Below are 123,978 nucleotides of genomic sequence, written 5' to 3'. Positions count from 1 at the left end.
ACTGGCTGAAACAAATTCTTTAGCAAAGAGTCTTAAGTAAGTTTAATGGTCCTGCTCAGTTGTGCTGGCCAAAGCCTGGACAGACTAGTGTGTTTTCAAGGTCTTCCCCTGAATACAGCAGAATTTAAATGCCAGCTTGAGCTGCCTACTCTGCAAGCACAGCTTGCATGTTTCTAGAGTTCTGCTATAGAACTTTAATAATGTATGTGAAAATTGGGCAACTTCCATCTCATAAAATTATAACGGTGCAATATGTTAAGATTACACAAGCTGGGTTTAAAGTTCCTCCAGTCTTATTGGGTCATTTACCTCTTCTGCTTGTCGACTTCCTTAAAAATGTGTGGTTAGCCTCAAATCTAGAAAGGAATTCTTGCCTAGGCTAAAATCCAGACTTGAAGAGTAACTTACTTGTTTGAAATAACAGAAAGTTTATGCCACTTGAAACAACCACCCCCAATCCTTCTTGATATTTCTGGTAAACCAGACTATTTTTGTGCAAGACCTTTGAATTTAATCACTACATAAAATATTATTTCCTATCACGGAATTTTCTGGCAAATGAAGCACTTCTAAACAGTTCATATTTTATAGTCTTGCTATTCACTGACTACAAACAGGAGCTCAGAATTTGGAAATTTGACTTTAACTATGGAGTTCACTAATACTAAATTAACCTTGCCAGATATTGAGTCAAGTATGACGCAGATTTGTAAGATACTACCCAGTTTTTTATTTCATTGCTTAACAGAGGTTGTTGTACTTATTAAACTGTTGGGATTTTTTTAAAAGTTTTTGAAAAATGCATTTTTAAAATCCCTTAAAGCCTTGGTGAAACGACACAATCAAATTCTGAAATGCCTTAAGTTTTCAGACAGTAGCCTCCTGTGAAATAGAGCAGCCTACAAAGGGAGAAAGGAGCACAACCAACTTTTCTTAGCAAGGAATAATCTTTTCTAGGACTTGAGTGCCTGTTTTTTGCGGGAAAAAGATTACCAACCCATTGACATCTCTAAGCAGTAGTTAAACTCTCAGCTGATTTGCTGAAAAGTTATTATTTTCAATGAAAATAGTCTGGAAAGCCTGCTAACAAATTGAGTTAAGGCTCAAGCTTTCTTTGAAGGCAGAGAAACACAAAGAGCTCTTTTGCTGATGTAAATGTCAAAAGTATTTTTCCTCTATTGACTGTTCTTAAAATGTATCATCTACCACTTGAGTGCATAATTGCGAGCCAGTCCAACTTCCACCTCACTGAGTTAAAAAAGCAGAATGAAAGTACGTATCCCTTCTGTGAGGGGGGGAAGGAACAAGACAAATAACCATCTTCACCTAGAGGTAACTGTTTTCAGTCATCACTTCACACACATAATTAGTTCAACAAAACCCAGAAATGCTCATTGCAAAGAGTGTCAGCAGCACAAGTTAGCTGCAGAACATAAGAGCATACACATATTCTCATCTTTGGTGTATATAGTGGCTTGTTCATTATACTAGTGGAAAGTGCAGTTTATACCTACCCAAGACTGCTAAAGAGGTATCGAAATGTTTTCTCAAGTTCTCTGTGAAATGGTTTTGCTGTTTAAAATGTTGAAGAACACAGAACTATTTCTTCCTTTACCTTAATGAAAATTTCACAGGTCAATTTAGTTCTTGTAAATATCAGAGTACCTACTTTCTGATACTGTATTAGACATATGCCTAAATCAAACTCATCGTGCTAATTAAGAACAGTTTTGTTCTCATTACAGTTAGATTCCCTTCAGTAAATCACCTCACTGAGGTTTTGGTTATGCAGCTGTCTGTCTGCACACCTGCCAAATGCAGGACAGGTTTAACAAAACCAATCACAAATTTTAGCAAACTTTTTTTTTTTTTAGTATTCAAATTACTTTTTCTTCAAAGCCAAAATAAGTCTGTAGCTTGCAAGGCATGCTCCTTCATCTTTGAATTCTTACCATTTAAACAGCTTCGCTGTCATTTACCCTCAATATGTAGTGCTTCAGAGAGGGACATAGTTCTACATAACTTTTTAATATGTGAAAGTGATCTTCATTCATGTAAGTACAAAGGGATGAAAAACACAAGTAATTCATAGACCTTGTTTCTCCAGGGTGCAGAACAAGCAAATCACTACAATCCTATTTATAAATTAGTGTTCTAGAATGCTAAATAGTAAAGACAAATTCAGCCAAAATTAGTTTTGTAAGATTTTCAATATCCTTGAAGAGATCAGTCTATTCAGTAAGAAAGTACTATACAGACATGCCCCAGCAGAGCTGTGGAGCACTTTGAAGAAGGAAGGAAAGAAAAGAAAAAAAAAAAAAAAAAGAATGTAGCAACATGGGATTTACCAAACAGGAATGTAGGACTTGCATGTAATAAAGCAAATATTTACATTAAGCACAATACAGCAATTTATTTAGATGCTTAAATGAAGAATACAAAGGGAAATAAAGATCACAAAATTATACATACTACAACAGTGTGTCATATATTAGATGGTATAAATGAATACAACACCTTGTTGGTGTTAACTAAAGATAAAACTAAATATCCAAAACACAGCACTTCTGCTTCAGTGTGCTGCTTCAACACAATACACTTTTATACAGATCTAAAAGGTGTCAAAATTAGTAGCTGCAAACTTGTTTCTTGCATGTGATTTTTCTTTTTTAGCTTAAAAGATTTCAGAAAATGGCTCTGAAATACGTTTGTCATCAGTTGTAATGTCAAGGATATTCAGAACAAGAAAATTCTATAATACAATAGAGTCCAGATATATTTTTTTATGTTGCTGGCCTCTGTTTCGAGATTGTACAAGGTTATGTGCAAAAACTAAGTTTGTCAAAATTCATACTATAGCAGTTTCAAGCTTTTGCTAGGTAAACTAGATACAGCATTTATTACACAGCAGGGCAACACTAAAAAAGAGAAACAAATCTATGATGGGTACACAAGAACAATTTCATAAGCTTCACTTGAATAGGTCTAAAAGACTGTACAAATATACATTTCAACTATTCAGAATGATACATGAAAAAATCAATTTCCCCATAGTCTACTATACACATTGAACTGGTAGCTTGTATGGTTGGCCCTACACTACCATGTGAAAAAGGGTAATGTTTAAAAAGACATACAACTGAACATGTACAAGAGTGAAATAGATGTTGAAAATGCAGATAAAATAAACCTCTGCTTTTCTCTGTGTGCATTCTGGAGCCACCAGCTCATCCGTTTTCACATTAAGTTACTGTGCTCATCCCAGCAGGTATTCTCAAGCAAGATTAGCCAACAGCATCCTTAAATAACCACTGGAATAATAGTGGCCGCAACCACCACATGCCATGACCTAGCACTCGAAAGGCAGTACCAGTCAGAATTTAAGCTTAGCAGTCATACTGAAATGAAAGTGTTTGGACAGTTGTAGACTGGATCATATTACTGACACTTCTGAATCGAGCAGCTCACGCTTGCTGGCTACTCAGCTCCACACCAGTTAAGCTGCTATGCATTGGTTCTGCTACTCCATCAGTCACACTGTCAAACTGATCTCCATCCTCACTGTCAATTGTGCTATTCTGCCATTCCATCTGCTGATTTGACAAGCTCTCCTCAATCTCTGATGCATTTTTCCATTGCGACTGGTCCTTAGACCAATACTCTTCTACTTTTCCATAGGAACGATTTTTCCACTTTGACTGTTCTTCATCACTTTCGGATCCACCCCCTTTTGTCTCAACAGTCGGTTTACTGCTACCAGCATCTTCACTTTGGGAGGATTCGTCTGTCCACACTTCTGGTTTTACTTCCGATGTATTATCTTCAAAATCAGAAACCTGCTGAGAACCAGGCCCACTTTCAGACTGTGAAGCTCCATCTTTCCATTCAACAGCGTCATCTTGATCATCCTGATCACCTTCGCTATCGGAAACATCACCTACCAGCTTTGCTGGTTCTTCAGCAGAAATAATCTCTTCATATTTAGAGCTTTCCTCTTGTTTTTGATCAGACTTCTCTGGAGACTGTAATGTATTTTCTTCAATGATTTCCTTGGATATGCTGTCCTCTGGGTTCTCCACTATGCTATCAGAAGAGGCTTTCTCGCCGATGTCAGAAATACGCTGACCAAACGGACTACCGCTTTCATTGTATTCCTCTTCTATATTTTCATAGCTGTCTGAGGAACTTTCGTTGTCTTTTTCTAAGTTTATTTTTTTATCAACAGTCTTACTAACATTGACTCTGGAATTCTTTTCATCGTGGTTTTCAAATAGCCATTCAGCATCAAAATCCATTTCATGTTTGACTTTGTTTAACTCTTTCATATTGAAACCAAGCAGCACACCAGGCTTGTATTTTTCACAATCTCTAACGCATTTCTTCCTTTTGTTACTAAAATGAGACGCAATATCAGATTTCCATAGCCACAAACTGGCAGCCAGCTTTTCAATCTCTCTCCTAGTGGGATATGGTTGCTTATTAAAATATTTTGTAAGAAATGTTTTCCTGGCTTCATAGGAATCATCTTCATGACCCTTGGGGTCCAATGCTAGAACTACAGGTTCTTCAGGCTTCTCCTCAAAGGCAGAGGGGGAGTCATCATCATCCATTTTCCTTTTCTTCATTAGTGAGAATTCCATGTGTTCGTAAGTACGTTTTACAGGTGCTACAGCTGGAGACTGACTTAGCCGAGATGACGAAGTACCTTTGTCCTGGCCGTTCTGAGTCTTCCCAACACCTCTGCAGTGAACAAGGTGCAGCGTTATAGTTGAGGCAGTCATGTTACTAGTATATACACCAAGGCAATGAATGCATTTGTAGGTTAGCTTTTTCTCAACTGGATGAACTGTCTGAATTACTTGATGCCTCTCCCGTAGATGATGTGCAAGTGCATCAGATATGGGTCCTTTTAGGATTGAAAAGCACAAAGGACAGAGAGTCTTCCCCACATCTTTTTTGTAGGGAACTGCTGCTTGTGGAGAACTTTTTACAGGTACATCAGACTTCTCCTGGATTTTCGGCTGTGGTTTTGGAGGAACCGGGGGAGTATTCTGAGCATGGTAAGCTACAGATTCAGCAGGAGCATCTCTCAGGTTGTAGGTGGTGACAAGAAGATGTATATTCGTGTGACTACCCTGCTGCAATGTCAAATCAAAGGTTAGAGTGGAATCAGTTTTAGGTCCCATTTCTTCATCAACATGAACCATTCGCATATGAGCGGCCATCTTTTCAACATCATTGAAGGTTGAACGGCAATACGGACAAGACAGACCATGTATTAACATATGATTAAGCAATGTATCAGTGGGTAAATAGCGATTACAGTATAGACATTTGCTAGTGAAATTGTGTATTTTCATTATATAGTTAGCTACTGCAGGCACCTTTTCAGCCTTGTGCTCCTTTTCAAAGTGGACACTATACACATTTTCAGGAAACAGCTCATTACAGATTGTACAGATTTTCCACTTCTGTGTGGATGATGTATTGACAGCGGAAGGACCTGTAGCAGCTACAGGAGATTTCGAGCCAGACTGACCTAATACTCTTGAAGCTGCCTGTGACTGAGATAATGACGTCTGTTTCAACTGAGCCGATGAAAGAGAAGATGAATTGGCAGACTGAAGAGAGTATCTTGCCGAGGCCTGTGATCTCTGTTCCCCTCCAAGAGTGTAAGGCCTTCCATTTCCACTTGCTGAAAACTGTTTCATTGTTTGTGATTGCTGTGGAATAGAAACTGGTGCATTACCACTTAAGTTTAGCCTTCCCCCTGGCTGACCAACATAACTTGGTGGCACTGATTTGACTCCGTAATTGTTTTGTTGTAGGTGAACATTTGACATCATATTCACTCCTGCGGAATTTAATGTAGGCTTTGGTATAGTGAGTCTGTTCATCATCTGTTGTGACGAAAGAGATCGAACACTTCCAGGGGAAAGGGGACCCATCCTCTGAGGGAGTCCCATAGGCTTTTTATCCTGTGGTTTTGGAGCTATTAGCATCAAAGGTTTAGATCTCGGAACCACTACATTAGTGTGACCTATCATTGCTGTTACCTGATATCCTATACGTTCGTGGTCTTCGATAACATGCTGTACTAAAGCTTCATATGATTTCGGCATAAAAAGGCATCGTTTGCAGTGAATACTACCCTCCTCTCGGGTACTGGAACTTAACGGAACTGCACCATTGAGTGACTTTTCACCTCCCTTCGCTACATAAGGAGCAGCAACATGCTGAAAATGTTCCCTGTAAATGTGCTTTCTAACTATTTCATACAGAGGATCTCGGTAAGTGCACTTCTTACAGTAATAAACAGCTTGTTCTACACTGTCAGCCTGCTTAGGTTTAAGGCTATCATGTTTGTTTTTATCTTTAAAAGTGCTGATGCCTCCACTTGGTGTATTGGCATTTGGAGCATGGAATATTTTAATGTGCGTTTCCAAAGTCTTTTTGTCCGCATTGAAAGTACAGTAAGGACAATTAAGGAGAATCCTATTTTCAAAGTCTTCACTATGAACATTCCGGAAGTGGCTTTTGTACGCTGAAAAGAACTTCGAGGAAAATGGACATGCACTGCAGCAAAAGGGCTTTGTCCGATAGTCCTTAAAACAAAGAACAAAGCAGAAACTAAATATTGAAAAGCAGTTTTTAGAAAAATAACATCCATGATCTTCTCTAAACAATGTTTCTAAATAATAGTCTCAAGACCCACTGCAACAGTCTCAAACCCTTAGATTAATTTCTTCTCTCCAATTTTTGGCCTGCAGACCAGGCCCTAAAAAGTTTATCATCTGAACATACATGTGATGTTGTAAGTGCCAATTTAGAGGTCCCTCAAGAGTTTAACCTTAAACTCAGCATGCAAGGATAAATCATAAGCATCTTTCTCCACCAGTAAAAAAAAAAAAACCGAAACAAACCAGCCTCATTTCCTGCAGCTGAGCTGCATGAAAGAATTCACCATAAGCTCATTTCCAGGGGGAAAAGGCAAGCATGATTGAGTAGAATGAGACAGTATCCAGAAGACACAGGTTACTTCCCATCAAAATCTGCCAACCAGGTATCCATTACAAACTTTTATATAAAAAAAAACTCCTCAAAACTTATTTTTGGTGAACAAATGGATTTAACCTCACAAAGTCATATACTAAGGCCACACAAGCCCTTAAAACCACCAAGCCTTTTACTTCTATCAAAGCACAAACCTGATTTTTAAAGCAATCTTGGATCGGGGTGGGGGGGGGTGGGGAGGGGGTATTTGAAAATTCCACACTTGCAGTTTCCCTGCACTCTTTATCTTTGTTACATTTAACATGTTGCCGATGCAGTTCTTGTCAACTGTTGTAACAGAAACTAAAGTTACATTCGCCTAAGAGGTAGCCACAAGCAATCTGGCATTTCAGATAAGACATGAAATTCAAATAGTTACAAACATTCATCATGAGTGTCAAAACAAGTCTTGTGCATCAAGCTACACATAGATCATCTGAAGTAGCTGGAGAGTTGTACTCTCCACTCTCCCTCTGCATAAGTAAGTAGGAATATATGCTTCTGTCCACCGTCTGAAGCCTTAGACATCTGGTAGGCTGGAGACAAGATACAACAAAACAAACTAAACAAAATCTGTCTCCTTTTATATTATAATTTTTATTCTGGAATTAACTACAAAAAAGGACATCATCAGTGTATTTTATGGCCCGCAGTAATGAAGGGACATTTTTAGATTAACACTACACTAGGAATCCACCATAATACAGGTTCCCATTTCCTCTAAGAGCAATACCTGATCTTTCAGATGCTAAAAGAGGGCTTATTTTGTAGAGAGATTTCTCACCTTCTCACTGTTCTGTCAGTGCTGGTATTACTCTATATTGTACCATCAGTAGATGCTACTGCAGTGGACATGACTTGCCTTAAATGTGTTTAATCAGAATCAAGTATTATTTCCTCCCTCCACTTCTAGCTCAATTCAAATTTCCTTTATTCCTGGCTCAGAAACATCTAAAAAGTAAGAATTCCAGTGCTGTATAGAACTATATATGCCTAAACCAAATCTTGGACATAGTCAGATTCTGAGAATCTTCTCATGTGGCAGACAGCTAAGAGCTACAACAATAGAGGAGAGAACAGCAGTTAGATGTGTTCATTTAAACTTTTTGTGAAATGATAAAAACAGATAATGAAACATTAAGGAAAGATATCAATAACTTTATACAGTTTGTGATCATTTTTTTCTTTTAACCAGAAAGATGGTAAAATTGTGCTAAGCTTGAAAACAGATGGGCTCTTAATATGCAGTTGTCAAAGGGTGAGTAAGATTTCTTGACCAATCAGTTCTCCAGTATTTGACTATCCATACTACTAAGATAAAGACCAGGATTATTACTTTAAAATAATAATTAAAAAAAAGCACAGCTTTTTGCTGTCCCTTAAACCGACGACAAATGGAAGATCAACAGGTAAAACTGCACAAAAAGCTCTTGGCATATTTGTGAAACACCCTTTAGTACAAACCATCTTCAGAATCAGATGTGTCAACATAAACTATTACCAACCTGATTTTTTGTAAGCGATGGGTCCCACAATCCTACATCTTCCCATGTAGTGTTTTTCAAATAAAAGTCATTAGGTTCAAACTGCTTAAAATCCTGGAGAAGGGGAAGATGGGAAGAGAGTACAGAGAATCAAAACCAAAGACCAACTGCTCCCTTAAGCCACTCTTGTAAGCATCCATGCAGTCCTCTCAAGTGCTGCTGGCGGCAAATAGTAGATATTATTAATTCAAGGAACTGTGGGTATTTAAGATGCACCTCTTTGGAGATGAAGAGTTGTGAATAGTCTCAAGATTGTAAAACACCTGAAGAACTATTTCCAGTATTCATCCTCCTAATTAAACCAAGACTGTAATTACACACCTATCCCATTTTCAAAAGCAGTCATGGAGAAAAGTATTCCCAGGCTAGTGCTAAACATTTAAGATCATACAGATGCTTTACCACAACTCTAGTATTTGGGTTTTTGTTTGTTTGGGGGGAGTGGGGGGGTGTGTGTGTTTGATTGGTTTTAGGGTTTTTTTACTACTTTAATTTCACACAGGAATTCAGATAAAAGTTTTAGAAGTTTGACTATGTGTATGATGTCCAAGCAGCCCAATTCCCATTAAAAAAATAATCTTATGAATTACTTTGGCACGGCATATGAGTCAGCAGCACATAAGGACTCAAAAACAGTATTTCCACTGAAATGAATACTGAAAGTAACATTGTCCCAGTTCAGAATTTTACCCTCAAAAATTATACTTGCTCCACAGATTTTCCAAGCAGGAAGGACTGGCATTTCTTTCTCTTATGCAGCTCACTTAAATGCTCTTTAAAGAGACACTAACAGAAAAGCCAAAGCAAACAGGTCATAACTTGCTGAGTACTCTAAAGAGTTAAAGTGTGTGAACTGACAGTACACAAGTTAGTGTTCAGGAGAGAAAGCTGCGCTTTTGAGATGATAGTTATGAAGTTTGTCCAGAAAAGTAGCACAAATACCTTTCCCTTCTAGGAACTAACACAGGTACAGAGGTGATTCTTTAACTTGATGACCTACTGTTAGCACTGACAAACACTTCATGAAAACCTCACAACCATCTTCTGTTCCCCAAGAACATCCTATACCACACCTAGTTTTTGCTTCATTCCTAAATGGTCAGTTAGCAAGTGCTATTTTTAAGAATCCAACATAAACAAAAGACAACCTACCTTCAATATATGTCAAGTCAGTCACATATAGCCTGAAGTGTATCTTGTCTCCACTAAACTTTCTGTAGTGTTTACAGGTACATTTTACCTCAAGTTATTAAGTCATACTTTGTGTAGAACTTAAAAAGCAATGCAGGGGTAGCAATGCCTGAACAACAAGGCTCAAATGGAATCCCAGAATAATTCTCAGAAGCTGATGAGAACAGAGGATTATGGTGTAGGAACAGGATACAAGGGATTCCTTCAAAATTCACAGTACAAATTTAACATTTCGTGAAACAGGTCTAAAAAAAAGTTGTCACACACCAAAGACCTCCCAGTCCCACCAAGGTTGGAGCATTTTAACTCTAACTACAACACTTGGGAGGTATCATACTTACTTCTATATGTTCTTTACAGTATTCCAAACCAATGTCACTAAGTATTTTTTTCACAGTTTTCCGGGCCTTTCTTAAACTGCCAAGGTTGTTGACAGGAAGTTGGAACATAGTTTCTATTGAAAAAGAAAGTAAGAGAGAAGGTTTAAGTCAAATGTGTTTTGTCTGATAGTGTTGCACTTGTAATTATTAGTAATTTTCTGTCTCATTTTACCCATATTACTCGGTATCAGAGCTGTACCATTAACTAAGAAACTACCACATTTTCTGTCTGATTTGTTTTTAAATGAGGCTGGCCATAAAGCTAGATGTTGACAAACTTGAGAGCACTTAAAAAACCAACAAACTGATGTAACAGCTATTGCAGGAGTAATCAGCTGCATCTGGAAATAACTTTTTTTTTTTTTTTAAAGTGTTTGTATTTACATGAAATTTACCTCCTATGCTGAAGTACTTAAAACCTCAATTTATCTTTTGTGCATACATATCCTAACTGATTTGAAAATTGGTAAGTTGAGCTTCAACGTTTGTGTCAGTCTTGGAATAGATTTAATAGTATCTCTTCAGTGAGAAAGATGCCTCTTGCATTCAACTGTAGGTAGGATAAGAAATTAATACTGTTTCCTCCATTTACTGTATTTATAGCTTTAAATGGCTGACAAGCTGTTTAGCATACATTTTTCTTTTATTAAGATGGGACCTGAAAGCTTGGTTAGAGCCCTTCAGAGATATAAATCACTGGAAAAAGTACAAGAGATGGCTTAACACCTCCAAGCGTAGCTGGATATTTTCAGTCTACAAGACAGCCCTCTCTTCCAGTTCCCCACACAGAGATAGCGTATTCCAATTAAACTGTCTTTTAGTGACTAGGGCTATCCAGGTAAAAGAAAGTCTAAAATTTTAAGATATGTGGATTCCCAGATTCAACCATTACCACTAGGATTTCTTCCAAATGCTAGTAACAAGTCTTATTTTGGGTATACAGGAGTTCTCAGTCTGCACGCTGCTATCCTTATGGTAAACACTTGCTCAGCTACAGAACCATCATCAAGTCATCTGCACTTTAAGAAGCTACAAAATGGCAGAAACGTGAAAGTCCCTGAAAACATACAGTTATTTTGGAAGTGAGAGAGGGTGGAGCCAGCAATAAAAAGGTACACTTTTCTCAAAGAAAAGGGGATGAAGCTTCTTAAATAGCAAGAAAGTGTCAAAAGTTATCTTCTTCCCTAGGCTTTAACGGTCCAATGCCTGTTGCATAAAGAATATCACCCCAGAAGATAAAAGCTGTGGTTTTGATCATTAATATTTCCATGAGCCAATTCAGAAATGTTGTTTTGTCTGAACAATAAAAGGTTTAATTCCTATCAACAAATTAATCCACTGTAAGGCCAAAGACTACCTACATCACCTAAAAATGGACAATTTTTTTTGTTAGATGGCTGAAAGTATTTTTTAACACTTTCACCAGAAGCCTAGAATGCAGAGTTAACAGAAGTTTGCAGCCATTAAATATTTGAGTCAGACAAAAATTCTTCCCCTTTATCATGAGATCAAGGGCAATTGCTAGGCTACAAAGAGCTTACTAAGAAATTCTCTAAGTACAAAGGATATGGGTTGTGACTACAACTGAGTGTCTCTGATCAAAACCAACCCTTCTATATGCACTATCATGCATACTCCTTAAAGTATTACTCATCTGTTTACACACTAGCTTTTTTTTTTTCATAACCCTACCAACTTTTACTAGGTAATGCTTTAAGACAGTCACTAACAACTTAATATTCCATGATTCCCACCAACAACACTGTTTAGTTTCAGAAATAAACAAAACTGAAAAGTTCTGCATGTAACAGTGCTAATACAAAAAGCTTCAGTTTCACAATCTACAGGTAGCACTGATAGCACATTGCTAGGGTCTAGTCTCTTCAAATTCAGTGAATTCAGAAATAGCTCCTGGGTAAGGGCAGAAAGCTATCATGACGTTTAAGATTCCTATCACAACTATAAACTAGAAACTATGTGGAAACAAGCCTGAGTTTATATATATGAAGATCTACAGGAAAATTTTCAGAAGCACCAAAGCAACTCTGATAATTAAGGATTTTGGTACTTGTATCAGGCTGGCCACTGTCACAGATTACCAGAAGCAAATACAGTGTCATTTTAACACCCCTATATGAAAACTACGAAACCAAAGAAAAAAAAAAAGTTTAGACCTTGTCTACAAATCTCAGGGATTCCAAATTACTCAGTTATAGTATTTGCAATAATGAAGTTACTTAGGCACATCATGCAAAGTGACTAATGGTAGTAATTTTCAAACAACATAGGCCAGAAAAAAAAGTATTTCAATGTTCTGTATTCATTTCCTGCAAGTAACACTTGTTAAGAGAATTTAGTGTAATCAAAACATCTTGATTTCTTCACATACAAAACTCTAAATGCAAGTTTATTAATTTATGTGACCGTAGAGATGTTTCAGCTAACTCTAGTCTCAGTGAAAAACGATGAGAATAAAAAAAAAAAAAAAAAAAAAAAAAATTAGAATTAAGTTCATATGAAAAGTAGCTATCTTCTATATCTTGACACCTTTCATTTTAGGGAGACTCAAACCCACTTTAAAAATATGAAGAATTAGCATTCTAGTGAAATACCTTATAGGTAGATTCACTTACAAGTCTCATAATATGAACCCTAATCAAGCTATGAAGAGCACTTCTACAGGCATTCTTTGCCATCTCAGAGAAGGCAAGGGTTAAATAGATCCTCTAAAGCCTCTAATGACTTTGTATGGGAAATCATGAACTGCTTTTTTTTTAATGCTGTATCCATTCTCATCTGTACTCTTTTATAATCAAAGATTTCATCTGCAATTATAAGCAATATCCAGGCCTAAGACATCCTCCCTCTCTATGCAAGAGTGAATGTGATTGTTCAAATAGTTAAGGTGATTCATGTCATCCTTTCAGAATGCTAGTCACTCCTGCCCAGTGAATTATTTTTAATCCTCATTAAAATTTTAGGACTAGGAAATAAGGTTTGAATCTGAGTTTCTAACTTCTTGTTACTTTGAAAACTGACTCAGGCAAATCAGTTATTTTATTGAAATCTGCATTCAATGAAAGCTTATGGTTCCCTTATCAGATTTTCTGATCAAATTCTGAATTTATCCACATGTCCATTTCCTCTTTCTTGTATTAAGAGCTATTTCTAAAGGCACACATTGAAGAGAAGTTTAAGAAAAACACTTTCAACATACATAAGATTTTATAACTCTGTACTGTGTATTAGGCTCTGATTAAGTTAACTACAGAATGTGCCAAGTTCCGCCCTGCTTTTCTGCCCGTACCGTGGTACCAGTTTTACTGTGTAAGCACCTCTGGGCAGAAGCTATATCCTGTTATTTGTACAGTTACTTAACATGCTTTTGAATGAAGTAAAATAAAAATAATACCATTTATGACAAAGTATAAGCACATAAATGGTGGAAAAGCTTTTGAAAACAGTAATGGATATTTACCTTGCAAACAGGAATTTGTATTGAGAAATTGTTGTACTAAAAAAATTAAGACCACAAAGAGTACATTTATATATTTCAGGGCAACGTTACAATTAGTTTAGTTACTTCAACAACGAGAATTAAAATCTCCTTGACTAAAAATATTATTTGAAGGTTGCAATTTTGCTTCAACTGTAAAAAGAACATCTAATATAGCTTAAAGTTGAGCCAGGTCCATTTTAAAGACATGAATCGTAGTTGAAAATATTTAACAACAGGGCTGAGGATCACCAATGCCAATTTTGTGAAGTATTAGTAACAAATTAGTTTAAAAGATGGTGAAGACGAACGGGAAAAAATGCCGTTGCCTAAGAATTTCAGCTCCTAACTAGCCTACTGATTAATGCAAATGGTTTAGTAAGGTTGTGTCCTATTTGCAATTTCCAAGTAGTACCATTTTCTCTATTTTTGATCTGTATTTGAAATAGTAAGTGAAGCTTAACATTTCCAGATGGAAAAAGCAACTCCAGCCTGCAGTTTCTTCTCCTAGGCCAGTCACTATGAAATAGCTTTCAATGCTGAGCCCGCTGTCACTTTTTTCATGACTTAAAACAGACCTGACTTGTGTGATACTAGAGCTGCATTAACAGGAATACAAAAAATACCACACAGCACACAGAGTGGATTTATATCCTTAAACACAATTTCCTTAAAATTGGAAAGAAAATATGCTTCCTTAACATTCTATTCCCTCTCTTCCCTAAACAGAATTGCGAACTATGGCTCTGAACACTAAGTTACAATAAAGTAACACAAGTTTGCTTTCAAAGCACAGCATATTAACTAAAGAACATCGGTTTATTGAAAGTTCTTGCTGCTGCAGTTCACAGAGCCAGAATGAAAAATATTAATGTAGCCAAGAAATTAATCATGGCTCCTCTAATTCCTTTTCTGTAAAAGCAACTGAGTAAGTGCTGCTCTCACTGTACTGCATTGGTTCAGTAATGCTTCAGTAGCTTCTTCGTAGCTACCTGTATGCTCAATTTTTTCATCAAAAATTGTATGAAGCAGCATAGTCAAGTATGTTCAGGATTTGAATGAATATTTTCGAGTGAACTTCAAATCCAAGGAGATAATGTCCTAGTAATTTTATTCCAGAATAACCCAAGTTATTAATAATCAACTGTGGTAACATCAGTGCATGAAAACATTACATTTTAAAGCTTCTAGTAAGCTGTGCTGTTTTCTTCAAAACCAAAGTCCCCACTTAAAAGCGTATACTCCTTTTGCTTGTAAAGAAACCTTTTTTTTTTTCCTCATGACAAAGCAAGAGTCAGTACAGTTTGTCTTCAGGCAATTAATAACTGTAAACTTGAAAGTCAGCCACAAGTCTCAAAATAATGCTTATTATCAAATAGCTTATTTTAGTACAAAATGCCACTAACAACTTCTTCACCAAAAGAATAAAATGCTTTCTCTTAATTACTCTGTCCAATATACCTAGACATGCCAAATATACCATGAGATATATATATATATATATATATATATATTCAAGTGATAAAGAAAGCAAATTATTTCGGACTGCCTGAAAACAAGATCTCTGTTCTATCTCCATCTTCTTGCCTCTGCCCTTTTGCCTGTCTCACAGTCAAGTCTTAAAGGCAAGAAATTATCAAGATCTTCCTATCACAACACATCATAATAGAGGACATAATTAGATCTTCACATCTGAAAACTGAAGATCAACCTTACTTTGCAAATTCTGCTTGATAGCTGAATCCAACTCACCTAATCTTAACAAAAAACTCATCCTTAAGCAAATACAGGTCATTTTATTTAGGAGGTTTCTTGACCATTTAATTGTAATTAGTGGAGAGCCAGATGCAGTCTGGTATTATTATGGTTTGTGACTACAAAAGGAGCTTTTAGCATCTCCATTCATTTCTATTTACAGCAAGTAAATAAAATTGTAATTGCAATATACGCAACACACTGCCGGCACATCCTTGAATGTGGACATTAAAACAGTTGGGATTAAGAAGGATCTCGAATAATCATTTAGACATTAATGCTATTCGTGAAATGAGGTATCCTTTATCTGACCAAAAGTTGATGTTTAAGAGAGGACACCTGGAACATCTCTTCTTCACTGTAAGGGCTTCTTCTTACTGCTCTGAAGCTTAGATCCAAGTAATTATTTTAACGAACACAATACTAAGGAATGCAGCAGCCAGTACTGACAAAACCCACTAGTGCTTTCATCTGACACTAAAGCTACTGCTGCATCCAGCGTCCCCCACAGTGAAGGATGCCCATAATAAAGGGTCAGAGGTCAACTGACCCTTCTATAAAATAGTTTACTTTAATGCTGTTTCTCCTGTTTTTCTGCTGAAATGCCAGAAGTGAATGGTCTTAAATACACTGCACTTCAGTGAAGACAAATAAAAGGAACAAGCCTTTTCACTAGGCACAAGCAGCTCAAGCTTTACACATCTATCAGTGACCAATTCCTGATGGTTGAAGAAGTGCTACTTACCTAATATTATAAGCTCAATACAGAACTTCTCTCCAAGATCTCAAAGTAGCTTTCAAAAGAAGCTCAGCAGAATTTTTTTTTAATAAAGGAGGAATTAATTTATCCTGAGATGATACCACTTAATCAAATGACAATTCCAGCCCAGGATTCTAGTTAGCAGGACATCCTGTATTTCCATGTATTCTGTTTTATAGTAGCCAAGGCATAGTTAATTTTTATTATTTTCCTATATGGTTCTACTCTATCCTATTAATTCCTGCACAATTCCTAGATATTTCATAGAATCATAGAATGGTTTGGGTTGGAAGGGACCTCAAAGATCACCTAGTTCCAACCCCCCTGCCATGGGCAGGGACACCTTCCACTAGACCAGGTTGCTCAAAGCCCCATCCAGCCTGGCCTTGAACACTTCCAGGGATGGGGCATCCACAACTTCTCTGGGCAACCTGTTCCAGTGCCTCACCACCCCCACAGTGAAGAATTTCTTCCTTATATCTAATCTAAATCTACACTCTTTCAGTTTAAAGCCATTACCCCTTGTGCTATTCCTACATGCCCTTGTAAGAAGTAGTACTCTGGCTTTACTGTAGGCACCCTTTAGGTACTGGCAGGCTGCTAAAAGGTCTCCCCGGAGCCTTCTCTTCTCCAGGCAAAACAACCCCAACTCTCTCAGCCTGTCTTCATAGGGGAGGTGCTCCAGCCCCCGATGATCTTGGTGTGCCTCCTCTGGACTCGCTCCACCAGGTCCATGTCCTTCTTATGTTGGGGGCCCCAGAGCTGAATACAGTACTCCAGGTGGGGTCTCACGAGAGCCGAGTAGAGGGGGACAATCACATCCCTTGACCTGCTGGTCACGCTTCTTTTGACGCGGTCCAGGATACGGTTGGCTTTCTGGGCTGCAAGCGCACATTGCCAGGTCATGTTGAGCTTCTCATCAACGAACACCCCCAAGTCCTTCTCCACAGGGCTGCTCTCAATCCACTCATCACCCAGCCTGTATTTGTGCTTGGGACTGACCCCACCCATGTGCAAGACCTTGCACTTGGCCTTGTTGAACTTCATGAGGTTCATACAGGCACACCTCTCAAGCCTGTCAAGGTCCCTCTGGATGTATCCCTTCCCTCCAGCATGTTGACCACAGCACGCAGCTTGGTGTCATCAGCAAACTTGCTAACGGTGCACTCAATCCCACTGCCCATATTGCCAACAAAGATGTTAAACAGCGCTGGTCCCCATACCGACCCCTGAGGAACACCACTCATCACTGGTCTCCACCTGGACATCAAGCCACTAACCGCAACTCTTTGAGTGCGACCATCCAGCCAATTCCATAGCCACCGAGTGGTCCACCTGTCAAATCCATGTCTCTCCAATTTAGAGACAAGGATGTCATGCAGGACAGCGTCAAATGCATTGCACAAGTCCAGGTAGATGATGTCCCTTGCTCTTTCCTTATCCACCAACACTGTAACCCCGTCGCATAAGGCCACCAAATTTGTCAGGCACGATTTGCCCTTAGTGAAGCCATGTTGGCTGTCACCAATCACCTCCTTAGTTTCCATGTGCCTTAGCATAGTTTCCAGGAGAATCTGCTCCATGATCTTGCCAGGCACAGAGGTGAGACTGACTGGCCTGTAGTTTCCCAGGGAGTTACATTTCCCCTTTTCCAGTCAGTGGGAACTTCCCTGGACTGCCACAACTTCTCAAATATGACAGATAGTGGCTTAGCTGCTTCATCCGCCAGTTCCCTCAGGACCCACAGATGCATCTCATCAGGTCCCATGGACTTGTGCACCTTCAGCTTCCTTAGATGGTCTCGAACCTGATCTTCTCCTACAGTGGGCAGTTCTTCATTCATCCAGTCCCTGCCTTTGCCTTCTGCGACTTGGGTGGTGTGGCTGGAGCACTCACTGGTGAAGACCGAGGCAAAAAAGTCGTTCAGTACCTCAGCCTTCACCATATCCCAAGTAACCAGGTCTCCTGTTTCCTTCCAGAGAGCACCCACATTTTCCCTAGTATTCCTTTTATCACCGACGTACCTATAGAAGCTTTTCTTGTTGCCCTCGACATCCCTGGCCAGATTTAGTTCTATCAGGGCTTTAGCTTTCCTAACCTGATCCCTGGCTGCTTGGACAATTTCTCTGTATTCTTCCCAGGCTACCTGTCCTTGCTTCCACCCTCTATGGCCTTCCTTTTTGTGTTTGAGTTTGACCAGGAGCTCCCTGTTCATCCATGCAGGCCTCCTGGCGTTTTTGCCTGACTTCCTCTTTGTTGGGATGCATCGCTCCTGAGCTTGGAGGAGGTGATCTCTGAATATCAACCAGCTTTCTTGGGCCCCTCTTCCCGCCAGGGCTTTATCCCATAGTATTCTACCAAGCAGATCCCTAAAGAGGCCAAAGTCTGCCCTCCTGAAGTCCAGGGTAGCAAGCACCCTCCTCGCCACCCTAAGGATCTTGAACTCCACCATTTCATGGTCACTGCAGCCAAGGCTGCCCGTGAGCTTCACGTTCCCCACCAGCCCATCCTTGTTCATGAGAACTACAATTTAATACATTATAGAACTTTCCTTTTAAGGGCATGTGCATCTGTACACACATTCACAGAAAAGTAAGTCAAAACAATCACATATATGTTCAGCAAAAATAATTCTACAGAGAAACATTGAGCATTTTTTTATCCTCATTAAGTAACAGGAATAATGAGATCCGCCTCTCAGTCAACCAGTTATTTTCAAGTTCATGATTCAACATAGTAAGAATTAAGTTTGTGTCTGCCCTTCTGTCTCCTACTTCTAGACTTGGGTCCCACCTACATATACACTGGCAAGCCCTTGTTCGTAAGTTGAATTACACATCAATCTAAAGTGCTGGGCAGAGAGAATAAATCATTACTTAAAAACAAGACCAACAATGTCCTTACTAGGAATATCCAGGTAGTATCTTCAGGTGCCTAAGAAAATGGACTACTAACCTAGTTATAAGAAATTTTGAAAAATTAGACTGATTTAATAAGATCTCACCCATCTTTAGTGTGCTTGTACATAAAATGTCTGACCATACCAGTCACAAAATAATGGTAAAGTAAGCAGGCTAACTGTGTAAGTAGTATTTGGAACTTCTTTTGCTCTGTATTTTTGCAGTACCTAGCATAAAGGTCTAGTCCACAGCCAGGTACTGATTCCTAGAATAATTCAGTAGCGAAACATTAGCAGAAAAGATAAGCTATAGAAGAGCAAAATATCATTACTGAATTAGAAATACTGTACTTCAGTTTTCATTTCAGAGTCACACTTTGGAGATGCAAAGACCTATTTTAGACAAACTTCATGCAGTACTAATTCACTGCTATGGGTTACAGCCACTATGCAAAGCATGAAAAAAAAGCTAAGACAAGTTTCCTAGCTAGCGCACACGTATTAACAAAAAGGCCTGAATGAAGTACTCTGAGATCTTCATCCAAAAATCTGAAAGGGGGACAGGGAGGGAAGGTTTTGTGAAAGAGCAAGGAATACTTGCAAGGTAAGCAGAGGAACGACAGTTAAGAGACTTCAAAAACTCAATACCATTTACAAAGTGTGTACATGGTATTGTGCTTGAGAGAACTGAAGCGCTGTCTTTGGCTTTTAACAGGCTACAAGAGTCCCAGGAAAGAAGAACTTAATCTCAAGTGCAGTTCTGATACGTGCATCTTATAACCTCAAAATTAGGGCATAAAATGACTACAAAGACTTCCGAACTTTGAGAAGTCTACAGGAACCAGCAGTTCAGTTCACTCAATAGAATCACATCCTGAAATGGGAACAGGCCAGGACATAATATAGGCTGATTGATTTAAATTAATAATTGTCCAAGTTTTAGAAAGCAAGTAAAACTGCAGGCCAACAGAGGCAACAACATTGTGCCTCGTTTGTTTAAAATCAAAGGCTTCTTCAGTGTTTTCAAAGAACTCAGGTTCACTGCTGTAATAAAAAGGGACCTCACTTCAAGGTTAGTATTGCTTCACAGCAAAAGGCTTTTTCCCTCTGCTGAATCTTCTAATCTTGTTAGCCATAGTTGATAAAAAAAAAAAATACTAGTAGGGGAAAAAATTGTGTAACACCTTGAAATGGTCCCAGGAGCACTAGTGTGAACAGTATTCATGAAAAAAAACGTAATTTCTGCTTAGTTTCAGGAACTTAACAGTGCAAATATCCTAAGACACAGGAAATCAAGACTTCTAAATTTTATGGCATGACAAAAAAGCAGGAAGGAAACAAGGTCTAGCCCAAAAATTAACCACCACATAGTCACAGAGAAGTTTCAACAAAGCCCAAATTCTTCAACATAACACTTTTTCTTTTAAACAGTTTTTAGCATTTAGATAGACTCACTGTGATTTTCAACTCCAAATTACCTCTTCACCAACTTGCTACTCTTACTAGCACTTCAAATTCCAGATGGAAACAATTGCAGTCACTATTCTAAAAACATCCAGAATGTGAAGTCTGACACATCCTCCTGTTATGTTACTCTAAATGATTTTTAAACCACTTTTAGCATTTAATAAAAATAAACTATCCTCACTGTACCAGCTCCAAGCACCTCAAGTTAACATGGCCGTGCAGTTCAGCCCTTTAACACATCAGTTACCAAGGGACTGGAACCACCTAGAAAACTGAGTCAAAAGATGAGTTAAAAAAAGTCACTGTGCAATTATTTGGAAAATTAACTCACGTAAAATACAATACTGCACGCCTGTTTGAGAGTTCTATATTGCAACAGTTAACATTTTTTTATGCTACATATTTTTCTCAGTGCAAACAGTCCTCCCTTATGAGGAACGTACTGATCTCATACACAATACATGGTATTCACAAGTTGAGAACTATGACCTTACAGGAAGGTATGCACCCAGGAGAGAGATAAAGAACACAGAAGGCAAAACCAGCAAAAACCCCGTATCAGTCAAATTATCAGAGGTGATAAAAAAGAGTAAGCTTCCACCTGTCTTTAGACCCCCATAACTGTTTCTATTTTAGTGTAACCAAAATCTCAATTCTCCAGTAGGTCTTTTGTATTTTGGACCTCATCAGAAGAGCTGCTTTGCAGCCTGCTACCTTTGATACCATCAGGTAACAGCTGTTAAGACTGTTTCAGCTCTGCCAACTTTATCTAGAACAATGAAACAGAGGATCTTCTAGTGTACAGCTTCAAAGCACCCACAAGGTAACAATGCTATTCTGATTCTGGGAAAGATGCATCAATTTCAGAACAAGACAGCCTCTTCCTCTCATCTAAAACCTTCAGCAAATATTCCAAATCTGCCTCATCATGTTATTTTCATTTTTAGACAACATTATTCCAAGTGCTTACTATGCTTGTTTCATGTTTGAGCTTTGCTAAAGTTCTAACAAGCAACAAGTATAACATATTTCTAGCGTCAGTCTTATTAGTAAAACGGTGTTTTTCATCCAGAAATAGTTTAAAGACCTAAAGAAATAATCTGGAGGAAAATCTTGTTGTGTAAAGGAACCAAGACAGCACCAGTCTAGGTTTTCTAGAAAACCTACACTAGGTTTTCTTCTCTTTATGCTTTACTGAAAATTACACCACTTCCTGACTACCACACTGTCAGTTTGTACCATTAGGAAAGCCTTCCGTGACCAGCAAGCACAAAATTGTAGGCAACCCTAAACATTTCATGGAGGAAGAAGTCTTCACTTAACAAGGTTTGTAAAAAGCATCACTGAAATGGCAAGTAAAAAACAGTTATGGAATCCCCAAAAGCTATAAACAAACCCCCCCTAGTCCTTACTGCATTTTAGTCTTATTCAGGTATCTCAAACCTGTATATGTAGGCTACGTATCCTAATGGTCTTTACAGTGACCGCTGATTCTTCTGAAGTACCTGTTCACTGGTAGAACCAAGCCAGTGGAATACATGAATTTTTTTTAAATTTTTTTTTTTTTTTAACATACAAGAAAAGTATGATGTCAACATTGCTAATGATACTAGAGGAGTAATTGGAAAGTAACTATCTGGCTATTCCATTTATTTCCTTTGAAAATTTTATGAACATAGTTCTAAGTTTATCTAAGTTCACAAAGCTGAGAATAGTTACAAGCAGCAGTCAATCAAGAAAAGGAAAACTACAAAATTAAACTTTCGTAGTGAGTATTGAGTGAAAATTAGGAATGAAGGAGAGAGAAAAAAGTTATAGAAATAAAAATGAGGCTCCTGGAAGCATTTTTTTTTTACATGCATTTATCAATTTTCTTGACATACAATTTATTTTACCAGCTGATGATTGCCCAGGCCTACAATGAAAACCTCACAGGAACACAAAGGTGGAAAGCTGGTAACTCATTTTGAGAACATTTTCCCCTCACAATGAAATACATAAAGTTACTACTCATAATAAGCAACATTTATCCCTCACTCTACCCCTTAAACACTCTAAGTTTATTTTGGGGGTCAATTGAAAGGATCAGCACTAAGAAGAAAAACTTCATGCATATTATGTTGACTATTTTGGTTTTGTTGAGTAATAAAATTATTCAGCCACATTCAGTATGCAGCCATATAGGAGTTATCAGTCTTATTAATCACACAATTCTTCTCTTTGTTATTGTGGCTATGTCCTTCCAGGCTGCCTCATCATCACCCATCAGTCAAAACAAGGGTGCCAAACCACTTTCATGGAGTAAAAAACCAACCAAACAAAAAAAGTGTAGATCTTTAATCCTAAACCAAACACATGTTAAATACAGAAAATCCAAAAGATGCAGACAATTCAATCAGTTTCTCATTTCCAGATAGCTAGTTCTTTACTACTGTTTAGAAGAGGCACTATTTCACCAAAGATTAAGTGTGACAGCCCTTTCCCCTCAGTGTTTACTGTGAACACCCTGCAGGCAAAGTCTTCCAAGAAGGGCTGCAACATCCCCAGCTGTAAAGATGGGAGCAAACTACCATCATGTGTGCAGAGACACCACCCCTTTTACTTTAAGGGCTCAAATTTCTACGTGGACTAGAAGGACTTCCAAAGGACTAGACTCTCATCCAGTATAAATCCACTGCCAGTTCATAAACCTACAACTAATGTTTTAGGGCTGCTGCAAAAAAAATTTTTAACACTCCAGATAAAAAATCCTATATAAAATTTAATTAAAATGAAACTTTAGAAGGGGTCTTCCTACTGTAATGTAAATATCTACTGTTTGTCAGTTTTTCAGACTTGATGCCAAGGTGTTGGCTGAATTTATCAAATCAAATGTGATGCCAACTGATTTGATGCCAACACCTCAGATCTAATGACACAGAAACGTGCATCTCAAACTGACTGCTTCTTAAAAGCATTCTGTGAAATTTACACTTCCATGCAACTTCTCTTAAATAGTTTACCTTGGAATAAAACTGGGGAGGCAATTACAACTATATCTTGGGCACATTATTATAAAGAATAAAATAAAACATCAGTTTTACCTTCTCTTATGAGCACGTTTGGTTGACCCTTCCTTTCCTACTGCTCTCATTTACTCATATTATGAAGACTGAGAAAACCTGAACTTTTTGGTGATCTGAAACACAGTATTATCAACTGTACTGTTGAAGAAAGTATTAGGTGTGAGCATGTGTACAAAACAGACAATTTTATAAGCAATGCGTAAACCCAGCCTTTTCTATCCCATTGTGACTTTGAGTTTGTATACATCTATACTCAGATCAATCTTATTAAAACAATTAGCTCTGTAAGAACAATAGTTCATTAAAGCAGATTTCCTATAAATTTGAAACTAAAAGATACTAATATTTTATTTCTGCACATGCTTATAAAATGGAACTGTTCTTACTCTCTCTTTTCCCCTCCCCCTCATCATCCCTCTGCTACTTCAAAAGGTCCATCCTTTCGTCGCTCTTTCCCCCTCTCCTCCTCATCCTTTCTTTGCTGGTTCTTGGCCTTCTTGGTCCTTACCTCGCTCATTTTCCCTCTTCTCATCTTCCCTGCGCCAATTCATAGCGTCCACATTCTTTCGTCGTTCTCTCTCATCCTGTCTCCACCGCTTCTTGATATCTTTGTCCTTAACTTGCTCATTTTCTCTCCTCTTCTCATCATCCCTGTGCCATTTTATTGTTTCTGCATTTTTCTGCGGCTCCACGCTTCTTTTGAGATAGTCTTGTCGCCTCCTCCTCTTTTTTAACATATCCCTTTCCCTGGCACGAGCCTGCTTTTCTTTCTGGGAAAGAAAAGCTTTACGGGGCATCATGAGCTGCTGCTGTACCTGTAATAATATCGTATCCATGGAATAATATACTATACATGCACTCAATCAGGCACCAACAACTCTCATTTGGAGCTGAATACTTTGAATACTAAGCCAATATAATTTACTGCTTCTTCTCTTTCCTTCATAACCCTCTGCTAAGCTCCATATTAGATAATGACAGGCAAGTTGCTATGTTCAGCTCCAGGCACAACACCTAACTGGCACCTCTGCAGTTGGCGCACACGCAACATTGAAAAGTCAACCCCCTAAAATCCCGGGCCTAAGCAGTAGGATTTCTTTCCCCTCCCCCTTACAACTCCTCCTCCCACCGAGTCTTTAGCAGCCACTTGGCATTGCTGCATCCAATTGAAGGAACAGCCTGATAGAGTTGTGAAAGAAACTTGTGAACGTTCAAACCTTAGTTTCTTCTCTTACTGGAGATCTACATTTAATGAGACTTAAAAGTGCTTATTTATCTTTCAGACCTCCATTTCTACAAAATTTGGTTGAAAATGGCCAACTTTTTTCTTGGCTGGGAGGAAGGAGCAGGGAACAGGAGACAAGCCACAATCTGAAAAATTGTATAAGCTTTGTTTCCTTGGGAAACCTGGCCAAAACATTTAACTGCAGTTAACGAAGTAAGTCCTGACTCATCTACTCAAACCTCCTCCAAGTATGTTATGTCTTGCTCTTCACAAGAACAAAGGAAAAAAGAATGTGACTATTTACTTGGAGTTTCTGACGACAGCATTCCTGATGAGTGGGGCTTTTTGGTTTGGTTTGTTTTGAAAGAGGTGTCAGTGAAGACTACCTTTTAACAAATTGTTTTACTTTTGGTCATTTCTCTGTAGTCATCCGACACATTCACATCTTTAAATTTACTGGCGTTAATATCTGCAATTTTGAAATCATGGAAAACAAAACAGACCACAGAAAGAATTTATACTATTACTAGTGTCCTTTAAATACTCTTCTGTACACATTGAGCAACATTTCAGAAATGTCAAACTGCAGTTGTGGCCCAGGTTTGGGTATTTTTTTTGTCTGTTTTTGAATTTTTGTTTAGAAGAGAGTTTTGCAGAGGTCTAATCAAAATGAAAACTGCAGAAAGGACAAAATTACTAGATTAGAATACTTAAGCAAAGCCTAAAACAAAATGAAACAAATGTACTTTTAAAATTTAGCTACCTTATGGAAAGCACTTGTTCCCAGCATGCAATACTCCATCTTTTTCCTACAGAAAAAGCAATGTTTCAAACCCTTATTCTAAAAGCTGTTCCTTTTCCCTACATAACATACCGCCCCACACACTTAAACGCACTACTCTAGTCTGTTGCCTTTGTTAGGTATGTATCATGATCCCATGGTTTTCATTCCAATAATTCAAACCCAAATTTCTTAATATCCATAATAGTACTAAAAGGGAAGGGCTGCAGCAGAGTGAAACAGCATAATCAAAAAAATGCATGCAGTTTGGTAACAAGTTAGTGCATAAAATTCAGATTATGCTAAAAATTACTTCATTAAAAAGTGTAGGATAGCTCTCCACTAGACAGACTGTTTTTAAGTATTAAATATTCCTCAATAACAGTTATCATTAAAATTAGAAAGCAATGAGAATCCAGGATCAACATCATCAGTGCAACCCAGACACTGTAAATCTTTAAAATAGTTTTAATTTCTCCATTGGCTGTGTGCCAGTACTACATTACTGTTGTTTACTAGAGCAAACAACTTACTAACTTTTTAAACATACATTATCTTTATAATCTTATCAGTAACCTGATTTCATTCCAATAACAATAGCGTGAATAAAATTTAAACTAAATCATATTTCATGCAAATGATACCCCCCCCCCCCGCCCAAGGCAAGCACCAACATTTAAAATGTCATTTTTAAAAACCAAAAAACTCTTTTGGGACTTAATTGTTATATTTTCTTTCATTTGTGGGTTTTTTTTTTTTTTTTTTTTGGTTGGTTGGTTTGGGTTTTTCCCCCCTTTGGCTTTATCTTTTCAATGTTGTTAACTACAGTATTCCTCCCTCCCCTCCCTTTATACATATCTCAGCCCACTTTGACAGATCAATTCATAGACAAATGATAGAAAATATCTTAATAAAAAACATTTCAGTTGAATTTCCAAAATTAAACAGTTCAATTGAGATTCAAGTAAGAAATGTCAGATTCCAAGGAATAACTTAAAGGGACAGCCAACTTAAATTATGTCTCTTTGAACTTCCGCATCACAAGTCACAGGTTTTCCCCAGTTTGTTTCAGCATGAGAGAGTACTTCAGGGAGTCTGGTTGTTTCTCTTGCAGTCAAAATAATCTTTCACTTTTGCCCCTGTTGGTTTTAGTAAACCAAAAGAGGGGGAACCAGGAAACCAATTGATATGCAGTGAAGCTGCCAGACTGATTGAGCACAAAGCCCCCCACGCTCCCAATTTTTCTAGAGTTCAAGTTGGTGTTCCTTTAAGTGCAAAATGTCCAAACGTCACAAGTAAACAGTCAGAACTATCCTTTCAACTATTTTTTGCCCATACTTTGCCAAATGAAAATCTTAACTCTTCCCAATCTATTCAGTATGTATTATGAGGCATTTACCTCCAAAATTAATGGTGCTTGGGCGTCTCAGACTCATTGGACAAGTTTCATGCAAAAGCCTCCAAAAATAATTCTCCTTCCAGAACGCCCACCTCAGGGATTATATTACACCTACTGTGTGAGGCCAAAGCCCGGACATAGAAGAAGGATCATATCCTGCTGTACAAAACAAAGTGTTAAAGACAAGAGATAAGAAATGTAATAAGGGCAATCTTACATTTATAACGTACGTTTCATTGCGAAGGACTCCAAAGCTAATTATAAACCACATTTACGGTACCTTTACTGACACGGAGCTACTGTAGAGTGCACTCCAGCAAGTTAACAGTGCTGCAGGAAGTTTTAGCAGGTTTGTGGATTAAACAACAGATTCCGCTGGGTGATGCTACCTGAGGAATATTTTAGTGCTCAGATTTCAATTAAGTTACCCAATTCAGAAATCCAGCAGGATACAGAGACAAACGCTCCTATTCACAACTCATAACTGACGTGTTTAGGACCTCAGTTTACACCTCATCTGAGCTATTAGTACCAGCAGCATAACTGCACCCTGTGTAAGTAAGATACATTCAGTAAAATACCAACAGCGCTTCCTTGTACAGGTCATTTTTCCCAGAAGGTTCCCATACAAACACAGTCCCCACCTTAAATTACAAGACAACGGGAGATCAAACAGGTGACATGGCTGTCAGCCACGACCCTGGGGACATCCATTCATTTGGGAAATATTCAGATTAAAATTTTCAGTTACAATGCTGCTAGTAGGAAGATGTGAAGTAAACTGTTTTGGGTAATGGCATGTAAATGATTATGCATCTGTAGGAAATTGAGACCTCTTCAACTCACATCACCCATGGACAGAAACTCAGTCTTGAACAGACTGGAAACACAAGACATAACATTAGTATCATGAAGTTTGGAACAACCAAATCTAAAGTTTATAAAAGCAAAATTTGTTGTGTCATGTACAATTACTTTTCCAAGTAATAAGGGGTTTTACTGTTTAAAATTGTTAGATTTTAATCTCTGTTGATTATTCAGGCAGAACATCCACAGCTTAAAGTACAGATTGTTTTTCTTCAGGAAGTATGGTTTCAACAGAAGATACTAAAATGTTCTAAGAGATTTAAAAAGACAAAATTATTAAAATACTTCACATTGAGGCAAAACTGCATATGCTTTAACAAGACCACTAGCCATATCTTCAAACAGGTAAGGATGATGGGTTATTTTGTTTCATACTGGATTATTTTCTAACTAGAAAGTAGAATTTGTGCCCCTGTATCGCTATCAAGTCCAAATTACCTCTCTCCCACTGAATCCTCAATGCAGAAAGCACATTTCTGGATAAGGACCGATCAGCCTTGAGAGCAGATCAGTGACAATTAGTGTATCAGCCTGAAGATACCAATACTGAGCACAGGGAAGTACTTCATCCCATACTGGGCCTCCCGAAGACTGAGTATCATTTCCCTGCATTGTGTTGCTAATGAGAATCACCAAGCATCTGGCATTTTTCTGACTTTATATAATCCAGAATTCTTTTATTTTAGCCCTTATTTTGCTAGTATTTAAAGCTGAGGTTGTTCTCGGTTTACATATAACAGTGCAACATAGCAGCATATATCAGAGCTGACAGCAGCTATATGTTCCTGGATGAAATGAAACAAGACTGCTAGTTTCGTGATACTGTACTTTTTATCTCCCTATTCCAACTGCATTTAAAATAAGGTCTACTTTTAACAATTTGCCCAGCTAACTGCATTTAATAGCATGCTCTAAAAAGCCAGCCATGAAATAGATTTGCAAAGAAGGCTGTTAGTGCAACACTGAGTGAACTCTCTTAAAATACCAGAAAAATATGCAAGAAAATTAACCTATGGTTCCCACAGCAATGGAAAAGCAGCCTCCTCACGTATGCAGGTTAAGTGATGCTATATAGTATGATGGTGTATATTATTCTATATTCACATGAAGACAATGATGGCCTGTCCCTGCAGCAAGGTGGAGGCTGGGACTCTGGGACCTGACAATTACAGGACAGCTGAGCGAGGAAGAGTGATAGTCAGGAAGCAGAAAGGTATCTCGGGGAAGAGTGAACAAATAAAAAAATACCAGGATCAGAAACATCAAGGAGAACAGAGAAGTTGGAAGAACTGGAAACTACCGAAAACTTCCTTGAAAAGGTTAAGAGTTGCAATTAAGCATCTCCCCTCCCTGCACTGAGTGAACAGTCTACTCCCAACACGTCTATCACTGACTTACATTAAGCATTTTTGCTTCTCTTTCCTCCTTATTTAAGCATTTCTGGCCTAGTTTTCAGAGGGCTGTGCACCCACATCTCCTGTGAAGGTAATGAGATTTGCAGTTTCGCAGCACATCCGAAATGACAGACAACTAAGGGCTCATTTTTCAAGTCTGCTATAATCCTAGGATGGAGGCTGTTTTGTAACAGCATGTGCATTCTCACGGCAACATTTTAAACAGCGCGCTGCCTCAGCCTAATCAGCTCAACCATCTGCAACACCAAGCTTCTGCCCCTAACATGATGGTCTTTGGCTAACTTCGGTCTAGCAAACACCTCTCAACTCCAACTAGATAATTCTGTGTGCACAGCTGCCACGTTAGATCCAGCACTTCAATTCAACCTTCAGCTAGCACATCAGCAAGCAGAAGCCCCCAAGCCCTTTAACTTGTTTCTATATCCAAGGTCCTTTAACTTGTGGCTACATCCAAAACAGGACCAGGCACATTAAAAAGATATAAAGTGAACAGAAAACCCAAATCAAACCCTCTGGAAACACCTGATGTGTTGTTTTAAAACCAAGATTATTGGCACTGAAGGAGATCAATAGAAATATTTTGCTATCTGGTCAAAGCATTGTAAAATTTGCAGCACTGTTCACATGAAACCACTCCAACTCCCCCTCGTAGTCAAATAGTCTATTTCTTAAAAGTCCCTGTGTCAGAAAAAGAATTTAAAAAAAAAATTAAAAATCACTTCAGAGATTAAATCAGCTACCTCCATAAAAATTTCAAGTTGTGTGTCAAACAAAAAGGACTGTTTCACACCACTTCTCTGGACATCCTATGTAAACATTGCTTCAGGAGAGGAGATAAGTCCATCTAAAATGTGGTAGTAAAAAAACCCAAAACCAAACCACACTTAAAATCCTTTGGAGGAAATCCTTAGGCTAAAAACCTTAACATGCTGTTTCAGTGGTTATATGCAATTTTCAGCAAGGGCTTATGAAACTGTTTTACTGTGTAGCTTCAGCTTGGTGACTCTTGCACTAAGAACTCCAACTTCCCATCAGAGGAAAAAATTCTATGGAAGACAGTTCTAGTGAAAGGAATCAGTAAGGCTGATACGTTTTACTCGCCATTCATTTTTTATTTAAAGTTTAAAAAAATTTCTTCTGCAGTCCAGCAGACAGGGATCTTCTAAGTCATTCACACACTTCTCATTCTTGCTTGATTTCTGGAATTTTCCACTGGTGCCAGAAGCTCCATCTGGTGGGTGTGTACACTAACTGCAAAACTGAAAGGGATTTAACTATTTCCTTATCAACTTTTAGTACTGAAGTTCTGTACACTGTGTAATTTCTATGCCCCAAAATAAAATATAAAATGGCTAAATTTCAATTGCTTTGGGAACCACAACTCTTTATTTCTATTCTTGATGAATAATCTGCTACCTTACAGTCTGCTGGGAATTTCTGTTGGGCTTTCTTATTTTAATGACATAGGCCTAAGTATGTTAAAGAATGCTGTTAGCTAAATTTGAATGCTTTCTAAAGAAGGGTCTTTTGAACACACATGACAAAAACCACACCAATTGTGGCAATCTCTACTGCATTCTGAAAAGCAGTTTTAAATTGCATCCTTTCTCTAGGGCATGCTATACTTCCGTGCATAGGAAATTTTAAATTAGAGGCACCAGCAGCTCAAGAAGTAGGCTTACACACCTACTGCCATCTTAAATAATGTATTTTGTGACTGTTCAAGATTTCCAAAGATAAACGTTTATACGCATCCACATATGTGCAATATGTAATCAATATGTAATATACATACTCAATATGATAGCCTCACTTTTTTAGGGCTATTTCTTAAAGATTTCAGTTTGAAATGTAACGAAGCCTGCATATCTTGCTGAAATTTGAAATTGAGATTGGAGATCACTGAAGCACGAAGGATATTATTTGCTTACACCATGATATCCACACTTCAGTGATCAGGAAAAAAGGCTGCACGAATATGCTCTACAATTCCAAAATAATCCTCATCGAGATTGTAGCTAAGCATGAACAATCTCAGAATAAAAATTATTTTGGAAAGATAAGCACGTTTTATGAATTAGCATTTACCATTTAAATTAAATCAAGAATCATCTTGAAATTTTCAATCCAAAGCTCACAAAAACATTTGTATAATTAAACAAAGCAGCATAGAAGTCTCTGTAAAATGTGCAAGAACAAAGCATGGAATCAATATACACATAATTTATGATTGGATTACACTGATTGTGAAACTGCAATCAGATTAGACTGCAAGTGAAAATGGTAGTCCTGTCTCCTCTGTGTCATGTTTTCCTGACATCACTACTGTGTCATCAGCCAGAGCAGAGACATGATCCAAATGAAAAGGAGTGTTTTTCAGGCAGAGCAGTTCCTTCACTCACCCAAACAGAAGCGCTAGGACTGGTACGAGTAAGGTGGCAGGGCTCATACCACCCCTTTCAGTGGCAGCACAGACACAGATATATTTAAACCAATAGTGAAACTGCATCCCTTAGTGTGTCCTAACTAGTAAAATGCATTGCTTGCATTGCATGCTGATATAAGTGGCAGAACAAATCAATGAAACAAAAGAGAGCATACAAATACTTTTACAAGCTCATCCAAACCTCTGCCAATACATGCTTTCTCAGATAGTAGATATATTAGATATTGAAGGGATCTCGCCAACTGGCTAGCATCTGCGTATTTAAAGTGTAAAAATAGTCAGTGAAGTAGGCTGATGCTAATTGTTTTTCCTTTGCCTTACCACTTCACACACGCTGTGCACAAATGCTGGCATTACACGATTGGGTAAAGTCTGTGAACAAGAGCTTAAAATCAGTCTTACCACTTCACATTTCTTACCTCTTTCCCTTTCTGTCTAAGCATAGCTCCCAAGTGTTCCAATCCCTGACTACATTCCAGCGTTAATCCACCTCAGCTACTGCTGTCTTCGGTCTGACTCAGGAACCTTCGATATTCAAAAGGCTTCATAGCAGCAGCAGCAGGAATGGGGAAACAAAACAAAACAAACAAACAAACAAGATCACAAACTTAAGTTTGACTTTTTAGGGGGAAAAAAGCATTTAAGACAATTATTTTGCCTACTTAGATTTCAAGAGACATCTTGCCCCCTTACTGTTGCTGCTATGAATCTGCATCACTAACAACTACTTTGGCCCAGCTGCAGCACAAGCTAAGGACTACCAGATCCAGAGTTGCATCAGAAATCAATACACAGAAGAGGTAAAAAAGGGTGAAAGAAAGAATGCCTGAAGGCTGAGGCCTGAAAGAGAGAAGAGGAGCTGGGGGTAGGGAAGAAACATCAAACAGTGAAGCCAGGCTTGAGAGCATGCCCTTTCCCACATTTAAATGACTGGATGAGCTGAAGAGTGTTACTTCAGGGGACAGGCTGTTTACATAGTTACTTAGTTTCTATTTCTTGTAAATTGTTTAGGTACTACTTGAGAAGTAGATTTAAATGAACCATTTTGCCACATGATCTGGACAGTCAAGAACCCACAGGTGTGATGTGTTCATACAGTCAGCTATGCAGGTTTAGGACCCAACAGCCAGTATCAGTTTTCATCCAAATCATCTTTAATGCCACCTTAAAAAAAAAAAAGGGTATAAATGGCGGTAACTGAAGTGACTCACTGCAGAAAAAAAAAGGTATTTATTCCATTCTTATTCAAAACCATCAACCGTCATACACATTCAAAAGCACTAATGTGAAATAAGAGTGAGACACTAAATTCAAGCCTCATGTTTGCCTTCCAACAAGAGCTAGCTATAGTGAAGCTCTGAACAATGTAGTTTTTTCCTTGAGGCATATGGCCCTCAGGTAGATAAATAAGAGTCACACCCTCTCTAAAAATGTCGTTATTCAAACCTAGAACATGTATGCGGTTTTTGTACCAGATCTAAGTACTTCCTGAAAGCTCAAAATGAACAGGTCAATTTGGCCATCCTGACTAGGAAAGCAAGGGCATTCTTCCCCAAATGTGTCAGGCGAGTCAAAACAAACCTTCTACATATACAGAAGGTATAGGATTCTTTTTAAACTAAATTAACATAATCAGAAGTTCTTTTTCTTCCAATGCATATAGAGACATTTACATTACATTACCCTTACACCAGCACCTTTTATTCTCATCTCCATCACTTATGCTATTATTAAAAAACATACACTTGTATCAACATATTATATGAGCAGGAGTACCTCCACATTAACAATTATACTGGTAAAATTATGTAAATAAAAAAATACCCTATATATGTATAAAATCTAAGCATAGAGCAGATCTTAATTTAATTTAAAAAAAAAATACTGTAATGCTTGTTTAGATGCAGGCCAACATAGTCAGCTGTTATCTTTTTAAACAAGCATGTTACATGCATTTTAAAAAAAAAATATCCCAGCAAACATAGCATTATTAATATACAAACTCAGCTGAACTAATAGTTTAAAAAATATCCCATCTTTGCCCATGCAGATAAAGCAGATCAAATGACACCTGTGGACCACACTAATCAGCTGATCAATTGCAGTCCTATAGCTATTCACTGCCTCTCTCCCGGCACCCATGTCCTACAGACTTTAGACTATGATCCTTGTCATATCTCATACTGTTTTGTTCATTCCCAGTGTATAAAATTTTGTCTCTCAAACCAACTTCAAGTAGCAGAGCAAAGATAACTTCCCCTTTCTGGAAAAAAAAAAAAAAAACACCAAAAAAACAAACCAAAAAAACACCCAAAACACCCCCCCCCAAAACCCAAATCACAAAACACACCCCAATAAATTTCCTGTTGAGCCACTAAATCTTATTTGCAGCCATCTCAAAATAAATACATTAACCCATGAGCACTGTCTTTGCTCCCACAAAATAATTTGTTCCAATTTCTTTCTTTACATCAATCAAATCAGCTGCCATCTTAATAAAATGTTACAAAATACGTATTTGGACTATATGACTTTTGACTACTGCTAAGATTCTGCTATGCTTATGTATTCCAGGAATGCTACTTTAAATTTTAATATCTGCTTTCAGTATTTACTATTATTATGGAGTGGTAAAGCTGGGTTGGGAATAATCACCTATTACTCACTCCACAGTGTGTCAGAAGCACAACTTACCTTTCACAGAAAATTTGTACGTGCATTCATCTAGAATTTAATAGCGAATTCAGTAACTGTACAGTTCAGTTTGGTAAGTACCTAACAAATGATACTTTATATTATTAAAGCTTAATTAAAATGCTGTTGTAATATACCACTGTAAGTGACACATACCAATTCTGAAAATGCTAATGGGCATCTTCTGACAACTGGTAACTTCTATCCTACATATACAGAAAAAAAATTTAAGTTATTCATCTCATCCTGAAGAGCACATGCAGTCTTCCTAGATGTTTTGTTTGTGCAGCTGATGCTCAACACTGTAGGGCATGAACTTTCCAAAACAGTCAAGAAGTTCCTCTCCTGTGAAGGTTTTTCATTCCTAAGCACTCTGAGCAGCAGACACTGTTCACCACTTGTCTGTCTTACCTACAGGCAAACACAGCCAGCCACCTTTCTTTCGCCTTCCCCATCCCTTGCATATCCAAAAAACATCTCCCTCCTAAAACCTGAACACAAGTGATCTTACAAGCTCTTAATGACTTTTAAGCTCTAGTAGTTCCACACAATATACTTTGAAGCATAAATAGTAGTAACCTAAAGAGATGCTTTCTATAAACCTGTCTGATGGATCATCACGCCAAGTTAAATAAAAAATTAAATATTTTTTTTAATAATGGGCTACTAAAAATGTATCAGTTTGCAACAATCTTAGAGAGTCATCCCCAAACACTGGAAGCATCTCATTTCTATTAGATACCAAAAAGTCATTTTTAAAGGTTAATTACAAAATAAATAATAATTTTAGTAAAGGGCAGCTTACTATTAAAAAATAGTACAAAAGCATTTAGCTCACCATTACTTTTGGAGGAGAACAAGTTATTTGTTCTGTGTGAAAAAGGACACCTCTATTTTGACTGAAGTTCATTTAAGTATTTGTTGTAATTATCTTCAGGAAAGGCGACAATCCTGTTACAACCCATCAGCCTCAAGTGCAATTTTATTAACAATAGGGTGTTTCTCTTCTGTTGTCTCTTTTTAATGTTTTAAGATTTCAACACGTACCACGGTAGATGTTGATGTGCTGATATCAAATTACTGCCCAACATCTGCCAAAGCACATCTAAAAAGGAACCAAGCTTTGGTTTGTTTTGTTATTAAAAGAAAAAAAAAAAACAAAAAAACAAAAAAACCGAAAAGCTTTTCCCTTTTTTAAACAGGATGATCCATCTTTCTCACCTAGAAGGATGGCAACTTGTAATTATTACAGTTACCAGAGTCCCCAAGTGAAAGTTTTTCCAAGTAGCCGAGACCCTGCAAGAGAGAACAATGCTGGTGGCCTGCAGCAAGCACATACAGGCTGTGCCACACAGGAGCCACCTAAGGGTGGTCCATGCTACCCTGACAGGTAGGAATCATGCATCTCCATTATCTCACACCTTATACCTCCAAACAGAAATAGAAAATAGTAGCAAAAAATAAATAGAAACGTAGCTAGTAAAAACAATCTTTAAAAAAAAAAAACCAAAACGGAATTTCTCTAAAAGGAATGAAAACCTCTTTCACACCTACCAAACGGCTTAAATACATCCAGTAAACAAAGAATATCAGAACGTCAAAGTGCCCAGTTATCCGGACTCTCGCCTATGGCCCCAGACAAAGCACTCGATGCTTTAGCAACGCCTCACACTCCAAGTTTCTACCACTGCAGCCATGCGCTCAGAACGTGAGAAAAAAAGCCATGCAAGTTGATAAAGCAAATGGCACCACAAGCCACAACCAAGTTTCGGTACAATTACTAACACCCTCCCGCAGAAGCCTCGCAAAACCGCCCGACAGACCCCCTCCATGTGCTCCAAGCCCTCCCGCTCGCCCAGCGCGGGCTCCCACCTCTCCCTCGCCAACCTCAGCCCTGCCCTCCGACCTCTACGCCAGCGGACCGACGCCCCCCCCCCCCCAAACCAGGCGGCCGAGGCCGGCTCCGGGACGGCAGGTACGACGCCAGGAGCCCGTCCCGCCCGGCGCAGGGGCCCGGGGCAGCCCCTCCGGCGGGGCCGCAGACGCCGCTTTGCGGCCGCGCCGCCGGCCCTCCCCCCCCCCCCCCCGCTCCCCTCCCTCCCCCGCCTCCCCCAGCCCCCCCCGCGCCCGCCGCAGCCCTGCCCGGCGAGGGGAGGGCGCCCCCTACTGCCTCCCTCCCGCACTCGGCGCCGCCGACCGGGCTGCGGTGCATTTTGGGTGGGGGCTGGTTATTTTTCTTCCACGGCCATAAACCGGGAGCAACAATACCGATTTAACGGGGGTGGGGGTGTGCCCGTGAGGGGGCACCGCCAGCATCGCGTACACCGTGGTGCTTGTTTTGGAAATCTTGCCCCCCCCCCCCCCGCACCCCAGCCCGCCTCCTCCGCCCCCGGGCTGCAGCCACCGAGCGAAGGGGGTGCGTGAGGGGAGGGGGGGGGGGGTTGTGTGCAGCTCCCGGTAGCGGAGCGAGGCTTTAGGGTTTGATCTTCCCCCAGCCTTTGTCTGAGAAACGGGTGTCGGTAACTATAGCCCAGGGTAGGGAAAGGAGGGACGGGTGAGTCAACGTCGCTCCATCCTGCAGCTGGTGCTCGGCTCGGGGTAGCGGCGGCGGATCGCGCCTTTGCCCGCAGGCAAGAGCCGCCTCGGCCGCCGGAGGGAGGCTGCTCCCCATTCATCGCCCAGCAGCCAGCGCCGCTCTCCGACCTCGCTTCGGCGCCAACTCCGCCAGCGGGGACCCGCGCCCGGCTGCCGGCACGCTGCGGGCAGCGCCGGGATGCCGGACCCCTTCACCGCACTCATCATCCCGCTCACTTCGCCTTACCGCCATCGCAGCCGCTCTCGGGACGCATCCGTGTGCGGTCCCGGGTCCCGTCCTCCCCCCCCCCCCCGCCGGGAGGGGGAAGGGAGGAGGCTGGGACTGCATCTGCCGCGCGGGCCCCGGGCAGAAGGGACCGAAGCCGGCAGCGTAGCGGTCCCCGCAGCCGGCCGGAGCGGAACCGGCCCTCCCCGAGGCGGCGAAGTCTCTTCCAACATGTGTGCGGCCGGGGGAGGGGGCCCGCCCGCCAAACTCCGCAGCCCCCCGGCTGCGGCGGGGCAGGGCAGGGCGCCGGGGCTCCTGCCCCTCGGGGCGGACGCGGGACTCCCGCCCCGCCGCCGGGGCCGGGGGCTGCCGGGGGCCGCGGCACCGCCGGGCGGAGGGAGGAAGGGAGGGAAGGAGGGAGAGAGGGAGAGGGGGCGGGCGGGCGGGGGCTGCCCCCGCCCGGGTCGGACCGCGGACTCACGCACACACCTACCTGACTGGGGCTCTCCTCAGCGGCGAGGGCGGGCGCTCCCCCGGCACCTCTGTGCTGGGGGTGGGGGTGCGCGGAGCTGCCTCCCTGGCGCCGCCCGGGTCCCTGGGCGGGCGGGCGGAGCGGAGCCGGCGGCGGCGCGGGGGAGACAAAGGGGGCTGGATGGCGGCGGCGGCGGCGGCGGGGGGGGGGGGTGGGTGCCGGGGGGGGGGGGGGCGAGTGTGCGGGGGGTGGCCTATGGTGAGCGGGTCCCGGGAGGGCGGGGGCGGCGGCGGCGGCGGCGGCTTCACTGGGCTCGGTCCCCGGGGCGGGGGGTGTGGGGCTCCGGGGCGGAGGGGGGGGGGTGGGGGGCTCCCTGGGCGCCCTGCAGACAATACAGCCGGGTCCCTCCTGCCCAGAACCTGCCCTGGCCAAGATGGCGGCCGAGAAAGAGCGGAAGTGACGCGAGACTCTCATTAGCATACGGGACTCATTGTCCGGCGGGAGGGGAGGGGGCCGCGCCCCGGGGGGGGAGGGGGCCCGAGCCCCGGTTGATTCCCGCTGGCCTGGCCCCCATCCCGCCCCGCGGGCCGCGCCCCGGCAGCGGCGGGCGGGCGGGTTACATAACCCCGCCGAGCCGGGGGCGGGGGGGGCCTCTCGCGAGAGAGACGGAGGGGGGAGCCGGTGGCGGCAGCGGCGGCGGCGGGATCTACCCCGGCCCCGCTAGGAGGCGCCGCGCCCTGCGGCTGGGTCCGGAGAGGGAGCTGACGCCGCCCGGTTATCCCTCCGCCGCCCCCAGCCGGGACTACATCCTGTCCTGAGGGGCCTCCGCCGCCGGGGCGGGGGCACGCGCCTGGCGAGCAGCGCGCCCACGTGACCGCGGTGCGCGCACGTGACCGCGCGCCCGGGAGCGCCCGGTCTCGTGCCGTCCGCGAGCGGCGGCCGCGGCCGGCGCCTCAGGGCGCGCGCCGCCGCCGCCGGGCCGCAGCCCTCCCCCGGCGCGGGCGGGGCGGGCCCTCCCCCCCCCTCCCCCCCGCGCGGGCCGCCTAGTGTCGGCTCCCCGCCCCTCCCCTCCCCCGCCCTCCCGCTCGCCCTCCCCTCGCGAGCGCCCGCGCCTCGCCTCACACCATGGACAGCGCAGCCGGCGGCGCGGCCTGAGGGGCCGGGGCCGCCCTTCGCCTTCGAGGCCGCCTCCGTCTCTTTCGGTGTCGCCTTTACTTCCCGCCCGCTGCGGTCCCCCTCCGGCACCGCCCGTCCCGGGGGGGCCGCCGGCCGGGGTAAGCGGCGGGCCGGGCTCGGCCGAAGGGAGGGAGGCTTCGCCCTGGGCGAGGGCTGCTCCCAGCGCCGCGTCTGGGCCGCGCGCCGCAAAACCTTCCGCGAAGCCTTGGGAGGTCGATCGGACGTTCGGTGAGGTGGCAGAGGACGCGCCCGACCCAGGCGCGGCTGTGCTCCGGAGTGCGAGTTCGTCATAGTTTGGCTTAACCGACCGGAGGCAAGCGGCCGCCCGAAGGTGGACTGTGTGTCGCGTTGCTGGTGAGCTGCGTGCGTACGCCTTCACACGCATCTATGGGGTGGACCGGTCATCGACCTCACGAGTGTCGCTGCAGGGCGGTGACATCTGGATCGTGACAAGACTCCGCATGCGAGTCTTCCGTGTGGATCAAGACAAACACGCTCGAGATCTCTTCGACAAAGGAGGCCCAATTCTATAGCACGCTAAAAAAAACACCCCATGCTACAAGTGAAAGGGAATGATGGCTTTTGTTATTTCAAAAATACACAAACACTTGAAGGATGAAGTAAAGCGTAACTCCTTCCATCCTCGGCATTCAAAACCTTTCTGGTTCAGAGTGACACATATTATACTTCAGCCTTACAATACTAGTAAGAAAACTCTCTGTTTTCAAATCATTGCCTGAAGCATAAAAGCATAGAAAAGTCGTCATAAATTGCTTAAGACTTCATGAAACTCAAGGATCTCCTACACTTTCAAGTGACTGATATCCTGAGAATGTGTACACCACTGTGTTTATCGCAATTCACATAAATAGCTTTTATGAAAAATTTAGTGACATTTAATTGTATTTGTTAGCTTAAGACTTCCTAGTTCGGCAGAATTTAGAAGTACGCTCTTTGTCGCTGCCTGCAAATCACACCTCTACTTCACCAGCTACTTTCACGGTATCTTCATGTCAGGGGTCATAAAATTCAGTAAGTCATGGAAGGAGTCTTTCTTTTGCAACAGAATGGAAATACACAAAACTAAGCTGCAAAAACAAAAGCTTGTGCTTTAGCATCAAAAGGGTTTCTAGAACTGAGGTACTTAAAAGTTCCTCTGCGATATACCTATGTGAAATATGTCTCAACTAAGGAAAGCAAAGAAAGTTGGGTTGGTTTTTCTATAATAACTTCAGTCTGCCTTGCAAGAGTAGGTATTTCTTCTTTGGTGGCGCAATTAAGAAAGTATCTTGAAAAACCTTTTTGAAACGCTGTTAAGTCAGCACCATGTTCAGAAGCTATCACCTACCTCCATGGTCACTTAAGCCAGCTTGATTGCCATCGACCTAAACACGCAACCCCAAACAAAAGCATTTAGGACCTTCCTATTTCAAGACTTTTTTCTTTATGCTTTGCCCCTGACCACTTCTGAACAATCACTTCTTAGTGGTGCATTATAACACACTTTTACTTACCTAACTTGTCTCTTACTGGTCAGACTTCTGTTTTCTTCTTAATTAAAGTTTTAGAAGAAAGGGGAAAATGTTTGCAGCGCATTTAATACAGTATTGTTAGACAAACTTTCCTTCTTTCTGAAAGAAAGCCCTATGATAAACAATTCTAAGAGGTTTGAAGTGAAGAATGATAGCTACTGCAGTTGCCTCTCCTACTGAGAGTTGTATGTCCACATGATGATTTTGGTTGTATAGAAGAATGCTTAACTGAGAAAATGCATTGTAGTAAACAGAAAAGAGAAATGGAAGTTAGCAAACACTGATTTAGATTTGAGACTGCAAGACACTCTTGGATCCTTTGGTTATTATGCCTGGAAGATGAGTGAGGTTGGAGAGGATTGTCCCATTTAATTCACTGTATCTGTCACCACCATACTTTAGGGCGTTAGCATGGATTTACTATGCATAGAAAATAAATTTCTAAGAAAATAACAACAGCACCAGAAAAACAAATCCCTGACCCACAGACCTTCTAATCTAAGGGCTGAATTTGAGAAAACATAGTAAGAAGTGTCTGAAGGTTAGAGGAACTGAGTTTAATGGAACATGATAATGCAATTGGAAATAGAAATTATATTGGATAGATATTTAAGGGAATGAACACAATGTGAAGGTATGTGCAAAGGATACAATAGCACAAGCAGAAATAGTTGGAATCCAGGCAGGAGAACTGAATAGGCTTTTGGACATCTTCCATGTCCTGAATTCTGGGTGGTAGTGTAAGTATCGGAGTAATTTTTTATCTTGCTATAGTTTCTTGATACTTATCGAAAGAAGCCTCCAGGCTAGGCTGGCAGCCAGAACAGCTCAAGATAGTCCTCTAACCACTTCCTCAATATCAACAATATCAAGGAATTTCCAGCTGGAAACAGCATTTCCGGCTATGATGGTGGTACCGAGCCCAGAATTAGGGCCAAAAAGAGTATGGAAAACAATTTGCGAAGGTTTCAGAAACTGTGAGAGGGAATTAAATTAGATATGGATAGAGAGAAGAACATCAGAAGGCAGAAATACCCACTCAGCACACAAGATGGGTGATGAAGGCAAAGCTTTTTTTTGAGGCAAGGGAGAGAACAACAGGAGGGAAAGAGAATGGAGCAGCAGAAGTTCGAGCAAATGTGAGCCATTGCCTGCTTTGGGGCAAAGTCTGCAATGACAGGGCTGAAAAAACTGGGGGGAAGGATGAGACGGTGTATGTTGAAAGCAGTCCTCAAAGGATGGACAAGATCTTGTTCTCATTTAGTTCAGCGAGAGTTTTCGTGATGGTTTGCACAGCGTGACAGTTGTCGACAGTTGTCGAGTTAGAAAAGAGAGATGAGAATAAAACAAAGTTTGTATGAAAGGGTTGATTTTAAAGGTAAAATCCAAGCAGTGGGGAAGAAGGAGAAAGGGAGCTTTGACCCCATTTTTCTCCTGTGTGTACAGAGTGAGGTGAACAAAATGAAACAAAAGTTGATGATAAATAGTCTTAATATACTTTTTATATTACAGAAGTGGGTATTGTTTCTCACAATAGACTATGGCCACTAGAAAAACCAGTAAAACCATAGCATTGTAAAAGACTAAACACTTCCAACACCAGAGGGGAGACAATTAGGATTCCCAAGTTGAATAGGTATAATTGAACATGTGTTGTGCTACTGGTTCAGGTCAAAATTCTGCCCAGATTCATAACTGTACTAGTTTAGCCGCAGTACTATGTTTGGTTTTTATTCAAATACAAAATAATTAAGACAACTATCAATGGCTTTAAGCACCTAACAAAATGAATTATATAATAAATACAAGTTAAGTTAATCCTCAGCAGCGTTAAGATCACTGGTCTCACACTGATCTTTTAAGACCCATTAAGCCATCCAGCTCCTATGCTGTTGAGACACTTCATCATCTGTCAGCATTCTCTAACCTTCTTCCATGACCATGACTTCGGGAAAAGTCAGCAGGAAGGAACCAAACTTAGTCTGTATCAAGATGAAAGCAGGGAAGAACTATCCCTTGACACAGAGTACTCTCCTTCTTTTCTCCTTGTTTTATAAGACGACACTCATATTGAGCAGGTCTGTGATTAGAGATGCTTAAGTGGGTTTGCTTAGTTGGTTGGGATAACTTGAAAGGAAAGGTTGATCCCTTAGTCAGACCAATAAGAAATTTATCTGTCATAAGCAACACTTAAATTTCACTCAGAAGCTGGTCAGTCAAATATCACGTCCTTTGGAGGTGACGTAGTACTGCCATGACAAACTACATTCTTTCTGTGGATATAGGATTGACATCTTACATGTTGCCAATGCTTTCAGAAACACTGCATTCAGATAGGATTTACTTAATGAAAGACGTTGATTAAAATTTAAAAATCACCCAACTTCACTATTTCAGTAATTTGTCGCTTTCAAGCAGCTTGTCTTTTTTACCTCCCCTGCATTGTACAATAATTAATATAATTATTTTGACAGGATCCACCCATCAAAAGTACTGCCATATGCCTTCTCTGCAAAAGCAAGCAGAATGGAAAACTGGACTAGAAATGAGAGCTCTCCAAACACATTGCAGTCATGACATGAAAGTCACCATGTAGTAAGTAAATGTGGTTATTTTCTTCCTGGGTATCCCCCCAGTAGTTGCAGAGAAGTAGTGGGACAGAAGACCCCCAAGCATTCTCAAGCAGTGACTGTAGGAGCTCAGTCAAGATCTTTCCTGTTCCAGAACAGAAGTAGAAGTATCATTTAGTGCTCAGATCTCCCCCTTCCTGAGAGCACAGCATTTTAAGAGCTAAATAACAATCCTCAGCTTCCCAGGAAACATCCAGTTCTTGACTGTGGTTTTGTGTGGGTTCACCTCCTAGGGGCATGACATGTTTGCAAAAAGTCAAAACAAGAAAGAAGTTTGTGAACCAAACACAAGGTGGTTTTGGTTTGGTTTGGTTTTTATTATCATGCACCATTGATACCAATTTCTGTTGAAGAGTCAGTGCAACTAACCTTGCAGGGATAACCTTCCATTTTATGATCTTTGCCCACTGCTGCTTTGTTGAAATCCCTCTCTCAAGGGCTGAGTTCTCAGATCTAGTTTTGGATTAAAAGTTCCAATTTGGTTTCCTTCTCTCCAGTCCCAATATATTTCCCCCTGAACCGTAACAATCACAATCTATAAGAAGTTATAAATGGCCACCATGCCTGAAGAAAGAAGGTAAAATGTGGCAGGAACAGAGGAGGAAATGATGCTCAAAAAGTTTCTGTGCTTTACAGAAGTTCTGTGATTCACTTCTTTATTCATGTCTTCTACAGCATGGCACCTTGGAGATAATATGTTGTAAAACAATGATGAAGTTTGATAAGCAATCCTCTCGTCTGCGTATACGCTGTTCACACTGATCCCAACATTAAAATTTGCCTACGACTCTGGAATGCTAATGGTTGAAAAGCTGTTGCTGAAGTCATCAATGCATTGAACTCGGTAGGCAATCTGTCATTTAATTCATTTGTGCCAAGATTTCAATCCATGCTTATACTTGGAAACTTGATAGAGCCTTATATAAATATTATTGATTGGTCATAATTATTTTTTACTGTTGATATGCAGAAGGCTGTGCAACCTTGCTGTTGGCTTTCTACACAGTCCACTGGAAAATATGTTTTATTATAGTGCTTATATTAGCAACTAGGTACATCTTTATTGCAGGCTCAGTTTAAAGCCTCAGATTTAAAAAAAAAAACCCAAACCCAAAACTGAAGCCGGCTCCCTCCAACCTCAGATCAGACAAATCCTCACTCACAAAACCCAAACCAGGTAAGTTAGGGATCTCATTTTGATACTGGTTTCGCATTCAGTTGGATACGTTAACCAGGCCTTGGCTGTCTGAAGTGGTTGTCCCAGCTTCAGAATCATAATGATCTAGGTCAGAGGGATTAAACTGCTTGACCTTGTGAATTAGATACCTAAATCTTCATATGACTAGGAGTGACAAAATCCACACCACAGGGTATGAACCTGTATTGCATATCCCTGAGGCAGGGCTATTGAAGGTGTTAGGGGCATGAGGAGACCACAGCTGCTCACAGTTCACCTGCCATGTAGTATAGTTGATCAGGTGCTAAGTCCTTGGACAAGAGGCAGTATCAATTTTAGTAGCCCCCAATTATGTGTTTCATCTCACACTGGGGCTTCAGATCGTCCGGTAAAAACTTCACGCTAATACAGGGCTGCTTAAGTCACTCAGCAGAGCTCCGACCGGGGACACGCATTCAGAAGTGCTCTCAAACCAGAGTGCAAGCACCAAACTTAGGTCAAGGATAATCTTAATGATATGCCATGGAAAACACCACAACCCATTCTTCTTTAACTTCAAGTCTGTTTGGACTGCATGCTTAAAGTTTAGCACATGCTTTGGCTGTTCTAATGGGTTTGAACAACTGAGCCTGCTGTGTAAGATTTTTCGTACATCACATTGAATCTCTAGCCCACAATAACAGAACAAGAGGTCGTCCCAGAGCCTTCTCTGTCTGCCAATTGAGGTAATCAGTTTGCCGTTCAGAGGAGAGGGAATATTAGTGGTGCGAAATGTGAGTTACCTTCTTCCCCCTCTTCATTAAACATGCCCAACCAAATATATCCATGATATATACTGATTTAAGCCAGGAAGGAATTAAAGCTCCTGTTCTTGCCAAATGATTGAGTGCTTGCAGACACAGATTCCTAAGTATAATAGAGAAAGCACATTAGCAGAGTATTTGTGCCTTCATAGGAAATGAATATGGATGTAATTAAGAAAAGCTGATTTATGTGGAACTGTAAAACCAGGGACATAAAATGAAAAATTCTCTGTAAATGTCAAGTCAGTGTTTTGTGGTGGCCAAAACGAGGCAAGTAGAGTATTGCAATGGTATTAAGAAAGGAACTGAAAACTGAAATGCCACTATATAAATCCCTAGCACATGAATATTTAAGACATTGTATGGAGTTCTAGGCACCTGATCTGTAAAGATGATAGTAGAACTGTTGTTCTACTGTAGTCTGCTACTAACATTTTGAGAATAGCAAGGTGTGGTATGGCTTCTCGAGTATGATGAGGGGATAAGCAGGGTCTATCACATAATAGGAAAAGGAAAATGGGAAACAAGAAAAGGGAACATAGCATACTAGAATCATAGAATGGTTTGGGTTGGAAGGGACCTCAAAGATCACCTAGTTCCAACCCCCCTGCCATGGGCAGGGACACCTTCCACTAGACCAGGTTGCTCAAAGCCCCATCCAGCCTGGCCTTGAACACTTCCAGGGATGGGGCAACCACAGCTTCTCCGGGCAACTTGTTCCAGTGTCTCACCACCCTCACCGTTAAGAACTTCTTCCTTACATCTAATCTAAATCTACACTCTTTCAGTTTAGAACTGTTACCCCTCATCCTGTCACTACACTCACTCCCTGACAAAGCGTCCCTCCCCATCTTTCCTGTAGGCCCCCTTTAGATACTGGCAGGCTGCTATAAGGTCTCCCCAGAGCCTTCTCTTCTCCAGGCTGAACAACCCCAGCTCTCTCAGCCTGTCTTCATAGGGGAGGTGCTCCAGCCCCCGATGATCTTGGTGTGCCTCCTCTGGACTCGCCCCAACAGGTCCATGTCCTTCTTATGTTGGGGGCCCCAGAGCTGAACACAGTACTCCAGGTGGGGTCTCATGAGAGCCGAGTAGAGGGGGACAATCACCTCCCTCGACCTGCTGGTTACGTTTCTTTTGATGCAGCCCAGGATGCGACTGGCTTTCTGGGCTGCTAGTGCACATTGCTTGCTCACATTCAATTTTTCATCCACCAATACCCCCAAGTCCTTATCCACAGGGCTGGTCTCAATCCACTGATTACATCTGATGAACTTATTAGGCAGTAAGCTTAAAATAAACAAAAGGAAGTACTTCACAAAATACATCTATTAAAATTGTTGAACTCATTGCCATAGGATGCTGTAGAAGCCAGAACTTTGAATCTATTTAAAAAGCAGTCAAATCCTTAGAAAACACAAGGAACCATTAAAAGGTCCAGAACATCTTGACCTCTGGCTCCAAAAGACCCTGCATTGCTGATTGTTGGTGTATTTGGGCAAAGATCATACTAGCCACATTTCTTACTTGCTTTCATTCCGTATCCATTGCTGAGCACTGTAAGAGATAGTATGACCATTCGTGCATAACATCCTTCTTATGTTATAAGCCATTCTTCCTCTGCAATACATATTCTTTTAAATTTTTTGGGTCTATGTTAAGAATTTACATAGGTGGTCTTTAAATACAATTAAAAAAAGCTGAGAACAAATGCAAATAACTCAAAGAGTTTCTGTTAAAAAAAGTCAACCAGTTCAAGTAGCACTAAGCGATGGCTATCTCATCCCTTTATTTGCTAAAAAGATATGAGCTTTATTAAAGAAGGACCTCTATTAGAGCTCTGAACACTGGTCACAGTGTTACAATATTTATTTTTATGAACTCTCACAGCAGTGCATACAAGAGAAAAGGTCAGCAATTGAATGCAGTCTTAGAGCTTGTTTTTGCAATGTTTTCCTATGAACAGAACACTGTTCAAGTACTGGTGAGGTTCTACAGTGCCAGATCTAAGCGCTCAAAGACAGGGAATACTTTAGAACCAGATGTTTTTAGCCACCCCAGTGGAGAAACTCATTGGAAGGAAAGTAATGCAGGCTGAGATGTGGGAAAGGATGAAGGGAGAGGTTATTTAGGCCAGTTCTGGGCAAAGATTCTGGTTTTCTTCTAACTTAACAGCATACTAGTTTATGATTCTCCCCTCTACAAGTGCATGGAGGGTCAAATGCACAAACAACAGCTACCTCTTCTGAAGTTCAGGCTTTTAAAACTTACTGTAAGACAACTTTTGAAAAGTGTGTTATCTGTAGCCCAGTCCCCTGTTTTTTGAAGAAATATACAGTCTTTCTGCTAGGAAAAAAAACCGCAGATGGTTTTCACGGTATATTTTGTGAAATATATGTGTGTGTGTATATACGCCTCTATCTATATAATCACACTAACTCAGGGAAAGCCCGAGTTGTTTTTCTTAATTCTGCTTCTTTCCACGTATTAGTTCCATTTGGTAGTGCTTTCTGCAAGTAGCTTGGTGCAGGCTATTGAAACCAGTTGCACTCTCGTGACCTTTTCTTGTTTCAAGAAGTCTTGTAAAGTGTCTTACTTGTGTTCTTATGCCATGAAGTACTTGTTTTCATTTCTTTATAGCACTTCTTTCTTGATAATTTAAATACCATTACCTTTAAGCATAGTAAGAAGTATTACCTATTTATCTGAAAACTGAATATAGCCCAGTCACGTTTCAAACTTTCACATATGGGAGCACACAAAATATGCCATGTATTATGATCCTAATTTATATGTAAAAGCACTTTCCTTCAAACACTATCACATAAATAGATAAATGAAGGAAATTTACCAGGTAATTTTAATAATTAAACAGTAGGCATGCACATTCTAAAAGCTAAACCCTAATTCACAGCAATTAGATCATGAATAACTAATATAATGGACTTTAGTTATACATCATTACATAAAAGTGAGTAAAATATGACCTTGCTGAGGCTCAATTCGTATTGTAGCAAATGGTTTTCAGTAGTATGTAAATGTGAATAAACATCTAAAAACTCACTATTTGGTCATTAATAACTTTGTACCTATTTTCAACTTAAAATGTTGATTTTAGCCATAAAACCTCCAAATGAAACATAAATAGATGAAACCTATTCACTAGAGACTTCAGTGGCCCTTCAGACCCAGAGATTTATCTCTGTATGTATTATTAGATCTGATTAGCCTGCATCAAATGAAATTATAGATAATTTTCTGGAAAAGTACAGGCAAATGTCACAAAATGTACAGTTAAGTTACTGTAATCCGGTTACAGGTAGATTCAAAACCTACAGCTACAGGGTTTTTTAATTATTTTAAAGCAAATTAAATATGAAACGTTTGCTCTAAATACTCAGAAAAGGAGAAAAATATCAGAATCTGTACAACTTCACTAAAGAACAAAAGAAGTATCTCTAAAGCAGTCCACTAGAAAGTAAGCTTTTGTTTTGAAGTTCCATTTAATTAATTTTTGTCGCTGTGATAAATATCTGAAATATGAATTCATCATTTATCTACAGACTTTCTAAAGTTTTCTTCTAATATTAACAACCGTATCTAATGTACTAAAGGAATGCAGACAAACACAAGCCACATAGGTGTAATTTTTAAGACATTTGTTGCTGCTTCTCTCCTACCATTAATCTTCTGACACAGGTCTCCAAAGAACTATCCCCCCACCCCCAAATGAAGAAGCATTTTTCATATATATAAAGCCATTATCAGAATAATTTCATCCTCCCACTTACGTCTTCCCCCCTCCCCCCAAGTGCATATTTGATTGCAAGGGCTTCATAATTTCCAAGTTCTGGTTATATCAAACAGTGAAACAAAAAATAGTATTACCACTGTTTGTATTTTGTTCATCAGGATCTGGAACAAATACAGATTTTACATTGCAAACTGTTATTTGACATAAGAAAAATTTCTCAAATGTCTTCAGTGAGGTGTATTGGGTCTTCTGCCACCCTAAAGTTGGTTGAGATGTCATACTCCTGTTTTATAGATTCTAAAAATGTTTAGTTTCTAAATAAAATAGGAAAAGGGAATTATCTGCTTCTGGACAAACACACAGAATACAAAATTATTCCACACAGAGAATTCTCTTTCTTATCCAAAGAACATTCCTTCCTTCCAGTCTAGGAAAAAATTTACAAAGAACAAATCACTGTACTCATCTATATTTCCTCTTAAACTACACAAGCTATTATCAGTTCTGTAGAAACTCTTCTGTTTATCTGCTTTAAGATACATGTATATATATGTATTGAGAAAAGCAAGGGAACTAACTAGTATATATTTAAAATAATCTCCGCAAACCACAGAACAAAGATAAGATAAATTCTGTAATTCTTTTTATGTCCTTGCTTGTCTTTATTTCAAAATCATCTTTAGCTTCTGCTGAATAATGATTCATTTCTAAATGCAAAAGATCATTTAGCTTTGTGTTCTTTATTAAGACTTGATTTTTTTTAAATTTTTTTTATTTATTTTTTTTTTTTACAAAATAGAATAGAGCATTAGTCTTTATTAGTTTTTAGTTCAACATACAGTCCACTTATTTTGAAAGGAGCATTTTGGGATACAATATATTTTAGTTTATTATTGGTGGTTTGTTTAATTGTTAGTTTATAGCAGGTCTTCTGGTCACCACACTAATTATCAAGCTTCTGCTATTATATATTAAAAACCACACAGATGTCAGAAAATGTTTTTCTAAAAAAGTTAATTTAGGATAAACTATCACGTTGTAGCAAACAAGGTCAAGAGTCCCTTTAAGAAGGAGACTATTTCATTGCCTCCCAGTTTAGATTCTCCATAGACACGGTCCACAAATGAAATAGGAACCTGTTGAAACAAGCAAAACTATTTTTAAGGTTCAAAACCTAAATAATCAGAAATTCTGTAAACAAAAAAAATGGCCTTTGAACTACAGCATGTTTAGACATGGGAAGAAAGCAAGCACCAGATTGGCTTCCTTTGTGTCAGTTCTTCTTACCAGTAGCTTTAATGATGCCCCATAGCTGGGGAGTATGAAATTATTTGGTTTATCACCTTTAAAGATGATCCAAAGACATTACAGATTGCCTGGAATGTACACCAGTCAGAACAAACTTAATAGCCTAAGTGTACTAACAGCCTGGGGGCTTAAAAATGAACCTTCACCACTTTCCTTGTTAGCTAAATTCAGTACCTTTGAGTCAATGCCTCAGGAAGGCAAAAATCTCCCGCCACCATGAAACAGCACTCTGCTCAAATTCACCACTGGCTAGAAGATAACATCTGAATATGGCAGTTAGTGTGTATTTTACAAGCAATACCCATCTTTATCGGTCTTTGACTATTTTATAGATTATTGACAGGATTAAAGGGCATTTAAAACACTAACTTTGGTTTCCTTACTGAAGTGATTGTACTGTCCAGATAACTCACTACTCATGAGGTGTTAGGAACATACTGCTTTTCAGTAATTTGACCACGTACAAATGACATGACAGGACATTCTGCCAACACTGTATTAGAATATTCAAGAATTCCCATATATGTTTGTATGCAAAACTGAAATACTTCAGGGGCTGAAGAAGAATTGCATTTGCAAAAGTCATTAAAAAATTGGCTTAGCCTTCTGCTGGCAGTTTCAACCAGAAATCATCTGGCAAGTGGAACACAAGAATCACCACACCCTTGCATCTGTGCCAGGACTGAGGATTTCTCACAGTTCCAGCAGATCAGTCCATAGTAGAAGAGAACCCAGGCCAAGAAGATGGTAAGAAGATACCTAAAAAGGCATGCAGATAGACTCAACAATGACTCTGGCTTTCTCAGCAGGGTCCCTCTGATGATCCCAGTAAGCATCCTGGCAACTACAGACAGCTGATCTACAAAGCATGGATAGAAATCACTGAATATATAGTCAGTGCAGGATGTCAGAAGTGACATATCCTGACCAGTGATGGAAGAACAGTTAACAAGTCATCTAATAAGAGGTATCCAGTCTTTCCCTTCCGTATAGGAATTAACTACCTGCGTTGTTTCTGGACTTTGCCTTTCTTTCATAAGAAGTTCTATCATTAGTCTTAAACGAAGCATTTTCAAAAGGGTGTATTCCATGCATTGTGGTACATTTCACATCTGGTAAAATAGTACAGCAAAATGAAACAGAGGTGCATACAAGACTATTCAGGTATAGCTTGTGTCAGTTCATCTCATCGTCCGTTTGTTCCTTTTACACTGGCAGGTCTCAATCTTCATTTTCAACTTTGCTTAAGAAATACTTTTCCCTCACAACTGTATCTACATTTTACAACTGCATAAAAACTCCTATTCTGCCTGTAGAGTTGCAGCACCCACAAACCAGGAATTAGATGTGCAAGTGTCACCTCTTCTGGAGTTTCAGTATTACAATTTGGATAATTATAAAATATAAAAAGATCCTAAGTATTGATAAGGAAATACTGTATCAATGTACTTGAAACGTAATGGAAAACTGTCCTGCCCCAGGAAGCTATAATATAAAGATGATACACAGAATAGCAAAAATAACAATAGTCTTATTCATAGGTATGCGTCAGCAATCTGAACACTGTCAAGTTTGTTACAGATATCACAAAGGAAATCTTACAGACAAGGCTGAAGCAGAATAATGAAGCAACTTCTCAGATGTTAGACAGAACTCTTTGCACATGTGAGAAACCAAAGGAGAAGGTAAGAAGATACTTACTTGAGAATGTAACAGATTAATCGTGGAGGGTGGTGTAACTGACCCATCACAAAACACAGCCCATGTCTCAACACTGACTGGGAGACATTAAGCCTAGCAAAGACTGTCCATCAGGCTTTGAACCAGAAGACAAACTTCTTATATTTGACACTATACGACCAGTAGAGGCACGTAAATAAATGAGTGGTGGGATCAGATCATAGGCAGAAAAAAGGTCTTTGCAGCAGCAGCCTGAAGAGTTATAAGCAACCCAAGACTGCATTTTTTTTAAAGCCAGAGAAGTGTATTTTACTGTTTTAAAAATGTATAGTAAATAAAACCTCATCTCACCCTAGGTTTCAGTATCTCGATGTATAGACAGGTGAGGATTTAATTCAGCTACATTAGAAAGCAGTATGTGAATGCAGCTGAACATGAAGACCAAAGCAATTAAGGTCAAACCCCAGCTACAGACAGGATAGTGAAGTTGCTCCATAAGCAAGAAAGGTGGAAGAAAAGAGCTTGCTTTATTGTGTGGAAATACTCTACCCAATGTTGATAGAGAAATGCAATACATAAGGTTTAGAGAGAAAGTACCAGCAACAGAATTCTCTGACATTCACAGTCATGAAAATGATGATGAAGAACTGGTTCTGAGATATAGCTGCAGACAGAATTCCAGTGAATCATCTTTAAAGACACCAGCAAGAGCAATTCAATGAAATATAAAAGGCAGCAATCAGACTGCTGGAAATACAGGATCTAACAATTGTTTGGAGTTCCTTTTCAATGACTGTAGACAGCACATTCAAAGAGTTTAGAAGTGGAAAGTTGTGATAGCTGGAAAGTTGGAAAATAACAAGGCAATAAATGACATAGAACAGAATAAATCTGAAATAGAATCAGGTTGCTGGAGAAAACAAAATGATTTGAAAAGACCTAACTAGACATGTCTGTACAATATGAAGGAGGAAAGAAAAGGCTCAGAGCAGCTTCATGGTATATTTTGACTTCTTTCCCTCCTTTGAAGAACGTTGTAAAATTGTATGCAGCTAAAGAAATGGCAAGAGGAAGAGGGAAGGATCTGGTTAGCATATCAGCCAGTGGAAAAAGTAACTGGAATTTCAGATCTGGTATTCACCTGGAAAAGTTGGAAAAACAGAGTTCTACATTTGTAATTTCTTGATATCAATTTGAAAACCTTACTGCTTCTTGGAAGCGCACAAAATTTCCTATGCTCCCAGTAATCTGTATCTACATTTCAATGAAAGCACAACATACTTATCAAAGCTTTTACTGTACCTCTCCAATAGTATATCCTAACTGTCTAGCCCGAACAATCATCTCCATCTGGAAGACGTATCCTTTAGAAACACATTTTTCCATGAGTTTCTGTAAGACTTCCTTTCTGTATAACCTGTAAATGATTACAAAGAAAAGGAAACCTGAAGCACAATTTCTGAACTTCAGAAATCAAGACAGTGTGTAGAAATCTTAAGTGTAGTCACTCACTCATATCATTACTACTTTAAAAAAATCTTTAACAAAAGTCAAAGGAGCAACAGTTATTGCAATCTAGTCTACTATTTCTTGCACCCTTTTCAAACAGATTTCATAGTCCTCAGTAAAGAAGGTCTCTTCTTTCTCCAGTTCCTTGTTCAGCAGTTTAATTTCAAATAAACTTTATGAATTGCAAACCATGCCCATACCTGAAACTCCCTGTTAAGTCCGATGCACCTGGTCTCAGCAAAACCTGAGTTAGAAAATTGGCACCACGACTGTGAAAGAAAACATGAATGTCAAAATGGGTCAGTACACAGTTCTGAAAGATCAAACAGAATCTCTAGAAATATGTAAATATCATCCTACTGGCAAAAAACCAGAAACCTTTTATTGCTTAATATGAAACAATGATATTTCTAGTATGTTTTCACTACTAGATTTGACTAATAAATCATAGAATCTTTAAATCAAAACCCAGCGTTTTGTTTTTCAAATGTAGATGATTAGTGGATCATTGAACTTCTCTGTGAAGGAGAAAACAATGATTTTTAGAAATTAGGTTTACAATCTGGTTCTATAAGGTAGAACTGTCAGTACAACTACACACTAATAGAATACAAAAGAAATAAATTTGACAACAGTCAAAACAACATTTTTCTGACTAACATTCACTGTAAGTGGAGAATAAAAATGCTTCCTGGACAAGTGTGAGACAGGGATTTAGAAAATCAAGGTTCAGTTTTGGTTTACGCTGCTTTCATAGTATGATAAGAATAAGGTCCACTGATGAAAAACATTGTGAGACCAAAAAGCCAGTAAGGACTATCTTGCTGAGGGCTATATTACACACTGGTAAGATGTGCAAGTCCTTCACCTTGTCCAGTATGATGTAAAGGGATTCCTCTGTAATGTCCATTCAGCTTCCTTCCTTTTTTTGGGTGTATATTTTATTTAGATTCACAAAAGGATGAGCACTTATTCCAGCCATTAAAAACCAGGAGAAATCCAAATACAGTCCCTGTGATTCCATCTCCAGATCAGACTGCTAACACAACTTCTGCTCCTAATTCTTTACAGTAACGTATAAATCAGCATTAACTTACACCTATTCTCTTAAATCAGGTGTGAGAGAGAAAGACTATGCAGAAACTTGTCGATTACCTCCTTGAGATTTTTAAGTCCCTGTAAACCTGAAATGCCAGCCTCCATGTGCTTATATGACCTTGACAGAGTCTTCCTCTTTGCTTTTGGGTGAAACCTCTCCCTAGTGTTCACTGTACCTGTTTTCCAGTAAGGTCTAAGTAATGATTTATTGACATTGATTGTGCCAGATAATTCTCAACTTATGACAAATCAGTGTCAACAGGGGGTTTAGCTAGTAATTTACTGTTTAGGGAAAGGACTTTTAAACTTGACAAAAGTGTCATAGTCTCAGCTCTTTCTTTGGATGATGAAGCTGAAAGACTGTCCCAACCTGATGCCATGCAGATCTGTCCACTGTTCCAACCCATTTCTCAAGCCTAGTCATATTATTACATTCTTTCTTGGTGGGTTTTAACCAAAGAATTTGCAAATCATGCAGCTTCTATTATGTAATATAATTTTGCTGTACCCAGTACTATTGACTAAAGACTCAGTTCAGCTCACAGAGATTGAGTTGAGTACTTGGAATTATTATTTCTAAATAACAAATTTATGTGTAAATTTCTAGAAAAATACTAACCTGATTAGTTTTCTTTTCAAATCCCAGCCATATACTCCACCATTTCCTTTATATCTTGTTCCAGATACAATATCAAAATTGCCTTCTTTCTGCTTTCTGTAAGCAATTGGTTTTATCAGAAAAACAGGAGGAATATTTGTGTGAAAGTAGTACAAATTTCAAAATAAGAACAATCATTCTTTTAGTATAAAATCTGTATTTCACAAACCTTTGAACAAATAAGTAGAGAAGAGAGGAAGGCAATAGTTACAGTGGTTATAAGCATTATGCATTCAAAAACCTGTTAACTATTCTGTTATAAAGAGCTATTTCAGGGAATCTTATGATTATCTTTTACCAACTATGTCATAGAATTTCATAGACTACTTCATAAATAATTTATAAAGACCAACTTACACCTTTTTAAAGCCTCTCTCTAGTATAAAAGACAGAAGGAATTTAAATACATATTTAAATATCTAAATTACACAAACCCATAGTAAAGGGCGGTGGGTGGGAAGTCTGGAACTATCCTTAGTGCATACCATGCCTGACTGCTGCAGAACCTTATCTAAAATTTTAGGCCTCCAGTACTACTAAGCAAGAAAGTTGAGAATTATACAGAGTGCTACCTTAGCCTCCAACGTAATGCCTGTTGACCATCTCTCACAAATTGAAATGTTACAGGGAGGTAACAGGTAGGCAAAAGGGAGAGAAGTATTTCACCAATAATTGAGGACATGGTCCTCTATTCAATATCCCTACATGCACATACCATGAAATTATTAGAATTAGAAGACAGCATTTATATATATGCTTTTCAAAGCTGAACAACCATTACAAGGAAGGGAAGTACTTAGCCACACATGCTCTCTGTTACTTTAAACTTGGGGATTTTTGCTCCAGTTAGGAACTAATCATTTTTCTGGATGATTTTGGGACAAATCTAATGAGGTCCAATCACTTTTATTTGAATTCTTGCCTTGCCAATTTTCTTACTACAGCTAGACAGCTATACAAGAATATAAAACTTTCAAATATTACTACACAACAATAAGTGTTCAGAAGTCATCCTCTCATACTACAGTCAGCACCTACCTGATAAACTCTGGAATAAATTTTGGCTGAAATGGAAGGAAAACAAATCAGAAAAAGAGAAAGGGGTGGGAGGTAAAAAAAAAAAAAAAATTTAAAAATAATTTAATACAACATATTAAAAACACGGTACCTAAAATACAGACTTACATGATGGGAGAGGTCAGCATCCATAATAACAATAAAATTCCCAGTGGCATGCTTCATTCCATGAATATAAGCAGTGCCTGATGAAAACAGTACAGAAATAATTTCCCTCACTATTTTAACAAATGCAATCTTCTAGCCACAGTCTTCGCTTATTTTCTAAAATCTCTAAGTTATACTAGGAAAGGATCAACTAAAAACTCCTAAAATTTATGTTAAAATGATGTACTGGTGGTCAAACGGTAAAACTATTTTTCTTTTTCCCTACAATTTCAGCACTAGATTTTTTTAAATATAAACCTTGACAAACACTACTGCACTAGAAATGCACAGAGAAACATGATTTAGTAAGTGGGACACTATTTGAAATAACATTTCCAGAAACGCCATAGGCACTTATAAGCCATAGAAAACTGGAAATAGGACAAAGGCAACAAAATAATCACTGATAGTTAAAAAAAACTTTGCTTTCTATACTCAGGATTTACTATTAGTAGTATATAGATTTTGGTTTGTTCTTGACACCATGAATTATATCCTGATACCTAATCTGAAGACAGTCTTTTTCTTCTTTCTTTAGATTTGGTTGCGTTTTATTCATCCTGTATGAACTGCTGTAGCTATCTTGATAAAAGCTGGAACAAGTCTTGCTATTACAGTTCTCCTCAACAGTGCAAATTTCTGATCCAAATCCTATCGTTCAAAGACAGTACTGCTTCCAAGGGCAGTACAGCAGCACAAGAGATTAAAAACCAGTATATGCTCTTCACTGATCCAAATTACTGGTGTCTTTCTGTTTACTTCATAAGGAATAGATAAAACTGAAAAAAACCCACTCTCAACTGATGTCCTTAGCAGGCACTCTCACACAAAACTAAACTCCTGGTTAATGAACAACCTGTCTTTCCTTTCTTTTCCACATTGTTTGCAAAGTTACACAGTAGGAGTGTCACAGATTCGTGTATTGTGCATGACTAGTAGACATGGTACATGAAAAGTTTACGTTCAGTCAGTTTTAATCCATAATACTGGTCAAATTAGGACAAAGGATGAAAAGGCTGAAAACATAAAAGTAAAGATACGTAAGCTTCTTGGAGTTTCTTAGATAAATGAGATGTAGAAAAAAGTATAGAAAGGTGAATTTAAATAGACAATTCAATATCAAAATTAGAATTTTATTTTTATTCAGTGGACTGGAGAAATTAGCGGCAGTACTCAGTATACAAGACACCTCAAATGTTTTACCAGCACATGGAAGTGGGGATTACCAAGACATTTAGCAAGAAAGGCAGATAATGATTAACAATAAATCAAACAAGGTATTGCTTTTTATAATTTTCTCCATTCCTATTATAAAAAAGGAGTGATAAGGATACAACATGAATCTTAAGAGATGGAAATATCTCCACTTTATTTTAGGGTAGTTTCCATACTACAAGTTTTAATGTCATTTATGACTTCCTAGGATATATGCTTTTTTCTAAAGCAAATAGTGACAAACTTGATTTACATATTCTGTGAAATATGGCATCAGAGCTATAAAACTGCAGTCCTGCATCACTCCATGCAAATTTTAATGATCAGTCTCAGTGGTACAAGATTGGCTCCCAAATTAGTGAGATTTCTGCAACACTAGTAACTTTTGCAATGTACTTCAAAACCTTCAATTCACTTGTCAGTTAATAGGTGAGACAATACTTGTAGTAGTTTCAGTGCTGGACATCTGTCAGATATGTGGTTTTTTATTTAATTATAGTCATAATTCACACTGAAATGGGTTAACTCTGAAGAGCTCTGTCCAAATATGTGTAAGAAAACATCCCAGCCTACTCTGGAGATTGCACAAACTATGGTCCCAGTTTTGAAGCATCCTGCACATGGGTAGATTGCACAGAAAATACCACTGTCCCCTCTGGATCAGTAGGTTCCACCAAATATAGCAGCTACTCTTGTAAAAAATTATACTTTTTTCTCAATCTAGACCCCTCATTCTAATAATCAGTGAATGCAGTATGGGAGGGAGAGAAGCAGCATGCTGTTAGCAGGAAAACACAGTTGTACAGAATTGCAGTGACCACAGTTTTCAGGTTTGAGGTTGCAGGGAACTTGTTACAAATACTCTGTGATTTTTGTATGTGTGGTTTTTAAGCTTGCTCGCTTACAAAAAACTTGAAAACATATATTTCTGCTTTTGGGCTTTACTGTGATTTTTTCTGGAACTTTACACACTAGACTCAATAAAAGAATACAGCAGATTTAATTTTTTTATTTTTTTTTTTTAGCACTAACCAGAGTTCATAAGGACTTACCGAGGCCCAACTTTCTTGCTCTGGGTCTTAGAAGCTGCAGGATATATTAAAATATACATATATTACTTGAAGTACAGTTTTCAATTAGTTTTAGCAACACCTTAAAATTTGCTATTTTCAAGGTGTAAAAATATTTTAAAATGTACTTTTAATTCTTAGAATTCTAGATACTATATAAAAAAAAATTTAACTGTCAAAATACAGGAGAAACAAATCATTATATTAAACAGGTATTTGATCAGGTCATATTTAAAAAGAAACCCTTTTTAAGCTTTACTTAGTAGTTCTGCAGTAAAAAACAAAATTAAAAGCACCATCTTAGTAACTAAAGGATTTCTTCAAATTCCACTATCTGAAATACAGTTATAAATCTGAACAACAGTCTCCCCAGCACCATTACTTTTCAGGAACGACAAACACTAACAGCAAATATTTTAGCAAGTTTCCCGAAGTGATTTACCATACTTTCAGTACTGAATATAAATTCCAAGATTTTCATGTGCATACAGATATAACCCATGAATAATGACCATATAACAATATTATTCTTTCAGAATACGAGTGACCAAGCTTTAAAAGTGTGCCAAGTATCCTCAGCTCCCGCAGGGCCATATGAAGTGCAGGGTGAGAAGCGGGCACCACCACTAACAAAAGAGGAGTCTAACTTTTAGATCATCACAACAGTAATTTAACCTTCAACTCTTCCTGAAGTGCCTTTGATATAAGTCAGCATTTGGGATGGGGAGGGTAGACATCTAAGCAGTCATCTAAACATACTTCAGAAACAAATTTTAAATCTCACTTTTAAATCTTGGCTAATTTTGATGCATTATCTGAGAGGCCATAAGTAATGTAATTCAGAGAAGGACATGGCTATGAAAGAGTTAGTAATCATTAGTGCTTCTGCTGATTTGTTATTTTGGTTTCTAGGTCTTTTTCCCATAGAATTTTTTTTCCCTTTAATAAATAGTTACATTTGAACATTAAAAAAAAAAAAAACAAACCCACTTTGATTCCTCATCTACTTCCTTGAGCATGTTGGCCTCTCATTAAGTGAGCCACATACCATGTTCAGTAAGCATAATGTAGTAAGTGAGAAGCCCCATGGAGTTATTTAGGCAACAACTCCTGAGCAGAAATCAGAACAATGATTTTGCTCAGGAAACTAAGAAAAGAATTTCAAGTAAAAAACAAAAACAAAACAACCCCCCCCAAAAACAGGGAGCAAAGAAAATTGACCTAATGAGAAATCACAGCTGATTTACACTTCTGCAGTAATATCAGCGTGAGCTGATGGTGGTGCCTCTGTATAATTCCACTCAAGTGTGCTTGGCTCAGCACTGCTGCAGGCACTGGTCCACAGATTAAACTTCAAAATTAAACTCTTAAGCAGTGAGGAAAGGTCAGCTAACTATCTTAAACTTCTCTATTACTAATTACGCAGTAATAGATTAAGAAAGAGTCTGACACTGCTTACAGCACAAAACTGTGACAAACTATTCAGTTTGGGGTTTTACACTGTTCTGTGATAAAGCTTTTATTGCCCCTCCAAAAAAAAGCAGTTTTAATGGCTCATAAAGACTAAATAAATGATGTTAACTTCTTGTATATAATTGATGGTTACACAGTAATATATTAAAAAGAAAAAAAAGTCCTGTTATTGAGGAATGCAACTAGACAGATTAAAAATAATTCACAAGACCAGACTAGCTTTCATCTCTCCAATTTCCCTATTACTGCAGTCACTTAAAGTGAAATTAAAGTTTATCCAAACCTCATCTCTCCCTCAGGCATGCACAAAGCACGCTGACAACCGCTATTCATTACTCATTAGCACACAGCACTACACAAAGTATTGAAAACATTTTGCAAATATTAATTCATGACTCTGCACATTAGTTCATAATGCTGCTAAGCAGCTGCACGACTATTGTAATTTTAGATGTCTCTAAAGTGGCACGCAAAACTTACATAACTTGTTTAAGGATGTAAAGAAAGTGCAGAATCCAGGGACTCTGTTCCTGTTTCCCAAGGACTTCAAGTACTTTCCAATACAATAAAAATGAAAAAAGGTAGAGAACATACAACTCACTATTTTATCTGATCCATATATCTTTTCCAATTGTTCAGCAATTTCCTGCGTCCCATCTGGGCTTCCATCATCTATGATGATAATTTCAAAATTGTTTCCACTGAAACGAGAATTATTTTTAAACGAACAAATGGAAAACACAATTTCACCACCTACATCATTTTGAAAGCATAAAACTAGAATACAAAATTATTTTCTGACAATTCGAGGTACACACTACAGTCGTCCTTGTAGCTGTAAGACTATACTTACAGCGACAAAATGTGACTCAACGTCACCGTTTCACGTCTCAAGCCGCAACTGCTTCACAGCACGCTGCAGCGACACAAACCCTCAGCGTTACCCCGGCGTTCAGTTCTGGCCTCGGGACTGCGAAAGCTGGAAAGCCAAAACCGCCTCTGCGCTTCCACCTGCCCGCGCTCTCCAGGGGCCGGGGCAGAACGGACCGCAGCAATTTCGTTTCCCTAATTAACCTCGGGCAAGAGCCGTACTCTTCGCCGGCCGGCTCCCTCCCGCCCGCCGGCAGAGCGGCGGCCCGGGCGGAGGGAGGAAGGGAGGGAGGGAGCTCAGCCCCGGCCCGCTGAGGGACCCCGGGGGGCCCTTACCCCCGCACCGGCCCCGGGCCCCGGCACCCCCGCGGCCGGTACCTCTCCTGGAAGGTGCGCGCCAGGAGCCAGACGACGAGGGGCAGGTTCTCCCGCTCGTTGTAGGTGGGGAGCAGCACCGAGAACTTGTCTGCGCCGCCGGCCGCCATGTCGGCGCGCTGACGTCAGCCGGAACCGGCGGGGACGCGCCGCGGCCAATCAGCGCGCGCGGCGCGGCCGGAAGCGCCGGAAGCCCCCTCGGCCGGAAGCGGAAGCGACGGGTTCTCTCTCGCTCGGTGTGCTCTCGGCCATGGCGGGCTGCGCGGAGGCGGCGCGGCTGAGCGCGGAGATCGGCCAGCGGGAGCAGGAGCTGCGCGGCTTACGCGAGCGGCTGGCCGCCGTCCTGGCGGAGGGTGCTGCGGGCGACGGTGGGGTCGCCGAGGCTACCGAGGCCGAGTGTGCCGCCGCCTTTCCCGGCGAGCTCCCCCCTCTGCCCGCCCGGGCCTCTCTGAACGCCGCCGACATCCTGCGGTACAGCCGGCAGCTGGTGCTGCCGGAGCTGGGCGTGCGGGGGCAGCTGCTCCTGGCCCGCTCCTCCGTGCTCGTGGTGGGCTGCGGCGGCCTGGGCTGCCCGCTGGCCCAGTACCTGGCAGCCGCCGGTGTCGGCCGCCTGGGTCTGGTGGATCACGACGTGGTGGAGACGAGCAACCTGCACCGGCAGGTGCTGCACGGGGAGGCCCGCCGAGGGCTCCCCAAGGCGCTCTCTGCCGCGGCGGCCCTGCGGCTGCTGAACTCCACGGTGCAGTACGTGCCCTACTGCGGCGCCCTGAGCCCTCGCACTGCCCTAGAGCTGGTGCGGCAGTACGACGTCGTCGCCGACTGCTCCGACAACGTCCCCACCAGGTACTTGGTGAACGACGCCTGCGTCCTGGCGGGGAAGCCCCTGGTGTCTGGCAGTGCCCTGCGGCTGGAGGGGCAGCTCATCGTGTACAACTACCAGGGAGGGCCCTGCTACAGGTGTCTCTTCCCCAAGCCCCCTCCACCGGAGACGGTGACTAACTGTGCAGATGGGGGTGTGCTGGGTGTCGTGCCAGGCATCGTGGGGTGCATCCAGGCCTTGGAAGTGCTGAAGATTGCTTCGGGAATGGGTTCCTCCTTCAGTCAGTTCATGCTGATGTTTGATGCCCGTGAGGGGAGATTTCGCAACATCAAGTTAAGACCAAAGAAACCGGACTGTGCTGTTTGTGGTGACAATCCGTCTGTCACCTGTCTTCAGGATTATGAGGCGTTTTGCGGTTCTTCTGCAACAGACAAGTGTAGGACTTTACATCTGCTGTCCAGTAAAGACAGGGTGTCTGTAGAGGAATACAAAAAACTGTTGGATGAGCAAGTTCCTCATGTGTTGTTAGACGTCCGTCCGCAGGTAGAAGTGGATATCTGTCGCCTGGTACATGCTGTCCACGTTCCTTTGAGTAAATTAGAAGAGAAAGATGAAGAATATCTGGAATATTTAGAAAAAAGAATTTGTGAAGAAAAGCAGAGAACTAATGGCCAAACATCTTTTCCTGTATATGTTATATGCAAATTAGGAAATGACTCCCAGAAGGCTGTAAGAATTCTGCAGGAGTTACCTGTCAGACAATTTGGCTCTGTGGTAGCTAAGGATATTAAAGGGGGGCTCATGGCTTGGGCCAGTAAAGTTGACCCAACATTTCCTCTGTATTAGAAGTTTACATGGTGGAAAAAAAAGTACAAATTTTCATAGTTAATTCCATAGGGTTTAATCTTCTCTGTGTAATGACTATATCATGTGGATAAAACAGGACATAGAAATACCATGTTGCTTTTTTTAAATGGTAATTTTTTTCAAAAAAATCATGTATTTTTGTAGATGTCTGATTATTTTTTTTTAAAATGTGAAACTGTCCATGGAAATGGAAAGAAATTTGTTACTTGGTTATTGTTTAATAGTGAAAATGTGGAATAACTACTTAATTGTGCATGTGACAATTCAGCATGACTCTTAGTTAGTCATTATAGCCTGGAGAATGACAAAGCACAGCAGTCAAGTGTTGAAAGTTTTTACTTGTTCTCCTAACTGCCTAACAAATTGAAACAGTGCATGCAGTGATTAAAAACACCCAGCTAACTGTTAATCTCTAGCTGGTCAGTAGCACTATTAAGCCTATCAATGCTGACAGGACTGTTTTGGTCAACACCTTTTAGTTCTCTGTGGAAGCATGAGAAGTGCTCATTGCAAATAACAGCATCTGCAGCAAGGGTGTTCTGTTAAGAACTGCCAGGGCCATCCATCCTCAGTTGTTGGCTGGCTGGCAAAAAAGTGTATTCCCTGACTTGTACAGAGAAACCGAGGTTAAACGTTAATAAGACATAAGAGTGAGCCCACAAAGTTTGTAAAACATACAGAAAATGCTTTTGTGAGGGCTTAGAAGAGTTCAGAGCTTGAGACATGAGAAGGTGAGAGAGAAAAAAATTAGATATGGGGCCTCCCTTCTGCAAGTACAAAGACATATTTCATAAGTTTTCTCCCTGTTTGTTGTGGTAGTTGCATGTCCCTAGTTGTACTGCATTATTTTGTTAGCTGGCATGAAGAGCTACACATATCTAAAAAGTTCTCGTAGATGAACTCAATGAAAAGAAAGAGAAATAAATAGCTTCTCAACAGAGAGTTGCCTGAGTCCTCATCGCTTAAGCATAGTAATTATTTTCTTATTATATTAATTAAGGTATGGATTTCCTTTACTTCCTGAAGAGGAAAAAACCACCTGTCATGACTAATCTTTGCATTATACAAGGGCAAAAAAAAAAAAAACCAAAAAGGATAGTACCATTATAATTAGTAGTTGAAAAGGCATATTTTAGTAAAATAAATTTAAGAACATCCACACCGCCTACTTGATTATAAGATGCCATGGGTTCTAGCAATAATAATCTTAGTCTCTTGTGAAGGAAACAGTTACGTGAATTTATAAAGAGAGAGTCGTATCTCTTGCACTTCAGAGGACAAAGAAAACATTGAAGGGCGTGACTTAAAGTAAGCATTAGTGCCTTGTGGTGTGTAGTAAGAGTGTCATCAGTCAAGACCTTTTAAGACAGGTTGTGGAGGCTTGGTTCAGTCAGAACATCTGGCTTCTGGTGGGTTTCAGCTTTTGGGAATTAGAAACCAGAGGGACTTGTTTGAAATGCCTGACCTATGTTTTCATTTTTCTTTCTTTACTGTGATGTCAAGAAGAGACTGAAACATAAAACGTAACAGTAGCAATAATTCTCTAATACCCAACCTTCCAATGCTAAACAACAGACGGTATGTCACATATCCCCCTGACCTGAAAAAGTGATTCCTTTTCAGTCATTCAAAGCAAGGTCAACCTTTGGACTTGAGGAGAAGGGAAAGACTTTTTGAGTCTAAATCTGAGTGTTACTTCCAGTGGATGGAAATAATGTGTAAAGTTTTTTTCTTTGTTACAACAGTGTAGCAGCAGATGTATGCAAATTCTGTGAAAGAAAAAGGAGGTGACACTAAAGCCTGTGGTGTTTGGTGGAAGATTTTTTGTAGCAAATTTGTAACTGCATTTCTTGAAGCATATTTTCAAGCAGGAAACCGAACTGTGGGTCTTTAACTGGGCTGTGAATCTTTGTGCTGTATAGAAAACAATTAACACCTCAAGGATCTGGAGAACTCTGTGGAAAAATAGTGATAAGGATGAATGAAAATGGACTAAAACCATAGAATGATATCAGAACTGGCAAAAAAAGTAAATGCATCAAGTCAGGCTGTTGAGAGACAAACTTTCAGGATCTTTTCTATTAAAATGGCTTTTTGGAAAAATGATTCTTGTCAATATGCAGGGACTAAGGACCAAAGTTCTTATACGAGTACAGCATGTAAAATATATCTGTTGTTTTTGCCTAAAGAGAGTTTTATGCAAAACTAATTGGGCCATACAATATAGAGATGGTTATTCTAGAAGGGACTAGTGGCTCAGATCTGATCTTGAGGGATTGTGGAAAATGTAGGTTTCTTTGGAAAAAAAAAAAAAGTGTTCTCTTCCTTGACTTAGGATAGCAATTATATTCTCAGCAAATATGAAGACATCTGACATGCATCTTAGATAAAGATGGGGTCCATCTTTACATGCTGGGGCTTTTTTTTTTTTTTTTCCCCCCTTGGCTTGCTGAAGTAATATACAAGTCTTCCTGTAAATACAGTCCTCATGCAGTGCTGGACTCTTTGGAGATAGGCTGAAAAATCAAGGGTTATAGGATCATAACTAAGCCAAAACCATTCTTATTGTTGGAAACTTATTTTTTGTTTTGACTTGCTTTATTTCTTGAACTCTATAAAACATGCAATGGTTTCTCTGTTCACCAGGAAGTAAGATAGCAGAACTCTACTTAGAAATTCTAAGAGAAGCAATAAAACTGTATTATTTTGTATTGCTGCCAAAGTACTGTCTAAATATTGGTACATTTTGACATTGTGAATGAAGACAAGCTGCTTTATTCAGGAAGCTTATAGCGTAGTTGGTCTAAGATGTGTTATCAAAAAGGATAAGGTCAGTCAGCAGAGTGTATTTTTCTCTTCGTCCTTCACTCTTGGTGTTGTGAGGTTGTTTCTTGCTTGTTTGCTTATATTCTCTTTTAAATGGCTTACTAGAATTTGGCACAGGAACTAAACAGGAAACAGCTTCCTGTTAGAGGTTTAGGATAATAGAAAGTAGCTGCAGCATTTATTCTGAATTGCTGTATTTTAATGTCTCCCACATGTAGGTCTATGGGATAGCCTCATGGTTCAGGCACAGAGTTAAGTATCTAACCTTGTTTTGACCTGGGAGATGGTTATTATTTTAAGGCAAGACAAATCAAGCTGCTCTAGCCTTTCAGGCAAGTCTGAAAGGTGTCTACATACAAGGTACTCATGTGCCTTCATAAGCTAAAATCATCCTTACTTTGGTAGCAGGAGTCTCCCTTATCTCAAAACTCCAGTAAATTCAGCACTGACCTACTATCAAAGCGTATGATTTAAAAAAAATCCCCCGACAATTAATGCAACTATTTGTAGATAAATGTATAAAGGATATGTCCAAAACTAGTTCTTGAAGTTCATATACAAGAATTTTAGGTATGTGAGCATCTTTATGATTATCATATTTGTAAGCATAATTTTTAATAAAAACTTAACAGTTCAAAACAAAACTATGCACTAGATGCTTAAAATACTGCAAGCACAAGTTTGTCTCTTCTTAAATAAGAAAGTTGTAAGCTGTCCTTTGTAAAACTCCATCAGGAAAAAAATTTTAAGTACGTTTGCTAGGTGGCACTGCAACTTAATAAACCAAATCATTCTCTAGGTTGCAGATGGAATTCAACCTTAGCAAGAGCTGATGTTCACTTGTAAAAATGCGTTGTTGTACGGTTCTTTTGAAAAAAGACTGGAGAAATAGAAAAAAATGGAGCAGGGCAATTGAATAGTAAGTACAATATTCCAAGAAAAAATTATAATGGAAATTATCTTTCTAGGATAAGTTTTCGAAGCATTGTTTGTTTCAGAGAATTAATCTGAGTTGTTTTTCACATGCTATTTCAAAATGCTTTTGCAGCCAAAATGGATAATTGTACAGAAAAGGGCTATTAGAAACACTAGCAGAAAATTAAACATAGATTTTAATTCACTGCAGTCACTGCTAGCGCATTCTTAACATTACTGAAAAGCATTGCAGATTTTCTTACCTGGTTAGGGCAGGGGTTTTTTGAAAAGTCAAGGATATTAGTGTTTTGTCCTTCTTGTTTTGTAAAACGGAACTTAAGGCATAAAATCTAAGAAAAACCAAAAAACACTAAGTCCGCTAAGTCAGAGAATCCCGACACAACAAATGGGACTTCTTTGGAGACCCAGAACTGAACTTGCAGACCTGATGTATCAAAACAAGCCCGTAGAAATATCTGTGCCCAGAAGTCAGACCCGTTCCTGTGGTAATGAAACTAGGTTGTGAACCTTAGCATCTCACATAGTACTGTAGAAACATTTGATGACTGTCTTTAGTATTTAAAAGAAAATCCTGCAAGTGTGTTCAGTGCAAATGTTATGAATTAGCTTTCTAACAGCAAGCTGAAGTTTTGTAGAACCTTCAGATAACAAAAGCAGTAATGGGCTATCCTCTTCTAGCTCTCTAAAGAAAAGTGGGGTAATAAAAGTGATGAAACAAGGGGATGAAAATAAGCATATTCATTTGTTTAAAGCTTCTATAATTGTAAGCATCTTTTGACTCAGGATTTGTTAAAATAGATTTGAAAGTTTTCCTTTTTAGAACCTTTAGCTTCGTGTGTGTTAGTAAGCTTGTATTCCTTTAAAGCTGCAATTAAACACCTGCATTATGCTAGCAGTGGGGTGTCTGGCAGACCTCTTGGTTCATGGGTATAAATCAAAAGGAGAGCTCTTGTGAAGTCATGGCACTTGCATCAGTTTGAGTGCTTGTGATTTGCATTGAAATGCAGGTGCTGGTCAGAATATAGAATGAAAAGTTGGTGTATTTGTTATTTCCTGCAGTAGACTGTCGCAGTATTACATATGAAATGGCTTAAATCATGTCCTGGTTAATTAGGTGAGTTGTTGTGAAACTGGGTCATTCGATCACCAGAGATGAAAGACTTGCTTATCACTGTATATTTTAGAAAGGGTTGAGTCATTACAGTATTAGCATGAACTTTATTGGTGTCACTTGATTTATGCGTGTCTCTTACTTACTAGCTCAGTGTTTGAAGCAGAATTAAGTAACCTGAGAGAGAGGAGCAGTGGGTACTATAATGTTTTGATAAAATTGCCAGCTGGGTTCAGCCAGTATGTGTGCGCAGGCCAGGGCAGTGTTTCTCAGCTGGTGGTCTATAAAATTGTAGTGGCCTCTTAAGACATCAGGAGATGACCTTTATAGTGACTGGGGAAAAACGTGCCTGTGTTCCAGTGCATTTGAACAAAATGCAGCAAAATAGTTTAACACTCTTGGGAAAAAAACAACAAAAAAACCCCTGCTGTTGAGATCCCCTTCACCCCACAGCAACTGATTTCTCCAGAAGGTACTGGGCTTCTCCTTTTGCCTGGATATAATCGTGTCTGTGACTGACAAATATTGCACTCTTTACGAGAAAAGATTTTTGTTCATGCAGACAAAAGTTTATGAAGAGTCTATTCACACTTAGGTGCCGGATGTAAAAAAAAAAAAAAAAAAATTATTTGCAAATTAAAGATACTAATATTTTTGATGTCAGGTATTACTTTTAATGGAACTTTTAGAAAGTTCTTTGAAAATCTAGGAACATAACCAATAGTTGTCCATAATTTACATCCTGGTAATAGTTAATTGCTACTACGTTTACTCTGATTCACTGGTCAAATTCATGCTGAACACTGTCATTGTGTCAAAAGTTTAGTCCTAATAGCATTGTTACAGTATCTGTGTTGTATGACTGCTGAAGTCATTGGTTGCTGGTTTATTCTTTTTACAAGACTTTAATCTGAAGCTGCTCTGCTGGGGCCTGCTTATGTCAGTGGGAAGGTTGTTATGATACACTTGGAAAAGCTGTGGATCAGAACGTAACATGGATTTGCTTTTTCTTCTGGAATAAGAGTATATTCAGCCCCTGAGTTCCTTCCTGTGTGACACTGAAAGCTTTTGCCTTTTATTGCCATGTAATCACCTAATAGTAATAAAAGGTGTGAGCTGTTTCTTGTGGGAGAAAGCAAATATGTTGACCTACAGCAGGTCACGTTTATCTGAGATCATCTGAGAAGTACTCTTACCTGAGTAAGAGGAAACTAAAGAGGAATAATGTCATTTCATTTACAAACCATTTTTGTATATTTCAGAAAGAACAATTACCTTGTAAAATGTAATGCCTCACAGCTTGCGGCTGCCTTGTAAATACAAAGATCTTAAATTGCATCACTGGTTAGTAAAACAAATGCACTAAAACACAAAGCTTCAAAAGGAAGCTCCTCAACTTCACTTGTTTGTTTTTGCTGTAGGCAATTAATTGGTTTCTTCACAGTGCTGATAATGAAAAGACACTTTGGATTACTGGTCCAGCTTGCAGTTTGCTTGCAGTTTACTGAAATCTGGTGAAGAACGAGAGAGTAAACAGTAACAACATATTCTGTGGTTAAAATGCATGCCTGCAAACAGGCTAAGTTTTAGCAGATAGTTTGTTCTTACCTGTTTAGTAATGTGAAAATTTGCTGCCTATCGGCAAATGGTTTCTCAATGAATATGCTGAATGTTACCTGTTTTACAGGCGTCAGAAACATGGATCGATTTTAGTGAATGCAAAACAAAGTACAGCCTCGCACCAGGTTGTGGTGGTGACAAGCCCTCGCAGCTGTGGAGCTGTGTAACTTTATTGCTGACACCAAAGCATAACTAACACATCCAAGTTCGCAGTGGTTACTCAGGTAAGTTAATTGGTATGTGAGGGGAGGTCTCACCGATGCTGTGGAGTGGTGCACCGAGATAAAGAGCAAGATCATCTTTTCTTATGCTGGTCCGAGTTCTTCCCGCACAGAAGCCGTCCCTGCTGGAAGGAAGGATCAGTCGCTACACGCACTGAGCAGGTTACTTCCACGGCTGGACCCATGCTGAATGAGAAAGGTGGAGCCGAGTCATCCTGTGATTGTACAAGAAGCTTGATAAATACAAACTGTGCTGCTTTGTTTGATTACAGGACTTCAGTCAGAAATAATTGAGTAGTTTTGAAATGGCAGACTTGAATAAAAAGCAGTTACATCACTAAAGAGGGTAGCTCGGAGGAGAAGAAAAGGGGAATCAAAAGCAGCAATATCTATGGCTGGAGGCTAACTAGTGTTCCTCAGAGGTAGTACCAGTCCTTTGAATTTCTGGTGGGCATGGTGTGGTCATACTTTTCCTCCTGCATTAAGACTAGGAGAAGTGTAAAATATTAACATGTATTAGGGTAGCAAAATTTGGAGCACAGTTAGCAAACACTAATGTAAACCACAGGAAAGCACACACACACACACTGGTTTGTGGTATTAACCTTCTGTGGTTTATGTTACCATCGGTTAAATATACCGGCCCCAACTGCTTACCTTATGCTGCAGCTTCAAAATCTTTGTGGGGAAAATAAATATAGTGCAGGAAAAGCAGCAGTACATGATTAGAGCCCGTGGTTAGGAAGGAGACAAAGATTTCACAGGGCTTTCTCCTCAAATAACTCAGAGTTGTCCAAAAGAGTAATGATTTCATGAATAAGGCAAAAGTCTGAGAAGAACTCTAGAGTTTCTGCTAAGCTTTGGCTGTACTCCTGGGCAACTCACTCTTTCCCCAATCTCTGCTCTGTATCTGTTGTGTTTAAATCTTACTCTAGTGACCAGATCCCAAGGAAAAAAAAAACAATAAGCATGTTGTTCTAGACAGCTCTAGGAACTAAAATTCATGGATTATATGACTTCGACAAGGCATCTGCTCTGCTGGAAGCAATGAGAAATGCTTGGTCACTTACAACGCAAATACATAATAATATATTATGCGGTCAGAAGCTTGAGCCGTACAGCTGCACACTCTTCATCTTCTCCATATTGCAGCAGAAAAGCAACTGGTATGTTCTGGTTTCAATAGCAGGAAAGGAAAATGGCTTCTGTTTGCCTATTGTATAGTCTTTTACCATTGAATGGGTTAATTTAATCTTGTGTTCACAATATCCTTCATATGATTGATTCAGCTGACTGTCAAAGCCAACTGAAATATATCTATGTGATGGTGCTGCTCTGACCTCTTGTTCTTTTTATTGTGAAGTACTTGTAATTCTAATATTATCTTACAGGAAAGGCAAATTGATATAAATTTAGTCTAGTCCTATTGTAGTACAAGTTTTCCAGCCAGAAGAGAAGCTATTCCTATTCTGCATCAGGACTACTTAAAATTACAGGATCTATTGAAGCTAGAATCAGGCTACAGCTGTAGCCAGAACCAAGATCTGGAAAGGACGGCTTAGGTAGAAGAATGCAGGTGGAAGAATCGACATGATGTGCATGGGTTCAGCTATAGTCCTTCCTTCACTGGGGCCGTGATGTGTGTCGACTGCAGGCTTTGCTGACCTGACCCTTCACCATCGGTCACTGAAGGAAGAAACTGGCAGCTGGATGTTCTTGTGGCTTCTCCAGGGAGGCCCTTCCGTGCAAATAAGCTGTAGTTTTGCTCACAAGGTGTTCATGCTGTTGCTAGGAGACCAAATCTCTGCTTACAAAGAAAGGATATTTCCAAATTTAAAATGGCTCCTTATATATTTACCTGGGAAATGAAGTCTCTTATACAAATGGGCATTCACCTGCTCATGAGTAGTGAAAGGAAGTTCTTATTTTGTGAAATGGATTTCTAACGTCACAATGTAAGGGTTTGAAGCTCTTAAAAAAAAGTGTTTAAACTTGTCTCTTTATATATATATTTATATGTACACATATGTATGTGCACACCCAGAGTACAGGCATATTCCAGATGGTGTGTGATAAAACCATAAGCATTAGCTAGAATTTATAGAAATAATTTCCAGGACATGCATATTGTCCATTTCAGATATCTTTTTGAAACTCTGCTCTGAGTTTCTATTTTATTACTGTAGTAGTGGGAGGCAACAGGTGTAACAATGGTTGGAACTCATTAAAGCACCCTATAGGTGCCTTTTCACCTTCAATTTATTAAAACTGAGTTTGTGTTGTGTCTTTCTGTTTTTCCTGCCTTTCAGATGAGAACACCAACATGTTCTTCAACACTCAGAACTCTAGTGCTCATCTTTCAATCACTCTTTCTTGCTCCACTGATCCAAGGAATATCTGAATATTGATGCTTCTAAAAGAATAATTTAATTCCTTGCCTGTGCTTTCTGCCCAAAGTTCTGCTGGGGCCTCCTTATCTGCTGCCCTGATTAGTGTTAACTTCCTTCTCAATTAAAGCATCTTGAGTGCCATAATGCAGTCCATTCAAAGCACCATTTCTGAGGTGAATTTGCTTGTAATTATTTCTTGGATGCAGTTACCTCAATCACTTCTTCAGTTTTCATAGTGGCAAGCTTAAACTTAATGCTCTCACCTTGTTAGTCTTTTTCAACATTGATTGTTTTGTAGATTCTTACCATGTTTCCTTCTTTATTTCTTTTCCCTTTGTACTGTGATTAAAACAATGGCAGCATTGATGTACAATTCTTCTAAGAAAAAAAAGCCATTATTCTACTAGCGTAATGTGACAATTGCTAAGAACAACAAAGGTTTTAACTTTTTGCACAGGTACTCAAAATATAGACATTGGTGGAGACTGATTTATAACACCCTGGTGCTGTTGAATGTTCTATATTCCAGCAGTAGCTAAACTTGAACAAAAGGGAGAAGTTTTCTGACTTGTCTTGGGTCAACAGAAGATTGCCAGGACTCAAAACCAGCTTCCTTTTAGTCTTCCCATTATTAGTTTCATGTAATACTATTAGTTGTTCCAAGGAGCTGGAACTCATTGGAGTCCTGGGAACAGATGAAGGTACAGATCCGTTCCCCTTTCCAACATCCAACTGGATAACTTGCATTGATACTTATTGGAAGAACTGGTGCTTTCTTCCTGGAGATGGTGTTCTGGAGATGACTGTTTGTGTGACACTACTACTATTTTCAATTTTCTTTTGTCTACCGATGAGTCAAATGACAGGAAGAGGCTGACAGCGTTTCTCCCACACTTGCCCTGCTGACGTTGCAAAGGCTCTTGCTCAGGTACTGCTCGCAACATCGAGAGGCTTCCGCTCCGCTGGACACCTTATTCTCTCTTTCAGCTCTCCATGTGATTCACCGCTGTTGTAATGCCTGCAGAGGTCCAGCTGGGAAGATGAGATAGCTGTAGTGTAAGTAGTTACAGTACAGGAAAATTGTTCTTATTCTGGTTGCACCCTGCCTATTCTTCATGTCTACCTGTTTATCTTCTTTACCTGTTTTTTCTCTCTCCAGCGAGCTCTGAGGGTGCAGAAGTAGAAAGGGTGACAAAGCTACATAAGTCTTAAGTAATTCTACTGATACAAGTTCAGAGCAAAAATCACATGCAGAAATTATATGCAGAAGAGTAGGTTGGTCTATTCCCAACTAATGGACAGTATGCTAAGTGCGTGTGCATACCTACTGCTAAATGAAGTGTCACAGAATTTTTATGTGGTAGTGTTTTATCTGAGATGTAAGAAGCTACAGCACTGTCCCTTCCTTAAGACTTCTAGTGCAGTTTTGGAAATAGATTTTTTTTTTTTCCTAAACCTCAGACAACAAGGAAGCAAATATTCCCTGCTTAGCTGTTGTTTAATTTAGAACGTGAACTTCACAAGGTCATTAGGCTTTGGGTGGCAGATTGGTGATTAGTGCCTTGGTGCCGTCTTATTTGTTTAGAAGAATGAATGTGAAAATCCTCCTTTTCCTAAAGGCAAGGTTGGTTTTATATTAACTGTAGAACATCTCCAGGTGACTGCTCACCCACGAGCAGCATTTCTGTCTTTCCTCCCAGGGCGAAGCTTATAGTTCCCCAGCTTCTGTTCTCTCCCTCATCCCTGGGTCACTCTAAATTAATGCTGCCACTGTCCCTCCTGTTGGAAACTGCTCATTTCTGGCCCTTCCTTCATTTATCCTCCAGGGATCCTCTTCAAGGAGAAAAGCAACCCCAGCAAAGCAGTGGATTGATCACTCACAGGGAGTGTCAGTGCCTCTGTGAGGAACCTGTGGGTCTGGGTTCATGGCTGGCTCTGGGAGAGCAGGACACTGGAAGTTCGGGTTTAGATGACCCTGAATCACAACGGAGCAGCACCTCGAGTTACAAATTTACACCCTAGTGATAACATTTGGGATTTGGGATTCACAAGGCTTAACTTTCACTTGCCATGCAGCCTGTTGCTCTGTACAGTCCCTGCTGTTATTCACAGCTGCTTTACTAACACAGAGACTTGATTACTCTTTCTATTGAGTTTGACCTATCCATTGTGCTAAATTCTGTGCCTGTCTGCAGACCAGTACTTAGTGACAGTTCTTTTCTCTTTTCAGCATAACAGTGATGGCTTCATTTTTTTTTCACAAATATGTTGTAAGCTTGAGAAATACAGACTGATCCTCCAACAATAAAAAAGCAGCAATTTCATAGTTTCTGTTAGAAAAGATGCTCTGTATGGGGTTACCTTCTTCTGACTTTAAACATCTAATGGTTAATGTTAGATTCAAGTTCTCTCTGTAGTTAGGGAGAGAAATAGACCTCTGCTTTGCAGGGTGATTCATCCCAGCTTATTATAGGTGTCTGGGATGGCTGGGAAAACTGCTGAACCCTGCTGGACCCCAGTCAGCTGGGTGATGGTAGATGCCTCACTGAGTGAAGTTTCACAAGTCACTTTTTAGCAGTGCTAACACAGGCTTTCCCTGGCACCTCACTGCCCTTTGCCTTGGACTGGTATGTGTATTTGTGTGACTGCAGGGTGAACTGGGTCAGGGAATCTGCTATTCTTACTTGTAAGCAAGACAAATGTCCTGGTCCCACAGCAGCAGGAGTGCCGGGGCTGGTGGTGTGGGAATGAGGGGTTTGGGTAAGGCAAATTTAAACTCCTTGAACATTGAGCAATGGCACAGATAGAGCTACCTGAATGATTTTTCTTTCCTTTGAAGTGGATCTTGTAATTTCTTTCATAAATAAAATCATAACTGCTTACTTACCAGACTGCTCTTGTACAAGTGATGGAGGTGTTTACATTTCCCCATGTGACCACAAAAGTTGTTAATTTTAGTCAGATGAAGTTCCATTAGCCTCTTGAAAAATGTCACTTACCAGTATTCCAGCCAAATAAATGCTGCATCAATGTTTTTGGGTATTTATATAGGGTCAATATGTGCTTTGCACTTCCCAGAAACTACAGTGATGGTATCTTCATCCTAGTTTCCTTGCAGAGCTAACAGCCTGCTCTGGCAAATGAGAGGACATGTATGCAGAAGCCAAGCAGTGCAATGGATTGAATATTTTCCTCTATATTTTAAAAGGAATTTCTCAAAATATTTTATACATCCTTTTAAAGACGGCTGGTGCAGATGGGTGCTGTAGGACAAGGTGCCGGGACTCAGAACTGCCGGGAGTGGCCCGTAGATGGCAATGTAAGATCCTTGAATCGGGCACATTCTACCCTCTGCATCGATGAAAACCCTTATCTTACCCAAACTCTAACACACAGCTTGGATTTATAGTGTTTCTCAGTAACTCTTGACTCTTCTGGCAGCACTGACCAAAGCATCCTCTGTGGCTAGCCATGCATTTTGAGTACTATAACCTTTATAGAAATACAATCATATTCAAATACAGCAAATAATGGCAGATTTTGATTTACAGGGAAAACTTTCCCTTTGGCTTTGCATATTAGTAGTATGCAAAAACTTAAATATGCAGCATGGCCCTGTGCAAGTGCTTGAAGTTCTTTAGCTGTGGGCCAGAGTTCCTGCTGTCAGTGGAAGAGCAAAGAGTCAGCAGGAAAAAATGTACATGCACGTTTACACGAGTCCCACCAAGAGGAATGTTTTATTAATGCAACTTCAGGGCTTATAGAAGCCTCTGTGGCGGGATGAGGATGCCAGCCTTACCTCACTCTATTGTTGCTGATGTTTCTTTCCTGTTCCCATCAAATTATGTTCACTTTCATCCTGTGATACCCATGCTGAATTTGTGCTCTCTTCTTTCACCTCACTATAAAGATAACTTCACTCACTTACTGTGCTGTGTGGTGCTTTGCAGTCTTAACTTTCCCCACTCTGGCTGTCCCCAGAAACATTCCTCTCCAAAATTAAAGACACCTGCAATTCCACAGTGTTGGATCTGATTTGCTCGAGGATAACATTTCTTCATTTCCCAAAATGTGCTTTTAAGTATGAGTGAAACTGAGTCATCTTTTCCTTGGTTGACCTGGGAACTACTACCACCGTAAAAGTTATGGATGATATCACTCAGCTTCTTTGTGACATGAGATGCATCATTAATGAAAATGAGAGCATTACTTCAATTTATCATTCAGCAATTCTGTGTCAACACTTTATTTCTATACATAATTAATGCTAGAAACTTATGCTAGTCCACACAACTTTGTTCCTGTGGTAGGCACCATTTAAATTATGTTGTTATCTTTAACAGAAAGATGAACATTATTATACTTGCTGACCACTTCACTTGCATGACTGAGAGCTGTAAAATTAGCTGTCTAGTTTTGGAAACAAATGGCCTTGTTTTTTTAAAAATTCTAATCTCCAGATGATGGCTGGGAAATACTTGCATTCCAGGTCAGTCACTTGAGCAGGCTAATTATTGTAGTTTACAGCCCTGTTTTTCTGGACCCACAATGAATGTAGGAATAAAATTATGACCATAATTAAGAATGGCTACAAAACTGCAGCCACTAAAAAGGGTACCCGATAAAGGAGAGGCTGAAACCTTAGCTTGACAGCGTTACATGTGTTTATGTGCCCTAGCTGACTTCAGTGTTGCACAAGGCTGTTCAACTCATGTCAGAAGGGCTAGAGGGATAATAAATTAATATTTATAAAGTGTAGCAAATATGCTCTAATTACCCTAATTGGCCTGCTATGTTTCCAGTTATGGCAGAACTTTACTTCTGTTCAAGTGACATTTGCTTCTGGATTAGTTCCTGCAGGCAAAGAGAAAGTAAAAGCCCTGTTGGACAGGGCAGAAACATCCCCTGATACTACGATCCTGCAGTTTCTTCACCATGCTTTTGGCAGAGCTAATAGTATTCTTAACATCTTTAGTGATTTCTAGGGAGTATTTCAGAAGACACGAGATGCTGGAAAATGACAAAGAAAAACAATGAGCAAAAAGGGAGAAAGGTGTGGTTTTATTGTTAATAATTAATAGGCCAAACTGAACTTTTTCAGTTTGGCAGCACAGGCAAAATTCTCCTTGACTTTATTTGTGGTGTAGAAATTTATCTTTATTTGTGGTGTATGATTTTACATAGTGACTGACAGCTGCCAAACAAGGAATCCTGTCCTAAGGACTTACACTCTAATGGTACAAGGCAAGACAGAACATGCACAGAGCTGAATTGATTCAGTGAAGTACAAGTTTTGGATCTTCACCTTCCTGTTTTTTATACGATCATTACTATGTTAGGAACACTGAGATCATTAGTAATGCCGAAATGGGATTGTTAAAATGCCACAGAGGAAGTGGTAAATGAGTGAGTGGGTAAATCTAGTGTTAAGCGTTTTCTGTTTTATCAATAGAACTTCTGAAGTGTATTTTTGTTGACAGGGGTGACATTCATCTGCCGTCATGAACTGTAGTTTCAAGCCTTCAGTTCTGTCTGGTTTCTCTGGTTGCACTCTTTGTGCCTATGAGATACCACAGTTCCACCATCTCAGAAGACATTGTACTTGGGCTTTTTTTTTTTTTCCTGTATTTTTGGTACCCATATCATCTTTCGGATAAACAGATACTAAATTCACTGTCAAATCTTGCATAAGGTAGCCAACAGAACTATTAACACAGAAAAAACTGGCCCATATACTGTTGTAGCAACTACTGATAGAAATGAAAATCCTGAGTAATGAATGTGAAAATGGTGAAACTCTCTGACACCTGGGCCAGAGTTAACTGGTCAGGTTAGGGGTTAACGTCACTGAGAGACATGTGAGCAGAGATTGATGTCACAGTCTTCAAAGTCACATTTGTCACTTTTTTGTTTAATTTCTGATTAAATGCAGTCAATTAAATCTATGTAGGTTTAGGATTATCAGGTCCAGTTTTTTCAGCCTGTTGCAAATCCAAGAGAGGATTGTGAAATTTTGTAGCTTTGTTATGAGAAGTATCTGTTCCTTTCTTCTTGTTTTAACTTACTAGTCTTTTTTCTCAGCTAAGCAAAAAAAAAACCCAAACCCAGTAAGTGTATGGAACTAAACTATTTTACAGTCAGACATGAGCTGCCAAGAACTGTTCTATTTGCTGCTGTCTTATTGTTTCAAACTGACCCTGACCAGGAACAAGCTGACGTCTCTGGATCTGGATTCTTTGTGCTGCTTCATATTCCTTGGTCCCCACATACAGTGAATGAGATGTGGAAAGGACAAGTGATGTGGAGTTAATGCTGGTAGATGTTGGTGGTTCTGTGCAATTGAAGAATAAGACTCCAATTCATCTATCCTAATATTGGCCTTTTAATGTGACACCTGAATTAGGAATCTAATTCCTTCTAGGCTCCCTCTGTTAAAAAATAAGAAATAGAGAAGACTACGTATCTCCCAGTGGTGATTCAGATCTTTTGACAAGGCTGCCTCTTCAGGCACTTTGGCAAGTGCCTAAAATGAATTTTTACTCTGAGACTTAGTCTGTAGCCTCAAGGACTGTTTGAGTAGAAAGCTTTTGTTCACAGAGATTCATATGAAACTTTGGTTTTAGTTACAGAGGAGAGCTATAGCGTAGGAATGAGAACCTTCTACAGCAAAAACTTTTGCTTTTGCATCAGCCTGAATACCCAGTTAAACTCTACCCACACAAGACATGAATGTATCGAGCATGCCAGTTTTCCTTCCCAGACGTGCATCTGATGATGTGTAAATCCCTGATTCAGTTCTGCATGATTTTTTTTATTGTTTAATTGGACATTGCTTAAGACTCTGACTATTCAATGACACTACTAAAGCCTCCGACTATGGAAATCTGGAGTACAGAATTACAGTGGAAAAAATATAAAGGGACAAATGGAGGCAAGTCCTATGTATTCCCTAAAGAGAAATTTCCTTAAGACCTTGACCTGTAATGAATGTTGGTGTAATACAAATTATTCCAACTCACCTTGCAAATTATGTTCTTTGATGTACAGTTAGAGAAGCCTTGTGGCTCTGTCTTCATTTATCAGTGTTGCACTCACCAAGTGATTTTTTTTCGCTTTTATTATTGTTTTTGAGGAAGAAGGATGGAAAGATTTTGGAGAAAGTAATTTAATATACCACCTTACCTGGAAATTCTGTTTTTTTCAGGGATTTTTCTTTTTCTCAGTCTCCACAGATCCTTCATGTTCTTTTCTGAATCTGTTAGATTCTTTGGTTAAAAGGTTAAAATATTTTAAAGCTATGTCCCAATTAACTGTGATTGTGATTCTTGGGACAACATGCAAGAAAGAGGTTTCCCTATACAAGCTGCTCAATTGGTACCTAGGTTTTTTTATACTGAGATAATTTTCTTCCCTAATAAATGCTTCCTATCACAGCCAGCCTGCTTCAGCTAGCAATGCTCATAGCCCAAATTCTCCCTTAGCTACCACTCACTTCTCATATTGACCCCAGGTTGTCAAGCATGCCTATAGCACGTGCGACAGTCTTTCTATACCGTAAGAAGCACATGAAAATTAAAGGAGAGCCTAACACTTTATTAATCAAAATTAATACAGCTACTGCTGTTTGAATTCATACTGTACATATTACTGCAGTATACAGAGGATAATATAAATAGCAATGCAAGCCTATCTCTATTGGAGACATGCACCACTTTATCAGTGGCAATTCAAACAATTCTTTTGACTTCATAAAAGCACAAAGTGTTTTTATTGGAACTTTCTTGTTGACTGCACATGCTGTTAAAATGCAAAAAAGGAGTGATAGCTGACTTGGTAGCTGTCAGCTGTGTCACTGGAAACAGTCACCTTTTGAATCAATCCATAATTTTCATGAATTTGACTAAAAATGCAGATAATATACTGTAAAGAGGCATAATCATCTTAGACCCTCAGTCTTCACAGTAAAAGCTGGAACACAGCATGTGGGTTTCACACTGATGTTGTGCTCTTAAGACTTATAGCTGGATTTATTTAGCACAAGGACTACAGTATGTATTGGCTCCTGTGAAACATAAGCAAGTTCGTTACAGTGATTCATAGTAAAACATGTTGATATGCTTACAAGTAACGTGTTGCCAAGTACAAAATTACATAGGGGTACATCCTGGATGGCTTATTTGTTCCTAGTTTAGGCAGAACTTGCAACAGGCAAGATGCTTTCACAAGTTTGCTCAACCAACACACGACTTCAGGGTGGGTTTGTTTTTTTTTTTAATTTTTATTTTCTGGACAAAGACTAGATTCAACCTATAATTTTGCGATAAAAAAGTAAAGTGATACATGAAATAAATGAGCATTAACTTGATGTAAAGACATTGAGAAAATGGATGGACCGTCAGCATTTATTAGCTAGCATAACATGGAAATAAGCTTAGGTTTTATTTGGTAAGTCTTGATTTCTCCTTATATTCACTTACAGCTTCTTATTTTTGGCTCAGCCTGTCAAACACATTCTGAGATAAGCAACTGTTGCTCACAGGACTAATCTAATTACCAGTTCTTTCTATAACAAATGCTGACACAAAGGTATAAGAATGTATAGCACTTGTGTTGAAGCCAATGCTACAGATGATCAAACAGTTTTGAAATTAAGAGTATTTTGGATGGAAAATGTGTCCCTTTTTTGTCATGATGTTCCTGTTTTTTGTCCAACTCTAATGAAAGCTGAAGAACAAGACTGAAAAGCTGGTTACATTCGTAGCTCTGGCACATAATTAATTGCCAAGAGTTTAGACTGGATATTTTAGCGCTCTGCAGTAATACTCCATAGGCATATTTACCTACGACACGCTGAAGAATGCTGGAGTCCTAATTATGTGTAAAGTGCATTTTTTTGAAATTTTGGAATTATTCTTTAAGAATATCAGAACACCTTCAAATTGTATTTGAAAAGAAAACCAGTGTAATGTGGGCTTGGCCAAACACCATAGGCTGAGGAACTAATTCTATCTTTTTTGAAAGGACAACGTTTGTGTCCTTGGCCTTAATTTAAATCACATACCAATCATGCATTCTGACATTTCTAGTAAGCTGCTCCACAAATGCCAATAAGAAATAGTAATTTTGAAAATTAGGATGGTGAATGCGATGGGAACTTCTAAAATTCCCTAGCTCTTAACTGTTAATAGGTAAATTTACCAAAAAAGAGGGGAAAAAAAGGTGAAACTCTTCAGATTAGCTTTTCTTTACCTCTGAGGACATATGAAATCAAGTAAGTGGATTTAAATATTTTTTTAAAGTTCTGGAGTTTGTCTCCTGAGCTGTTATGCAAGCCAGTCTCATACCCTCTAAAATAAATGGGAGGTCTGTCATTAATCTCCATAGAAACCTGTGCCAAACCTGAATGTCTCATTGACCCATGTGTTCCCACTGACTTCAGCAGGGGAACGTAGACCAAGACACACACGTGGATGAAGAATATGTGGTTGTGTTTTGGGACCTTAATTGCTTTTTCATATCCTATTTAAAATTTTCTCCATTACTATGATGTCTGTAATGACGGCAAAGGTATAGTTAATTAAGTCTTAAGTCCCTCATTATTGAGGACAGTAAAGTATAAAGCTGTCAGTACCCCCCCACTCCATGACTCAAATGATATTTTCTTTTTTTCATCATTGGCAACTTCCCACGACCATGTATTTTCTGCTCCTTTTAAAGAACCAAATGCTGAATCTGAATGGGTAGCCGCAGCGTCGATTTGCCAAGTAATGGTAGGGTGTCCCCTGGAAACAGGCCTCTTTTAATTCTGTTTCATATCTGAGGTAAAGTAAAAACATGGAAACAGATGGTAGGGAACGACTGGCATCTCATCATGCATATTTCATTTGATTTGCAGCTAGTAACTTCTTGATAATAATGTTAAAGGCTACAAAACTCAAAGACTTTGTTCCTGGGAATACTGCATTCAATGACATAGGATCAACACTGTAACTTCAATTAAATTTTGAAGCTGGTGAGCTATAAGTATTTACATCTTTAGCAAGGTTATGATACAAACAGCTCGATTCTTCTTTTCTGGTATGTTTAGGGCTGACTTACAGAGAAACATACAGTTGCTGTTGTGAATGACAAATCTTAATGTTTTTTTAAGAGCACAATGGGAAAAACATCTGTGGTTATTTCCATTACGCTCTAAGGCGTTTTACTGGGAGAGAATTTAGCCATTAATTTTGTTGTATTTACATTATTTATATACAAGAAGAACAAGAAAAATGGCAGCCTGTTTAATGATTATATACATTGTGATTTGGTTGGAAAAATGTGTATTACGAATGGCAAAACAGCCTGTCAGGTACATAATTATATATTGTTCTTTTTTTTTGTCAGAGGACTTTTAATTCCTAAAATCCCACTGTATGATCTCGGTGAAAGATCTGTCCTATACATTATACGGGGTGGGGGAAGAAACAGCATAATAATAGACTCCTTAAACCACATCAGTTCCTGGTTAATAGCTCCTTTTCTTCATTTTAATATGAGGGTTACCTTTGTAAAATGCTTCCGAAGCAGATTAGAAGGTGGCATCTGACACAACAAAACATTACTTGACATCAGGAGAAATAGTAACTTACATTTCATTCATTGTCCCTAGTCTCAGAAGAGATACTGGGGAATAAAATATCACTCCCTTGTGACGCATTGCTTATCTGAGACTTTGTTTTTAATAAGAACTGTGCTCTCCTGTACATTATTCTTTCCTGCTCCTGCTTTAGCTCAATGTAGGAGCGTGAAAACGTGTGGAAGATGGAGGTGACTGGGAATGCCATGAGGAGGATGCCACTCAGTATGCTGCTGAGTGCCACCACTTGGCCGGGAATGCTTCTGGGAACCATATCTCCGTAGCCTACCGTGGTCATGGTGATGACAGCCCACCAGTAGCACGCGGGGATGCTGGTAAACTCCTGTGAGTCCGCCATCTCGTTCTCGATGACGTACAGGAGCGGTGCGAACAGTGCGATGGCCACGCAGAGGAAGAGCAGCAAGAGCCCGAACTCGCGGGTGCACCTGCGAGCGGTCAGCCCCAGCGTCTGCAGCCCCAGCGAGTGCCTGGCCAGCCGCATGACGTAGAGAATCCTCAAGGCACGGAGAATACGGAGGACCAGACCTACTTTGTCCAGGTAGATGCTCCCGGAGCTGGGCTTTTTATAGCCCACTGAAGTGGTGTCTACTAGCAACGTGATGTAGTATGGCAGAATGGCTATTATGTCTATCAGGGTTAACGGTCTCCGCAAAAATGCAAACTTGCTCTTTGCCTGGATGAATCTTAGCAGGAACTCCAGGGAGAACCACGCCACACAGACAGACTCCACAATGAAAATATTGTAGCACATCTGGGAACACTCGCCCTGCAGGAAAGAGGAGGGGTTTGTGATCGGCACTGGATAATAACTATTTTAGTTGGTACGGTGACAGGAAGAGAGGTTTCTGTGTTGTTTTTTTTAAACCCAAAATATTAAAGGAATTGAAGCCGTTGCTATGGGGAACACATTGACAAACTGGAACAAGTTAAATGCAAAACTTAGAAAGGAACTACTTATTCCACAGAAGATACTGCTTGGTAATTTCAGCTTTCTAAATAGCAAATAGAAAGCTTAACAAGGTAATAATATACAGTTGTACAGAAGAGTGCCCACTAACAACACTTTCTTTGGACTTAAATCTTGATATGATTAATTCTCTTACATGTAATTGAACACAGTTATGTAAGATTTCAAATACTCTTTGTGTTATTTTCCCCCCTCTAAAGATAGCTGCAAAATGCCCATTGAAATCAATACCATCAGACCTTGTACTTGTTCTGCTCTTCCCATTTTCCATCCTGAAAAGCTAACTTACCTTTTCCTCCTCCTCCCTCAGGTCAGGCATGGTGCTGATGGATAAGTTCACCGCTGTAATAGTTACAAATAAAACAGACAAACAAGCAAACACCTTTCCAGGGAGGCCAGACTGGGGCCTTTCCACCATGTCTTGCAACTTTTTCATGCACAAGCCAATTTTTGTCTCCTCTACTGTTTCACCTGTTGTTTCATTTTCTACGAGGTCATCCTCCCGTTCATTTATTTCTGTAAACTCCTCCATTTTTTGCAGATATCTCCTTTTACAGCACCAGTCCAAGCTGTCTTCCTCAATTCCCCAGTAGAGCAGCTCCTCTTGGAAAGACAGTGCACACATCTCACGCAAGAGCCGAAGTTTTCCAACCCGCAAAAAGGTCAGGATTGTCCTGAACGCCCCCGGGTTGCGGTCGAAAAAGAATTCATTACATGTCACATCGTAATCATCACAGATGTTCAGAATGTCATCAAAATTATTACAGAATTTTAGTTGTCCCAAACGTGTCAATGGGAATTCATCAAGCGTGGTCCACGGGAGCAAATACTTAATGCCCCCTACGTTTATAATAATATGATGCTTCCGATCATCAGGGTGAAAGCCTTTCAGGAGATCCTCTTGAGGGTGAATTAGCTTGGCTCTTTGGTAAAAGACTCCCTTAAGGGTTTCTGTTTCTGGAAAGAATGTGTGGTTGAAGGAATTATCTGAAGCACAGCTCAGAGCACTATAGTCATAGTCGGAATTTTCTCCAGGTAGAAGAGTCATCTTGGAAGGTGACTTCACATCACTTCGCTACTTCTGCAAGTGTCTTCTGGAACAAAAAACAGATGTATGGGTGAGTGAATGAGAGGTTGTTTTCAAGTTTGGAACAAATGTAGTGATTGGAGCTCAGAAACATTTATGGCTGATAAAAACAATTGGAAAGAAAACAGCAGTGGCTGAGTATGGTCAGACCACCTTTCTGGTGAGGCTGGGTTTGTCCAGCTGGGTAGAACTGACTCTATCAAAGGAGGCTCCCTTGTTCAGGAGCTCTGCTCGGCATATTTGTCACACTGGGGAGCTTCTCCTGTCTCAGATACAGAGGTCTCAGTTCCCAGTGGATATAGAGGGAAACCAGGAATAACTCCTGCATCTGGCAGGATACTCCTGGTTCAGAATGGAAGTATAAAAATTCTGACAGTATCACATAAGAACACAGAATTCAAGTGTGTTTTGTAGAAAAGGAAATTGTATGTTTTTATTTAACTATTATGCTCAAAAATCCTAAGTATTTTAGTACCCATGCAGTATGTAGAAAGAATCAGAAGTCAATTATGTTCTAATTCAGTAAATGCACACTTCTAAAAAAGTTAGTATGAGACTAATTTCTAAAAGGCCGTATGGAAACAATTTTGGGAAAAAACCCCCACTTATACTGATGATCACATAAAATGTTTGTATAGAGTTTATATAGATTTAATGACATGGCAACTCCCTTTTAATGGCCTCATTTACAGAAGAATGCAAAGAAATACATGATTTCTACACAAACATTGGAATATTATTTCAGTTATAACTGACACCCTATATGCAGTAATAGGTCTTTGTCCTTACAATGGATTGAACAGTAGCTGAGAGCCAAGGTGACTGCCTTCACCTCTGATTACAGGAAACCAAAAAATCTTATGACTTTGAAAATCACGTTCAAATTCTGCTCACACAACACTAGTGTAAAGTCAGCAGAATGAAGTGACCACAGAGTTCAAATAGGTATAAAAAGCAGGTATGTTAAATGTTAAACCTTTTGCCTCCCTAACTCACTGCATTTTAAAAGTCAGACTGAAAGTCTGCTCATACACGGGAGAGTTGTACAGTACTGCTTCTAGATCTTCCATCTGTACAGTCAGCTACCACTTAATCTGTGGAGTTCCTGAGTTTCATTTGATAAGAATATTTATTTATTAAGTAGATTGTACAAGAAATAGATATTAATTATGCACAAGTATTCTGACTTTCTAGCCCCGAGTTCACAGAAAAATAATAAATATTACACTTGATTGGCTTCAGTAGCAGTACATAGTTTTGTTCTTTTCCTGGCTGTACTCACCTCCCCTTTGATACGCACCCTGGGGATATATACCCCTGCTAGGGTGACTTCCTTAAACACAGAACTGCCGTTTTCAGAAGCTGAGGTTTATAAACCACATCAAGAGTGTTACATACCTATTATAGCAGAAAAACCCATGAATACACAACAGCAAAGTACTCAAAACACAGCTGCACTTCAGTTTAAGAGCAACAGACCTTCCTTGGTGCAAGGGGACTTACAATGCTACTTGCAATAAAATAATATCTCAGTCCTGCTCCCAAACTTCCCAGAGGGATTCCTCTGAACTGAAAGCAGTTCCTTACATACTCTTACAAACAGGTGGCCCCAGGTAAGCTTTGGATGGAGTGGTATTTCCTGATTCCTCACCTGTAATCCTCTTTAGTACAAAAGGAAGTCATTAATTTACTTACCTTTAGGGCATGTGGATAAAGAAAGCCTACGGGAACATACAAGAATGGACAAGGCATGATTCAGATCTCCAAGAGCTGTGGTACTATTTTCTGGCCTGAAGTAAGCAAAGAGGTAAGCTTTGTCATCTTGCTTCTATCACAAAGTGGGGTCTCTATTACTATCACTAGTGACTTGAGAACAGCTATTTGGCAAGTAACCTATTCTCCATGCCAAAATCTTAACTCTGTTGAGCTTTCAGTGCCTTATCACTACATACTTGCTTGTATTGCTGAGTTGCTCTGTCTTTGCTCCAGAGTTATGACTCTGGAAATCCCTGCGGCAGGGGATGGGCAATTCTGAAACTCCTCTGGAAGTAACAGTGGGTGCAAACAATGACAAAATCCCACACGCCTGCACTCAAATAAACTTCCAATCGATTCTGGTTTGCCTCTTGCCTCAAGAAAGACTGAGCAAAGACCTGCTGACCTGAATGTCTTTTTTTCAGAAAGAACATTAACACAAAATATAATTGTATTAAAAAGTCCCATTCTAGGAAATTCTAGGCAATACTGGGATTATCAGTGGAGCTTCATGACAGGTGATGGCACTCTGCCATTACCCACTGGAAAAGCTGCAGGACTCAGATAAATGAAGAGATCTGAGGAGAGGGATAGCTGGCGCAGATAGTGCTAGAGCGTGTTGAACAGAGGAAGTACAGAACAGCTGAACTTGGCAATTATCCTGACATGCAGTCCCATCACGTGAAGTGGCAATTACCCTGACATGCAGTCCCATCACGTGAAGTGCTCCTAATGACCTCAGAGCTGGTCTTCTGTTAAAGCATCCCCAAGATACCATCAGTAGAAGTAATGCCACTGGGAGTTCAAGCTATAGGTTTGATGTGGGCAAACAGGGCTACCTGATGTATGTTTATGTAGGGCTCCTTTTCTTAGAGCAACTGTTGTTTTATTTAGAAACAAGCATATTCCCCTCTGCCTCGACTATGTCTAAGGCAGTGCTGGCCCAAAGAGAATAAAGATTATGGCTGATATAAGACTACGGATAAATAGGAGCTGTTAACCGTTTTCCCTTCCGTAATACCAGATGATGTTGGTTAGCAACAACTTATCCTCTGAATCTCAGCCAGGAAAAATGAGGAGGCAGCTCATCTCTGTCACTGGTTTGATCTCCCACCGCATCCATTATTGACACAATGGGAAGAAATGGGGAGAGGGAAATGTAAATGTTCTGTGTGTGTCAGACACACGCTGTAACCCTGAGGCATCAACGGTGAAACTACAGGGCAAAGAAAAAAGAATTTCTTTCTTTGCTTCCAGCTTCTCAACCTGTGCAAGACAATAAATTGGGCAAATTAATCCCCTGTGTAACACACTGGATGACTGCAGCTATAAAAGGTTGCTCCTTCTTTTTCCACAACCAGAACTGGCAAGCCCACAGATCCCACATAGGCAGCTATAGTATCTGATACCGTATGTGTGTTATTTACATGGTCTGTGCCTCAGATACACAGCACATCATATCTAAGGGGGAAGAATAGGAGGAAATAAAGGATAATAGAAAAGATGGCCTGACTTGATGGAACGGAGAAGGGAGAAGAATAAACCCATACATTTCTCTGTATGTTTCTTGTTTTCCTTTGGAAGGTGCTTCTACAGAATGATGGTCAGTACTGCTTTAAGATGGGAGAGATCTAATTAATGGATGGGGTTTTTTTGCTATTGAGCTTAAAAACCAAGCAAACTGTTTTATTCATACATTGCAGACTGATGACATTGGGGATGGCTGCAAGAAATGCGTTAAGGATTAAAGACAACACACTGGAACATAAGGTCAGCCAAACACATTAGCCTATAGCAACAATATTCCCAACAATTAAACAAGATGAACTTTAAGAATATGCTGTAACAGTAAAATCCTCAAATAAAACTGCTCTGGTTAAGTAAGGCCCAATGGTGAAATCCCTCCTTATCCGAGATGATAGTATTCTGCCCTTTGAATGCTTGGGAGTTAGTGAAGCCCAGTTCATCTTTCCAGCTCCCGCGCTGATAATGTGTTCTCATCTTGGGCAAATCACTTCTCTCTGAGCATCGTTTCCTATTTTGTTTGTAAGCTTACTGGGGCAAGAACTGTCTCTTACTACATTATACAATCCTGATCATTGTTCTGGCTTCTAGAAACTACGGTAATGCAGAATCACTGGCCCATAGCAAGGGCTCTTGGTGACTCTAAATGGTGTGGTGTGCATGTGAAGCAAGATATAACATCTTTTCGAAAATCTGTCTTGCACAAGATGATATTCTTATCCATTATGCCTGGTGAAGAAATCGAATTAGAAATCTGTACTGCCCTTACTTCCAGCCAAAATTCAGGAAGGGTGCCAGACTTCTAGACAATGGGGAAAGAATTATTAAAGATGCCCTTCTGAGGGAAAGAAATAGAAATCATGAGTAACATGCTAAAATTCCACTGCAAGTGTCGTTCCCCCCCCCCTCCAGTGTCCTCTGCAGTATTTTGCATTCTGCAGTGCATCTCTGATGTAATCAGGGCTCCTGCAAGGAGTCCTGATACTGCTCTGTGATGCAGACAATTCAAAGTTGTGCCTGGATGATAACAAGCATGCAAGGAAGATGCATAACTCCCCCCTAGACTCTCCTATCAATTCCAGTGTCTGGAAATTGTCTCTGTTGCTTTTTACCAGTTGTAAATTAAGTTAAAAAAAAAAAAAGTTTCAGATTTCAGTGCAGGTTGAATATGAATACAGTGATTTTTTGGAAAGAATTCCATAAGAAACTGCCTTACAGTTTAGTGATCCTTCCTCCTTTATTCTTTCCTTAGTTAAAACAAGCAGTATTTTCCAGCAGTGTTAAATTCAGCTATCTTCTGACATATGATTTCCGTACTGTATCAACACTGTCAGGGTACCCTCCTGAAATACTTTAAGCTATACTCATGCAGATCTTTACGTAGTAAGAACCAATCTCAAACTTCAACTCTGCTTGCAAAGTGAACTTCCAGCCAAATCAAAGTAAAACTTATAAAGGTCGATGTATAATATGAAACAAAACCATCCTGAAAACATATAATCTGAAAAAATACACTCATCTCTGTATATTGCTCTCCTTGATCTGGACAGTGTTATGCTTTTTGTCATCTTACGACAACCTACAAACTGAACTATGACAAATACGTTACTCAGTGTTTGTTTTTATAAAGCTGAGCCTTATTCTGCTGATAATAATCAGAAGTGAAATAACTTTGCAGATAACTTATATCCCCAGGAGAATGTTCTGAAATACATTAGAACTAATAACTATAGTTATTATCCTGCTGTGAAATATATTTACGTCAACAAATTTTAGTAAGTCCCATCCAAAACAATCTCTTAAACATCTTTTTAAGAAGTAAAGGATTTGTCATTTATTTGGATAGATACATATTTTGCCACTGAAATGAAGAGATACGTAGTCACGGAAGAGTTATTCTACGCGTGTGTCCGTCCCGTGTCCCCCCCCCCCCCCCCCAAGTCTTTTCCAATGAAAAAAAATCTGCCAGAAATACATTGCCTATCAAGAATAGTTAACTTGATGCGTTAGTTGCCAACGAACAGAAGCCAGTAAATAGATCAATACAAAAGACATCTCTTAATTATTTCAAAATTAAAGCTATAAAGGACCTTCAGATCAGGCAAAGAAGAAGAAATTTGAAACACAAGCCTCCATACTGCGCTGTGCAGACACAGGACTCGGGGAGAGGGAGAGCCGGGAAGACCGAGCATCACAAACCCAGCCCGATGGATCAGCCTCGAGAGCCGTCAGCCACCTCCGCCACAGGACAGGAGCAAGCCGGGAATCAGCCGAGCGGCCCCCGTCGCCAGCCCGACCGCCTCCCGCTGCCGGCAGCAAAGGCAGCCCGGGGTCGGGAAGAAAGGACGGCACGGGGGGACTGTGCCTCTCTTCCATCCCTGCTGCGGGAGAAAACCTGTTGCTACAACCCGTGCACGGACTCGCACGACCCCCCCCCCCCCCTCCGCCCCCTCCCCGCCACGCACACCCACCCCCCCCACCCCCCCTCCCCGGGAACCCCCTCCCGGGCCGCCCCGGCCGGCCTCTCCGCCTCCCGCCGATGCCCGCAGCCCCGCGGCTCCCCGCCCCGCTGCTACCGGTTCCCCCGGGCACCCGCCGCGCCGCGGCCCCGAGCCGCTCCCGGAACAAAAGTTCCCTGGAAACTTGCCTGCAAGTTGCCCGCGGCGCCGGGCACCGAGCGCGACCGCCGGGAGCCCCGCGGCGGGCGGCGACCCAACCCCCCCCCCCCCCCCACCACCACACCAACGGCGGCGTGGGGGTCGGCGGCGGCGCCGGGCCGTGCCGTGCCGTGCCTACCGCGCCGCGCCGCCGCTGCGCTGCGCGGTGCGGCGGCGGGGGCGGCCGCGGAGGGGGGGGCGGGAGGTGCGGGGGGGGGGAGCGGGCGGCGGGGCCCCGACCCTCCGCATGGCGCGGCCGGCGGCGGGCGGAGAAGCGGCGGGGGAGGCTCCGCACCCCGCGGAAAGCCCGCGGCCCGCCCGCCGCGCGGCGTGCGTGTGCGCGGCCGGCAGCGGAGGCGGTGAGCGGGAGGGTCCCGCGGAGCGCTCCTCGCGAAACGCCCCGCGGGCGAGGGCTGACCTGCCGCCGGGGACCGGGGGGGGGGGGGGGGGGAAGGAGGAGCCCCCGGCGCTCCCCTCCGCGGGACCCGCTTCTCCCCAGGAGGAACGGCGGGCCGGTAGCGGGAGGCCGGCGAGCCTCGGTCCGCGCCCGCGGTGCTGGGGGCCGGGGGGGGGGCCGCCCGCCGCCTCTGCCCCGCCGTCAGCCCCAAAGGCGGCTCCGCGGGAGGGGCTGGAAGCAGCGGGCTGCCCACAGGTGGCATCCCGGGCCGCCACCGTCGTCGGTAAAACTTCTGGCGCTTTTTCCCGGTCCGTCGTCATTGTATTTATTTTATTTTTTGGTCGGAGAAGTGGCATTAGAAGTGTCCGTTAAAGCATGAATCGTAACACATCCTCCCCCCGCCTCCCCGGTCCGTAGCAATGACTCCGGGAGAGCTAAAACTGTGCTCTATCCCTGTGGCACCCTTGCAAAGTACAGTGACAATTAACACGCTGGTATTATCGGTTGTCAGAGATGCGGAGAGCATTCCATATCTCTACTTTTTAATGAAATTTGTGTGACATCTAGGTGGAAGTTCCTCTGTGTGGATTTAATCTCCGTTTTAAAGCAGCGAATTAAATCTCGGTGCCAGGGTCAAGGAGACACCAGCAGCTTAAGCTCCCTCACAGACTAAAGTGCAAACCACTCCCATCCCGTGTCCTGCTCTCCCCCGGTGGGTACGGATAATGGTACTTCTGGCCTCTGATTTTTCTTACCTGCTTAGGCACTGGTCTTAGAGGGGATTTCCTGCAGATGAACTCCTGCACCTCCATGCAGGGTGGGGACAGTCACCTCTAAGCTGAGTGGGACGTGGAGGGGCTGTCTCTCATTATCAGCATTGTGCACTTCACCCGGAGCAGTGTGGGGGGGTCTCATTTCAAGTAAGGTCCTTTGTTGCTATGGTAATACAAATGAAAAACCTATACTACGGTAATTTTAGCAAAATACCTCTTTTTTTCTAAACTAAATTGGACTGTGGTTCAGAATTGTGTGGGCATACAGAAATAGTCATGCTGATATTCTTCAACCGTAGCTGTTAAACAGCAGTTGTGTAGCGGGCTGTCAGTGACTGTGGCTGTGGGCAACTTGGGTTTCTTTTTCCCTGATATTGCACATGATTTTTATTTGACTTTGTAAAGGTTTCTTAGCATGGCGCTCAGCCTTCTTTAGCAGAAGGGAGGTAATGGGTTTTATGGACCACAGTGCCATGTATAAAGAGTTTTGGCTTTTGTATAACAGTCTGCAAGAATCTTGTTAATGAAAGCCTGTCTTTTGAAAGCCTTTGCTGATAATTGCTGTCAAAGAGAAAGGACACATCAAGTAGGATCTCGCAGGGAATTATCTGTGAGCGGTTTTGGTCAGTGTTTTCTGTAATAACTTGGGTGATGGAATGGAGGGCACTTTTACAACATTTGCAGTGATTCCAACCACAGAGTGCAAGGCTGAGATTTAAAATGACCCTGATATACTGCAGACCCAGTCTGAACTCAACACGATAAAATTCTAGAAGAAAAATTATGTAGTGTGCCACATAGGAAGGAATATCACATGGCAAATGAGGACTATTAGTTAGGTAAAAATACTGCAGAAAAGAATCTTGGGACTATAGTGGATCGTAGACTGTGCAGTGCTGCAAAATAGTCGTGTCGCTCTGAGCTCTAGTAACAGGAGGATCATATGTAAGACATCGGAGGGCGTTATTTCTGTTCCATTTAGCACTTGTCAGACTTGGCTGAAGCACTCTATCCAGTTTCAAGCATTACACTTACTCTTAAAGAAAGATGTAGGCAAACAAGATAGGACAATAGCAACAAAAACTGTAAGAGGCTTAGGAAATGTAAGCTAGAAGGAAAGATGGAGTTTGATTATTTGAAGAAAACACAACGTAAGGACATGGCAACTGTCTTCAAATGTATAAACACATTTGTAAAGATGACAGTAAACTGTTGTTCTGTGACCACCAATGGTAGGATAAAAAGCAATTTACTGAAGTGCAATTACCGAGGTTACTTTAGATATCAGGAAAAAACCAAACCAACCAGACAAAGCTATTACCATGTGAGTAGCTGGAATCTAAGGAGGTTGTAAATCTGTTCAGCGAAGATTTGAAGAAAAGGTTAGATAAACAGCTATCAGGACTGGCTGTAGCATGCATGACCATGCCTCAGGGCAGGGGAGAGTTTCAGTGATCTGAGACATTTACCAGCCCATATTCCTATGATTTCTGATTGTCCAACAAGCTACAGCTACCCTTTCAGGAAGAGGCACAGCACAAAAGGAGAGCTCGTTACCAGCCCATATGATTAATGCAGTGTTTTTACTATTTAATAAATCACATCAGACTATGCTATTTGGATCTCTCATCTCCGTGGAGCAGCTCATGGAGACAGAGAGAAAGCAGAACTATCCATTGCAAGTAAGCAGCTTTCAAATCTGGTTTTGAGCAATAATGACTCAAAATTGTTACTGCTCCATGGTCAGGGTAAATATAAATGTCCTGCAACTTGCTTGGTACTCACTGTAGAAATCACCACCTCATTTGGACACTCGGTTGGCAGATTCAGGTGAGGTCAAGGACTTCATTGACATTGGTATGAGAAGTAAAAGTCAGGTGTGAGATCACTGGCTGCAGCCAATATTAAATCTGTTCTGGCAAATGGAGGTCTTTACTCTTCAGGCATGTCTTGCCTGCATCCTTCATGAGCACAGAATTCATGTGAAAAACAAAAGTGATACACACCCTGGAAGATAATAAGTAGTGCGCTAGCAGTTTTTGTGTAGTGATAAGCTGACTGCACGGTGAACTCGTTGAGGATTCCCAGAGTAAATCTACTACTTTGTGCTCCTTGAGGAATTAGCATTGCCGCAGAGAAAAATTTTAATCCCACTTTCATTACTTTTGCAGCCTGTGGCTGCTTTTCCTTCTGTTCCTTTGATTGTTGACATTGAAATCCTGTTCTATCGTTTCTCTGGCTTTTGCAGATAATTCCAGCATCATTCTGCAGTCAGGAGCAGTGCTGCCAGCAAAACAAGGTATTTCAACTTCACAGCACCTTTCACCTCTCACTTTCCAAACAAAGCAAGAGGCTAAATTCATTTCTTATAAAACAGAACTTAAATATCTACATGGCTGAAAGGTGAGAGTTTTCAAAACCAAGCTACAGACCAAGGATTATTCACAGAACTTATTCATCAGAAAATTTCAACTAATGAATACATTACAAAAATGCCATCTGTTTGAGAAAAACTCTGTAAACAGAGATAGAAGCAAAACTCTCTGAATAAATTATGGATGACAAATTATTCACCTGCTCTTAGAAAACTTAATGCTTTTGTCTTTTAAGGTTGCTATATAATGTATACACAAAATGTTAGACTGAAAATGGATAGCACAGACTACTGTTGCAGAGAGGTTCAAAAAGGTCTCAAAAACAGAACACATCAAAACCCATGATACCATTTGCTGCGTGTCAGTGGTTTTCTCACACTGAACAAGGGAATTCCTTTAAGAAGAAGGAAATCTGTCCCTTTATTTCTGTTTATACCCAGATCCATTTGTACCTTGATTTCTGCTATTACAGGAAGAAAATGGTACCTACACTTATGATTTTGGTATTGGTACAGACAGTTAAGGGGACTGAGAGAGAGTGCAACCACTTAGTCATTAGCACCATCCACAAGAAGGGAAGCAGCAAGCATGTGTCAGTCCAGCTCTATCAGTCCTTTCAGTGTGATAGTCCTACCGGGAAAGAAGGGCTTTAAGTAGCTAAAGATGAAGGTAACGATCATGGCTTGCTCTGAAATTCTCAAGCTGTGGGCACTAGTGGGACCTCTTGGCTCACTCTACACAACTGTTCATCTGATTTCAGACAATAGCTATTGTTTGAGGGGATGCTGGGCAGGGTAGTATTCAGCAGCTCTCCTGAAAAGGACTTGGGGTCTTGGTAGACCACAAGCTGAACAAGAGCCAGCAATGTGCCTTGGTCGCAAAGGAGGCCAACAGCATCCTGGGATTTAGCAAGAGGAGCTTAGCCAGCAGATCAAGAGACGTGATTACTTGCCTTTCCTTGGCACTCGTTAGATGACTTCTAGAATACTGCATCCAGTTTTGGGCACTCATGACAGCAAACACATCCATAAACTGGAGCGTGTTCAACAGAGGGCCACCAAGATTGTCAGCGGACGGAGTACCTGCTCTGCTGAGAGCCTGAGGGAATTGGGCTTGTCCAGCCTGGAGGAGAGCAGGCTTCGGGGAGACCTAATAGCTTCCAGTATCAACAAGAAGGTTATCAGAAAGATAGAACCAGGCTCTTCATAGTGGTGCATGGCAGGAGGATGGGAGATAACAGACATAAGTTGAAACAAGAGAGAAAGGAAAAACTTCTTTCCCATGAGGACAGTCAAGCAGTGGAGCAGCCCAGAGTACTTGTGCTGTCTCTGTCCATGGGGGTTTTCAAAAGCCAATTGGATTAAGCCCCGAGCAACCAAGTCTGCTCTCGTAGCTAACCCTGCCTTGTGCAGGAGGCTGGACTAGAGACCTCCTGAAGTCTCTTCCAGCCTGAACAATTCTGTTTCGATGGTAATTGCTGTTTGAAATACTACTGCCATTGTCAGCTTCCCCTGAGGAGTTCAAGGTGACCACTCTGAGATCTGTCCCCTCAAGGTAAGCAGATTGCATGCTGGCTGCAGGTGGACCCAATTCTCTTGTCACTGTACAGTGATACAGTTCTTTGGTGATTTATGGCCTATGCGGGCATTTTTGTTGCTTGCTCTTCTCATGTCTTTTCTCACGAATAGCTCCATTACTCTTAATGCAGTGCTTCTGTAGTGCACCTTCCCATGGATAAAGCTTCAAAATGTGTCCCTGAGTTTTATTACAAATAACCCAGTTAAAATAGCAATTTGTCTTTTGGTGGAATTCACAGAGGTGCTTAGATCCAAAAGAGTTATATTACAGGGTTGCAGTAGCAGGGGACTAGATTCAACAATCCACATTCCTGTATTTCCATGCTCCTCACATCTTGCACTCCCTCCTTCCACTGGAATAAGCTTTCAGCGTGCCTACAAAACATGATCCGCATGCTTTCTCCATGCCCTGGTTTGGGATGTGTCCCTCCCAGCCACACAGATGCGCGCTTGCATTGCAGCATTGCTCATCTCTACTGCAGTTCCCCAGCGAAGCGAAGGGCTCTGCCAGACAGAAGAAATTGGCTAAAAGCCTCACGATCACTGTTCCAAGCATGTCTCAAAGCTTTCGGTGCAGCTTCCCTTGAGCACATGTAGCAGGTAAACCCCGGTCTCCACTCCAGCAGTGTGTTTGGGTTTGGTGCCTTTTTCCAAGGAATGCTAAAGATTTCCTCACCTGCCTTGCTTGAGATGAACGTGTCAATTTAATCACCTTACGCTCCCTTTATTGCCCATTGAGATGCATTTGAGCAACTGTGGTTACCCACCTGAAGGTACACGACTAAACTGTGTCTGTCTCAATGGGTGACTCAGGGCTCAGTTCACTGTAAAAGGAATCTTAGGTAGTTCTGGCATTGATGCCCACAGGTGGTCAGAGGGGTCCCACCTGGAATCGCCTGCATTAGGTCACAGAGGGTCTGCAGCAGAGAGCATTAAATTTAGACATCTTTAATCATCAAACAAATCCTCAGACGTCTGTGTTTGGAGAAAAGCTCTCCTTTAGCTTTATTCCCTGTACAGTTTTCTGTGAGTTTTGTGTTTGTGCTTGTGCATGGGCAGAACCAAGCTTTTCTGCTGTTCTGCTTCTGTTTGCTCTTGCTGAAAATTATTCGGGAGAACTCCTGCACAAGCTTCTGCACGTCTGTATCGTGTTAGTCGTGGCATTGAAGGAGTGAAGAGTAACACATAACTCCTCCATCTGCAGCTCTGTAGATGTTATGTTTATATTTGCAAGGTGGCCGATATGACTAAAATTAATTTACAAACACTTGAAATTTTACTCCAGTACTTCATGCTGCCAGCCTCCCCCATATCCCCACTGCAGATACGCTGATAAATGTTCTGAATAGTCCTTTGGCTGGATGGTGTGTACTGATACCTATGGTCTACTGTGCTGAAAAATGGAAAGTTTCTGAGCAGGGTACATTGGTAGACATAACACCAGAGTCAGCATGAACTCTTACTCCGCAAAGAAATTAGGAAATGAACAGGGTCTAAAACTGGAAAACAGAAGGAAGTCAGGAGCATAGTTGTGCAGAGAACTCCTTTTAATTTAAACAAGTAGAGACATATGGATATACTTGAACAGCCTCGCAGGGGTTTAGTTTGGCCTGCGCAGCATTTGTTCCTCAACTTAATGATATACCTCAAGTTCTTGGCTGTGCAGCCCTCCACTCCAATTCAGGCTGCATCCAGCCTTGGAAAATCCTGTAATTGCATGGATGAGGAGTGGAAGCCCCGCGTGAATATATTTTGCATATTTTGCGTAACTTCTGCCTAATCTGAATATGTGGTTAACACACTAGCAAAGGGTAAACAGGAGAATTTCTGCATGCAGGTGACTCTTGTCACTTTGAATTCCTTTCCAGTTTAGGCATGCAACTGTTACTGTGTGGCACATAATCAGAGAACCAGGTTTAAAAATATTTATATACCAAAAAGTTTGGTAAAATGCAGTACTTTGACTGTGTTTAAATAATTAATTTATATCATGTACCTACAAGACCAGCAAAAGTGTTTACGGGAGAGGAAGGCTCTTTGGCTGAAATGAATTTCGGGGAACTGCTGTATTGAAACTATCGGGGACAGTGTATTATTTATCACGGCTCTGGCAGACTTCCAAAAGCATATCACTTTTTTTCAGGTTGCTGAACTGAAAGAGCCTTGCAAGGATCTGAGAAATGCCTTTCCAAGCATGTGCTTAAGCATTAGTATTGTTCAGCTTTATGAGTAAGAATGCATAATGCTCCTAAATACTTCATTACCACATCTGCCTCAGATTAGTCAAAGAAAATCATCATTCCTCTTCTATGTTAGGGCACTGAAAAAAATGTGCGTGTATTCATATAGCTTACATGTGGGTCTAGGAATGTGTTTTTGAACCTAACTAATGCAAATATGAATTCTACCAGGCAATTCCCAGTAAGCATTGTTGGAGCTTTGTAGACCTTGCTGGTGTGGACACCAGGTTGGTAAGTTTGGGTCCCAACTGGCCATATCTGTGCTTTTGCCTCCTCTGGGGAGGAGGGCAGAGCTCACTGCGGGGGCTCTTTCCTTCCCCTTTGCTGGAAAAGACCGATGGCATCCCGCTCCCCTGGGCTCCCACGGTAGCACACAACCACAGCTTTCATCGCACCACCCATCTTCATCCCACCTATCTGGTTGCAGTTCACTCCTTACGGACAAGGCATAGCGGGAAAAACACGTGTACCACCTTTGTATCAAATGCAGCGATGTACAGGCAACAAAGAGCACAGAGGTGCACGCTCCCTGCCTCAATCTGGCCTTCACCCATGAAGATTTTTGGGCTAAGAGTAGGCTCTGAAGAGGGCGCCAGGAGAGAAGATGGTATCTTCTCCAAAAAAGTAGTGTCCCTTCGTGCTGCCTGTTTTGCTCTCCATTGGATAGAGTCATAGCTAAACATCCATATTCCTGTCCTTTATTTCTCTAGGGCTAGTTTCTAAGGTTTGGTTCATAGTGAAATTCCAGGGTGTCAGACTCCAAGCCCTCTGCAAGGAAAGGGGAGAAATCTGGGGTCAGCTATTCCCTTCTTCTAGTGCGTTTCAATTTGAATGGGAGTCTCGCAAATTAACAACCTCTTACTGTCAGCCCTTTTGAATTTCTGTCTGTCATGGGCAGGAAAAAGAAATAGAGTGGCCAAATGGCCCTACTTTCAAAACAGAACCTGTGGTATGAAACACTTCAAGGGAGAGTGAGTCCTTAATGCCAAACTAGATTTACCAGTTGTTCCCCGATGATAGATTATTCAAACTGTCAAAATGTCACCGGAGGTGACCAGGCACACAATCTTCAGGCATTCACTTCTGTTCAAAGATATAGTTAGGAAGATGAGGTGAACTTCCATTGCATTTCTTTTTCTAGCTCAGTCAATTTTTAATAGTCATGATACATTCAGTGAATGTGAAATAATTATCTTAGTCATAATACTTTTGATTCGTACAATAATATATTTTGTGTTGCAGTTTTTAAAATGATTTTGACAATATAAAAGAAAAAATTTATTAAGCAAAAACCATCATGCATGACTACTGTAATTGCTATTACAAAAAGTTGTGGGTACACAGTACAATTTAGATGATTTACATTTCAGTATTTCTGCAAATAAACACAACACTTAATAAAGGCCTAATCCTTATGTTTCTCAACCAGAGGAACCTCATCCTTCCAGATTTTACTCAGTAAATTAGAACCTGGGGAATTTGTATTGTTTAAGTGAGTAGGTAACCGGTACGAATGGGTATATCTTTTGGGCCCACACAGGTGACCTTGTTCTGCACAACGCAGCGATAGGTATGCGCTTAATTTGCTCGCCCAGCAGCATGACTGCATGCGCGTTGCACCAGTAGGCAGTGGGCAGGACACTGGTAGATAGGACAGAGAGATCTGAGCTCCTGTCAGCTCTGCAATACCGGTGAAATTACTGTACAACCTGTGCTTATTTTCCCTCCGTAGTTTTGACTCTTGTGTCTGCGAAGGCAGAACTTGTTCAATAGCAAAAAAATGCACATGTTCGCCGCTGGAAATCTTCCCTTTAGAAAGGGAGCCATCTGGAGAATAGACTGTAAAACAGGCCCTGAATGAGCTCCCAGGCTCAGTGGGACTTGTAGATAATTTTGTATGTAGCAGAGTTGTTACTATAATTACAGTCCCGAATAATAGTGAAAGTATCTGACTGGCCATTTGCATAGGAATTTACCATCTCTGCATGCGTAAGGGGTAACTTTGTGCTCAGAGGAAACATGCTAGTATGCAAATATTCAATGTGCTTGTTTGTTCCATGCAGTTGTGAAAACAAGATTCTTGCCATTGGCTTTGCTGCTCACTGATAGTATCTTGCTGTTTCTTTGTATTTGTACTCTGCTTGTTAAATACCTTGGTAGGTGAATGAATGTTTGATTGTATGTTTGAAGTTGTGCTGTGCACTTTTGATTAAAGGACTTCATGAGTGGTTGAAGCCCTGTAGGAAAAAAAAAAAAAAGAGAAATATTTGACAGTGGTAAACAATGAACCTGGGTGGGGAACTGCAGTCTGACTCTGTGGATGGTGCTTTTGGCCATCCACCACTGTTCTGCTTCCTGTGGCTCAGTGCAATTCCAAATCTCTAATGAAAATTTAAAGGAGTCCCTTCAACTCGGAGCCAGACTGTGATATTTTTGTCCTCTGTGAGCAAAGCCATTTTTCCCGAGGAGCCTCACGGGGTGATTTTGCATCCCTTGGAAAGAATGACCTCCGGAGTGGGTGGGAATAGGGTGAACTCTGCCTACTTGCAGCATAGCTGCCACAAAACCTGCCTGACACAGCTGTGTCTTGGTCAGGGAACGCTCAGATGACAGTGCACCCGTCGGCTTTGCTGTGGATACTTCAGGGGAGAGTTTCTTTCTGATATCCTCTATTCTTTCATTGCGGAAGAAGTGCAGCACCGTGAAATTCCCACATGCGTGACCCTGTAATGTGTTTAAGCTCAGAATACCGTCCCTAGGTGAGAACACAGCCATCGAGGGCTCGGACCGCCTGGCTGGTGCAGGGAACTTTATAACTGATACAAATTTCACTGATATGCAGACTTTACAATGTATTTTATAAACACTGCCTGTTGGCATGATAGCTTTTGAGTCCTACGGATACGGATCCTATTTGAATAGGAAAATCACATACCAGGCATCTGACCCTTCTACTTGTACTCAAATTATTATTTTTAAATGTCATTGTTGCTGAAGTTAAAGGCAGATGCTTAATATTGCAACAAAAGTCTAGCTTGCATAGGAGTTTGTTTCCATGAGGGGACTGCAACTCTGCTCTTGTTAGGGTCTTTCAGTGCTTGCATGGGTGCTGTCTGCACAGAAGGAGTGAGGAGCTGCAGGTGGAGCGTTCTGCTTGTAGCTTACACAGATCTGCTGTGGCTAATCTTTGGAAACCTCCTAGTGAAAGTACCCCATGGTAAGGGATAGTCATTAACCGCCACAATGTATGTGTTTATCCTATCAGAGGAGTATCTGTTTAGAGAAGAGTAATTGGCATTCCTCTAAAATATTTTTAAAATATTTTAAAAAGTATTTAACCTTGTAGCTAGACCCCCAACTGCATGTAGTAAATAACCCCTCTGTAGTCCCTTTTTATGGGACTGATTACATTCTACTAATAAATGAACTAATTAATTTTTAGCTGTAAGTAGCCCTGAAATAAATGCTTTTGATCCTGCTTCAAAAACTTCCCTGTGGGTTACTGTTGGGTTTTTTTGAAAGTGTATAACCCCATAATACTGTTCTCCTTCTAAATTAATAAATAAATCTCCCATATACTTTCATGGCTGTATGGTGAACCTTAACATCTCTTTTGCTAAATTCAGATTATTAATTTAATCTCATTATGATTCAATAGCTGCTGAAATTATTAACAGTTAAAAAAAGAAATGCAGTAGAGTTCAGGCAAGATATCTCAAGGAGAGGTTTGATTTTCCTAGCATGTGAAAAAATCAATGGTAGCGGGTAGATAAATTCAAAGTTAAAGCAATGTGTAATTCTTATAATTCAAAAATGGAACCTCATATACAAGAAGCAAGACATGCATAATGTAGTTATTATACCTAATTATTGTTCAGCTGTATGTCTTGCTTAGAGCAAAATTGCCACAAAATGTAGACCAGCTTTCTGGTTAATAAGATTCTTTTCCTTCTTATTAAGTTTATGAAATGTTACTCTAAAAATAATTCTTGTAGAAATCATAAGAATAAAATCAGGTTCTTCATTGGTGGTTTACTATGCATTAGTCATTCACATTTACTGAACTTCTGAAACTCATGGATTTATCTAAAAATAAATATTATTTCTTGACATTTCCTGTTTGGTTATAATTGTGCACGGCTCTAGCTTCCTGCTAGGAACCCTTCTAGGCAGCAGACTTCAGCTGCATACTTTTGGACTTCGGTCATGGCAACCTTTTGCTTGTTTTTCCCATTGAAATTCATGTCAAAATTCCCTTAGTTTCAATGAAAACTGGTGTGGGGTCACAGATATATCCTGAGCAAGGTCTCAAATAGACTCTGAGGCTTTTTTGCATCCCTCGCTCTTTAAGTATTGTAGCATTCATAGCTTTTGCTGGCATGTTTTGGCACAGTGTGGACAGAATGGAAGTCACAGATTATCATAGTTCTTTCTTATTTGGCATGTATTTTGGCTTAGGTTTTAAGCATCTTGTGGCTTAATTAACACTCTTAATTCTGTTTGTCCTCATACAGTGAGGATCGGATCCACTGCTGTGGCTCCTAGAGGCTGCCACAATAAAAATAAAGAGTAATTTTCCAGTATGAGCCAAATAAATCTGTCCTTTATGCCATTTCTGTGTTTAATCTGGCAAAGAAGGGGATTTGGGGTGTGCGTGCACTGAACAACTGAGTTGTCTGTTCGTTCTCGGGGCTGTTGGGAATTGAAGAACAATGTTAGCATTTGTTATTTCTCTCATAAAATAGTGAAAACAGCACTGTCTTGACAGATCTGTTGAAATAACTCACAAATGGATAGTTCCTCTGTAGGAACAAATACAGTTTAAGGTCACTCTACTCCCCTGTATCTGCAGGCATTCTAGGACTACAGAAGATAAAGATTTATTTTATTTTTTACAAATATAAGAAAAATCTCCACACTTTTCAGTCTCTATGTTATCTCTGCAATGCTTTCATAATTACAACGTCTGATTGTGTTGCTAATCAAATCTTAGTTTAGCGGTTAGTACATTGATAAAAAGATATTAATGAGTTCTTGGCAGTTACTCTTTTTCTGTCAGACAGCTAGATAAAACTACAATGGACCAATTTAATTGGAAAATGGGCACTCGAGCATCAACGCAGTGTGCGGTGGAGAGATACCATCTACTCTATTTTGGTAAGTGACTTAACTGTCCTCTCATGAAAACTGTTTAAAGTCCAGGAGATATAAAACAGAATGTAATTGCAGTGTGGGATTTTCAAAAGTGCATCGCTGGGGATATTTTGGAGTCACTTAGGTAGTTTTGCAATTTGTAGTGTAGAGTATATAAAATTACTTTAATAATTAATTCAGTCAGTTATTTTTATGGATATACTTATGGGTGTTTTGTACTGAATTCCCGTTGCATTTATTTTGCAATCTCATTCCTCTTGGTTTATGGCCTTACAGTCATCGGTACCTTAGAAAATTGGACTAGTCATGTTAGCATTGTCCAATCTCTCTTTACACCAGTATAGACATAACCAGGAAGGAACAGGAATAAATTAGATCAGATTGTACTAGTATTTCTGTAAGAAATTCACAGGCTGACATAGTTATAGCAAGACAAGCAGCATGTGAAGAGTCAGTTCCTAGAGCTGCCTTCTTTTGAAATACAGTGGAGGTGAGACCTTGAAGCTGATTATCTCCAGCAAAGGGAAGTTTAGGTTTGTTTTCTCTCATCTTTGGCATTTTGTTAGACTCATCTTCCAAAACAAACACAAGAAGAAAGTTACAGGATGTCCATGGCTTTCTGAACACTGAAAGCTGATGGACTGGTTGGATCCAGTTCTCTTCAAGGGTCTGGTATAAATCCCGTTTGCCATGTTCATGGGAAGACAAGCGCTTTTAGGGTAGTATTAAGGTTATGATATTTGTGCTACACTCTTTATGGAGTAGAGTTGTACTAAGAGGCCAAAAGGAGCAAGTTGTGTTTGCAGCTGTGGAGCTTGGTATGCTTCAGAACAGCTCAGTGGAGACTGCATCTGGCTAATGGGGGATTTGTTTAATTAATAAATCATCGGTTTTCAAGTGGTGTCTGGAGTGGTATGCCATGACATCCTGAGACTTTCCCTTTATTCCACAAATAGAAATCCCCATCTCCCTCTGCAAAATGTGCTGCTGCCCCAGGGACAGAATAGGGGTTTTTTTGGCTGCTGGGTTGCCAGCTGAGGGAAGCCTTCGCTGACAACTTGTTGAACGGTTGAGGCGATAGCGCTGACTCTCCTGGCAGCTCTGTGGAACATGATCGTTCTGCTTCCAGGGATCAGCTAAGCTTATCTGGATTGAGATGCTGATACACTGCCCAGGAGATTGGTTTGTAGATCAAGTTTCAGTGTTGTAATTGTACAGTTGACAAATGCTTGTGGTCTAGGAGAAGGAGGTTGAGTGTGTACTGATTTTATTTTTAATTACAGAAATTACAGTTGGTCTTTTCCTCTCTAGCTGGAAGTAACACTACTTAGTGACCTGGAGACACATCCAATTATCTGGTCTCTGAAAGCCATCGCATAATGACTTGTTAAAAACTTCCCTAACAAACTTTCCTATCTGATGCTGTACTGTGGGCAGGAATGATTATTTGCTGCAGTCAGAGTATGAGTTCATTCTGAGTATATGGCTGGCTTTTCTAATTCCTGGAAAATGCTTGTGAGCAGGAGTTATTCCTTAAAAGCTGATGTGATGGTTTTATCTGTATGTAGAGTTGCAGCCCTAATGCTCTACGAGGGGCTGGGACCTGTCCAGGCCTCCCTGTAAAAGGAGAATTCCTTCCTTGTTCATCCTGTAGCCCATTCTCACCTGCTCTGTTGCCCCCAGGCTTTGAGATGCATCCTCCAATGCTGCAAGGTTTTAGAATCACTTCTACCATGGATGCTAATTCTTGCTACTTCAGGCAGGAAAACGTTTCCAATTTTCTTTCCCATGCTGTCTGAATAGTTCCAGCTCCTGGTGATATTCTAGAGGAAGATCTGTTGTATTCCCTGTGAATGCTCATATGGTAGATTTCTTACTGCTCTCCTATAATCTAATTTACTAGTGTGCTGCCATGTGCACAGTTTATTGCATTTTTAACCCTTTCCTCATACCACCTGAAAATCCCCTCCAGTAAAAAACACTTATTTTGAGAGAGACTCATCACATCAGTCCCAGAGTTACCTGCACCCGTCTTGAATATAGAATTCTCCTATTGTTTAAATTATTTACAGAATAAAAAAAAGAAATCAAGACTGAGTCTTGAGCCATAGCACATTTTAAATTTCCAGCAGGAGTAATTTTTATCTATCATTTTGAGTCCTTTTTCAGTGCACTGTATGCCTGAAGTTTGGCAGGTATAAATTAAGCCTCTAGAATGAATACAGTTGCTCCCTGCCATGACTCAGAACAGTCTGTCCAAAGTTTTTCATCAAACTGAAATTATAATCAGTTATGACAAAGGTGGCAGGATGCCAAAGGGATAATATATTGAGCAAGAAGGAGACATGAAACACCACATAGCGTTTGGAGCAGTGCTTAGCAAATTGATGGCTAAGCATCTTGTGGCATCTCTCCGATCCTGCCATCTAAGGGGACGAGTGAGGAATGCACAATTTCCATGATCCTTAGCAGTACACGATTCTGTGTACTGAGTACTTCCCGTGGGCAGAGGTGGTTTTCCTGAGACAAGATTCCTTGGATCTTGGATCCTCTCTTGAACTTCTGTGTCTCTGGGTTTGATGTGGAATGAACAGAAGCTTCATGCCAAATCCCAGTCATCGGCCGTGATCACAATAGCTGCTCTGGAAAATGTGATTTATGGGGGCAGGAAGAGCTACAGCTGTGCTATACAACATCATAAGGCCCAAATTCTGCAAAATGTTATCTTCCAGCTTAGGTCTAAGAGAAGTAAATTACAAAACACACTTGGAGGAATGAATGTTGGACCACATTCTCCCCAAGTTCAGAGTATCTGGGGTCAGAGTCTGGTCTTACTGACCCATAAATTTTGTTTTTCTTATGCCTGTAACACCTTCTGATTAAGCAGAATAATTCTAACACAATTAGTTTCACTTTAATTTTACTTCATCCAGTACTTTACTGACTAAACCTTTTGTAAGATGAAGGATTCACTCCAGGATTAATTTGGCCCACATATGACAGCTAGCGTCTAGGATGAGAGTTGCTATCAAAAGAGAAAAAATGTAAATTTACCTACGGAAGGAGAGGAAAGAAGGGAAATATTTATCCACAGCAGTGCTGCTACAGGGACCGGGGGCATTGCAAATAGCAATAATAAAAAGATATGTGTGCTAAATTATCTCTGCTTCGTTCAATCAGTTAGTCTTGTTACCATCACTACCTGCTGCACTGGTTCAGAACAACAGCTCCACCAGCATTTCTTTAGACATTTATACTTACAAAAACCTCTAGATTTGTGGAACTGGATGATTTCATTTTACTTTTCAATGATGTTTCAGCCTGTAGAAAATAGCTTTTCAGTCTCTTTTCCAGACTCCAAATTAAAAGAATAATTTATCACAGAAAAGTACAAAAATGGGCTTAAGAAGAATGAAAGTAACATTTATTTTTCTCTGCATAAAAATATATCTCAGCAGTTTAAAGTAAAACATGTAAATGAAGAAGAATGATTTAGGTACCACTGCAGATTACACACATTCTGTGGAATCTTTGTTTATTTAGTGGTGTATAAGGTAAACTGAAATAAAACAAATATGGTTCGGATTTTTAAGTAGGTTTCCAGAAATCTTTCTATGAATTCTGATTTATCTTATTTTTAGCTTGTTAACACTACTAGGTCTAAGGCAAGAAACCTACAATGTATTGCATCTCTGTATTTATGCAAAAGATTGTACAAAACAAATCTGAGATACCCACCGTCATGAATGGAGCAATTGCACACACGCCTGATCTCTGAAAATGTCTCATGCAGTAGATGAGCCTCTCAGGGCAGTTCAGTGGCAAATTTGGTGTGTCCCAGAAACATCAGTAGCCAAGGTGCAATGGCTTTGCTGGTTATGCGGTGGCTTTTCTCCTGGGATCTCCCTGACCTCCAACAACCTCTGTGCAGGGGAGTAGGTGGCCACCAGAAGCAACAGGATTGGGAGTGCTTTTTGTGTTGGTTGGCATCCATTCCTCCTCCTTTCTGCCGTGATGAGGTACTGTGAGCCAGGGTTGAAGGCCACCATAAAACCTTTTCCTCCCTGAAAATATGATTGCAAAAATGCAAACACATCAACATCGCTAAATTTTGTGCTTCAATACCTGTGCGTGCACCCATTAAATGCACTTAGATGCAAACAGTTCCCATTGAACTAATGAGGTGACGCAGGTGTTTAACTAAAACACGTGCTTGAATATGTGGAATATCAAAGCCCTTAATCATAGGCATATGGCGCAGTTGTAAAGGTGCTTACAGCAGGCATGTACAAATTGCCTTTTAGGCGAAGGATCTGTCACAGGTATATGGATTTTACTCACAAGAAGTAAAAGTGATGGCAAATCTATGAACGTTTGAGTCTTATTCTGAACATGCATTGGTAAAAAAAAAGGCTTTTTATGATCTATTTCCCATGTGTGTGTACCCATACCAGTTCAGGCTCATGCTCTGGAGCATCTAATACGTAGATACAGTTGGCGGGGGAGGTGATGAAGATTTAGCTAGTAGGACAATAAACATTGCCATTTGTTATACTTGTATGGCATGACAAAAATTATTTAGCCTCTTATTTAGTCATCACACATTGGCGTTGCTCAGTAAAACACTTCATTTAAAAACTCCTATTTGACCATGCTGCTAAATAATACAGCCAGAAGTAGTTTTATGTGCTATATTCACATTTCACCTGAGATGAAAATAGAGAGCATGTATTTCTGGTGCCCCTTGTCTAGGTACAACTTCAAAGGGTAGAGAGAAATGCCAGGGAAAGCCCACAGTTTCAAATATTTGTGCTGAACAGGCATCATATGTCAGAAACAAATTTTTCCTCCTCTTTCTTTCCTTTTTGCTTGAGATCACTTGTGTAAAAATGAAAGACCTCAGGTAGCTGTGCCACTAAAGTCCTTTATGTATGGGAAATGGATGTGTCCAGAACTATTGCTGTATTAAGCTGCTCGCTGCTCTTAGTAGTTACTAAGGGTATATGTAATTGGGGAGCTATTAGCTTGAGAAATGATCTGGAAAGGATTAATAATGAATATAAAACTGGAATAATGAAAGGCATCAAGTGTTCCCCAGGGAAGAGAATATGCTTAACATTTTAATTCTATACCATGTGATCCTGGAGGCAGTGGGGTATTTCCACATCGGGAGTCAGATGCGAGTGTTACCCACTGGAGTGGTTTGCATGTCTGATGTACTGATAAAAATAATCTTAAACATCTTTATGGGCACTTGTGAATTATTAATTGGGCTAATACTATAATTTCTGTTGAATTATTGATTTACTCTGAGTTCAAAAGCCGTGTTTTGCGATTACATATTCTCACGAGTGATACTTGTTAATCTGAGGGACAGTGAAAATTGAGCCTAGTCTATCTGGTTATCCACGTACATCAGCAAACACTGCAAAATCCGTTAATTCCCTTTCACCAGCCAGCACCTCACCACCCCCTGCAGCATGCAAAACAGTGTCTTGCTTGGCTGCAGTAGCACAGGGGAGGGTAGGAGAGGCAGGGAAGGATGCTGTGTGGCTGAAAGGAGAGCGGAGCAGACTGTAACACTCCACGTGAGCAATACCTCAAAGCCGGGGATCCAGCAGGATCCAGCAGCCTATTTTTAAACTCTGTGGTGTCCAGCCTGCTATGATTTGGCCCTCTTTTGAATACTGGCATTTCTGTCATTTCAGTGCTCCCAAATGCTGCTCAGAGATTTGGCTGAGAAAGTTTATTGCACGCTGAATCGTTGATTATTGATAATTGCACTCTCACTAACTGAATTCCTTTGGGGCCTTCCTCCACCCTGTGCAGCTCTTACCAAGCCTTTCTCTTCATCACTGATGAGGTCTGGTGATTTTCATCAGATCATCATGCTCTTTTTTGCATATCACTTTTGTCTTTCCAACTTTTCCTGAAATGTGCATGTGCTATTGCACTTGCTTTGGTAACGATGGTCAAGTCAATATTAAATTAAGTGGAATTATGCACCATGCTTTTGGCCAGCATCAAAATTAAGAATAGTTTATCAAACATTTTGAAAGAGAGACTTGGAGAATAGAACAATAGTAGCTCAAGTCACCTTTCTCCTTACCTTGGGGCAATTACTTGAATATGATTTTGTATTTAATGTAATTGGGAGATACCTTAGAAAATTCCAGTATATGCCTGTCTGCATCTTTCAGGGCCTAAATACCTTAAAAATACCAACTGTGTGCAATGAAGTAACTTCTGAAATGGAATTTTTACTTCTGCATTAATTAGGCACATCAGAAACTTCACCTCTTGGGTGACTGGCAGGTTCACGTTGATAGTATTAGTGGCTGTGGGCTAATGAAAATACACAGCAGGTTCTTCAGTTCTGACATCTTTTACTCCATCAATGCATGAGGTCATATTAATGTTGGAAAACCTGGATAAAAAAAACAAACCCTCTGTTGGGAACACACCACAATATTCGATCCATACTAAAATAAGTAAGTAGCAGTTTCCCCAGTTCTTTTCAACCTTATTCTCTTTGTAGCTTTCAATCTATATGAAAAACTCAGCAAAAAAAGGGTAAGCCAATCATTCAATTTCATTAAATAAAATCAGTTAATTATATTTTCTTACTCTCCTCTTTTACATTTGTAAAGTGAAGGCCTTCAAGCTGTTGAGCTCAGCAAGTGAGCTTGATATTCCTATGCTTTTAGGGAATAATATTGTGTCTGTCATGGATGAATATATTATATTTATGGTTTACTGTAATAATTTGCTGGTTCATGGTCCTACAATCCTCACAGGAGTGTAACAAATCCTTGTGATGTCTCTGAGAACTGCCTTGTGGTTTCAAATCTTGGCATTAGCTGGGAGAAGTGTAACGTTCACATGATGCCAGTCAGCTCCCCGCTGACTGTTTTTGCAGAAGCAGTCTGAGGTATTTGTTGTTTCAGGGAGAACCAGCAATAAATTAACTGAAGAAGTAGACTTCTTTATTATAACTACAATAGGACGCCAATAATAGCATCTACTCCCCCCTCCCTTTTTTTTTTTTTTTGGAAGGAACTTGCAGGGTTTGCTCAGCTTTGCTCTGCGCGCTAAGATAACCTGCTAGTCCAGAGCACACGAGGCAAAGGGAATATCTTCCCCAGCGCCTGTTGTTCTGGTGATACTGCTTATCCGCTGCCCGCACCTGCGCTTGGGACCTGCCTTGGGCGGGTGAATCAAGATGGATTTTGTCTCCCTTTCGGGGGGCTGCTAAGATTGACACCAACGTCCAGGTCTGGGACAGAGACGCACCAGAACAATCCCTGCAGGAAGCACATGAGCTAGATGGATGTTTGGGTTTTTAAAGAGATGGATGTTTGGGTTTCCCACTTAACATCATGTCAGCATCCCTTAGGAGTCACAGCTATTCAGGTGACTGTGTCGAGTCCTGGCTGGTCTCTAGAGTTTTCGCTCCTTGGAGGGCAGATCAGTGGAAATGCACTTGAGGCGATACTTAGCACTGCAGGAAAATGAGGACATGCGGAGAAAGCTTTGCCAGAATGTGGTAGATACTCCTGTTCTGTGAAACAGGACATGGTGCATTTTGCTTCACAAGCTGACCAACCGGCCTTTGTTCACAAAATGTACCTTTCTTTCATTACCTTCAGCTTCACTCAGCACTGAGGGGCCATCCCTTTGCTTTTCCAGGCAGAGTCAATGCCAGATACACCCCTCCTCTTCCTGCAGTTTCTTCCATGCATTTGCTTATTGCCTTTAACGCAGAGGGAGATATTCACCTCAAAGGTAGCGTGGAAAGGGCCTTTCTCCTGCTGCCTCCCGGCTGGGCCACGCGTGGGGATCGGTCATTGCAGATCTTGGCTCCAGAGCCAGCTGGGAATGATAAGTTCAGCTCCTAGCACTGACTTTCAACCTCTTGACAAGATCTTATGTGAGTCTGATATATTTACCAAAATTTAAAAATTAAAGAAAAAGGAAAGGAAAAAAGAAAGATGTATAAAATGTGAAATGAATCAGCAGGCTAATGAAAGCAAACATGTCAAGATGGCATTAAGCCATAACTGATGAATTAGTGCAGTTTTGGAAAGCATGGTTAAATAACCCGAAAGAATTAACCAAGCAGTATACAATTAATACAAACAGAATTATTTTCTTAAATAATCCTTCAACTTTTGGTTACATAGACCAGAACTCCGTGGTCATTTTGGCCCAATGCCTGTTCCTATTGCATTTTTGTAGCAATTGCTTGCTTCTCTGAGGTTTCCCTTTGATATGTATGGGTAGTATACATTTATCTGGCTATATAACTGTAGCATAAGTTTAAAAATGTGCTAAAAAAGATTATTGCACAGTGCAATCTGAAGTAATGTAAGTATAAAACATTGTAGTTCCTTTGAGCTCAGTGAAAGGTCACTGATAAGCACCTGTCTTGCCCTGTAATAAGAAATAGACTCAAAATATTTTAACATAACCATATTCTCTGTCACCAGCTGCTAGTCAACCTCAGTGATCAAAATGGGGTTTCCATCCAAAAGGAGATTTCCTTTTACTCCTTGTTTTCACAATAAGTCAAGCTCCACTCCTGGGCTCGCAGGGGTTACAGCACCGTGGCTATTGCTCAGTACCAAGCAAGTCATTTGAATGCTGGTCCCAGGTTGCTCATCAACTCAGCTCTGTTGATAATTCTCTATGCTCATGGGTTTTAATACTCAATTCTGCTTTCTATAAATGTTTCTTGTCTTTTGACCTGTGAAAGAGGGAGCAAAGTTAAGTGTAGGGTAATTTCTTCCTCCCGTAAATGGACATACAAGGAAAATTTTGGATGCTTTATTATCTCATCATAGCTTGTGCTTTCTTTGGTTTACACTTGTTTCTTGGCATGTTTTATAGCAGTGTCTGGAAAATCGATTTTTCTTTTCCAAGCTACAAAGCAGTACATGTGTTCTTAAACAAAATCCTGTCATTCTGACCAACTTCTTTATTTTTTCTTCCCTGGTGCTGTCGTGAAACACACTTCAGTCCCATATATTTACTCTTTAATTTCGGTGTTGCTTTTAGTGATCACAGTTAGTTTAAGAATGCTGTCAAACAAATGATTATACAAAAGCACTGCATGTATATTTAGTGTTTTTCCAAAAGGGCTTGGTGTTATTTTAATTATGCTTTCTAAATTGTAAAACTTCACTGGTTTCTTTCTTCTATCCTCCTTGTTTATTATATATCTTCTTGTTTTAGAAAGTTAGATGGGTTAGTGATGAAAGTCACGTTTTAAATGCTTCTCAGATGGGGATTTATGGGAGAAAAAAGACTAAAGTTGTTATATTCCTTCTTTCTTGGGTTGCCAGCCATGTCACAGGAGATCCGGGTGTGCAGTCCTCTGTCACCATGGCAGCTGGATGTTGCACTGCACCTTTGAGATGATCCAGGGAAGTCCAACAATCCAGCAGTTGTCTCTATTAGCAGTGGATGTCAATATGGATTGTCTGGGGGAACAGAAGGTTGGCTCTGGATTGGTTATTATTGGCATGATCCTGCATTCCTTTAAAGTCCAAACTCCCATTGGTCTCATCGAAGCTGTGGATTCAGAAAGAGAAAAAAGCTTGGGGTCAGTGAGTCCGGCTGCATCTCTTCTAAGGTTACGACTGTCTCCTCTACAAAATTGATGGCTCTTTCTAGGCACCAAGGCAGCAGTGACTAATGCTGCTTATACGAGGCTGCTGAAATACTCTTTCTGAAGCTTGCATTCATCAATCTAGATAAAGAGATTTGCAAAGGCAGAGCCTGTGGTCTGATGTCCAGCACGAACTGGAGCCCTGCCATGTTCCCCATGCAAAACCCATAAACACTGCTCAGCGCCAAGCCAATAAAGGGGGGGCAGGTTTGTGTGAATACAAGAATGTGGACGGTAGCACCAAGCTTTATCCAGTGCTCATCATCACCCTTTCTGCCTCAGGGAAGTCTATTTAACCTTATCCTGGAAGTGGGAACCTTAGGGAGAGGCTGTTGACAACCAGAAGAGAAAACCTGCATACTGTTGTGGAAGGACTGGTGAGCTCAGCAGGGCAGAAAAGAGCAGGTTCTCCTTTTCTGCAGCAGGAGGTAATATCTGGGGCTCATTAATGCCTCTTGTGTATGTAGGACAGTTTGATACCCACTGCTGGGTGGATGATGTCATCTCAGGGTCAATTAATCAGTCCTTGTGTAGGCAGAGCATATGCTTGACTATATCGGGTGGAACAGAAATTAATTACTGGATTGAGAGGTTTTTTAACACTGAAATTAACATCACCATTCTCATTTGAAATCAACTGGTCTGTTGAATTAATTTCTTGTTTATGGTATTTGTCTTGTAAATGAAGTTTTGATCTTTTATGCTAATGAACTGATATACCACAAAGCCTTGAAGAAAAGGGATAATGAAAGATGCTGTCAAATGACGAGGTTAATGGTTAAGGTTAAATGGAGCTTCGCTGGTACCTGCTAAGGTGCAGAGGTTCTCTGTTTTTCTGGGAACATGGAAAGCTAAACTGGACATTTTAAAGGGCTTCTCTGCACTGAGAGTCATGTCCACCTGCATTGACATAGGGTGGCACCAGGAGGGCTTGAGGTTAAAGCTCTGAACGCTCAGGGTGGTACGAGAAATGTACAGATCATGGCACTGTCACTCTGTTAGTCACTGGCAGTGCTGGAAGGGAAGAAGCGTGGTAGTGATGGTCAGAAGTGGGAGCACAGTCATCACCTTGCAGCATCTGCACACACAGTGATCCGTGCCAGGCTTGAGCCTGTGCTCGCTGCGTGGGTGTATAAATAGTGGAGATGTAGAAGTAATATTAGAAGTTATGAACTCTCCTGGTATCCTGTAACAACATTTTTCTAACTCTATAGAATTGCTGCTCGTTTGTAGAGGATGGGAAAACAAAAGCAAATTGTTTGAAATGTTTTACACCTTGCATGTACGTTATCCCGTAAAGTACAACCCAAAGGGCAGCAGAGTCTCAATACCTTGATTTGAAGAGGGAAGAGCAGCTAGGGAAGCAGCAGTGTTGTAAGTTGCTGAAAAGAAACAGAACTGTGTGTTCAAGTCCTTGCAGGAGAGTATTGGGAAAAACTGGTATAAAAATGGTCCTCATGTGAAGGAAAAGAGTTAAGATAACACACCCAAATCCAAAACATATTCAGCTGATTTACAAGCAGAATTTTAAAATGTATTTTTGTAATAGGAGTCTCTTAGATTTTTCCTTAAACCTTTAAAGCACCCTTGAAAAAGGAATTCTGGAAGAAAGCAGGATATTGCTAAATGAACTCCCAGCAGTAGGGGTGTGCCACTTACTGTCTCAACAGTCCTCAGATTATTTTTGGGGGTAGTTAAGTATGTTCTTGCTAAAAAGGAATTAAAGCTGTTTTGCTCTTCAGAAGAATATGTTGATTTCTCTTTAAAAATCAGTATTTTACTTCTGCATCTATTGGTAACACCTGTAGTGGTGACAGAGGCATTTAACCCAGAGTTACTAAGCAGCTGAAAGCAATATCTTGTGTATGGTAATGTACTGTTTCTATTTCCCTGGTTTTCTTTCCTGGCTCTCTGCTGTTTTTCTTTCTCCCCAAAAAATCACTATGCTACTTTATTCTATACCATGTGTTGATCTTACTTAACTGATTTTTTTTATTTTTTTTTTTTAAACTCTACTCCAGTAATACTTAAAATTCAGGTCAAACCTTCAAGCTTGAGAGTGCCTGGGATGGAGCACATTCAATCATCAATTTTCAGTGCCTGATAGAAGAAGAGACTGAATAGACCAGATTTAAAATGTAAACTGTTTGTTGATGCAGAGGTGAGTTTGTGAGATTAAATTAGAAGGACATAGGCAATGCAGGTAAGGGGTTTTAAAATTCAAGTCTGAACTGCTGCTTTTTCTTGTGCTGCAAAACCCTCTCCTTTTGCATAACCTTGGTCCCAGAGGTGTAAGGTTATACAAAAATTTTGCAGATTTGCGGCTGATATAAAGGAAGGACTTCACTAGTAGAGATAATAGGTGTATTATCAAACAGATGGAGTATAGGTAATGTGACTGTGTGTGCGAGTGCTAGCCTCCACCGGAGGGAAAGCTGTACTTTATGAGGTCAGTAGTCTTCTTACAAACTTCTGCTGGTTTATTCATATGTAAACATGTAGTGCAAGTAAAACACCGTTTCTTTCGTGGCTGCAGTCTAGTTCCAGTGGAGTTAATGCTGCTGTTGACTTCAGTGGAGTCAGAAACTCCCCATGAATCCCTCTGGTCCAGAAGCCAGACACTGGGAGGACAGAGCCTGGATAAACTTCCCTGCAGACAGAGCCAGTTCTGACAATAACAGAGCTTTTAACTCCCCTTGTCTGCGCAGACCTTAGTTTTACAGATAAGTGTTGTCAATAAGGGTGGGTATTAGTACATAATACAATTTATTGCTGCTTGTCTCTTCTCTTTTTATAAAAGCTCTTCATCTCGTTACCCAGGCATTCAATGCTATTAGAACAGAGCATGCAAGCCCAGAGTAGCTGACATTTTCTGTCCAAGATTATTTGAAATTATACTGATGTGAGGGTTTAGGTGATATGAGGAAATTTATTTATAGCTCTTGTGATGGCAACAGTACAGTTTTAGCAGGATTTAGGATTTTGAAACCCTGTGGAGCCTTGGTCTTGACTTTCAGAAACACCCATCACTCAGCTGCAGAGACTTACAAAAGTGAAACTGGGTGAGCCTGTCCTGTTAAGTTGGTAGCAAAACTCCTGATGCCAAATCAGCTCTTTGTATAGTGTGGTGTTGGGTGGCCTGTTGGAGTTTGCGAAAAGGTATTTTCTACTTTTCTCTTTGCAAGAATCTTAGAGTAAGATTTTCTTTCATTAACACATACCTTTGTTTTCCCCTTCTGATTGCTCGTAGAAGTGCATGTGCTGCATTGTGCTGTGATGCCTCTGCCATGTGCTTTGTCCAGTGGTGGATTGGAGCTGTGCTTGGGTGCCTCTTGATGCAGGAGTAGAGAAGCTTGCACCTATAGGGTTTACGTTGACTTTATGTGATAGAGATGCAGGTATGCATATCTGCATTGTCCAGCAAGAGCTAAGGACTAGTCGGCATGCTGAGTAGCTGGTATTATTGGCTTTAGACTATAAAATGTGGCATGGTACAAAAGATACCTGTTGCATTGCTGACAGAATACAGCTAGCTCTCCTACCTCCAACTTTCTTTTTCTCCACGCTGACTTTTTTTTTTTTAAGACAGCATTACTGATTGCAGTTCAGTAGTTATAGGGGTGTAAGATACTGCCTTAGAAAGCTATAAAAGTAGACTTTTAGGCCAGAAGATAAAAAAAGAAATAAGTCTATCTTAAACATGGTATATTTATCCACTGCACTGATGATGTATGTTACCAAGAGAATAAGGTAGAGAAGCCTATTTTCCTACCTGGGTTAAGGAGAAAAATGGAAAATGCTGTTTTTGTTTACATCCTGAACACAAAACACCACACAGCATTTTTAGAGGTCATGAGCATATTGGGGCAAAATTACAATGGGAAAAGGCAGTAGCAGAACTTGGGATAATCCATTTGCCTTGAGCAAAACTTGTGCAGGACATACATATGCTCACATACCTGCAGGTCTGGAGGGTGAATTGATCTAGATATCTGCATGGCCTCTGATCACTGTGCTTATCCTGGTGCACTGGAACAATGCTGTGATATTTACAAAAATTTTTTTAAAAAAAAGTTGTCTAGGGCAGTCTGAGATGCCCAACTCTGAATGAACACTTCATGTTTGGATTCTGAGTCTAGCAGTACAGTGAATTCAGTCCAATTTCAGCAATTAAGCTAATTTTGTGAGACTTCATACAAGCAGTAGGGTATTTTATAAGGTGGACTTTCCATTCAGGTCTCATGGGATCAGACTGAAAAATCCTTAAACCTCTTTCTTTCAAGAGATTCATGCCTAGCCAAATATTTAAGAAGCAATCAGGGCTTAACAAGCATCCAATTTGTCCACCACAAACTCTTAACAAAACAGGTTTGGGTTTTTTTCTTAACTAGTTTGCTTCTCAGAATTGCAAAAATAGCCAGTGGAGATTGTCAATAGGAAATGTCACCTGTTTGTTATTTTTCAGTGTGATTTGACTTCAGGATAGAAGTTTGCATCCTTATTAAGAGTGTAACTATTTTCTCAGCCTGTGTGCTTAAAGTTTTCCTTAAATAAATAAATAAATAAATATTGCTTACAGGATGTTTTGTTGGTGTATGAGCCTGGGAATATGTCACAGTTTGCCACCTTCTGTTTTTGCCATTTGGAAAAGCTAATTTTGTTACAGGGTTTGCTTCTAGCAACTTGTAAGCAGCAGCTGCAGTGAGGTACAGTGAAGAGGGCCCCTTCTGAAGGACTTCTGTGCATTTTGAGAAGGTGGATTTTTTTTCCCCTTTTCATTACTGCTTCTCTTTGCTTGGGGAAATTGTCCTACCCCGGACCAAACTCTGCTCTCTTTTCCTGAGGGCATCTTCTGTGCTTTTAAATGGGTTTCGAAAAGCCCCTGATTGTTGCCTAGTTAAGGACCAAGAGCTATAATCACTCAAACTCATTTCCCTGATTTAATGAGTAGTTCAGACGTTGCCAACTTCTGAAATACAACTAAACCCTCCATCAGCTTGGAATAACTCTCAAACACTGAAATTATTAGTGTGACCTGATGTATGGGAGGAGATGACTGAGCAGATAATTAGACTGGGCTGAGGCTGAACCTGGGGATCTTATATGAGTAGGAGGCAGAGGGGGTTAGATATGTCTACTGTGCAAGGTATGAGAACTTGATACTTCTTTTTTTTTTTTCAGTGGGAGACAAAAGGATTTGTCTCCAGGGCATGTATTTTCCTTCTAACCAAAACCAGACCACGTGGATGGCAGAACAATTTGTATTGCTGATGGCAACCCCCCTAGGAGGGATGAAGCGTGGATGGAATCTGGGGTGAGGGTTATGAAGAATTTTGAAATGTTTGGGATTTTACTTGTGACTTCCTTGAACAAAATGATCTAAAAATAGGATCAGGCTGTCCTCAAAACAAATATGGACATAGGACTTGCCTGTCTAACATTTTGATCTGTGGCAATCAAAGGTTAGAATAGCTGAAATCTATGAATGAAATGTTGGTATCTCTTTTGTTGCTGGATCCCAAGGGACTGAATGCAGATTTTAAATACTGTAACTGAGAACAGGATTTAGAGAGGTAAATCTAAAGGAATACACGTAACTATGCAGCCCTCAATTTCATTTTAATTTAACAGTTAAGCTCTGGTCACTAGCGATTAAGCTAAAACAGCCAATGTATTTCTGCTGGGACATGTGTTCAAGCACATTTGAATACTTAGCGTGTTCAAACTTGCACCCAAATCTTGTGGCTCACTTCTATTGATGTTATTCATTAATGTGACCTTGGATGCCAAAATAACAATCCTTGGAAAAGCTAATGATTCTGCATAATGTGATTAAAATATAAATGTGCATTTCATAGTCATTATACTTTCCTCATCTCAGCTGTATTTTGGGAGTGGATTCACGTCCGATGTCAGCATGTTCAGATATTACATCTTCTAAGATGGGGTTAAAAAGAAGGTAAATAGTTCTCTAGCTGAAATTCCAGTATGTTTTTATTTTTATAGGTTAGATTCAGTTGATAACCGAATGAAGTAATTCTGAACCTGCTAGGAAATGTTAGATGGCACTGTGGCATCTGAGAAGACTGTTAGTGAGGATAACTTTTTTGTCTTATACTCCATTGACTTCTTGGCTCTTTTGACCAAATGTCCACTGCATGGAAAGTTTATTAGTGAAATGATCCCATTATAATTCTTGTTCTATGGATTGTTCCTTAACTCATTAAATAATCCAAAATGTCTGTAGGAAATAGTCTTTATCAAGAGGCTGTGCACCGAAACAAACGAAAATGAACAGATATGCATTTTAAGGCCTACTTTTATCACTGTTTCAGAAGGAGATATTTAAAACTATGGGGCAATATGGTGACATAAGAGCTAATTAATCCTAGTGAGACTTATTTTCTGTCTTAGTGAGGATATTAATCAGTTCATAGGTGCTATAGATTTAGGTGGTTTTGGATTAGGCTCATCTCTTCCTGGCTTTCCAGCACTGGCGATTAGTCATTCTCTTTGAATGTAAGTCTTTGTGCACTTGCAGAGAACTGTGCTTGCCTTGGGGTAAGCAAGCTGGTGAGACAATTCAGCTAGGCTGCAGGACCTGATGAGGTAAATAACTTTGAAGATCTAGATGAGGTAGAAAAAATTTGCAAGGCTGCAGTTTAAACTTACAAGTCTCGGAGCACTACTGCAACTTAAACAGTATCTGGGACAGATTTTCACTGTCTACTTGGTGCTGTTTAGGAGCAAACGAAGACTTAGACCTTGACCTAAAAAGTTCATAAAAATGATTTGTCTGCATATTGTCCAGATTATATTTAGCATTTCCTGGGCATGTGCAAACAACTCTTGGTTTAAGCAGCTTCCAGCCTAAGGCTTTGCAAGCAAACAGAGGCCAGGGTGAGTGAGACCTGTATATATGAATTAGCAAAACTCACTGTAACTCACAGAACCTGTCAGCAAGGGAATTTTAAGGTCATTCTCAAATTGCTGCCCAGGTCCATATAATAACCTATATAATGCTATTTTGGAATTCTGGTGGTATTCTTCAGAGCTCAGATATTTATTTCCTTCCCATCATGCCTGGTACAGGGTGGTGCCTTCAAAACCCTAGTAATGAGCTACCTTAGTTAAATTTTATCGTATTTGTTTTGGGCTATATTGTTGTATTAGTGAGTCTTTAGTGGAAACAGGGACGCTATCACTCTGCTCCTGAAAATTATTACTTAAAGGCAGTTGGATTTAGAGTGTCTTCTTGTAACCTCAGAGTGATGTACCAAGAGCTGTATTCCTGCTACTTCTGTTCACAACAGGTAGGTGGGGGCAGAGGGTGAAGTATGGAGGATGCCGTATTCAGTGTTATGCCATTGCATAGTTACAGAAATATTAAATAATTGAAAATACCCTAACCAGTGCTGTGGCAGTTTGGAGAATGAGCTTGAAAAAACAAAGTTTTATCACATAACCCCAGTCCAACACTTTCTCGTAGATCACTATAAAGAATGGAGCAAAATGACTCTTCCACTGGGAACAGTGGGTCCATCTGCACTAGATGGTCATAACACTCTGACACTTATTTTTCCCTGTACTAAATGCAGATGGCACATGCCAGCACCGAGCCCTGCATCACAACATGCTGAGTACAGGGGAGAATATAAATCAGCACTGGAAGTACTTGTGGAAACAGGCATTGTACAGTGCTTGAGCAGTTGCCCTTTGAGCCTGGTCATACTCCCAGCTAAAAAGCATTAGAGCCACCACTGGAATGGAGTTAGCAAGGAAATTTTGTTTTTACTCTTTTTAGATCTCAGCATCATGTGTGTTCTGTCTTTTTTTTTAACCAGGTTTCGACTTGGAACCTATACATAATGACACTTGAATAAATTGCTCCTTTTCCTTACACGTAAATCCTTTTAAGCTGCCTCACTGGGTTCCACCTGAAAGACGGTCCTGGGAGAGAACAGGTTGTAAACAATACTGTAGATGTGGTGATAAATTTGGAGCCGATTGATCTCAGCTACAAATAGAGCGTGTTTAGTTAGTTATAGCTTCTTGCCCTTCTTGTAGCACCTCTGAATGGGGGTTTTGGTTTTCTGATGTTTGAGCCAACAATTAGATGCTAAAAGTTGCTTGAAGGGGCAAAGCTTCTTTCCAAGAGAAGGCAAGGCAGAGTGCAGCAGCGGAGACTCGTAGAGGAAGTAAAGCACTTGAATATGCATCAGGGCAGACTCTGCCAAGGAGAGCTGTGCATCACCTCACTAGGGCTATTTCGCAGGACCTGAGGGGCACAGCTGGTTGCTCTGAATCCACACTGTTTTGCTGCTTGTGTGATCATCTGTGCAGTAGAGAACTGAGTGTGAAATGAAGCAGTGGTGTCTTCCTGAATCTATGAAGCCTTGGAAGGCAAAGACTCGGAGAGAAGCCGTCTTCAGCCCACCTCAGTCATTCTGGGATCACTGCTCTCCATGCTGGAAAGACACCCACAGGCATTAAGGGATAGCAAGTGCATGCTCTAAACAGCTGTCTTGCTGGAGAAGGTTACCTTTCATAGCTTGCCACCAGTTGCCTGTTACTGTCTCTTTGTCGTGGTTTAACCCCAGTCAGCAACTAAGCACCACGCAGCTGCTCACTCCTGCCCCCCCCACCCATTGGGATGGGGGAGAAAATCAGGAAAAGAAGTAAAACTTGTGGGTTGAGATAAGAATGGTTTAATAGAACAGAAAAGAAGTAACTAATAATGATAACACTAATAAAATGACACCAGCAATAATAAAAGGACTGGAATGTACAAATGATGCGCAGTGCAATTGCTCACCACCCGTCGACCGACACCCAGTTAGTCCCCTGAGCGGCAATCCCCCCCCCCCCACTCCCCCCAGTTCCTATACTAGATGTGGCGTCCCATGGTATGGAATACCCCGTTGGCCACTCTGGGTCAGCTGCTCTGGCTGTGTCTTGTGCCAACTTCTTGTGCCCCTCCAGCTTTCTCGCTGGCTGGGCATGAGAAGCTGAAAAATACTTGACTTTAGTCTAAACACTACTTAACAACAACTGAAAACATCGGTGTTATCAACATTCTTCACATACTGAACTCAAAACATAGCACTGTACCAGCTGCTAGGAAGACAGTTAACTCTATCCCAGCTGAAACTAGGACACTCTTGTAGGACCAGACTGTGCTACAGTTCCCTGTGTTGGTTTGGCAAATGAGCTGCCTTAACAAGGACCAGCATGGACAAATCCAGAGGAGTGTGTCTGTCCTAGCGCTTATTTAGGTAGGAGGAACAGGTAAAGACTGAAAGGGCTGCTTATGTAAATGAAAACGAGCATCTCGGTGGGGTGGGGAGTTAAAGGGTGGAGGGCATTGTGAAGAAAAATCACTTCAGGGAAGAGAAGTGAAAAATGAGAGAGTGGCAAAGAAGGAAAAGCAAAGGTCAGAAACAGTGATAGTCTTGAAGGTGTACATATGGCTGTTACTGAATGAATGGTAAGGTACTGAACAAATAGTAATTAAAATCCTAGCTACTATGTAAATGCCAGATTATAGCTGTGATCTTTTTGCAGACTTTCCTTTGATGTGAGTGGGAGTCTGTTTGCTGCCCTTGGGAATGCTTAAGCCTAAATAGATTCAGTCTTCTTCCTGGCATGAGTTGATGTCCCTTTGACATGTACCAGCAACACCCTGAGGTTTCTATGAGGATGAATGTAGCTGGGGTTAACTGTTCAGTGTTTCCAGCATGGTAATTTTACTCTTTTCCTGTAGATGAGGGTGTTCTACTGATACCCTCCTGCACAACAGCTCCAATTTGTCTGGGTTTATAACCTCATCCAGAATTGAGCATTTCAGTTACTCCTGAAAAACGTGGTCATGATACTCTATGGGGGAAATTATGCTCTCACGTGGGCAGGGAACATTTCACACTCTTGTTAGGAGAATAACTGGAGTCTCCTTAGGTAGACACAGTGGGTAGGGTGCTATGTTCATCCTTAGGTAGACATGGTGGATAGGGTGCAGTGGGCTGCGGGAAAAGCTATGGACAACTTGTTTGCTGAAGACATCTCTATAGTTCTGTTTCTATAGCAACCCTAATGTGAAATGTGTTGCTAGAAAAACATTGGTTACTATAGAAACAACTTTCCTGTAAGTGAAAAGTTTACTTTTAACACATGATACCTAATATTAGGTTTTTTAAGTCAAACCACCCACATGTGTGTTGAAATCAATAAACAGATCATTGTACTCAAGACTGCATAGCTGGAAATGTACAGAACTTGCATGTCTTCCTCTAAAACCATCTGCTTGGCTTAGACCAACATCAGACTGACTTCTGAGTAGCAATTAAGACAATTGAAAAGTTATATTATGCATGATGCAAGGGACTCCTGAAATAGTTGTCTCTGAAATTTTGTTTGAGACCCTTAATTCTGTGGGAAATCAGTCAATTTCGTTTTTTTGTGGATAGAATTTTTTAAATTTAAAAACCCACAGATACTAACTTGAGTTACTAGGCTGCATTTAGACTTACCCTAATGGCCATTGGGACTTTAAAATTGGGGGAAAGCTTTGATTTGCCTTTAAGGTCACTTTCAAAAATGACCTTTCTGGAAGCAAGGCTTGAACCTGGTTATTCATGTTCTGCTCTGCTGCGTTGTGCAATAATGCTTCTTCCAACCCTAAAGCACTTGCGATACAAGTAATGGGTATTGACCACTGTGTGACTTTAGGAGAGTGGAAAGCACCTCAGCAATATTGTTGGGCTCTTTGCCTCTGCTCTGGAATCTCTCCAAAATGCTTTTGCTCTTAAAGCCTGGTCTACGCTTTCTGGTTTGCTAGTACAGGACTTAGCCTACCAGCCTTAGCAGTGTCACTCTAGCAGCAAAAATATTAGTGGAGGTATGTAGCAACCCTGGCAGCCAAAGCCTTTTGGTAACACGCGAAAGGACCAAAGTCAGCTACGCCCACAAAGTAGCACTCTTGCCAGGTAAGCTGAGCCTCTGGAAGGAGGTTTGCTGGTCAAGTGACAGCATCAGACCCTGTTGAGGTGTGAAGGGCGTCATTGTCATGGAAGCTCATTTTCTGAGTAATGTGTTGACTTCGTGAGGCAGTTTATTGT

At 40.7% G+C, this 123,978-nt stretch overlaps 4 protein-coding genes across 44 annotated transcripts; 1 reads left to right on the top strand and 3 right to left on the bottom strand.

Annotated features, from left to right (window-relative positions):
• Window positions 1-2,387: 2,387 nt before the first annotated feature.
• Window positions 2,388-37,902, bottom strand: LOC115339936 (activity dependent neuroprotector homeobox). 30 transcript variants are annotated; one of them, XM_041122497.1, is made up of 12 exons: window positions 37,731-37,902; window positions 35,659-35,733; window positions 35,485-35,542; window positions 34,594-34,643; window positions 32,821-32,907; window positions 32,163-32,285; window positions 27,016-30,556; window positions 25,599-25,644; window positions 24,119-24,425; window positions 10,130-10,242; window positions 8,559-8,651; window positions 2,388-6,605 (listed from the first exon to the last, which is right to left on the bottom strand). In XM_041122497.1, the coding sequence occupies exons 8-12, from the start codon at window positions 25,635-25,637 to the stop codon at window positions 3,465-3,467; spliced, it is 3,693 nt and encodes a 1,230-aa protein (XP_040978431.1). In that variant the 5' UTR covers window positions 25,638-25,644; window positions 27,016-30,556; window positions 32,163-32,285; window positions 32,821-32,907; window positions 34,594-34,643; window positions 35,485-35,542; window positions 35,659-35,733; window positions 37,731-37,902; the 3' UTR covers window positions 2,388-3,464. The 30 variants fall into 30 exon arrangements, with proteins under 30 accessions (XP_040978431.1, XP_040978438.1, XP_040978444.1 ...); XM_041122504.1 differs by lacking the exon at window positions 37,731-37,902 and having other exon boundaries at window positions 27,016-27,174; window positions 27,296-30,556; window positions 35,659-35,722; XM_041122510.1 differs by lacking the exon at window positions 37,731-37,902 and having other exon boundaries at window positions 27,016-27,171; window positions 27,296-30,556; window positions 35,659-35,722.
• Window positions 37,903-48,903: 11,001 nt separating this feature from the next.
• DPM1 (dolichyl-phosphate mannosyltransferase subunit 1, catalytic) lies at window positions 48,904-61,403 on the bottom strand. Of its 4 annotated transcripts, none has more exons than XM_030010712.2 (9): window positions 61,262-61,403; window positions 60,615-60,714; window positions 58,523-58,556; window positions 56,217-56,293; window positions 56,070-56,095; window positions 54,993-55,088; window positions 53,476-53,544; window positions 53,069-53,183; window positions 48,904-49,914 (listed from the first exon to the last, which is right to left on the bottom strand). In XM_030010712.2, the coding sequence occupies exons 1-9, from the start codon at window positions 61,366-61,368 to the stop codon at window positions 49,810-49,812; spliced, it is 729 nt and encodes a 242-aa protein (XP_029866572.1). In that variant the 5' UTR covers window positions 61,369-61,403; the 3' UTR covers window positions 48,904-49,809. The 4 variants fall into 4 exon arrangements, with proteins under 4 accessions (XP_029866572.1, XP_040978208.1, XP_029866573.1 ...); XM_030010713.2 differs by lacking the exon at window positions 48,904-49,914 and adding an exon at window positions 49,921-50,845; XM_041122273.1 differs by lacking the exon at window positions 48,904-49,914 and adding an exon at window positions 50,868-50,945.
• Window positions 61,404-61,472: 69 nt separating this feature from the next.
• MOCS3 (molybdenum cofactor synthesis 3) lies at window positions 61,473-63,885 on the top strand. The gene has a single exon (XM_030010711.2). The coding sequence runs from the start codon at window positions 61,509-61,511 to the stop codon at window positions 62,922-62,924; it is 1,416 nt and encodes a 471-aa protein (XP_029866571.1). The 5' UTR covers window positions 61,473-61,508; the 3' UTR covers window positions 62,925-63,885.
• Window positions 63,886-77,091: 13,206 nt separating this feature from the next.
• On the bottom strand, window positions 77,092-91,850 carry KCNG1 (potassium voltage-gated channel modifier subfamily G member 1). 9 transcript variants are annotated; one of them, XM_041122696.1, is made up of 5 exons: window positions 91,111-91,236; window positions 90,112-90,402; window positions 84,896-85,084; window positions 83,945-84,749; window positions 77,092-83,454 (listed from the first exon to the last, which is right to left on the bottom strand). In XM_041122696.1, the coding sequence occupies exons 4-5, from the start codon at window positions 84,701-84,703 to the stop codon at window positions 82,684-82,686; spliced, it is 1,530 nt and encodes a 509-aa protein (XP_040978630.1). In that variant the 5' UTR covers window positions 84,704-84,749; window positions 84,896-85,084; window positions 90,112-90,402; window positions 91,111-91,236; the 3' UTR covers window positions 77,092-82,683. The 9 variants fall into 9 exon arrangements, with proteins under 9 accessions (XP_040978630.1, XP_040978631.1, XP_040978629.1 ...); XM_041122697.1 differs by having other exon boundaries at window positions 83,945-84,746; XM_041122695.1 differs by lacking the exons at window positions 84,896-85,084; window positions 91,111-91,236 and adding an exon at window positions 91,831-91,850 and having other exon boundaries at window positions 90,112-90,399.
• Between the last annotated feature and the right edge of the window lie 32,128 nt (window positions 91,851-123,978).

This window comes from Aquila chrysaetos, chromosome 3 (assembly GCF_900496995.4).
Source record: "Aquila chrysaetos chrysaetos chromosome 3, bAquChr1.4, whole genome shotgun sequence".
Taxonomy (NCBI): domain Eukaryota; kingdom Metazoa; phylum Chordata; class Aves; order Accipitriformes; family Accipitridae; genus Aquila; species Aquila chrysaetos.
This window is presented reverse-complemented; position numbering and strand designations above follow the sequence as displayed.

Coding starts and splice junctions, on each gene's coding strand:
- MOCS3 (XM_030010711.2), top strand. CDS start 61,509: ATGGCGGGCTGCGCGGAGGCGGCGCGGCTGAGCGCGGAGATCGGCCAG.
- DPM1 (XM_030010712.2), bottom strand. CDS start 61,368: ATGGCGGCCGGCGGCGCAGACAAGTTCTCGGTGCTGCTCCCCACCTAC. Junction 60,715..61,261: donor GCGCGCACCTTCCAGGAGAG/GTACCGGCCGCG, acceptor TTCTCGTTTCAG/TGGAAACAATTTTGAAATTA. Junction 58,557..60,614: donor TATATGGATCAGATAAAATA/GTGAGTTGTATG, acceptor TATATCCTGCAG/CTTCTAAGACCCAGAGCAAG.
- LOC115339936 (XM_041122497.1), bottom strand. CDS start 25,637: ATGGAGTATTGCATGCTGGGAACAAGTGCTTTCCATAAG. Junction 24,426..25,598: donor GAACAAGTGCTTTCCATAAG/GTAGCTAAATTT, acceptor ATATTATTACAG/GTACAGCAGCAGCTCATGAT. Junction 10,243..24,118: donor GAAGAGGGAAAATGAGCGAG/GTAAGGACCAAG, acceptor CTTTTTCAATAG/AAACTATGTTCCAACTTCCT.
- KCNG1 (XM_041122695.1), bottom strand. CDS start 84,703: ATGACTCTTCTACCTGGAGAAAATTCCGACTATGACTATAGTGCTCTG. Junction 83,455..83,944: donor TGAGGGAGGAGGAGGAAAAG/GTAAGTTAGCTT, acceptor TCTTTCCTGCAG/GGCGAGTGTTCCCAGATGTG.